The sequence below is a fragment of the Anabrus simplex genome, chromosome 2, assembly GCF_040414725.1.
Source record: "Anabrus simplex isolate iqAnaSimp1 chromosome 2, ASM4041472v1, whole genome shotgun sequence".
NCBI lineage: Eukaryota > Metazoa > Arthropoda > Insecta > Orthoptera > Tettigoniidae > Anabrus > Anabrus simplex.
Genome location: NC_090266.1, coordinates 733,860,084 through 734,004,262, shown reverse-complemented (window position 1 = coordinate 734,004,262; position 144,179 = coordinate 733,860,084).

Here is a 144,179-nt window from a genome sequence, read left to right as displayed (position 1 = left end):
TCTCTATAGTTTTTGGGTCCTTTTGGTTACCTCTCTCACTGAGTTGCAGGCTTTTTTGAAGCCCACAAAGAGTGCACATTACCAGTAGTTTAGGATCTTTCCAGTTTTCCATGTATCTTCAATAAATGGTGAATTCCTTCCACAGCAATTTTTCCTCCGATAATAAACATTTCTGCCAAAATGCCATCTTCACCTGGTGATATATTGTCTTTGATCTCCATGATTATCTGTTCAATCCCATCAAGGCTTGGTGGTTTGGAATTTGGAATGTAGTGATCTTGTTTCTGGGCATCTAATCCTTCAAGATGTTCTTCACAGTTTATCAGTGCTTTAAAATATTCTGCCAAGAGCTGGCAATTTATTTTAGTGCTAGTAACTGTACTTCCATACTTTTGCTTGAAGCAAATACTTGGTGATTGATATCCCTGTACCTCCTTTTAGAAAGTTCTGTTAAAAAAAAAAAAAAAAAAAAAAAAAATTTGTTGTAGTTCTTTCTAAATTCTTCTTCCATCTTTTCCACCTTATTCTTGTCACATTTTCTCGTCTCGGCTCTTACAATTTTGGCTGCTGCCTTTCTTTCATTAAGTCTTCCCATTTTTCCTCAGTCTTATTGGAATTACACCTCTTCCAGGATTTTAATCTTCTTTCAAATGCTTTTTCACACCTTTCATTCCACCACCTGTGCTTTTGGTTTCTTCAAAGTCTTCCCAAACTTAAGGATGCTTTAACCAACGATTCCCTGATCTCCTCCCAGGAATTCATCTGCAGGTTATGCAGGTTTTCAAGATACTTATTTTTATTCCACTTCAGTATCTCTGTATTGATTGTGGGATTCTTGCTGGCTTTAAGTTTGGGTCTGCCTGGCTGGAGTTTTACTCTGATCTCTGAGAGGTAGTGGTCTGAGTTAATATAGGCACTATTCCTTACTTTGATATTTAGAATTTCTGTTTCAATTTCAGGATGTTATTGCAACACTGTTGATCTGGAAATCCCCTAGTAACTTCTTAAGAATGACTGACGCTTTCTTCCTACTAACGAGGGCTTTGAAATATGTGGACATAATTTTAATGTTGAATTGTCTACAGAATGCAATAAGTTTTTCACCAATTTTATTTGTTGTTCTATGAATCAGGTAGACCCCAACAATTGTTTCCTGCTAACCTAAGCATGGAGTCAGAGAACATGAATTTTACATGGTGTTGAGGGATTCTAAAAGCTGCATCTTCAAGTGCTTTCCAAAAGTCACCCATCTTTTCTGGGATGTATGCATTGATAATTGTATAGGCTTTATTACTGGAGATCCTTTCTGGTAAGGTGAAGAGAAATTGATAACATCCTCCATTATGTTCCTTTACTACAAAGGCTGTCCCTGGGATCATAATATAGGAGGTATTCTTTATTATGCATTATCTCTTGTAGATTCTGGTCCCTTGGGAATCAATTGGAATTTCATCCAGCTCTCTGGTCTCTTGTAGTACCAGTACACAGATGTTCCACTCTTCCAAAATGTTGATCAGTTATTTTAATTTTCCTGTATTCAGGAGGGTACTGATGTTAAGCATTCCAAGCCAGTGTTTTTGCTTGATTTTTATTTTCTGTATTGAGGTTCTGGGGAGCTTCATTACATTATGTTACAAACTCTCCAGAATCTGATGGCCTGGTTGCATCATTCAAGGCAATGGAGGATTTCCTTTTCCGACTATCTCCTGCACTAGTCTTTACTGAAAGTTTTTCATCATGCCTTAAGTTGAAGACCATTAGGAGGGTGGGCAGAGCCCACTCCACAAAGCAAAGATCTGGGATTTTTATGTAAGGAAAAGCCACTTTTTAAAACTTATAGTGATGTAGGAAATAATATAGTGACTTGTAGTATATAACTTATATCTCTTAGCATTCAAAATACAAAAGTGAACTTCCCATTTGGAAATGCTGGTTCTTGAGTTTTCAAGTTTGAGGAGATAATCACTATGAAATTGATATTTTCAGTTATAAAAAATGAAATTAAGATTTTCTAATACGAAAGTTAGTTCACGCTCACTATACAAATGATTCTTCCAGAGATAATTCAACACTTTTTTGTACTAGTGTGAAGGTGTGAATGAATGAATAAGTTATTACAAGTTTGTTGTGTTCATCATGTTTATTCAGTGGAACCAATCTCACAATACCTATAATAAAGTTTAGAAAAATAAGCCAACATACTCCATCAGTCGTCACCAAGCTCTCCAGAGAGGAGAACATCTGCCATAAAATTTATACAATTTTACCAGGTCCATTTCCAACAATTTCAAATGATGGAAGTAAAGAGCATTGAGTGGATTAAGACTCTATCACTGCTGCTGCCCCCACTTACAATACTTAGTGTTCCACAGCCTAGCAAGCTATTCCCATTCCAGTTCTGATTATTTAACCTCTACTGAATCTGGAAGGTATCAACACTGCAGCACTATTTGATCTAATTTCCAGGTTTTCTCACTGGCTAAATAATGCCTTCAAGGGTGCAAAGCTATGTTGAAGCCCTGAAAAACCTAAAATTTGGTGATGGAATTTTTAAAACTAGTGCCTATTGCACCAACACCATTCTATGTGGTTATGTTAACACTTTGAACACTATAATGGCAAACTGCTTTCTGGGTTGTGGGCATCGCCCCTATACCATACAGGTGTGATTTTAATGGGTGTTGATAGACAGCTGCATGTATCCCAGAGTGTTTTTGTCCCTTCCTTGCGGGTAGTAGTTTATATAGTGTCTACTGGAATGCAATAGTTATTGGGAAGTTCAAACTGAAACAATAAAAAGGGTAGTTTCTCCTTGCTGTGATCTCCACTGAAGCACTCAATGTGCGGGGTACTGAGTGCACAAAAATCTGTCCATGCTGTCAGCTGTGTTACTGTGCAAACACGTCCTTAGGCTTGCTCAATGAGAGTGATATCTTGGATATTTAATCGTGAGAAGTGTGTTCAAAAGTACTGCAGATGACAGTGAAAGAAACTCTGCTTACACACCAGATCACATACCTAATGCTATTTTAGGCAAGATTTTTATCTGTTATGTCACTTTTGATGGCAAGTTTTTAGGTGCACAATTTTACTCCAAATACAAACAATAAAAAATACTTCAGCTCTCCAGAAATGTAGGCTAATCTTTCATTTAGATGAAGAGATGCAGGCTGATGATACACCTGTACTCAGAAAAGAAAGTAGCTGTTGGTGCAAGGAGTGCATGGTTGGACTGTGCATTGCATAATGTTTTCTGGGCTACTATACCAAAACAACTAATTTCTAAATAGGTCAATTTTGTACTTCAAATGTACGGTAATTGTGTTTGTTTGTGGCTTAAGTAATCACAGTAAATTATTCATTTTTATTGTTTGAGCAGGCTTTATTTATTTTGTAAATGTTTCCTTACTGTATATTTTTTTATGTTTTTGATAAGACTAGTATAATTAAATTACATTAGATATATACTTCCTGATTGAAATCATTTTGGATGGCTGATTCCTTCATATGATACAAAAATCTAGTATGTACTATGTTTCACTCTTGTGCACAAATATATTGAAATTCAAAAAAATTCCCAGTTCACTGTCAAGGTCCATGTTAAAATATGGTTGTTTTGGAAGAGTTAAAATTATTGGACATTATAAAAGCCAATACAAGGGCAATATACCCAACAATAGCAAGATTTTCATTCAACCATTATGAATATATGAGTAAACCAGTAATCAAAATTCTGGAAACAAAGAATGGGTCAAGTCTAATAGCCATCAAATATTTTTTCAACCATTTAACATTTGTAATCAAAATTCAGCAGTTTGGAACCTACACCAGAATTGCCAACATCACTGAACAACACCCTCAAAGGAGACCAGAGTCCTCTTCCCAAATCATTCCCATTCCTTCTCTGATGGTGTACAGTTTCATTTGACAAGGAGTATAAACCAGTTAAGTCTCTTATTCTATGTTGTAAATTATGCTGTCTCCAACCAGTCTCAAATGTATCATTGAGAGTTTCCTCTAAGTTATCCCTAGGCATTTTGAATTCAGCCTGCCTTCTACAACTTTGGGTCTTGTCACCAGTAGATGTGACATACTTGTGGAATACAATGAAGTTTTCAATTCATCCCCTAAGTGCAGTTCTATTAATATGTTAGTGTAGTCCTTAAGGCATAACTTAGAGGAAACTCTCAATGATACATTTGGGACTGGTTGAGACAGCATAATTTACAACATAGAATAAGAAACTTAACTGGTTTATTTGTTCACTTCAAAAGTTTGCATTATATTTCCTTTATTCTTTTTTTTTTCCCTCTTGGATTAGGTGCACAAATGTTAAAAAGTAACTCCAGTGAAACTTTTGTCTGTTTGTTTCTTTGTAACAACATCATGGGAAAACAACTGAACAGACGTAATCAAAACTCAGTATCTAAATTCAGGGATAGCAGAGTTGTCCACTAGGCTGTATGTGCTGTTAATGGTAATGTACTTGTTTAGTATACTGTACATTGAAGTAACCAGCCCTGCAGTATAGGAGTAGAATGCCTGCCTCTCACGCAGAGGCCATGGGTTTAATTCCTGCCCAGGTCAGGGATTTTTACCTGGATCTGAGGGCTGATTTGAGGTTTAATCATCCTACATGATTACAATTGAGGAGGTATCTAACAGTGAATAGTGGCCGCAGCCTAAGCGGCCAAGAATAACAGCTGAGAAGATTCACCATGCCAACCACATGGTGCCTTGTAGTCAGTAGGCCTTCATGCTGAGTAGCAGTTGCTTTTTAGCCCATGGGCCTTCAGAGCTTGCCATGGAATTTGGTATTTATACAGTGTAACAGCGATATTAAGTAGGCAAATATTATAAATTTCTATGTTAAGTATAAAAAACCTGTACATACCTAATGTTGTACAAATTATACTTTAGGAACTCTCATATTAAATGCATTTTTAGTAGAGCTGGATTCTCAATACTCTTGATATCTCATTAACCTCCATCCATTGTACAGAGGTATTGATATTAAATGATACTACTACAAATAACCTCAATACTTTTGTTTACTATGTTAATAGATTACTAACATTTTAAATTAGTATTGTCAACTTGCTTGAAATAGCAGAATTTTAAGTGACTGCAAGGAGCGTGTCTCAACTCATAAGTTTCAAATAGCATCTAGTATGTATGGGAAGAAATTTGGACTTGTTTATAGCTCTGATCTCATAACAAAAGGGGCTTTAATCTGAATTTCTGCAGATGTTCATAAGCCTGTATATCTGAAGTACAAATTTCTTTAAAAGTCATGTAGCAAGGCAAATAAGCACACTGAACTGTAGCTTGAGGGAGATTTTTTGCAAGTACATGCTTATGTATTTAGTTTTAATTTCGACAGCTATTAAAAATCCTTGCTACGCCTACAAAATAACTTAGTCCTGCACGTAGTGATAGAAGCTGATGTGTTTCATAGATTACCACTTTTGGATATTGGCAGTGAAGTGTGGAACTAATTTCAATTCAATCATTTCAGTGATAACTGAGCCAATTACTGCCTTCATACAAAATAATTTATAATTCTAATATAATTGGTCCAGTATTGGAGATTATAAATTTTACAGCCAAATCATTGTTGGTTACCAGTATTTTTCCCCATTGTGCCAACTTGGGATTATTAGTTGATAACCAGCGCACCCATCAATATGCATGGCTAGTGCAAGTAGTGGATGCAACAAACAAATGAATGAATAAAAACTTATCACATTCCAGCACATAATGAGGATGGGTGGGCCACCAGATAAACTTGTAGCTATTTGGCTGGTGAATAAGAAATGATATTATGATGTAGTATTTTTATTGTATGTTTCATACATTCATTTCATTACATACTTAAATGAAGATTTAGTGTAAGAGCAACAACAATCACACAGTACACGCCCCAGAGCAAATCCTCATCCCATTGGCCACAGTTGGCCCCTACAACTCCCCTGTTTATTGTCATATACATTTGTGCAAGTTTTATATTATGTAGCTTTACAAGGTTGCTATATTATTGTTTATACTGACATTATTCTGTAGATTACTGCTTCTTTCTTGAAGACAATGTGTACTGAGATGAGTGTAAGTGACATATAGCTGGAAATGGTTGGCGATGGCACTGTTAGTGACATAGAACTGAATGTATAGTGAGTGTGAGGAAAGCACAACTGCAGCCAGGAGAATCTTGAACCTGCCAAAAAATTCAAATTTCTATATTTTGTAAGGGAGCATTGATGGCAGGAGAGGGAAGCTGCATAATTGGTGGGGGAAAAGGATGGTATCTTGCATGGGTTCAACTGTTGCTGAGGTTGACTGTGACTAGGGGGAAAAGAGTGAGGTCATGGGTGATAAAGTTGTTACAAAATTGTCCAGCCATATGGAGGTCATATATGCCAGTTAGGATAGCAGGAAAGGATATAGAGGTGGGAGTTAACAGAGGGGGTATACAGAGTGAATCACCTAATATTCACACCGCAATACTTCTTTTATGATATTGAAGGTGCTATTGATGTGCTGTTTTCACATAAATGAAGTGTAACTAAGGACTCATAACTGTAGTCCATATATATTTATATATATTTCTCATATTCCTCATATGGAAACAAGCACTGACTTACCTGCTGCCATTAATATTTTGATAGACAATATCCATAAGGCTCTACTGTATATAACATTAATATTCACACTTTACCATGCCCAGCTCATATTACAGTTTGTGTATTACAGTATTTCAAGGTAACTAAATTTATGACCATACTCATCAACACAGTACTTCAGTACTGAATGAGTACTGGATATGAAATTTCATTCTTACGTTACCACCAATGTGGTTTTGTGCATTTAGCTGGAACTCATGTCGACATATCCCTCTTAAATGGTTCCCTCCAGGAAATGAAATGTAACAAAAAGGACTGCTGAATATTGCCAGAAAAGTGAGAGGGTTGGGAATAACTTGCACAAAATGGAAGGCTAGTACACAGCATTCTACTACTTGTAATCACTTATTATGTAAGAAAGTTACACAGAGAACAAGATCTAGCACTCCACATGTCATGCTGCTGGTTACCCCATAATGGAAAGAGAGTAGTATTATACTGAGACTGCCAGAAAGTAGTCCTCTTCAAGAGGACAAATTGGGGCAATTATTCATTTACATGAAGGGAAGTTACGGACTGGGAATACTTACCAAGGGAGATATTCAATAAATGTCAAATTTCTTTTCAATCATTTAAGATAACTTTGCAAAAGATAGGGTATCTACCACCTGGGTGACTGCCCTAAATGCAGATCAGTAGTGATTGTGATTGATCTTGTGAGTATAAAAATGCAGTAAAGATATCATGCAAAGTCATCACAGTCAGATCGGTTCCCCGTATGTCATTCAGCTCAACAGATACCCTTGGACATATTTTGGGATTCTGCTCGAGCACTGAGCTAATATGCAACCGTTGCCACTACCATTTAAGAACATTGAATGCTGAAGCCTTGAGACAGCATGGATGGGAGGTCCACAAGGATGTTCACTGCATCTCTGATGATGATTCTAATCAGAGAGCTGAATATCCATCAGACAAAAGGACATTAAAGCCAAAGATCCCACGATTTACTTTGAAAGAGACTCAAAACAGATTCTGGCCCAGCATTTTGAAAACAATCTGTAAGGACAAGCTGTAGTATGTCCGGCACTATGTGCCATCATGCCATCATGCTGATACAAAACTTTCCTCCTAGTCTGCATTGAGAACATTCTAACATCCATGGATGTTTGTCTGTTAGGTGGTACAGGTAGTTTTGAGAATCTAGCTTTCCTTCTATTAAAGAAAGGGCCTATAAACTTATGGTTCACTGTTTCACACCATACATTTGAACTCCATGGACATTGATGTTCCATTTGATGAAGCCAATGAGAATTGTTTATGGACCAATACATAGGTCTTGGGATCACAGTTTTGGGTTTGTCAGTTTCTGGGTTAGGTGTATACTTACATTTATAACAAAAGGATGTCTATGACTACAATTGACATAGTTTAAGTTGGATATTTTTGGGCATCTGTTAGAATTACCCTCCTGACTTATACAAATTGCACATTCCCCAGGCTGGATAAAAGCAGTGCCAGGTAGGTGGTTAAGGAAGTCCTTGCGGTCACAGAGCAATATCTGTGGCTGTGATGATCTTCAATGTACCCACTGTGCCAATAAGCGGATCCCATTGCGCTGTCCCACCAAATTGCATCCAGCATTGCCAAGTCTCACAACACGATGCGTATGAGGGAATTTGATCCTTAGGCGTTCCATATAAGGAACACCGAGTAGAATTTATTGCCTTATTGTTGTAGTTGGGCTACAACCTCTTCATCAGAATAGCCCTCTCGACCCTGTAACCAACCACTGATGGGATGGGTGCTGGATGGAAGTGTGGCTTCAGTCACCTTGCTGGACACTGGCTTGTAGGGTTGGTAACCCAAGCATGTTCCCCAGTTGCTGAGTTCTGATGTTTGCAGTAAAATGGTTGTAAAATCCTTTGTTGGTTTTTAAGTTAAAACCAGCTCTCTTTTTCTAGATTTCAAGCTGATATTATTGGAGATTTATGTGTTATTTGCTTTAGCTGGATAGACATTGGTTAATTGAATCAAGAAGTATTTGTACTGTATTGTGGTGTAAGATGATGATTTAGCAATGGCAATTCTTGAACCATTCCAAACTACCGAATCTATCAAGGAAGTTGCAATGCAATCAGTGTACTGTAAAGGAAACAAACATTAGGATATCAGAGCCACATAACTAAGCAGTTGAATGATGCAGAGTACTGTCTGTATTTATAATTTTCAAACTACAATTGCTTGTAAACTACCTGTACAAGAACCCTGAAAACAATACAACTGACATTCGAATTTACTCTAATTTTATGAATAGTACAAATGCATGGGTATGTGGAAGTTGTCAGTAGTGATGATAGCTCACTCTAGTTTGGCAATTAATGAAAGGAGGGTAGAAATAGATGTTGGGTGAGGCGACCCATGAAGTACTTCTTTGATTAGTCCAATTAGTATCAGAAAACTGTCTGGTGGATGGAGATGTGGGGAGGTTGTTTGTCTCTTATGAGGAAGAATTCTGGGAAGAGAGATTAGTGCAGGTGTGTGTTTGCTTCCAATAGAGAAGAGATTTTGAATATTAAGGAAGAAGTGAAAAAGTTATCAGCAGTAGTGTTATTTAAGGGAAGGCTATGGAAATGGAAGAGAAATCACATGTTATGGACTTGAATGTATAAGTTATTGGATTTATATATTTTTAAACAATTTTCGAACTATAGTGCATTCTGTATAAACCTGAACTAATTTAATAGGTTGTAACTTCTCTCTGGAAGCCAGTAGAAAGTAGAATTTTTTTGTTAATGATCTAAATGGCTGTGGGAGAATCAGTACCGCTGCCCATTTTTGATATTTTTGTTAATTGTCATGAGAATAACAAGCACTATTGGAAAATCCATAATTTGTTCGCAGTCTTTAGCTGGCAGTTGTAACAGAAACATGCAATACACACTTTGAGAGCATATTTTTAATGTGGAAACATTCTGGCAGGCAGAATCGTTAGTTACAACACAATGGGCATTCTGAAGAGAATTCAATGTGCATGATATTTCAACATAAGCAACAATTTTATCGATTGTAAGGCAGCTGGAGTCAACTGGTGTACTAAACAGTGACAGTGGTAATCACAGACATGACTGAGTCCAGAGACTAATGATAATGTTTGAAGATGCTTTGAGAACTCTCCAAAGAAATCATTACATCAAGTTGAGCAAGGAGACAGGCATTTCATATGGCACATGTCAGAGAGCTGCAAAGAAATTGGTATGGCACCCATACAGATTTCATATGATGCAAGCATTGAAAGAAGCAAATCATGATAATCGAATGTGTTCTTGTCGATGGTTTCAGGGTTTTATTATTCAACATCCAGACATGCTCTCCGTAACTTGATTTATGGATGAGGCATCGTTTAATCCACCAGGTTACATCATGACACAAAATAGCATATATTGGGCAGTTCTTTCTGTTTGATGGTGAATGGTGAGTTTTTAGCAAAGAATTTACATTCAAGATTCCTGCAAAGAATTTCCTCTGAAATATAAGTTTGGAAGGATTCCAAGGATGCTCTGACTCATCCTTATTGCAGATGTTGGGGCTCTCCAGAACCCTAGGTCCAGCTGCTTTGCGTAGCGCAATGAGGCCCCGGGCTTGGAACAGGCATAGCGGAGTTCCACCCTTCTTTCATTAATTGCCAAAATAGAGTGTGCTATCATCACTACTGGCAACCTTCACATACTCAGGTATTCATACTATCCATAAAAGCAGAATAAAACACCACTGCATTATGAAAAGTTTGGAGTGTGCTACACGGTGTCATTTTTCAGGATTGTTGGCTCAATTTTCTTTGATACAAGTGTAGACTGCAGTTTATGCAGGCATCTTCAATACATTTGTGTTCAACTAATAGAAAGTTATTTCCAATGAGATGAAGCAACATGTCATAAGCCTAACGTTTCCATGCAACTAGTAACCAGTTTCTTTGGTGATTGAATAATCTGCTATAATTTGTGTCCCCCCCCCCCCCACCCCATAAGCTGACCTAACCTTGCTGGACTTTGTCTTATGGGAGTATCTTAAAAGCTGAGTTTACAAGAATAGACTTCACACAACTGTTGAACTCCATGAGGCCATTAATATGAAATAACCAAAATTGGCAAAGATCACCTTTGCAGAATGTCTCAGAATATGGTGAAACGAGTTCAGTTTTATATGGATGTTGATGGAGGGCACTTCCAGCATTTGCTGGGAGGAATCTCCCAGCAAAGTAGTTAAACCAGTTTCTTTGTTGACCAAATAAACTCAAAAAATGTGTGCCCACCCACCCCTCCCACTGGATCACCGGACTTTATATTATGTAATGCATGTATGTATGTACGTATGTAAACTCCCAATTGTGTATTCTCATCTCCCAAAGTTAATATGTGTCCTATTATTGATTCAAATGTTATGACTCATTAAAGTAATTAAGATTTATATGGAATGCTCTGTACAATAGCTTGTAAACTACCTGTACAAGATTCCTGAAAAACCACCACTGACATTCTATTTTACTGTTCCTTTATGGATAGTATGAATGCCTGAGTATGTGAAGGTTGCCAGTAGTGATGATAGCTCACTCTAATTTGGCAATTAATGAAAGGAGGGTGGAACTCCGCTAAGCCAGTTCCTAGCCCGGGGCCTCATCTTGCAAATGATGGGGAAGGAGGAGGGGGAGGAATATCAACCTCGTAAAAAATCAGGGACCAATTGGCTCTGGATGGTAGAACCCTGTTAAAGGGCTGCTGCCTAGGGTTACAGGTGGAAACTGTTCAACAGTCTCGAAGGTGGAGGAGGAATCTCTCTTCCTAATGGCAGACAGAGCGGAAGAAACTAGTGGAGTAAGCCACGAAAATATAATCATTTTAGAATAACAATCCGATCTTAACTTGGAATTTCGGTTCCCACCCTGTACAATGTACAATTTCAATTTCATAATTGAAAGGCTACTTCAAGATAGCACTACCCGAGGTGGCAGCTCGAATGAGAAATCGACCATTGCTCTATGCAATGCAGCAGCACCTAGGGTTCCGGGGAGCCGCAACATCTGCAATGAGGATAAGTTGGAGCATCCTTGGAATCCTTCCAGACTTATATTTCAGACGAAATTCTTTGCAGAAACCTTGAATATAAATTCTTTGCTAAAAACTGGCAAACAGAAAGAACTGGAAAAATTGCTAAATAAACATGAAATCCAAATTCTAGCAGTTCAAGAGTCAAGATTTGTGGAAGAGAATGTGACTGAAATGGTTAGCTATAGAATCTTTAAGGGTAAACCAGTAATCAAAATTATGAAATGAATGTCACTACTAGGCACCACCTTTCATGTTCATAAAACAATAGTTGATAATGTATTACATTTCAAATCAAGTTCATAAAGGTTATCAAATCAAATTAAATCAAATCAAATCAAATCAAAATATCTTTATTTGCAAATGAGGTGTCTACCTCGGTGGCAAATGGTACACTAAAATACATTATTGTCAAGCACTAAATTTTAAATTAACAAGAGAAGAAATTTTTTTCTAGAATACAATAATATACAATTTATGCTAACAATTTTTTTCTATTAAACAAACAGATCATCCTTAATAAATTTATATTGTTTACAAAATTCTACTTATAATATCTCCTATACTTACAAACATAGTCAACTCTTATACAGTATGTGGAATTACTTCAAATAATACTATGCAAGTGGTGTAAGATTAAAATTTACATTGCATTTATTTACTTTTTTTTTTAAACCCATTTTGGAACCTAAGTAGCGTAACGACCTGCTGCGTCTTAACCAGAGTCCCCTTTTGCCACCACTTTTCAGAGTTCCTGAAGGGCCTTCACAGCTACCGTAGCGGTCCCAGGGCCCTCGAAGTCCCCACTGTACTTTGCCGGTACAGGCAGTCCCCTACTTTGGCTGTCCAAAGTCCTTAGACCAGGGGATTGAATTAATTTATTCACACACATTATTTTTTTTTCAATAACCTACACTGGTCGAATGCCCTATAACACTTCATTTATTTTCTCTGTTGCTGTTTATTCTCTTCTTGAATATCTGTGCAGATTTCGGAAAAGGATCAAACACTACCCCTGGTAAACTGTTCCACTCCTTCACGCCCTTCCCAATGAATGAAAATTTACCCCAGTCGCTTCTGCTAAAATTCCTTCTAATTTTAAACTTGTGGTCAGTTCTGCCAATATAATTATTTTCCAACTGAAGCCTCTCATGGATTTCTCCCCATGCTTCTTCTCCTGTATAGGCTCTATATAATCCTATAAGTCTAGATTTTTCCCTTCTCTTACTTAAAGTTTCCCACCCAAGTTCCCCTAACATTTCTGACACACTACTGTTTCTCCTGAAATCCCCTGTTACAAATCTTGCTGCTTTCCTCTGCACACTATCTATTTCTTTTATTAGGTATTCTTGGTGAGGATCCCAAACACTGTTTGCATATTCCAATAATGGACGAACCATACTTAAGTAACTTTTTTCTTTTAATTCTTTATTGTATCCTTTAAGTAGCCTCATTATGGCATGTAACAACCTGTATGCTTTCCCAACAATGTCATCAACATGACCCTTCCAGTGCAAATTACTTTCAAATCTCACAGCTACGTATTTGCACTTGCTGTCTTTTGGGATAACTACCTCATTCAAAGTATATTCAAATTCAGTTTTAAAGCTCCTGTTTGTAAATGTTGTAACAGTTGATTTGCCTCCATTAACCTTCATATTATTTTCTTCAACCCACTGTTGGATACTTTCAAGGTACCTTTGTAATTCTGAACAATCCTCAATGTTATTTATTTCCCTATAAACAATTATATCAACTGCATACAATCTTATTTTTGATGTTATATTGTTCCCTAAATCATTTGTGTATATTAAGAAAAGTAACGGACCGATTATACTACCCTGTGCGATTCCCTTCCAAACTTTCTCTTCCTGTGATATATTATTTCCTACTTTGACTTTCTGAACCCTTGAATTTAGAAATGTTCTTATCCAATGTATAACCCTTACGTCCAATCCTATTCCCTCCAATTTCTTTAATAATATTCCATGTTCCACTCTATCAAAGGCTTTGGAAAGATCTATGGCTATGCAATCTAACTGGCCTCCTGAATCCAACTGATCTGATATGTCCTGCTGAAATCCCACCAGTTGTGCCTCACAAGAAAATTTCTTTCTAAATCCATACTGGCTCCTCATGAACCAATTTTTATCATCACATATCCCTCTGATGTACTTTGATATTAAACTCTCCACTATTTTACAAACTATACTGGTCAGGCTGATTGGTCTGTAGTTCTCTGGTTTCCTTTTATCACCCTTTCCTTTAAAAATTGGTATTATTATAGATTCCTTCCATTCTTTTGGTATTACACTATTATATATGACATAGTCAAAGGGAAATTTTAAATAAGGCACTATGTACCACCCCATTGTCTTTAATACCTCCCCAGTAATTTGATCACTTCCTGCTGCTTTTCCTTGCTGAAGCAGTTGGATTTCTCTGAAAATATCTTCATTTGTGAATGAGAAGCTTCTTGTTTCCCTATGTGTCTCTCTCTCTATCTTCTGTTACTGTTTCCAACTCCTGACAATCTTCTACTGAATCTCTGAATTCCCTACTAAATAGATTTGCTTTCTCAGTATCTGTTGAATAGTGTTCACCCCCTTCTCCCACCATTGTAGGAATTTGGATTCCTTTTCCTTTTTGATTCCTAATATATGAATACATCTTTTTCCATTTCCCTTTGTGGTCATTAGCCTCTTGAAGTATGCCATTTATATATTTCTCTTTTGCTTCCTTTTTCACTCTATTCAGTTCCCTCATAGCTGTTTTCTAGTTTCTCTATTCTCCCTAACCTCTTTGATTTTTCTGTTTACTATTCTACATTTTCTTTTTAATTTCCTTATTTCCCTTGTATAATAAACAGGGTCTGAGGTCATTTTACCCTTCTTAACAGGTACAAATCTCTTCTCTCCTTCCCAAATGATTCCTTTAAATTTAGCCCAAAGTGTATCCACATTACTCCCTTCACTTATCCAACAACTGAATTGTGATTTAAGGTAAGTCCCAAATTAATCAACTTTAGTTTTTCTGTATAATTTCTTGTCTTGTGTGACCCTCTTATTAAGCATTTTTGGTAAAAGTCCTACATCCATTATTACAGCCTTATGGTCACCTATTCCTTCAATTACCTCATTTTTTTAAACAATTTCCCATGGTATAACCAAGAATACATTTGTAAGTTGTTGAGACGAGTCAGTTCTTGTACTACTTGTGTAAATCCTCCCTCCCAAATTAACTTATTTGCCAGTTTCTGTTCGTGGGCTTCACTTGCAGCTCCATTCCATTCAACTTCAGGCAAGTTTAGATCTCCCCCAATTATTACCATATCATTATTATTGTTTTTATGAGTATAATCAATTATTTTCTCAAATATTTCCAAGTCTCTTTCCTCTCTTCCAGGCCTATATATTCGTATAATTCCCACCTCCTTCATATTATCACAAACTAATGTTATCCCTAATATTTCATCCCTTTCATCGGTAAACCGTTCATGTGAACAATAAGTTTCCTTCACCAGAATAAACACCCCCCCCCCACGCTTTTTATCTCCTCGGTCTCTACGATAGACTGTATACCCTTCTGGAAATACTTCTCTATTACCCATCCCTTCTCTCAACCATTATTCTACTCCTATCACCACATCAGTCTTATAAGATTCATCAATGTACTGAATTTTATTTGTTTATTTACTACACTCTCATAGTTTACCAAGAGCAATCTCAGAGCCCCTTCCTCCCTAAAACTTGACTGTTGTAATTGGGTAACATTTGACTCATGAGTTGAGAACGTCCCTGGAACCCAGATCTTTGTACATAGATTTTGATGTAAGGATCTGGGTTTTCTGGCAAGTTTCCCTGTATATGCCAATTTAGTGGTAGGCCTATGGGTTTTCTTAAGTGCATATTAGTTTGCAAATCTCTGTTGATAATTGTAGCAATTTGTCTACAGAGAGTTGCTTTTCCATTACTATTCAGATGTAACCATGCCTAGTGAACAATTGCCTGCCAAGACCTAAAGTATCTACTACATAGACATTTCTAAAACTCTTACTTAATCTCTAGATTTTTATATTTACATCATGTACAGCTTTGTTCACACACGAGTCTTCTGTAAGGTCTTACCTGGGTGGCACATTAACTACAATTACTTTTGAGTCCGGTAGTTGCGAAATCTTACCTCTGAGGGTAGTAATTAGTTCCTCACCTTCATTTGCAGCAATGTCATTTGTACCACTCACAATCACCACGTAGTTGTCCTTCTCTAACACAGGATCACAACTTGAAAGGACGTCTTCAGTTTTGGCACCTGGTTTGATTAGTCATAAAACGTCAGTTTCTGGATTATGTAGCTCATCCTTGAAGCCTTCTGCCATACCCCGCCCTTGACTGTCTGCGTAGAGATGAATTTTTGGCGATCTTGACTTCCGGTTGGTTTTCTTCTTCTGTAGGTTACCTCCACTGGATTTAAAATTATTCGGAAAACTTGGTGTGTCTTCTTCTGGAACTTGTTGCAATGACTGAAATCTATTTTGGCACTGCAAAGAGTTTTTCCCGGTTTTAAGTTGTACGTAGTTTCTCCCATATGTTTAACATTAGGCCTAAAATGGCTACGCGTCACTTCCGTCCACGGCGATCTTTCTTCTTCACTGTCTTCTTTATCTTCCAGTTTCTTTATTCTGTCCTTTAAGCTTTCATTTTCAAGTTTCAGAGCACATAAGTCTTCTTGTAGCACTCCTAAAATCTTAAGCATAGATTCGTAAGTCTCTCTTTCTTGTTGTTCTACCTCACTATCAGTTTGTTTACACTCGAGACACAGCCACACACTTTCTTCAATATCAGACCTATTTACAATATTTGCACAACGAAAATGGTACCATTCATCACACTCACTGGCGTAGCCAAGGGGGGGGGGGGCAGGGGGCCGCCCCCCCCCCAATATTTCCTGAAACTAGAGCGAGGATCAGCCGTTGTTGTACGTACGGTACGAACAACTTTAAAACGTACGCCGAAATGTTAATTAACGTAGAGACAAGAATCTACTAGCAGGGCTCAATAGGGCCATACATAATTCTCCATATTTGTACTGCTTGAATGAAAGGAAGACACGACTGTGATGCGCGGAGATATTTCCCTGTAGAGGCCTCGGTACTGGGAATGTAGCCTAACCCTGTGTTGACAAATGTCAAGACATGAAGAAAGGGGCAATTAGCAAGGGATTACTCAGTAAGGGGCCGCAACATGACCACCGAGATAACGAGGCCACGTCCAGAAACAGTTGCAAGCTTACAACATCGTGTCAGCTTTTGCATATCGGTTCCAGGAAACAACAATGTCCTAGGGATCCTCGGGTTGTACCGTTGTTGAGAGATGTGCTGTGTGCCTGTGTTTAAGTTGCAGCGTTGGGAAGACTGTGACAGGATTGTGAGCTGCTCTTTAGTTCCTCATTTTGTGCCATATAAGTCACTGAGAAGCCAACACTATGTGCATCCTCGGTAAGTTATGAAAAAGTTTTTTTAATTCTTACAGTAGCAACACAATCGCGGATGCGTGCCTAAGTTCGATAGGTAGGCCTATATATTTTGTCAAATGCCCGGGGACTGATTGGAACCTCAAATGGCACCATCAAAAGTGCGGGTAACTATTTTGTAATTGGCGGGCGTGATAACTCAGTTCCAATGGTTCTATCTTCTCATCAGGACGGCCCAGGCTTGAATCGCAATCGATACATGAAACATTTTTAAAATGGGAAGTCACGTTCTATTGATACTGGTTCTACTTAAAACACTACATCCCGTCCCTTACCTTTCCTTATACTTTTGAGCCAGAACCGCATCATTTATGGTGATGTATTTTGAGTATCCAACCATTCTTCGGGCTTACCTTGTACCTTAAATGGTGAGTGGATGCAGTGACGTACCCACAAAATAATTTCAGTGGGGTGGGGTGTAAGTCCAGGCCAGTAGTGTGGATAATACTTTTCCTTGGAAGGGGTGAAAATATATTTTTTATTTAGAATTTGCTTTACGTCGCACCGTAGGTCTTATGGCGACGATGGGAAAGAAAAGGGCTGAGAGTGGGAAGAAGCGGCCGTGGCCTTAATTAAGGTACAGCTCCAGCATTTGCATAGTGTGAAAATGGGAAACTACAGAAAACCATCTTTAGGGCTGCCGACAATGGTGTTTGAACACACTATATCCCGGATGCAAGCACACAGCTGTGCGCCCCTAACCGCACGGCCAACTCGCCCGGTGGATATGGAAATAAAGCCGGTCCTACCGAGTGCGGTGACGGATCTTCATTAGATATTGTTGGTTTTGATTGTTACCATCTACAAACATAGCTTCTGTACTCTTAACATAAACCGGCTGCATTATTTAAACTGTTCGTAAAATTGATAATATCGTTCTTCGTTTGTGAGGAAGTAGAATCTTCATTTAATTTGTCTTCTTAAAAAAAAAGGAACCAATTTGGTACTACACCCCGTGCAGGTGACTATCTTCCAGGCCGTAGACAGTTCGATTACGGGAGACTCAAGGAAAACTCTACTGCACCCAAAAACAAGGCTGTATCCTCCCCATCCCATGCCTTTCTTAACTCTGTCAGTGCCGGGAATCGAATGCAGGGTGCCTTAAGTCAAATTCGAAAATAAGGAGACCTAAAAGTCATCAGCCGGCCCCATGGTGTAGGGGTAGCGTGCCCGCCTCTTACCGGAGGCCCCGGGTTCGATTCCCGGCCAGGCCAGGGAATTTACCTGGATCTGAGGGCTGGTTCGAGGTACACTCAGCCCACGTGTTTATAATTGAGGAGCTCTCTGACGGTGAAATGGCGGATCCGGTCAAGAAAGCCAGGAATAACGGCGGTGAGGATTCGTCGTGCTGACCACACGACACCTCGTAATCTGCAGGCCTCCGGGCTGAACAGCCGTCGCTTGGTAGGCGATGGCGCTTCGGGGCTGTTACGTCATGGAGTTTGGTTTGGAAAAGTGAACAGAGAAGGAAGCGACACCCCTGCAAGACTCCTTAGCTTCCAGCTAGTTCTTCTGTCCTGCCTCGTGCAGTAAGAAAACGTACGCGCTAATAAATGCTCCTCATAAAACCTTTGTAAAAATACTAACTGCATCTATTTATAACAATAATCACAAACGCCTCCTTTTCATGTGGCTCAGTTGGTTGAGTCGCTGTCCTTCTGAGTTCGCAGGTTCAAATCCTGGCTTGGATCGGCAACCCTTAAAACGGTGTTGAAATGGCAACAGCTCAGTGTCGTTGGTTTCTGGCACGTTAATACAAATTATACATACGAATATTAGCGTCACAAAACTCTAACTTTATACTACTATATTCTGTATCCCAGGCTTGCGTGGAAAAGTAATTTACAATTTACTTTACGTCGCACCGACACAGATAGGTTTTATGGCGACGGTGCGATAGGAAAGGCTTAGGAGTGGGAAGGAAGCGGCCGTGGCCTTAATTAAGTTGCAGCCCCAGCATTTGCTTGGTGTGAAAATGGGAAAACATTTTCGGGGCTGCTGACAGTGGGGTTCGAATCCACTATCTCCCGGATGCAAGCTCACAGCTGCGTGGCCCTAACAGCGTTGGAAACTAATAGGACAAGGTAAACCCTACATAGCATATGTTGTAACGTGTATTTTTCTTTACCAACTAACAAAATATCTATACCCATACGCTTTATATTATTTATTTATTTATTTATTTATTTATTTATTTATTTATTTATTTATTTATTTATTTAGTAGTGCCTTCAGTACAGTGACGAGGTTAGGGCTCCAGGCCCTCTCGTACATTTAACCACATACTAATCAGAATCTTAAATAAAATACTGAGATACTTAAAATAGTTAAAAAGTACATAAATTAATAGAATTGAAAATAAATTTAAATAAATTACTTACTAAATTAATATTAGAACTAATTAATATTAAAAACTCTTAGAAATGGCTAATCCTCAGGAACGCACACATTCATACTTCAACCATTCAGTCAGCTGTCCTCAGCACATAGTCTCGGCAGGTGATCTTAAATCGTGATTAAAAAAGCTAGTTTCTCTGACCTGAACTGGCAGGGAATTCCATAATCTGGCGACAGTCACCACAAAATCTATTAATTTTATTTGTGCGGTGCAGTGGAATATAAAGAATGAATCTAGAACGTGTATTTAAGTTTGAAATGATGATAAAAGGATTAATTTAGAAGAAATATACATTGGATGACTTTCAGCTACCACTCTGATCACAATCGTTAAATTATGTAGCTGCCGACGTTTATCAGACATCAGCCATGAGACAGCCTGGTAGTATGAGGTGATATGAACATCGTACCCGATATTGTAAATAAATCGCAGGTAGGAATTCAGTGCTCGTTGAAGTTTAAGTGTTTCTTCTCTCGTCATGTCAACTAAAACAACGTCACAATAATCAAGAATAGGGATGAGTGTCTGTATTAGTTTGGCCTGTAGCTCAAATGGAAATACATCCCTCTGTCGTTTAAGAGGGTGAAGAACTCCAAAAACCTTTTTACGTATTTCTTTCGTGTGATCAGACCAATCAACTGTTTCATTCATCATTACGCCGGGATTTTAACCGTTCTACTGTAGGGAATAATGTTACCATTCAGTAGGATAGGCGGGATTGCGAAATTGTTTGAGCAGCTCAGTAATTTTCGTGATCCAATTATGATTGTCTGAGTTTTTTTTTTTTTTTTTTTGCAGTTTAGTATGATAGAGCTTCGTTGTGCATATACACTGAGTCGTCGGAGGTCCCTGTTAATATCCTGTCTTGCAGTGTCGATATATTTGAAGATCGTCAGCACAGAGGTCATGTGCGTTATTTCCCGTCACAGATGGTATGTCATTGTTATAGATAATACAGAAAATTACGGGCCGTAGAATACTGCCCTGTGGGGCAACACTAAGTTTCATTTTCCATTTTGAGGCCTTGCCGTTTACTGTTACACGCTGTTGACGGTTACTCAAATAAGATCTAGAAACCTTAAGCGTAGCCAGGTCGAAATTTATCAGTGCCATTTTCTTTATCATAGTCGGAATTACTATAGTGCCATAGGCGCTACTGAAGTCAAGAAGGATACGTATAATGAGCAGTCATTTGTCCATAGTGTTTCTAATGTCTTCAGTAACCTTCAAAAGTGCTGACACGGTACTGTGACCCTTCTCAAATCCAGATTGCAAAGGGTCCAAAAAAGCATTTTGTTTAGGTATTCCAGAACTTCCTCGTGTACTAAGTTCAAAGTCTTTTTGAAAGCGCAGGGAGTACGGACATAGGACGATAGTCAGAGGGTGATTGCGGGTCTGAACTCTTAGGTACCGATATAATACTGGCTGCTTTCCAGACAGTAGGGAAAGTTCCGTTTAGTAAACAGTTGTTCAGTATGTGTGTCATTAGAGGCGAGATAGCACCCATAATGTTATGTATAAAAGTAATAGGAAAATCATCTGCACCTGTAGTCTTTGATTTAATCGAGTAAAAGCCTTTTAACCTCATTTTCTGTGACATTGTGAAATGTGAATGGTGAATTGGCTGGAGGGGAGGGCGGTGAGTCGGTGCAGTTAATTTGGGTAGGTTGAATATTTATTCTACTAAAGTAATCGTTCAGTTCGTCAAGTGGAATGTCAGGAGTTGTCTGTCTCTGTTGATGTTTTCCTATTCCCAGAGCTCTAAGTTGGTCCCATGCGCGATTAGAATGTAAGTTGTTAGCTAAATTCCGAAAATATATACATTTTTTAAATATTTCTGATTAACTGCTTTGTGCGATTTCTTAAGATGCGGTTAGATTCGAAGTCTGTGTCATCTAGGGTTTGTTCATAATTTCGAAATAACGAGTCACGGTGGGCCATCATTCTCTTGCCTTCATCATCTAGCCATGGACAAGAAGGACGAGAAACCTATTCAACGCGCGTGTGTGTATATCTTTGCCGCATTATTTGTATAAAATATCACTTTATTGCTTATCACATGACCATTATTATAATATCACCGTATTTATTCTAAACCAGAATATTGCATCCTTACTTAAACAGTTTATTCTTGCATTCATTTCACTTGTACTCGGAATATATGAAATGCTACAGTTATATTGGGATGGGAGTAACAGCGGTAGCCGGGGTGGGGGTGGGGGGTTGTCGTCCAATGAGTCCAGACACCACAGGAGTTTTAACGAATGTACTTTTATTGAGCATTATATATATATATATACTGTACATTAATATTAGCTTCCGGAGTCCGACTCATTGGCTGAATGATCAGTGTTGAGGCATTCGGTTCAGACGGTCCCGGGTTCGATTCCCGGCTGGGTCGGGGAATTTAACTGCGTCTGATTAATTCTTCTGCTGGGGACTGGGTGTTTGTCCCAACATATTCATATTCAGATAACATGGTACTACATTAACAACCACCAAAGAAACACACAGCACTGATTACATCACTCTCTATAGGGTTGGCGTCGGAAAGGACATCCGGCCGTAAAACAGGGCCAAATCTACATGTGCGACACAGTTCGTACCCGCGACCCCACAGATGTGGGAAAAGCAGGGGAAGAAGAAGAAGAAGAAGAAGAAGAAGAAGAAGAAGAAGAAGAAGAAGAATTACTTTTAGCTTCCGGAATTCGCACGAATCCACCACTCTTACTTGGATCCAAGGACACTCATCTCCTTTTCCGGCATTCTACACCACCTAAACTATGGAAGTTTGGACACCTATCAAAATAAAATTCTGGATGAATGGGCCCCCCTCAAACTGAAATCCTGGCTACGCTACTGATCACACTTACGACACAGAATCCCATTTTTAACTACTCTTCTGCATTTGCCACATTTTTCACTGCATCTTACACCATTATCCATCACGGATATCACAGACTCACACACAGTACCGGTACCTAGTCGCCATCTTGAATTTTTTATCTCTTCTCACAATTAGTATTAGAAAAAATGTATACATTTTTCAACTGTCATGCACCAATAAATGAAGATAATATGAAGAATCCTAGTAAAACTGAAGAATTCTGGGGTCTACTGGACAATGAAATATCTAAAATCCAAAAATGAAATGTTATCATACTACTGGGTGATTTTAATGATCAAATAGGCAGAAAAAAGTTCTTCAGAAAAACTGTAGAGGAACAACCAGTACACAAAAGAACCATCACAAATGGTATAAGGCTTATTAATCTGTGTAAATCCTTTCAACTGAAATTAATGTGGACCTTCTTCAAGAAACTCCCAAGAAAAGCTACAACCTGGAGATCTCCAAATCTGAGGTTGGGCAAATTTCAATTAGACCATGTAGTGATTTCTCAAAGGAATATTAGAGAAGTCATGAATGTAAAAGTATATAGAGGTGGGGATTTTGACTCTGACCACTATCCTTCAAAAATTAAGCTGAAACTGTTACCAAACAAAGCACAAAAGAAAACAAAAAGACTAATGAAATATAATACAGATAGACTCAACATTTCTCAAGAAGCAATTAAGAATTTTCAGAATGAAATTAAAATAACTCAATGTGATAATTGGCAATAAGTGCCAAAACAAATTAACAATGCAGCAAGAAAGATATTTGGGTCAACTAAAACAAAAAAAGAAGGTCTGGTGGAATGACATTTGCAAAGAAGCACTAACAGCAAGAACTAAAATATGGAGAATATGGAAATGTTGAAGAAAGAATGAACATTATGAGTTATTTAAATTACAAAGGAAAGATACAGCAAAAGTTATAAGTACATCACAGCTACTAGAAATACAGGATAATTTCATAAAAAATAATTCACTAAACTTCTATCAAACCTTCAAGAATAACTTGAAGGGCTATCAAGATCCGAGTATTTGTTTTAGAGACGAAAATGGTAAAACTTGCCTTAACAATGCCAAAAACTGTGAAATACTGGCAAAACACTTTGAAAATAATCTGAACTGTCCAGAACCAAGACATAAATTACCGTTTCCAGAGATTCACAAAAACCTAAAATTTGATTTGGCCCCAACTGTCAAAGAAATTAAAGATGCAATTAAATCTCTAAAATACAATAAACCTAGTGGGGAAGATTCCATAACAGCTGAAATATTGAAATGGTCAGAACCAAAAATCATTGAAGATTTACAAATAATTTTTGAAGAAATTTGGGAAACAGACAAGATACCAGAAGAATGGAAAGTGGCTCTAATACATGCATTACATAAGAAGGGTAACAAGGAAAATGTCAGTATTTATAGAGATATTTCTCTTCTACCGATTGCTTATAAAGTATTCACAACAATATTATTCAACAGAGTACAATCTACCCTTGACAGTCAACTGGGTGAATATCAAGCTGGATTTAGAAAGGGCAGATATTCAACTTGAAGTCAGTAATTCATCACAGACAATTGAACTCAAAAACATAGTCATTACATTCATTGATTTAAAAAAAAGCTTTTGACTCTGTTGGTAGAGAAATCACAGATAAAACCATACATGAATTTGGAGTTAAAACCAAATTGGCAAACCTGATTCATGAAACCCTTACAGACACAGTCTCCAAAGTTAAATTTATGGGTGAGATATCACAAACTTTTAAAATAAAAACAGGTGTCAGACAAGGTGATGGCTTATCTCCACTCCTTTTCAACTGTATCTTGGAAGAAGTTGTGAGAATTTGGAATGAAAAACTGAAGCACCATAATATATTACCACTTCTGCTGGGGAGAAAGAACAAAGGTGTTGCAATAAATTGCCTAGCATTTGCAGATGATTTTACCCTATTCTCTGAAAACCTGACTAATGCAGCAATACAAGTAAGTCTTCTGGAAGAGACAGCCAACATGGCAGGCTTAAGAATTTCAGCAGAGAAAACAAAATTCATGACGAATATAAAAATGCTCCAAAATTGCTAGGGACAGATGTTGGTTCAATCGAAAGGGTAAAGCAATTCAAATATTTGAGGGAAACAATCCTAGAAAATGGTTTGGAAAAATCTGCTATAGAGGCAAGGATACACAAAATGGAAAGAGCATATGGTATAAGAAAAAGTACATACAACAAAAAATGTTTATCTAAATGTCTTAAAATAAACCCTACAACACAATTGTGAAACCAGAATGCTTATATGCCAGTGAATGCTTAGTACTCAATTATAAACTTGAAAGACTGGAAGTACTAGAAAGACAAATTATAAGAAAAATATTAGGCCCTCTAAAAACTACAGAATTTTGGAAATTAAGAAGTAATAACAAAATTTATCAGAACATAGAAAACATTTCTATAACAGTACGGAAGAGGAGACTGCTATTATTTGGACATATTTACAGAATGGATGACAGTAGGCTAACCAGAAAGATCTTCACATGTCTTTGGAAGAAAATGTCAACAACCACCTAGATTCAAGAGATCAAAAAAGACTTGGAAACAAACATCAGAGAATAAGAAGTAATGGAAAGAGAAATTTTCAGGAAGAAAGTTTTGAAAATGAAAGGATTCCAAGGGAGGGAGGCAAAGAAAATTGGCACAAAGTGGTCTGAAGAAAGAAAAAAGGAAACATAGTGATACAATGAAGGAATACTGGAAGAAAAGGAAGGAACAACAACAAAGGATGAAGAATTGAAACTGGAACGTGGTCCCTAGTAGGTCCTAATACAAGAAGTAGAAGAAGATGAAGAAGAAGAAGAAAGGAGGGTAGGTATTGATATTTGTGAGCTGTCTCATGAAGTATTTCTGTGACTGTCCCAATTATTAACAGAAAATCTTCTGGTAGGCAGATATACAAGGCTAGGAAGTGGTATTATGTGTCTTTTATGAGGAACAGTTCTGGGAAAAGTGATTAATTAATGGGTGTGTTCTCTTCCAATAGAGAGGAGCTTTTGAATAGTAAGAGAGTTAGCTGGAGAAGGGGAAATGATAATGATATCAAGGGTAGTGTAACGTAAAAGAAAGCTGTGGAAAAGGGTTGGATATAGCATGAGTTACTCTATTTAAATATTTGAGCTACATTATCATCATCATCATCATCATCATCATCATTTTACAGTTCCAGTTTCCCGGATTCTGTTGGTGAGCCTCTTCCATTCTATCTTATTGAGATACGTTCTGTTGTTAATGATGTCCTCCAGTGTCCTTCCCTGATCTGCAATGTCCATCTGTACGATGTCCAGCCAGTGGGTTCTTGGTCTTCCCACCTTCTGTTTCCCTGCCACATGTCGCTCCAAGTTAACAGATGCTCTCCTTGTTGGCTCCATCCTCATTACATGTCCAAACCACCTTAGTCTGGACATGCTGATCCTATCTAACAATGATGTAACATTCCCAGCTTCCTTCCTAACCACATCATTCCTCAACTTGTCCAGTTTGGTTTTATGAATTGTGGACCTAAGGAACTTCATCTCGGATGCCTGCAACCTTGATGAGTCTTTCTTAGTGAGGGTGCAGGTTTCAATACCATAGGATGAGATGTTCAGCAAACTTGTTCACAATATTGCACATTTGTTATAATACTATGACGTCTTTTTGTATGAAGTACTGATTGAACACCACCAGCTTTGATTTTGTTGGTACTTTGGGATCCCAGAGGGATGTTCGTACTTGCTGGTAAAAGTGATAGCTCTTCTGCACTCTATGTACCACATCCTTTGTGGCTAGTGTATCTCGAGATATTACACCGCTGAGGTATGTAATGATTTCCACACCTCCTAGTGGATGGTTTCCTAGCATGATGATCGTTGTTTGTCCCTCTCTGTTTATTGTCATCACTGCTGCTTTGAGTTCGCTTATCTTGAGATTGAACTCCTGGAACTTAACTTTCCACTCATTGAGTCTTGACTGTACTTGTTCCTCTGTTTCTCCCCAGATCATAACATCATCAGCAAAGGCCATTGCATTCAGTTCACCAGAGGTTTTCTTGATGTTCTTCATTATGTCATCCATGATGGTGATAAACAATAATGGGGATAGTGCACTGCCTTGCTGGACTCCACTTTCGGTCTTGAACCAGGATGAATATCCGTCACCCAATTGCACGCAGCTCGTACAGTTCTCATATAGCATCTGAACTTTCCTCACCAGTCCCTCTGGCACATTCCTTTTTTACATTATATGAATTTATATTAATATCTGCTAGCAGTATATAATCCAAAAATTTAGAAACAAATTTTATGATGTGTGATGTGACTGTTTTCTTGGAAGGTAGATAAATATTTACTATGTTTATTGTTTATTGATTTATATAAAGGTAATATTTCTAGGATGAGATGTTCAGCAAACTTGTTCACAATATTGCACATTTGTTATAATACCATGACATCTTTTCTGATTCGACCTCTGCTTCGGAATGCTTCTTCGTTGGAAACATGAGTTTCCTGAATGGCGACAATGTCGATGTTATTGTCCAACAGGAATTTCGACAAATAGTCACACTTTGCCTTGCTAATGCCCTCGACATTCAGTTGTAGGAGTCTGATAGATGGACCAATGTTTCTCACTAGTGAGTTCTGAGAAGAACTGTTTCTATTATTTCGTCGAAAATATGTCATTGCCAGGAGATCCTGTGGATAGTCTGGCTGCCTGTTTTCACTGTTGCTCAGTTAGCACCACCCAGGAGGCACGTGTAGGGCAATTAGAGGTTAAACCTACGGACGTGAGCAACGCCCTTTTTGAAAAGTTGATATATAACAGAATAAGTAGCGCAATCCTAGAGCATATTCCAGTTGAACAGGCAGGCTTCAGACCAGGACGTAGCTGCTGTGACCAAGTATTGTCTCTTACATCCTTCATTGAGGCAGGATATCAAATGAAGCTGAAAACATCTGTAGCATTTGTTGATCTTACTGCTGCCTTTGACACTGTATGGAGGGAAGGCCTTATCTACAAATTTCTTCGTATCATACCATGCAGAAAGATGGCTCAACTGATTAACAACATGTTAAGTGATCGGAAGTTCCAAGTAATCACTGGATGCAAGATAAGCAAGGAGAGGAAGCTGAACAACGGATTGCCCCAAGGATCAGTTCTCTCACCATTATTGTTCAACTTATATCTCTCTGACCTTCCTGACACTTCATCCAGAAAATTCTGCTATGCCGACGACTTGGCTCTAGCTGTACAAGATCAGGTAATGGAGACGACTGAAGAGATTCTGACCAAAGACCTGTCTTTACTGGAAGACTACTTCAAAATCTGGAGACTCCAACCCAGTGCGAGCAAAACAGAAGTGTCCTGCTTTCATTTAAATAATCGTTTGGCGAACGTGAAACTGAATGTTAGTTTCAGAGGGAGAATTCTTCATCATAACTGGAACCCAAAATACCTTGGTGTCATCTTGGACCGTACACTATCCTTCAAACAACACCTCCTGAACTTAGCACAAAAGTTGAAGTCTCGAAATAACATCCTTCATAAACTGTGTGGAACTACTTGGGGATCTTCAGCAACCACTTTGCGATCTTCAGCCCTGGGTTTGGTGTATTCAAGTGCCGAGTATTGTGCACCTGTTTGGATGAACAGTCATCATACAAGGCTTGTTGACACCCAGCTTAATACCACAATGCGCATCATATCTGGCGCAATCACATCTACTCCAGTTCATTGGCTTCCACTGCTAACTGGTATAATGCCACCTGATCTACGCCGATCTAATGCCCTTATGAAGGAATTTCACAAGATCTCAAGAAATCCTAGTCTACCCGTGAATAGTGACCTGCCACTTCTGAATCTTAACAGACTAAAATCACGCCATCCAACTCTGCATGATGCCTCTAACATGGATGCTAAAGATTTTAAATCTCTTGATGAGTGGAAAAGTAGATGGGAAGCAGCAACGGATGTGCGCCTTCATACCTTCTTCTCAGGTCCCAGACTTCCAAGTGGATCCCACCTACCACGCAAGACCTGGACTGCCCTGAATAGAATCAGAACAGGACATGGTCGGTGCAGAGCCGCTCTCCATAAGTGGAAAAAGCTACCTAACCCAGACTGTGACTGCGGAGCTCCACACCAGACTGTTCGTCATATCGTCAGGGAATGTAGGATTCGAGCCTATCACGGTGATGAGGATGACTTCCTGCTGCTAACTCCGGATGCTGCACGCTGGATCGAAGAATTAGACATTCAATTGTGAAGCACAAGTTGCTTTGTTTCTCAGCTGTAAATATGTATATATGTATATTACTGATTATGTCTGTATAAGCCATACGCTAAATAAATAATAAATAATCTTTTCTGATGCATGTGGTTATGTCACACTGATTTCTCTTGGAGTGGTCATTACAAAATAAACTTAATGAGGAAAAGTTTTGATTACGTTTAGGATTCAGAAAGGTCCCATTATGAACGAATATATCCAGGTCACACATGTACTACAGAAAAAATAAATAATGCCCCTAATTCCCCAAGTAGGCCATATAAACATAAGCATCGAGGATGAATCAGAATTCCAGATGGATATGGAAAAGGATGTGTGGGTGGTGGAAGGGCAGGATGTTTTGCAACACCATTATTAAGAAACAAAATAATTTAAATTTCACAACTTGGGAAGGTGTAGGAGGAGGAAGAGGCAGGGGTGGATAGGTCTTGGGATTGGACTGGAACCACAGTTTCATGTTGACAGTTTCCTTTGGGTTACATGTATACTTACATATAAAACTAAAGGCTGGTTCTGACCACAACTGATGCATTTTGAGATGGACATTTTTGTGCATGTGTTGGTGGGAAACTCCTGACATACACAGAGGGCACATACCTCAGGCTGGATACAAGCAGTGCTAGGTGGGTGGCCAAGGCACTGACAGCAGTCACAGAAAAATGTCTGTACTTAATATGAGTTTGAACATTACACCCAGTGCTGTTGAAAGCACACCATGGTGCCATCCCACAGAAATGCATCAAAGGTTGCCATGTCTCACAACATGATGTGTATTAGGGGAGTTATCCTAAGACATTCCCTATTAGGAACAATCAATAGAATTAGTTGTCTTCCTGTTATTGCCATCTCATCATAAGAATAGCCCTGTTGACCCCATAAGGAACCACTGACATGATGGGTGCTGGAAGGGAGTGTGGCTTCAGTCATCTTGCTTGATATTGGCTTGTGGCATTGGTAAACAAGGCAAGTTTCCCCAGCCGCTGAGCTCCGATGTTTGCAGTAAAATGATTGTGTAACTATTTCTTGCATTTCTAGGCTGAAACCAGCTTTTGTTTTCTGGATTCAAGCTCATATTATTGTAGAATGGGCATATACCATACTATTATTTGGTATATAAGTTTGTTATATGCTTTAGTTGTATTATGTTTAAATTAATGAAGAAACAGCTAGGCTGAATTGTTGTCAGAAGTGATGATAGTTCCCTCTATTTTGGCAATTAATGAAAGGAGGGTAATTGTTGATGTTGGTAGCCATGAAGTATTTTATTTCTGTTATCAGTCCAATTAGAGTCAGACAATCATCCATTTGGTGCAATTAATGCAGGGGAAGTGAATGGCAGAGATCCTTTTATGAGGAAGAATTCCCAGAAGATGTAATTAATGTGGTTGTGTGTCCATTTCCAATAGAGAGGAGTTCCTGACTAGTAAGGGATTTAACTGGAGAAGGGGAAAGAATAAGAATATCAGGATTAGTGTTATGTAAGAGAAGGCTGTGGAAAGGAGAGGAATATCTCATGCTGATAACTTTTGTGCATAAGTTACTGGATTTAAATATTTGAGTTTTATTATATGAATTTATATTAAAATCTGCTAGTAGGATATAATCCAAGAATTTAGAATCAATAAATTTAATGATGTGTGATGTCACTGGTTTCTTGAAAGTTAGGTAAATATTTACTATGTTTATTGATTTATATGAAGTTAATAAACCTATGATGAGATATTCAGTAATGTTGTTCAAGAAATTGCACATATGTTGCAATACTGTGAGGACTTTTTCATTGCCTATGGCTATGCCACCCTGAATTTGGTTGGAGTGATTGCTACGAAATAAATTTAACCCTTGAATGTTAATCATTCATAAATTTTAAGATCAAGGAAACTTTTTTGGTTATTTTTCAAATTCGGGCCACTTGATAGTGCCAAGCATCTCAGTACCTTCCTCCCTCGCTCCCCACTCCTCACTATGCAGTAAGCAACAGACGTGGATGTTATGTGTGCACTGTTACTCAGTTGCAATCGTAAATTTATGAGTGAGTAGCTTTAACCATGAGTTTATGAATGGACTTGTGTGTTTATGTTTTATTATCTTTTAATCCTTGCACTATTGTAACATCAATATTAACAAGTGTTGACGTATACATAGGAAATGTGGACTCTTAAAAGAGAGATACCACCTTCCTTGTTAGTCGCCAAGAAAAGACCAGTCGCTAGTCGGTCAACATCATTTTATATCAATTTTACCACTTGTCTATAACAAACTGTTGCTTTATTCATTTTACTTACAATAGTAGTCTTCCAATGTCAATATTGCAAAATACTTTCACCAATTCTCAACTTCTCACTCATAGCAATATCTTTAAAACCAACATTGTACTAATCTTTACCATATGTTATTTTTCTTGTCTCTTCAAGGATTTTTATAAATTAGTTTTATTTTATTTATATGTAAATCAGGTGCCTGATTTTATTTCAAGGTTAAACCCATGGCTAATGATGCCTGTAAGGTGAAACATGCACCATTTTAATTAACATGTCAATGTAATTCAACAAAGACAAGATTTATTGATTAGATGGTCAAATCAATAAATTAACTTATTGTTATTATTTCAATCAAATATCATCAATACGGATCAAAAATGATATTTATCACATGTAGTAAGAAAAGACCAGCCGGTTCATCAGTATTTTGTTTCGATGGACCCAAAATTCTATTGGCTTACTATCCTAAACCCAATAAAGTAGTATTATGTTATCATCCATGCACCAAGGACAATCAATTGCACCATCAGGCAAGCCAGAAATAACTGAATGCTATAACAGAACCAAATCAAATGTGGATGCAGTTGATCAGATGTGCAGTGTGATGACTGCGTAACATAAAACCCATCGCTGACCACTCTGTTTATTTTATGGGATGCTCAATTTGGCATGCATAAACGCTTTCATTATTTTAATCACAATGTGCACAGGAAGAATCTCCCATTACTTTCAAGAAGATCATTTATGCTGACGTTACATGAAGAGTTGGTATGCCGTGGCTAAATGTAAGGATGTTAATCCAAACACTATCAAAAGCAACAAAAACAAATATATCTACCATTCTCAGAGCAGCTGAAGTGAACCAACCCAACATTGTGATGGCCAACAAATGAACAACATGCTCCTTGTGTCCCTACCAGAAGAGAAGAATGACTACAAAATAATGCATTCACTGCAAGAAGACATTTTGTGCAGAACATTGTGCCCTTTGCTGTACCGAGTGCAACAAGGAATGATGAAAGTTCACACCAGCAATTTTCAAAAATCTGTGAAATCAAATGGTACACAGTATAAATTCATATAAAAGTGCACATTTGCTTACTCAGTGAATACAAAAGTAAACATTTTCCAAACATTTCATGTGTCAACAATCTTAGTATCTCATGAAAATGTAGACAAATCCTAAATAACAATGTAAAATATCTCTTTATTATCTAATCAAGATTTTATAATGTCAATATGCAGTATATTTAATAGAATGAATGTTCACAATAGATAAATAACATTCTTTATTTTTTTCAGCCTTGTTAATTTCTAATAAATTCAGAGGTCATAAGATTTATGAATGGTTAGCCTTAACATATGTCAAAAAAAGGTTAGCATTCCAGGGTTAACTAGGAAAATTTTTGTTTATGATTAGGTTTCAGAAAGGCCTTATAACTAACAAATACATCTAGGTCATACTGGTCATAACTGGCAGCTGAAGATCGCATTAACTCATCTTTTGTTTACATAATAGATATTAATTTTGTCAATGAATGAAGTTGGGCCAATGACCGTAGATGTTAGGCCCCATTAAACAACAAGCATCATTCTCATTATCATCAATGAATGAATTTTACTGCACTACAAAAAATGCATAATGCTGCTTTTTCTCTGAGTAGGCCATATCTACATCGGTATTGATGATGAATATATTCAATTGTACACTGACCTGCAAAAATCATTTAGTAATTTAAAAAAGTACTGCTAGACAAATTGTTGAATTACACAGAATGTTCCGATTATTTAGCATATGGCATAAAATGTACATTGCATAACAGTGCAAATGGTACAGGTAAATTTTAGTTATATTGCTGTATTATTGTAACTACAATACTGTACATATTTATGCATCTGAATATCTACATATTTTCAGTTTCTGTTCAGAAATTTGTTTTATGTTGCACCAACATGGATAGGTTTTATAGCAACGATAGAATACAAAGTTCTATGAGTGAGAAAGGAACAGCTGTGGCCTTTATTAAGGTACAACCCAAGCATTTGCATGGTGTGAAAATGGGAAACCATGGAAATCCATCTACAGGGCTTCTGACTGTGGGATTTGAATTCACTTTCTCCTGAATACAAGCTGATAGCCATGTGATCCAAACCAAACAGACATTTGCACAGTTTCAGAGATTGGTTTCAGTGCTCAATTTGTAACCCTTTCCCTTGTGACATTAATTCATGGAACTGTCTGAAGAAATTGTTGACGGGTTCTTTTCTCTTAATGGAAATTACAGACCATCTGATACCCCCTTTCAGAAGTTGGTGCTGAAAGTTAGGTAGCCCCTCTCAATAAACATTCCTCTTTCTTTTCTATTTTTGTTAGCCATTAGCAGAAATGACTGAAGACTGTTCCCTATTGTAAGCTAAACTTTAAATTTATTGTCAATACAGTTACTTAAAACTTACATCCAATCTTACAAGTGTTACATTGTGGTATCTGTACAATTGAAAATGTCCAACAAGAAGGAAAGAAAACAAATCAATGTGACAATAGAAATGAAATTGGATGTCTTACAAAGAACGGACATAGGGGAAGTGTTAATAAATTTTGCCATGAATTTTGATGTTGGATGAACTGTTATAACAGGGTGGAAAAAAAAGAGAAGTAATCTTGGAACATCTGTATTCCAAAATCGAGTCATGGTGTGTGAAAAGAACATGTAGGCCTACTAATAATTTAAATGAAAGTAGAATTAAGAAGGGTAGAAAAAGCAAAAAAGTGAGTGAGGCATTTTATTTGTGATTTAGGCAGCAAAGGGAAAAACAAATATCCATTTCAGGAAATATTTTGCAAGAGAAGAATTTGAAAAGGAGGAGCCTGAATTTACTGCTTGTATTGACTGATTTGGTAGGTGGAAGAAGACATCAGACAGTTTAACATTTGTGGTGAAAATTTGTGCTGACTTGGAAAAGTTAATAAATTCAAGGAAAATTTCTAGAGACCAATTGAAAAAGACTATCTGGGGATTAAATTTACAACTGTGATGAGTCCTGTGTGAATTTTCGAATGCTACCTTCCAAAATGAAGGAAAGAAAATTTGCTCCCTGGCTATACAACAAGGAAGGGGCACATTACAGTCTTGGCATGCAGCGATGCAACGTGCAGCCATAAGCTCCAACTAGCGTTCATCTGCAATTCGGAAATCATCGGGCATTTAATAATTAAAAAAATATCCATTAATGAGACTGGCACCCTCTATGATCTGACTGTTTATTACAGGAATCAGTCAAATGCATGGATGAATGGTACCATTTTTTAGGGCTGGTTTTATAAAGAGTTTGTTCCTTTGGTATAAAAGTTTTAAAATGGATGACTAAAAAATAGGCATATTAGATGTAGTTGAGTGGATATCTGACTCTTGGAATTAAACTGAAAACATAAGTCTCATTCGTTCCTGGAGAAAGTTGCTGGACAAATTCACGAAACATGTTTCGAGAAAGTAGGGAAGAGACAGAAAATTATGAAATAGTGGACTTATTGAAGAAAATCCCAGGCTGCAAACACATTACTGGTGGTGATGATATAGAATGAATGAGGGCAGGATGAAAACAGTGAGAATTTGGAGAGTGATCTAGTAGCACTAGTGGAAGAGAATAAAGAAAAATGAAGGTGCATCAGAAAATGAAGAGATAGAAGGCACCTGAGAAGTTAAAAAGATGAATGACAGTGGAAGACTACAGGTCACTGAAGGAATGCTCTGTTACATGAAAGAACAAGGTGCATCTGCTGGGGAAATATTGTTTCTCCATCGCCTACGTAAAATGCTGCCCGAGGATGAAATGTGCATGTGTGACAGTCAAGTATGACAACATTTCTATCCTTCAAAGAACTGGACATTTCTTCATTTTTGTATCTACATTTCCTTCTAATTTTCACAGTTATTTTAGGGTACGTTGTACTTTACTGTGTCCTGTACTGTGCTAGAATTTTAATTAGAGTAATATGTAGTAATGTATTATGAGTTGTGAATAACCCACTCCTTTTTCTGTAAAACTCTATGTTTCAGATAACATTCTCAGTCCACATTAGGTCAAATTTGAAGGACTCTGCTGTATTATAATTTTTATTATTATTCAGGTTTTCAGGTTATCTCAGATGTTCCTGGTGCTCAGTTATGTACACCAAGTAGGACTACTACCCAAGCTTAATGGAACACTATTGATCTTCTGATGGTCTTCAGTTATGGGTGCTTGAAATCCCTATTCAGCACTTTCCCATAATGCTACACGTAACTGAGACCACTATCTCCTGCAGTACCATGCAGATAATTTTCCTGAGATTCAGCAGATGAAATGTATAGTACAGATGGGGAATTAGCCCTAGTGTTCCCACCAATATTGGAACAACAACAACACTATCCTGATACCACATCCCTCTTAGCTCATTTGCTGGAGGCAGGTGCTTTACAATATCAGGCTGGTTGTGACTCGTACTTCTGTCAGTCCACATTTTCCTGTTCCAGCACACTTTCCACTTCTGGTTATTGTAAACTGGTTGATGATGGCATTTGTAGTACCGGTAGGGTGTAAGATGAATGATGAGATAATTGTCTATATATATATGCTAGTGAATGATATTGGCAAGGTCCTCATGTCGCTGGGTGTACTCACCAGGGGCTAGGGGTAAAGCAGCCATTTATGATGTGCTTCATATTTTCTCTGCCTATATTGCACATTCTACAGGGATCAGTAGGTAGATATTTGTCTATAACAATATGATTCCAGTAGATTTTTGGTGACTACCTCTTGATCTTGTATGGCCACCATGAAATCCTTTTTTATTTCACCAAAAATGTTCATTACTTGCAACAATTTACATGAAACGTCAAAGTCAAGTTTTGGCTGATTCAAGGAGGCTGGATATCTGTCATGGTGTGAAGATGAGTGTAATATGAAATCTATGCTGCATGTAAAAGTAGAAAAGGTTATTAATGAAAAAATGTATATAACAAGGGATAAGTTATCCCTCGCCTTTTATAGGGTTCAAACATGAATCATTAGTACCACATTAATGAAAGGATAGTCCTAGCACAGTATTGTCTCTTTTTTACAGATAATAATGATCTGAATTGGGCTGGAACCCTTCAAATTCAGCTCAGAAATCCAGTGCCTTAACATCTGAGCCAGTCAGCCTGGCATCAGATAGTATCTGAAGAGACAGACATTCACTCAGCATTTGTATGCACACAATTTAACTTCAAAGGAATATTTAGAAAAATTTGTTTTCTAGTTGAATATTACAAGGTGAAGGTGGCATGATTAAAGGGAAGAGGCAAGTTACTATTTGTTAAAAGGAAACAAATACTTTGGAGATTTATTTATTATTTATCTATCGTGTGGCTGTTAGTGCCAGAAGTGTCCATGGACATGTTTGGCTCACCTGGTACAGGTAGTCTACATCTATTTGACTTCTATGGGTGACCTACGCGTCTGGATGTGAGGTCAGAATAATGAGCCAGGAGAGGGTGAAACCCAGTTTCAGCACATATCCTACTCCTATCGAATAACACCATGGGGTCTGCTCAAGGTTTAACTTCACCATCCGATGGACGAATCACAATCAACAAAATCATATGCCCTCATTCCATGTCAACACTGTGGAGAGATTTGGAATCATCCAGGAATTTGCCTGGAGTTGATGTAGACCAAAACACTTCTTACAAGAGTGGGCTCTATATACCATTGTTCTGAGACTGCCCAATTTTACCAAATACTTCAGGGTTCTTTTACCTTTAAAATCCACCTGCAACATTCATCCTGCTTCCTGTCTCATTTTTGCAATATTAGAACATCATTATTTTAATCATCAATTTCCAGTTTTACCAACATATAACCGAGATGACCCATCCTCATAACAAAGAGTTTTAACTTCCGCTCAATGATAGAACCTAGCAGGTTGGCCATATTGTTAGGGTCATGCAGTTATGAGCTTGCATTTCGGAAATAGTGAGTTCAAAACCGACAGTCGGCAGACCTGAAGATGGTTTTCCGTGGTATCCCATTTTCTTTACCTTAATTAAGGCCACGGCCACTAACTTCCCATCCTTCCGTCCCTGGAAACATTTGATGTGTTTTTACGACGTTGAGTAGTATTTTAAGAAAATAAAACTAGGATGTGGCAGAATTCACAGATCTGAGAATTGAATCCTAGTGCTCAATGCGGCAATGTGTATGTTTTTTCACCCCAAGTGCCTGAACATTCATTCCAAGAAAAATCCTAGAATAATGTGCCATTTCAAATCCAGAAGTCCAAGCTTCAGGTTTTCAACAACACTGAGCTGAAAAAATAAGATAGCGAAACAAGGAGATGAGGCCTTAATTAAGGTATAGCCTCGGAATTTGCCTGGTGTAAAAATGGGATACTAAGGAAAATCATTTTCAGGGCTGCCGACGGTGGGATTCGAACCCACCACCTCCAAAATATAAGCTCACAGCAACACGTCGCGTATAACTACAGCGTGATCAACTCACTCCAAGGTCCCTACATGAAGCCTTTAGCCAATTGTAGTCTCTCTTGCTCTGATCTCAAACAGAACGGGAAAAGTTGTCAGCTTCAGCATGGTAAATTATAGCCTACTGGTTTGATGACTACAGGTATCCAAATCAATGGGAATAACACAGGTTTAAAAAATATATCTCCCAGACATAAACAGTATGGTGGTAAGCAAGATTGGTGGTGTTGTGAGATTGCCTGATTTTATCAAATTCGGAAGGGGCTATTTTAAAATCGTGATATCATCTTAATTAGTCAGTTCTGTTGAGGAGACTTTTTCTCGAAATATTCATTTAGAAATAGTTTTAGCTCTAGTAGCTCAAACAGGTGATTTCATTTGCATCTTATATAGAGATGGAAGCATATTTTACCACCTTTTGAACATTTCTTTAGATAGTTATACTTAAAAATATATATGTAAAATATTATTTAGCTTGTCTTCATAAACTAACGTCATAACATCATGGAAGGTCAGTGTGAAATATGATTCCATACAGATACCATTACATTTTCAAAGAATCTTTCATAAAGATGTTGACTTTCTTAGGGAACCTGAAATATTTGTTCTGAATGTGTAAATTTATAATACCAATATACTGTAGTTGGTCTGTTATTGGACATTATAAATTTTCCAGCTAACTCATTCCTGGTTGCCAGCGTTTCACCCGAGTGTGCTAAGTTGATCTCATCAGTTGGTAAATAGCACACCCACCAAGACGGATGTCTAGTGCATACTGTGGTGACCACTGCATAGGACAAATATTTCAGGTTCCCTATGGGAATCAACATCTATATCATTTGATGGCCAGGTAAGCAACAATTTTTGCTAATGAGACAAAGTCTCTCATGGTGCATTGGCACTGCCAGTGGCTGCAAGTAGCCTATGCAGTGGCCTCCACTGTATGCACTAGCCATGCGTCTTGGTGGGTGTGCTATTTACCAACTGATGAGTCCAACTTAGCAAAATGGGGCAAAACGCTGGCCACCAGGAATGAGTCAGCTGGAAAATTTACGATGTCCAATACCAGACCATTTATATCGGTATAATCAGTGGTTTAGTTGGACCAGAACGGGCCGGAACGCCGTTCCGGAAAATATTTTGCCGCTATAGAATGACGTAACATTTTTACACTCAGTAAGAATATCTTATATCTATACATAGTGCTAAAACGTCATGGGTGTACAATGAGATCCACGCCGAAAAGAGAAATAGGCCGCTGGTTGCAAGATCAAGCTTACTTATTTTCATAAGCAGCGTTGGACCCCCTGTGCATATATTTAACCCACAACCATATGTCAAGTCATCGCTACGAAAGGGGAAACGTTCAGCTGATGAAACAACTTGTCGGAAACATAAGGCCGCTGATTTTGACACCTAATACGAGTCCATTTGGAAATTGCTGAATTAATAAGGTGAGTTCCTGTAAATATTTTGTTCCAACTACATCACTGGGTATAATAAGTGGTATGTTCCCAGCTGTCAGCAAAGAGATGGCGTGAAATGGCATTAGTAGACAAATAAGTTTGACTGGTGTCTTTAGAAGTAGGTAAGATCATAATATGAAGATAAATTTGGAATTCAAGAGGACAAATATTGGCAAATATTTGTTTATAGGAAGGGGAGTTATGGATCGGAACAACTTACCAGGGGAGAATTTTAATATATTTCCAATATCTTTAAAATCATTTAAGAGAAGGCTAGGAAAGCAACAGATAGGAAATCTGCCACCTGGGCGGTTGCCCTAAATGTAGATCAGTATAGTCTGATCCTCAAGTTTATGCTGATATATCAAATAATGATCTCTTGGCAGCCACAGGATAGCATATATTAATTTAGACTGTAATATACAAGCTGCGTAATGTCAGTTTTAATGTTGAACTGCAATGGTGATTAGTTATTGTTACAATACAAAGAGATAATGTATTGTGTCAGGTGAGTAATAATGAATTGCTGCTGAAATATTTTCATGCCATACATCAATGGTGGCACGTATGCCATGTGACTGCAAAGCAAGTTGGAAAATTTATCAGCAGCTGTATAAGAATGGGAATATCTGATGGCAATAGCAGTATTCACAGCATTACTTGTAATTGGAGATATAGAGGTGAATCTGAAACACAGAGCAGGGAAATCACTAGGTTGGAATAAGGTAGAAAAGGATATTGCTATTGGCTTTACGTTGCATCGACACAGATGTGTCTTATGGTGATGATGGGACAGGAAAGGGCTAGGACTGGAAAGGAAGTGTCCATGGCCTTAATTAAGGTACAGCCCCAGCATTTACCAGGTGTGAAAATGGGAAACCACGGAAATAGAAAAGGAAAAAGAAAGGGTGAAATGAGTTTATCAGGCAAGCAAACTAGGAAACTAATGAAAGGTGCAATGAAATATTTTAAGGAGGAACTGTAAATTATCACAGACAAGATATTTCAGGCTACCAAGGGAATGAACATGCTGAAGGCAAAAATAATGGGACAGGACGAAGTGACATACAGTACAGAGTTACAGATGAATAAAAGAAAAATCAGAATGCAGAGGATGAAATGTATGATATAAATGGTCTGGTAAATAAAGTATATTATGGAATAAAGAATCAGCAGGAGATGATTTGTGGAGAAGCAAATAATGATGTTTAAAGGGTGGGACAAGTAAAATAAGGTTTGCATCAGATCTGATGAAGAACATAAAAAATGTAAGTAGTTTAAAAGGTTAAAAATCTGTGTGCAAATAGAAACATAGGCAGGGACTCTATTATAAACCAATGATCATATAATTCCAATATAAGAGCCACAGAATTTATCATTTAAGGCATATGATGGGTAGAGGGGAAAGAAAGATCAGGGACACATAAAGCCTTGGAGATACTTTAGTTGACAGAAATGGACATGTAGAAACAGCATCAAGCACAGAAATATGTTTTGATCTTATGAAGTAAGAAAATCTGTGCTATTAGTGATAACAATGAAAGCACAGGGATAACAGAAAGAGAGGAGCAACATATAGTAGTGTCAGTAAATGAGAGAGTCAGGCAGCTTGACATAAGAAGTCAGGAATGCCAAAGAAGGTGAGCACTGGCTCAAGTTGCATCTTCAGTCCAGCTGAACTAATGTGGACTAGAGAAAAGGTAGTGACCAGGGATAAAAGTCTCAATTCAAAGAACTTCTGGTCAAAAAAAGTATTAAACCATTTAAGATCACCTGCAGGTAGATCTATTATTTTATCAAAAGGTAATATTATTAGAGAAAGCTATTAGAGGCATGGCTTGCAATCTGAATTTTGGTAGAAATTTAAAAAATCAGATTGTAATCAAAATGCATAAATATGAGATAACTGATGGCTGATATGTCAACAGTTATTCCTAATGAAAGTTTGATTGCACCAGGATATTAAATCCATGTCAAAAATTGTAAAATATGAACCCTGATGACACTCGCAGCTTGGACCATCAAGACAACTGATGCCCAGCCAGTTGGTCTGGATATGTTGGAGTGTTGTGTGTTCACCTTGATGATATCCTTGGTTGTACTGTTTGGTCTTCCCAACTAGGTTCGTTTCGATGGGAGGGTTGGAAATCAAGAACCAAGGTACAGTATAGCAAAGAGCCAGAGGAAGAAGCAGTTAGGAAAGGAATAAGTCAAAATAAAGAAGAAATGCTTCAGCTTCGCGGTACAGTATTGAGAAATAGTATATTTTAAATGGGCAGAAGCCATAGAATGAAGTACTGTCAGGTAACCCAACAAATATAAAAGAAATGAAAGTGAAAACTGATGACCTAGGATTATGTTCAAGGAAGGTATTACAATTCTTTAAACAGGCTAAAGTACAAACTTGGAATTTGCTACTAATAAAACTTGGTAAGTAGGGAAAAGAACAGTGTGGCTTATTATCATGGGCATATCACTGAGAGGTTAGCAGCCAAATTCAAATGGAGAGAGGATCCCATCCAATACCTTAAGACATTTTAACGAGAGTGTATTTGAAATGGGACCTACAATTTACAACCACCAATAGATGTGACAACAAACCTAGCAGATGATGTGGTCATGTTAGGTGAAAGAAGATATGTGTACAGGAGATAAGGCTTTCATTGAGTGGTACACTGAAGAATATTGAAAGTAAAGTACCAAGGTAACTATGCCATTTAAAACATACAGAAAAGTAGAGCTACTTGTAGCAAAGGTTGCTTTACAACTGAAGACGTGTCCTCACTCAGCAGTCATTTCCCACTCCTGAAACCTCGCCAAGTACCAAGACTCAACAATTTAGCTCAATTTAATATCATTTAATATAGAATACAAATCAAAAGTGAGTGCAACACTCACTCTTTGACCAATAGGTGGTTAAATTTAGTGATGAGGGCAGTTGAAATCATTATATGATAGTGCCATTATTAAGGTGTCGATAGTACTGGAGTGTATAAAGGAAATTTCAGGTGATTAAGTTAAGACATTATTAGGGGAAGCATGGTAAGGTACAGCTCAAGTAATTTCAGGTATTATTAATGACTTTAGGAAAGAAGTAGGGATAAAGCAGCATTATTCCTGAAAATACAACATTTTTGATAGGACAATATTCCCAAAAGTATGGCAGAGGCAGTACAAAATTTCTGATAGGGAAATATTCCCTAAAGCTTACCAGAAGGCAGTAATCTGCCCTACAAATTTGAAAGAGAATATATTATAGAGCTGCCTTGATAAAAACAAAATTCTTCCATTATCTGAGATATTATCATACTGCATTGTGTTACTGGGGAAGCTGTCAATGGTCTGTCCCTTCTTTGTATTCCTCAGTTTCAGCTGAGATTTGCCATCAGATGGAAGGTAGAGCTGTTCCACAAGTATGGTATATTGTAGCTTTTTGACATAATACTTGGTTTGAGACAGCCCAAAACTAAGTGGCACATCTCGTCGTAAGTGCAATTTGTAAAGTCAACCCACAAAGTGAAAGCACATTCAACTATGGAAAAGGAGAGTGCCAACCCAGTAATTTGTATTAGCACTGGATGTGCTCCCCGGTTTGATCCTGCTAGTATTTGAAGTAGATTGTTTCTGTCCCTGTCCTTCTTGCTGATGGTCATAGCGTGCTTCTGATATATGAGTTATCTTCCTTCCTAATTAACATGAAGTTCATGGTTTGAAGCATGATTGTGAACATGGATTATGCAACTGTTGTATGAGTATTTGTTATAAGATAGTTGTCCTTAACAATATTTGGAAATTGGTTAGCAGCTAAGGCTTTGACGACCGAGCTCGATAGCTGCAGCCGCTTAAGTGCGGCCAGTATCCAGTATTCGCAAGATAGCGGTTTTGAACCCCACTATCGGCAGCCCTGAAGATGGTTTTCCACGGTTTCCCATTTTCACACCAGTCAAATTCTGGGGCTGTACCTTAATTAAGGCCATGGCCGCTTCCTTCCCATTCCTAACCCTTTCGTTTCACATCGTCCACTGTAAGACCTATCTGTCAGATCAAAAATTAGATGTATGGCTTTTCAGGTGTTTGTTCTATTAACCAGTGTTTCGTCTTAGGTCTGACAATAGACTCATCAGAGTGGGATGTGTCAGACCCTACCCACTGACGCTGGGGTGTATGCAGGTGAACTTAACAGAAGCCTATTTAAGAGGCACAGTCTGATAACTGCATACTGGAGATAAAACTCCACAATGGAATTAATACCCGCCTAGCAATTCCGAATTCCAGACCAATCTGTGTTGGTGCGACGTTAAGCAACTTGTAAAAATAAAAAAATTAAAGTTTTGACCTATGATAACTGGTCTTATAGCCTTGGTCATCAAAATCTTTGAGGTCTGTGAGGAATTCTACAGCATTGCAACCAACAAAGGTAACTGCAAATTCAATATCCTGACAATCCATAAGAAAACAAAAGCAGGCATCACACTGTGATTGGAAATTGATAAATACCAGCCATTGCTACTAGATGAAGGAAGAAGATAACTTTTTAGCCCACAGTAAATTAATTCAAAAACATGCAAATGTTTCAGACTGTAACACTGCGGGGTTTTTGATGGACAGCAGAGGAGCTATCTCCAAATTTCTTTTTGACTTTTGTGCCTGCTTTGATTCAGGAGATAGTTATTTTGAGACTGAAGAGCTCCCTGCAGATTAAAAGAAATAATTTTTGTACATTTCACATTAATATATCATATAAACCACTCCTTGAATATTTCTTCCCTAACCATAATCATATACTTAATCAAGGCAGTTTTAGATTGGTTTGGTATGGTGTGATATGCTTTGTTGTAAAGGCAAACAATAAACTAAGAAGTAATTACAGTAGCATCAGAAGTGTTGTGGCCAAAGTGAGAGGAGACTGCCAGGGAGAAGATGGAGATTGTTTATCACATGATAGAGTAGAATTCCTCAATCCTCACCAAACCCATCCTTATGTTCATTTCTGGTTAAAAATATCATTATATGTCTCTCTCCCTCCCGTATGTGAAGTATTTATTTATATTTGATTTTCATGAAATGTCCTATGTCTATTCAGAAAATTTTTGATTGTGTCATGGCAAAACCCAGTTTATATACTTACGGTACTTTGAAATATAATTATGAATATGGAACAATGTGACTTGTGTTTTACTGAGATATTGTGTATGATAATTGTTCTTTACTGTATTTTGATAATAACACTAATAGTAGCTTAGGATTTGTAGTTAGGTAATTGTTCTTGTTGTATTTCCACTTAAAACCATAGCTTTGTTCTTGCTCAGTTGAATTCAAAAAGAAAACTATCATAGAATTTTCTTGTTTAGATAACACCTTGGGTTTATAGGTTCCTAGAACATTGAAGGAAATAAATATTGCCTCATATTTTTCTGACCATTAAATGAAAGTACCTGAAATGTATTGGTTGCTAGTATGTGAACTAAGGTCATTTCTTATTAACATATGGAAAGCTCTGAACCTAAATGCTAGGCCCTTTGAAATAAAACAGTTCATCATCATCATCATCATCATCATCATCACCACCACCACCACCACCACCACCACCACCACCACCACCACCACCATCATCATTGTCATCACTATCATCATCATCATCATCATCATCATCATCATCTTCATCATCATCATCAAAATAACCAGAATTTACTTTTAAAAATGTTTGTAATTTTTGACTATGGAATTGTATATGTAGGTTAGATGCAATGTCTGTATTTTCCGGGCCTGTATGTCACGTTCCAGGAGCATATGATGGTCCTAACATTTTACCGAAAACTGTGTTCAGCATTTTCAAGGGTTCTGAATTATTTTGATGGCTACAAAGCTCACATTGGAATGGATTGGTGTAGAAATTCCACCTCAGGATGGATGGATGGATGGATGGATGGATGGATGGATGGATGGATGGATGGATGGATGGATGGATGGATGGATTGTGCAGGCTACAGGGCACTACTCACTTATTGGTTTACTAAGAGCAGAAGGGTTCATCGATTGGCTGGTATTTGGCCATGATTAAAGCAATGTAGAGCCTGGCGTTGTTCGAACTTCCATTGTGGAAACAGGCAACCAATCACCCATTGCTTTCTCTGACCTACCATGGCCACCGTGTTCTCCAGGATTTAAGCTTTTCAGGACTATTAACCAGGCTTTTTTTGACCTGTTCAGTTTTCTCCTTACAGTTGAAACTGTTGGTATGCTTCAGGATTTCAATTGCTTCTCTTTATAGCCAGACATGATCGGACACAGTATTTGATAGTACTTTGGTGTTGTACTGTATGCTGTGGCCTGCTTGCAGCAACTGATGACCTTTCTGCTTGTCTCAGCCATATGTGTCGGTTATTCTTCAGTTGGTTGGCAATGCTGCATTTCTTAGTCCCTGTGTAGGCTACACCTGGTCGCAGCTGCATGGGATCTTGTAGACACCAGCATATGTAACCGCCAGACATAAAACATAATGATGCATGTCTGTCATGCCAGTCAACGCACAAAACTCCCGTAGAACATACAAACTTCCCGAAGAAAAGGGAATGGGCACAGAAAACAGAAAATACTCCAGTTCTCAAGCCTGAAGAGACAGATCCAGGAAGGACACGTGGCTCTCTTATATGACACGGCTTTTAAATTGACGTTAAATGACTTTTGGGTGACTTTTGCTGCAAAGAACACATACACATTGTAAAATGGTTTCCAACTATCAAAATTATAAAAATGAGTATTTTCAGTCCGAAATGGTTTACAATCTCCCCTTAACCATCCGTCCAAGCAAGGTATATGTACTTACAGAAACATTACATTAATGAAGTATAAAATAAAAATGACAGTACTTCTGCTGACAAATATGAATATATTTTACTGGAAATTTAATATGTAGTTTTTCCAAACTTCTTGGTTATCTTGAAGTTAAGTGGAATGGAGCTATTCCATGCAAAATCAATGTTTACATTCAGAAATAACATCTTGCACACATACTCTATTGTATAGCAGCTTTACAAATGCACACTAATGGGAGAGTCCCTAGTTGAAATCATACTTGTCTTGGCTGTTATATGTGCCTAAGATAAAAATTAGGATAGCAGGTAAGAAAGAGAACGTACATGAAAGGTGTGAAAATTTATGCCCCTCTGTATAGTGCTGTTTTAGTGTCTTCAGTTTGAAGAAATTGAAAAAGGAAGTGGAATCTTCCAATTCCCTCCTGCTGCCTTTGGTCACAATGGATAAGTTGGGAAATTTATTAAAAATGTACATGAATATAGTGTAAATAGTAAATATAGAAAGAATAGTTAATTGCAGTAATATAGTGGGCATGACAGAAATATATTAGTCAGAATTATGATAATCATTGCAGTTATTTACTTTTTGAGGTGATTTTTTTTTTTTTACAGCTTTTGTAACCTTTGAAGGAGGCCCAGAATGAAATGAGCATTATTTGATATAACGTATATTTATGGTCAAGATAAACTTAAAATGTAGGTATTTGTTTTTCATTGCTGAATAATTTGAGGAGTTTTCCTGCTTAACAAGGTACATAACACCAGAAGAAATAAATCTATAGAATAGCTTGGATGATCATATATAAATAAATGGTGTACAGAAAACTTGTTTCACCTTTAAGGTCCATATCGTGGGCTTACAAGGAGTACATATGAACTCCAAAATCATGGACCTGTGATAAACAAAGTTTTAAGTTTGAACTGATGACCTAGAATTTAGGCCCCTTTAAACAACAAGCATCATCATTGTCAGGTTTTCAGCCTAAATGAACAAAATGACCACTTTCACTAATTTTTTTGCAACTAAAATTTAAATTGTGTTACCTTACTTTTTTGTACCATTTAAAAGACTATTTGAACAATGATGTCCATTATTTTAACTGTTATCCTCAGAATCATCACTTGCACTGTCTTTCACAGCAGGTTCTGGCACTTTGTCAGCAGTAGAGTTGTGAGTCTCTCTTAATTGGTTTTGTCCAAGTTGCCCTGGGTGTTTTCCAACCAGGTCAGGAATTTTAAACCTTCATTGGATCATTCCTCTGTTTTAGGGGCTGGGTGGTTGATCCATCTTCACCATGAGATTTCATCCTATGTAGGGTCCCATTCACACAGATATGCAGGTCGTCCATGTGGTCAAAATAGAAGACCTGCAACAGGTCTTTCCAAAGGCCATACACCATTATCATTATTATTATTATTATTATTATTATTATTATTATTATTATTATTATTATTATTATTATTATTATTATTATTATTAGAGAGTAAATGTGTGACTCATTGTCAGCAAAGAATGAAAGGACACACCCTGAGAAGTGCTCAACTGGCAGTAAAATGGAATAAAACTGAACTTTGTCTTCCCCCCATACTATCATGTGCTAAATTCTACTGAAATCATTATTCTTTTCTGTGCCAGCAGACAGTGGATGTCTGTATGCTTTTAGCAATTCCTTTGGGCAAGTGGGTGGTCTTCCATTTCTAAGATCTCTGATTGAGCAAAACTGATGAGAGTGCCCATAGTTGTACTGCAGAACTCATTTGTATACTTGAAAATCTTGTTTACAGCCAGTTGACAACATCACCATTTTTGTCTTTGGACCTATTCTTCATTAACTGTTTTGTCATTTGGTGAAGGTCAAAGAAATCAGAATACTTTAGTTCTTATACTTTGTAAGGATAGCATTTTGAAGCATATTTGTTCAAGCAGTTTAAAGTAATACCAGCCAGTCTTGTATACTTTACATAGGCCTATTCTCTATGGCACTGTGTTTGAGACTACTTACATGTAAGAGTGACCACTTTCTAAGAATTTGTCTTCTGCCACTTGAAGGTGCATACTTCGTACTGTGTTCAGAGGAAGAACTGCAATATTTTGGTTCATGTTTTGACCCTCACAGGTATCTGAAAACAAGGGAAACTCAGTAATATGTTCTGGGGTAGAAGACAGAAAACAGAACAAACAAGTTCCAGTATCTGAACTCCCATGTTTGTCATTAATTTCCTTCCATGCAAAGTAATAGACAGAATTCCATGCAGGGGACTTGTATACAGTCAAATTGTACACACATATTTTCCTGCTGTGGAATAGTTGCCTCACAGTCGAAGGTAACTGTGAAGTAGACTGGTAATCAAACATTGCCGACATAAAACAAGGGCCTATTTATGAGAAAACTGTGTCATACATTCACAATGTTAACCAATAATACAAATCACTGCTATATGGATAAAATATTCTGCCCGTAGAGAATATTCTTAAAAACCAATATTGAAACATACAGGCGGAAGGTCTTAATGTTTTCTTGCAGACAGTATTTTGTATATGTACATAGATATTTTTGAAAATTTCATTGCTAAGGAACTGTAAGAGACAGAACTTAGTTCATTTTTCCTGTATGAAAATAATAATTTGTTGGACTTACACCATTAAAAAAAACATCTGTTGAAAGGATGTTCTCCCATGTAGAGCTTAAACAGAATTTGGATAGTAAAAAATATTTAAATTTAAGAACTATAAAAGCCATTATGATGAACAAGTATAATTTCCAGCATATTTTGATGTATTCCTCCCATTATTATTAACATCGTCTGAAAGGTATAATATAATATTGTCTAATTTTGTCCTCTGTAAAGAGACTGAATTAATTACGTAATGAAATAATACTCTACAAGAAAAATTGTATTTAATTAAATTCAGTTCTTTGAACGATAATTCAGGTATTTATGTAAGTGTCCTCGTTTGCCCAAAAAAGAAGTCCAGTCAGCCTAGTTGATGGTCGTCCAGTTTTCACAGTTCACCACCACACTTTTCACCAACCTGAGAACTGTGCGTCACTTGTAGGATATGCCCTCACCTTTTTAAATGTACATTTTATGTTACCAGTATAAGTCTAGGCTTCATCTTTTGATGAATTTTCCATACCCAAAATGAATTTTAGAGCTACTGCTAGTGATTCTTCAGGCTGCCCCTCACATGGAGAACAGATGCTTTTGGTAGCTGGACCATTGGAGAACAGACACTAACAGTCATGGGTTGCTACATCTGCCATTGCCATACCGAACCCCACCTTCTCTGCTTTCAAAGTGTTGGCAAACTTTGGATATGATGTGGAAATGATAGAGGTGAATTAGGAAAACCTCACAGGGATATAATAGGGAACACTGGAAATGGAGAGAAAGGGGGTATAGATAATATTTTAGATAAGCCATGGGAACTATTCATGGATTCTAAGGATGAGCTAAGAATGTACTCATCAAGGGAGGAAACCACCTTATAATGTTTTCAATCACAAAATTAGTTGAGATAGAAATGTAATTGCCAATAGAATTATGATTTTCGAAGAGGAGAAATTGAGTATGGTTCAATAATGCACTCAGGCATAAAGGAACAGGAATGGAAGACATATATCTAGAATTTTTAAAGTGTACTCTCAAGGCTGGGATATAATGTCTTTATAGAAGCATTAGTGTTAGTATAATGTTTTAAATAGTAGCCTACCTTATTCTTGAATGAAAGCCATCAACAAACCAATCCACAAACTGGGTACGGGTAACAGGGCTGACTGCAATAAGTATCAGATATAATCTTTGAACCATATTTCAGGCAGTGTTCACAGGCATTGTAAAACAGACATCAAAATATTGAGAATGATAGGTGCTACAACAGGTGAGAAATACAAGAAATATAAGCCAAGAATTTTCACCATGGCTGTCTCATTTTGTATCTCCATGAATTAATCTCAAAATGTTTATTTTTTTCCATATTTGGCCAACTATGGACCACAAGGAACTTAATCCTTCTTGGCCTTTCTTCTCTTCTCTTCCCAGATCCTCCTTCATTCTTTCACTTCTTGTTTTTTCTCAACTCTTCAGAAATTATCCTTTTGGGTCTCCATTTTAATGGATCCTCTTCAAAAGATTTTAAACTATCGACTCTTCATCTGAACTCTTTACTATTGTGCATCATCTCTAGTGTAATTCCAACTTCTTCTGCATCCCATTTGACTTTTTCTGCCCACTTAGAGATGGCCTGAAATCCAAAGATGTACTGGAGATCATTTTGGTCAGTCATTTGTCATCCATTCTTACTATGTGTCTGTAGAATTTCAGCCTTCTTTTCCACATTGCATCCATGACTTTCATGGTGTACATTTAGTGGTCCTCATTTCTCCTTTTCTTCCAAGTACCATCAGTAGTCTTCTGTGATTCAAGAATTTCCTGCAGAATCTTTCTTTCCTTTCCTTCTTTTTATGTTCTTTCAGCTCCCCTTTTCGTAAATTTGAAATAAGACACTCTGAAGCATGCAACAGTTTTATTACTGAGTTGTAATGCCAGATTTTGGCCTTGTAGGATATTGCCCATATGAAACACCTGTTCTGTGTTTGCTTTCAGGCCAGATCTAATTTTCTGGCTCTTGCCTTGTTTGCTTCTATATCCAGTCTGTTGGGTTGGATCTATTCTCCCAGGTATTTGAACTTCTCTGTCCTTTTAATCTTCCCATGTTTTATCTCCATATACTGGTACCACTCACATCGATGCTTGTATGCCTGATATTCTGGCATTTCTTAAGAGACTTCAACACCCACTTTATTGATGATGTAAGCAGTCTCCCCAGAATCTTTTGAGCATCTTATTGGTTTCTGGCTAGGACGGCAAGGTCATTGGCCAAAGCAAATCACTTTATTTCTAAATTCATTCTACCTGGGTGACTATCCTATATGCAAATCAGTAGTGATTGATTGATTCATTTCTTTCCCAAGTGTATTTCACTTACACCTTAAAATTTAAGACCTTCTTTCCACATTCTTATTATTCTCTCCAGTATGATGTTGAAGAGGATTGGGGATAATACATCTTGTCTGATCATTATTTCATAAAGATCATAAATTTCTCATAAGACCTTCACTTTCAAGGTGTTTCTATCAGTGATAGTTTTATAGTTTCTCTCATTTTCTTGTCAATTCCAAACTCCACTTTCTTTCTTTCTTTCTTTCTTTCTTTCTTTCTTCTTCCAATTTTCCCATATCTGTGGGAAAATTGTGATGAATATGTAGATTTGGCCCTATTTTATGTCTGATGCCCTTTTTAGCATCAATCTGTGGAGGGATGTAATCACTACTGCATGTTTCTGTGGTGGTTGGAAGGGTAATGTGGCTGAGCTCAGTAGCTGCAGGCACTGAAGTGTGGCCAGTATCCAGTATTAATGAGATAGTGGGTTCCAACCCCACTTTTGATAGCCCTGGTTATGGTTTTCCATGGTTTTCCATTTTCTTGCCAGGCAAATGCTGGGGCTGTATTTTAATTAACGTCATGGCTGCTTTCTTCCCAATCCTAGCCCTTCCCTATCCCACTGTCGCCATAAGACCTATGTGTGTCGGTGCAACGTTAAGCAATTTTTTAAAAAAGATAAAAAAGTGTAGTGTGTTGTCTGAATATGAAGATTAATGTATTGGCAAAAACACAAAAATTCAGTTCTCTAGCCAGAAGAATTAATCGGACATGATTAAAATCCACAAACATATCCAGGACCCTTTGAACCAAAGACCTCAAATTTGACTATTCAGCCATATGAGTTGGACAATTTCAAACTCCTCTAAGACACCAAATATGATTTGTCTATCAATGGAGTTGTAGGCTTTATTGAAGGCAAGAAAGGTGGCCATGATTTTCTGGTTCCTTATCTCTCTTGTTCTCAGTATACTTCAACAGTTGAATATTTGTTCCATTCATGACCTCCCTTTTGGAAACTATTTTAGTCAGTTCCAATGAGGTGATCAACTTGATCCTCAATTCTGTTGAGCGGGGTTTAAGAGAGCATCCCCTATGTGAAAAAGAGAGATTCCTCTATAGTTGTTTGGTTCCTTTTGGTTACCTCTTTTATGGAGCAGGTGTATGAGGGCACATTTTCAGTAATTCAAGACCTTTCCAGTTTTACATCTTTCTTCTATAAGGCAGTAGATTCCTTCTGCCTTCTGCAGCTATTTATCCTCCTATCATCAACATTTCTGCTATAATGCCATCTTCACCTGGTGCTACATTATATTTGAGCTCCATAATTGATCTCATCAAGGCTTGGTGGTTTGGAATCTGGGATGTTTTGCTTTTGTTTCTGGACAGGAGGTTCTTAAAAGTTTATCAGTGCTTTAAAATATTCTGCCAAGAGCTGGCATTTTCTTTGATTGCTAGTAACTCACTTCCATATTTTTGCTTGAAGCAAAAACTTAATGGTTGATATCCCTGTAGCTCCTCTTTGAAAGTTCTGTAAAAAAAAAAAAAAAAAAAAAAAAAAAAAAACAAGAGTGTTGTTCTTTCTAAATTTCCAGCCTATTTATGCCATATTTTCTCTTCTCAGCTCTTATGATCTTGGCTGTTCCCTTCCTTTCATTAAGTCTTCCCATTCTTCCTCAGTCTTATTGGAATTCCACCTTTTCCAGGATTTAATCTTCTTTCAAAGGCCTTTTCATAATTTTCATTCCATCATCTGTGCACTTTTGTTTCCTTGGAGGGTTTCCCAAACTTTAGGATGCTTTGATCAAGCACTCTCTGATTTCTTCCCAGCTTTTCATCTTCTGGTTAGATGTTTTTCAATATACTTATATTTATTCTGCTTCAGTATCTCTGTAATGATTCCGGGCTTCTTGCTGGCTTTCAATTTGTGTCTTTCTGTCTGGCTGGAATGTTACTTTGATCGCTGAGAGGTAGTGGCCTGAATTGATGCAGGTATTCTTTCTTACTTTGATGTGCAGGATTTCTTTTTCAATTTTGGACTGTTATTGAAACATTGTTGATTTGGAAATCCCCTCGCATCTTGTTAGGAGTGACACATGTTTTCTCTCTACTTGCAAGTGCTTTGAAATATGTGGACACTATTTTAATATTGAATTATTGTCCTCAGAATGCGATAAGTTTCTTGTTTGTTTTTCTATGGGCCTGGTAGTCTTCCATGATTGTTCTCTGCCAGAATGAGCATGAAGTCACAGAACATGAATTTTATCTGATGTTGAGAGATTCTGGAAGCTGCATCTTCAAGAGTTTCCCAAAAGTAATCCAAATTTTCTAGCATGTGTGCATTGATAATTTTGTAGGCTTCATTTCTAGAATAAAGGAGAGGAGAGAGATCCTCTCTGATGGTGACATGAAATTGATAATGGCCTGCTTATGTGCCTTTTGACTAAAGATGCTGTTCCTTGGATTGTTATATTGGAGCTATTCTCTATCACGGGTTACCCCCTGTAGATCCTGGACTCTTCAGAATCTATTGGAATTTCATCCAGCTATCTGGTCTCTTGTTGTACTAGGATGCAGGTGTTCTAGTCTTCAAAAATGTTGATCAGTTGTTTTTATTTTCATGTATTCAGGAGTGTATTGATGTTAAGCATTCCAAGCCAGTTCTTTTTCTTCTTTTCTTTATTTTCTGTATTTAGGTTCTGGGAAGCTTCACTACATTATGCTCCAAGCTCTCCACATAATCTGTTGATCTAGTTGCACCACTCAAGGCAGTGGAATATTTCCATATCCTGCTATCTCCTGGACTAGTCTTTATCAAATGTTTTTCATCATGCCTTAAGTTGAAGATAATTGGAACTGTGGACATAGCCCACTCTTCAGAGCTATGATCTGGGTTTTGCTATGGAATGAAGAGTAGCATATAAAAATTTATAGTGATTGACTAGAAGTATACCTATGACAAGGTGAGAAGACCCAAAATTTTAGAAGGCAGACTGAATTCAAAATGCCTAGGGAACAATGTTCCTAGTTTAGATCTTCTCCTGAGATGCCACCACCTGGGACATGCTGCTGAGGGCTGGCACCTTAATGAATGAATGCCATCAACAAGAGGAGCCTTCTCACTTAGGATCACCTCAAAAGAAATGGTGTGACAGATGCTACCATTACAATAATCCGAGAGTCATATAGCCAAATGAAACACAGTTATATGCTGTCTATAGACCAGAGAACCAGTGTATACAAATCACTTAGAATTTAATCATCACAAACGGTGAATTTTATTGAATAGGTGGCTACAATAAATGTTATTTAATAGACTCTTACTTATTAAGAGTACTTGTTGAAAGAAATCAAATATAAGATGAATAAATTTTAATGAGACTAAAATTGAAATGTCTGTTATTTCTAGGAATCTCCTTACCATTGCCTCTTCCCCTTCCCTTCTCTCACACTTATTTTGAAAGCTGATAGGTTTTATCACCATGGTGCTCAGAATGTATTTCTTTTCAATCATCTCTATGCACTTTCCTACTTTCATACAGCAGCTCAGATCAGGATTAATGCCCCCGTAGATGTGACATACTTGTGGAATACAATGCATTTCTTTCTCCTAAGAGCAGTACAATTAATGTGTTAGTATAGTCCTTAAGGCATACCTTTGAAGAAACCCCTTCAAACTTAATCCAACTTAACCAAGAGTTAATCCAAACTCAGTACCTAAGTACAGGGATAGCTGAGTTATCCACTAGGCTGTATATGCTGTTAACAGTACTGTACTTATTTAGCATACATTGAAGTAACCAGCCCTGCAGTTTAGGGATAGTATGCCTGCCTCTTAGCCAGAGAACCTGGGTTCTATTCCTGCCCAGGTCAGGGATTTTCACCTGGATCTGAGGACTGATTTGATGATAACTCGGCCTACATTATTACAGTTGAGGAGCTATCTAACAGTGAAATAGAAGCCCCAGTCTAGGTGGCCAAGAATAACAGCTGAGAAGATTCACCATGCCAACCACTTGATGCCTTGTAGTCAGCAGGCCTTCAGGCTGAGCAGCAGTCACATTTAGCCCATGGATCTTTGGAACTGTTGTGGCCTATGTTTTCTATAAAAAAACCCGTACATACTCTACCCAACAGGGACATGAATCAAGGACTGGAGATCAAGAAAACACGCATTATTTGTCTGGAATCAAGTACGCAGGAACTTGAAGTGTAGAATGCCAAGCGTGAAGCTAGGTTGTGTCTCCACCAAGCTGAGCGAGGGAATCCCAGGATGAAAAGAGGGGAGTGGTTATCCATTTGTGAGGGGGAGAGGTAAAACTTTTCACAATCGTAATCTCAAACCCATCTTTAAAACAGCTGGCCAACTTCATTTTTGATATCAAGGAAATTAAAGATTTTAATATTATTGCATTGTACAGGGATCTAAAAAAAGAGTTGTTTGTCTTCAGTAAATGTTATCAGGTTTTGTGACATCCTTTATGGCAATAATTTCCTACAAAAGAAGAAATATGTGGAAAACTACAGAGGCCATATGTTTATTGTCTCAACAGCCACTTGACAGCAGGGAAGTCCCTTGACCGAGTTGAAAATGAAGACAGTTAGCCTATTTATTTATTATTCTGGATTGTGCAATCAGATTTTGCACGGGCGAGTCTTTACGATCTGATTATCGCACTATTGCACCTCTAATACCCCATGAATAGGGCATATGGAAATTTTGAGGGGGGAATCTTCCTAGCTGATATAAGAAATGGGAAGCTTTAGCTGTCAGCATTCTTAGTTTTTTTTCTATTGAAGGACAGATGTGTGTCGATTGTGGACCATAATTTTGTTTTGTATGTGAACTGTGAATACAGATATCAGTGCATACTGTTTAAATCAGAGATATATAGGAGTGGAACTCCTACTGGAGAAAGAATTGCATGCGTGGATGTGTTATTTAGATTCATATAGGGCCCGTACTGGAATCAAAATTTTCATTAACATCTTCTACCCCTTGGAAAAAAGTATTGAATAGATATAATTAAATTAGTGAAGTGGAGTGAATAGGAATACAGGGTTAGACACCATCCTGTCAGGGTATTGAAGGATAATAACATATTATGACAAAGTAGTATTGTAGTGTAGTAGTATATTAATTACCTTATTGTCATGTGAGCTTTGTGTACTATCCTACACAATATTTCTTTCCTTTCACTTTTAGCACATAATTTACTTATTTTTCTTTTTCTTTTCATTTTTCCATAAATAATGGATAAGGAGAGCAAGTGTAGCAACTGTGGATGTGGCCAGGCATTAAGGAGTATGAGGGAGGAGTTGGAGAGTTTGAGGGAGATAATTAGGATTCTCTCAGAAGACAGGAAGGAAGGCAGGCCTCCCTCAAACAATGTACAGGGTAAGTAGGTGTAAAAGAGGGATGGGAAGGAAAGGGAGAATTGTGGAAGACAAGTGGTTGAATGTTCTAAGGGGAAGGAGATTGGAGGCTAAAGGCTCTATTCTGGATCAGAATGCCCAGGTGTCTGTGAGAAATCGGTATGAGTCACTGCAGGTAGAACAACAGAAGAAAGATGAGGAAATAATTGTTGCTGAGAAGTGTGGAAGTAGGAGGGAGGGAAAAGATAGGAAAGGGAAATGTAGGGTAGAGGAGGATAGGAAAAGGCTAATGCGAAGTTTAATTAGTGAAGTAGTTGAGCTGGAATCGACACAGAAGATGCTGATGAAATCGGAGAGGTTAAGTGCTGACCTTTCCCCACTAGACGAAAAAATATTAGAACTAACATTGGAACAAGATGACGATGTTAATAACCGTGAGTACAAAGCAATTGAAACATACAGAAACAATTTGGACGAAGTTAAGTTAAAAATGACGAATTTATGTACTGAAAATATAGACATAGTCAGAGATCACAGATCGGATATTTTATCTACAACTAAAACGAATTCATAATTACCTAGGTTGGAACTAGCCAAGTTGGGGGGGGGGGGGATAAAGGACTGGACCAGATTCTGGAGCATGTTTAAAAGAATCCGTGACGATTGTGATACAGAATCTGATGATAAATTTCAGTATCTGGTTCAGTGCACCAAACCTGACAGTCCAGTCAGAGAACTGGTAAATAGCTTCCCTGCTACTGCCGTAGACTATCCAATGGTTACAATGGTTATAGAGTGTATGAAGGAACGGTTTGGACGTAGAATCTTTTGACTGAGTATTACGTTAGGGAGCTTATTAGGTTAGTCATTCAGAATGTGTCCCATAAGGAAGATAAATCAGGGATAGCCGCTTTGTCCTACACTAGAGAGCAAGTTAAGAGCTTTAGAATCCATAGGTGTAACCAGGGATAAATATGGGTCAATGTTGTTCGCCCTCGTAGAATCGTGGTTACCTGAAGATGTTTTAAAAGTATGGCGCAAAAATCAATCATCAGAGAATGAAGATTTTATCAGTCCACATAAAGATAAACTGGAGACTCTTCGTAATTTCCTCAAACGTGAAGTGGAGGGAGAAGAAAGGATTACCTTTGCACAGGCAGGTTTCGGATTAGCCGATAGGAAAAGAGAGAAGGGAATAGGGAAAATTTCTTAAGACACATCGCTAACAACTGCGAGTTCATTGTTCTCTGCGAAATTTGATGGCAAAAAGTGAAAATGTGTGTTTTGCAGCAAACCACATGAGAGTAAGGAATGTCACCATGCTCAACAAATGATCTTGGAAGGAAAGCGTAACAAGCTAGCCAAAGAAAAGAGCCAAGAATTGCAAGGCACACATTCGATGCCCCTTGTGCACTAACCCTCATGTTGTTATAATGTGCCATAAACGAAATCTGCAAATGGCTGCAAAGAAAACTGAACCTATACTTCGGGAAGGCAGGGAAAACCAGAGCAATATCTCCATGAACATTCAGAGTACCACAAAAGAGGTGTTTTTTCAAACATTGTGTATCAAGCTGACACATAAAGGGAAGCAGAAGAAGGTCCGAGCATTGAGAGACAGTGGATCCCACAGATCCTACTTCTTACAGAAGACAGCTGAGAAAATGAGGTATAAACCTTTGAAATCATGAGTTGTTTGGAAGCGCTGAGACCTGTGAAGAAGATGCTTGTTGTTTTAAGGGGCCTAACATCGAAGGTCATCGGCCCCCTGTGAAGAAGAGCACCATTTGTCCCATGTAGACGTAAGCAGCTGTGATGGTTCATACAGCACAATCATGCCGTTAATTGATGAGAAGGTAATTTGTGGTAAAATTTCAAACTTGAAGTTTGGGCCCTGGAAGAAGGAGATGAGGGAGAGAAAGATATGGCTCTCAGGTGTGGGAACTGATCCGGCTGACGTGAAAGTTCTTCTAGGAGCTGATGTTGCTAGAAGTATTTTGATGGATGAAATGCATAAGGTTGAATCAGGATTGGTAGCCGTTAGGACTGCGCTTGGTTGGACTGTGGCAGGCAGACTGAAGGAAGCGAAGAGTGACACTCTAGCTCTATACACAACCTCACTGTTTATTCATTCTGCCTGGATAGCTGACTTATGGAATTTGGATATCATAGGCGTATCTGATCAAGTAGAAAACAAATCAAGAGAAGAAATAGAAGAAGCCGCACATAACTACTTTCAAAATACAGCAAACGTTAATGGCGATGGCCGATATGAAGTTGCGTTACCTTGGCTGGAAAGCAGTCAGTGTCTGCGGAACAACAAGGAGATAGCGGAAAAGAGATTGACCTCTGTTTCGAACAGGCTGATCAAGGAAGGAAAGTTTGAAGAATACGGAAAGGTGTTTTAGGAGTGGATAAATGAGGACATCGTTGAAGAGCTTCCAGAGGAAGAAAACAAAGATCAGTGTTATTGTTTACCACACCGAGGAATATTTAAAGACAACTCTACCACTAAGGTGAGACCAGTTTTTGAAGGTTCCTGCAAGTCAAAGGATACGCCTTCATTGAACGAGTGCCTCGAGAAAGGACCTAATTTGCTACTACCAATCCCCACACTTCTTCTGATATTTCAGAAGAATAGGATTGGGGTGATTTCGGATATTAGAAAGGCTTTCCTTCAGATATCTGTCCAAGAAGCTGACCGTGATTGATTACGCTTCTTATGGTGGAAGGATTTAGAGAGAAGAGAATTAATGGCATTTCATCACTGCCAAGTAGTATTTGGACTGAATTGCAGCCCATTTCTGCTGGAAGCAGTGTTAGATCTACACTTGAAACATAGTACAGACTACCGAGGGACAGCTGAAAGGTTGAGCTCCTTTTATGTTGATAATTGTATCACTTCTGTGAACAATGAGGAAGAATTATGTTTATGGAGGAATCTACTGCATTGCTGGGTCGAGCACGATTTGATCTTCGTAACTTGGCGTGCACATGGCTAAATTCTTCTAAAAGAGATCCATCCGCTTCTGAGGCAACTTCGGTGTTAGGTCTTCGATGGAATTAAGCGAGAGATGTACTTTCTTGTGAACAAATTGACGTATCGAAGATTGGTGAGAAGATCACTAGAAGAAATATATTGGCTGCTACCCAGAGCATCTTTCACGCTATAGGTTTCACCTGTCCTGTCTCTCTAGTACCCAAGTTGCTGTTACAGGAAAGTTGGCGGAAGAAAATGAGCTGGGATGAAGAAATGGACGACGAAATTAGCAAAAAGATTGAAAATTGGCTTCAAGAACTAAACGTATTGTCTGATATTAAAATTCCTAGACAAATAACACCTTGTGAAACACAGGAATATTGGATCCTTCACACATTTTGCGATGTGAGCTGCGTAGCATATGCAGCAGTTTTATTTCTTCGATCACAAGGTGGTCAAAACTCAAATGTAACACTTATGCAGGTGAAATCTCGTTTAGCACCTCTGAAGAAATCAGTTTCTGTTTTTCCTTTGATGCAATGTAGTTCGTACAGTATGCCGACCGATGTTTTGGGTCATTATCCTGTTGTAAGGTGAACCATTTCCCTATTAAGCGCAGTCCACTTGGTATTGCATGATACTGAAGTATGCGGTGGTATTGCTTCTGATCCATACATCCTTCTATTTTCACAATGTCGCCTACTCTATCTCCAGCAAAAGATCCCCAAACCATAATAGAACCTCCACCGTGTTTAACTGTAGGTAGAACACACTGCTGGGCTACCCTTTCCCCTACAAATCGGCGAACCAATATTCTCCTTCTGGTTTCAAAAATCTCGAACTTCGATTCATCGGTGAATAACACCTTCGACCACTCTTGCGATGTCCAATTACGATGTTTTCTAGCCCATTCAAGTCTCTTCTGTTTATTTATGGGCCTTAGAAGGGGTTTTCATGCTGTGACACATCCTTTCAAGCCGGCTTCAATCAGTCTCCTGTTTACTGTTGCAACAGATATTGTTGTCGTGTTCATTTCTACCAATTCTGCACGATCTTCGGGCGCTGCTTTGAACCTATTTCTCTTACTGGTAATTCTGATACATTTATCATCACTTTTAGTTGTTTTACGAGGTCGTCCTGGTCGTGGTATGTCCTTATTGCTACCTGTTGTCTTCTGACGGTGAAGGGTGTATTGCACTCCCCCTATAGGCACACTACACTGTTTCGCAATTTGGCGAATTGATAAACCTGCTTGGCTAAGTGCTACAATTGCAGCACGTTTTTCTATGGATACCGGTATCTCCACTCGTGGAGCCATACTAGCGATGTGCACACTTCAACTGTCACGAAGGAACTGACATGCAGGAACCACATGTTATGTATCGTAGCAATGCTTGCCGTTCGCTGCAGATATCACATCACTACAGAGAACAACACAGGTGCACCAAATGCGGCGTCCGTCGGCAAATAGGTAAACAAACATATCCGATGTGTACGTACATAACGTTTATGTACACAACATTGTTTATTGGATACCATTGTATCTCGAATACCACAAAAAAAAAAATCATGATAAGTGTACAAGCGTTGTACTTTCCTTTGCTTCCTCAACCGTGCCCACGGTATTAGACCTTATCTACAGAGAACTAGATGTCAGTTATTGGGTGTATTGAAATTAATGAGCGGTAGTGTATGTTTGTGTCGTCGTGAAATAAATAATATACCGTACGGTATCCTATCTTTGTGGTTAATACTAGTTCGGTGAATTAGTCCCTTAACGAAACAGTAAGATTTTATTCTCAAGATTCAAGATACTTTATTAGTCATTAAGTAACATAGATACAATAGATTTCGTCATTAGTTTGACTAAGGCTCTCTAAGATGGGTATGCTGAGTCACCATTTTGGTTCATACATGCGCAATGGGCCATGTGATCAAACTCTAGTTTCTCCTACGAGCGCTCACTTCGTCACAATAAACGTATCGCTTTAATCATCGCGTGCAGGGACAGAATAGGGCTATATTTGTCGGGGCATTTATTTTGTAGTAGTAGTAATGACTCTACTGCGCGATACAGGTTGTTAAGATTCCCTTCTGGTCTGCATCCACTGCCTCTGTTACACCTTCTACTTCAACTGCTGACTTAAAACTGCTTCCAGCTCCCATTGGCATTTCTACACCCCTTTCATTCAGTCACATTGATCATTCAATATTCAGTCCTGCCCCCAAAGTCCGGCAACAGGAGTTCAACATTCAAACACCACAATTACAATATTTGTTAAAACTAACTCCATATGACAAATAATTTGTTTAACGTTGGTGGTAGTACAACAAATGCATAATTGAAAACCAAGATCTGTGGTAGGCCTATATGCAGACAGGTTTTAAACTATGAGATTTTTCACTCAGGCACTAAACATTCGTATTTATTAAAATTTAGGTGGTCTAACGAAACCAAACTCTGAAGTTATGAAATTAATTTGTAACTGTGTGGTCTTCTATAGGGACTATAAGCATTATATAATGCAAAATGGTACAAATCTTGTGACGGAGTAAATTTTGAATGATAAATGTACCAGTATATGTTCTTCAACGTGCTGCAATTTAAAAGAAAAAAATGTTAGACACTTCTTCAAAATTCGACCCTATACTGACTTTAACAAGAATGTACGGAAACGAGGGAAAATGTATGGGACTGCTTCGGAAAAGAAGATAAAAATGTAAACAAGGAATGGAATGTGAATGTTATTGTTTTGTAAATACTGTAATAAAAGGAGACAGTAAATTTGTAAAGTATTACTTAAATATCATTTTTTTAATGTGCTGCCTGAGCAAGGTAACCAATGTTGTAACCCTTTGAAGTTTCATAAGGTGAGGCGTGTTGAGAAATACGCCTAGGCCTACTTCTTCTCAAACCAGAGGAATCTCTGTAAAAAAATAGTACTGTTAACTTTGCCAAAGTAAAAAATGTCAATATTTGGGTCACTCCCCTTACAAGTCACCGGTAACTGATTATCAGTGCAATATTTCTAGTTGGGGGAGAAGATTCAGCTATATAAGTAGTTACTCTATTCCTATTTTCTCCCCGAATGCAGATTATAATAACATAACATTTGTTTCAGGAATGTTCGGTTGAAGAAACTAAAATCCTCTGTTCATTACAACTGCATAAGCAGATGAGATTCATAACACTCACAACAAATTAAGTTTCTTTTGCACATAGAATGTCTTTTTTAAAATACTGGTAAATAAGAAAAGGGACTACATTTTAGAAGAAAGAATTAAACTTAAAGAATCCCTCCCTTTGTGGATGGGGGCTGTAGAATAACACCCACGGTATCCTCCTGTCGTAAGAGGCGACTAAAGGAGGCCCCAGGGGCTCTGAAATTAGGAGCGTGGGTTGGCGACCACGGGCCCGTTAGCTGAGTCCTGGCATTGCTTCCACTTACTTGTGCCAGGCTCTTCACTTTCATCTATCGTATCCGAGCTTCCTTGCTCAACTCTTCTTCTTTTCCGACCCAACGCTTTTAGATATCGAGGCCTATGGAGTTTTTAATTTTCACTTCCTTCGTAGCCCTTGCCTTTCTTTGCCTATACATTCATTTTTCGAAGTGTCGGATCCCTTCCAGTTTTTCTCTCTGATTAGAGTTATATACAGGATGGTTGCCTAGTTGTATTTCCTCTTAAAACAAAAATCACCACCACCACCACCACCTTAATGAATCCCAGTTACTTGGGTGTGTTCGTCTTCGTACATCACATTTCAGCGTTATTTTTGTTCGAAGAATATTCTTATTATTTCAACATCATTGAAAATAGCGCTGAATCAATTTCATTCTTCTTCTTCTTATGACGCCGTCTCCCTTCGAAGGTTGGCGATCCAATTCATTATGATTACACGCGAAACGGCAGCACGGAAGATTTCTATCGACGTATGTCCATACCACCGCCGCAAGTCTTTCAGCCAGGAATTTCTCCGTCTTCCCACAGATCTTTTCCCATCAATCTTCCCTTGAATGATCAGTCGGAGAAGTTCGTATCGTTCACCTCTCATGATGTGCCCGAGGTAGCTGAGCTTACGCTCCTTGTTGGTTATGAGAAGCTCTTTCTTGTTCAAAATGTTGAGGACTTCTTCATTTGTCTTCTTTTCTACCCAAGATATTCGGAGTATTCTTCTGTATAAGTACATTTCAAAAGATTCAATCCGCTTCTCCAATAAAGGGCTAAGCGTCCACCCTTCGAAACCATACAGAAGGACAGGAAAGACATAACAACGTAGCATTCGAACTCTGAGCTGGAGGTATGAAATATCGACTGAGATCATATGGTATCAAAATCTTCTATCACAATTTATATATGTTCGACACTGACCGATTACCACGTCAATTTTCGCGATTTAAGAATGACAGTAGCCTATATCAATACTACGGTGTCCCTAATTTCATTTGACGGTACCGCGGCGCATAGCTTACGAACAACCTATTCTACTTATCAAAAATAATATTATTATAATAAAACCGATTTATTAGTAAGCTATTTTTTCTAATATTTCTCCGGTGAGAGTACATGCCTAGTTTATTTGTTTATTAAAAGCAGTGGCGGCGCGTGACTTTTACAGTAAGGGAATCATATATCATATGCTAAGAAGATATACACAGTAAAATAAATACAGTAACTCACATTCTTGTGTTATTTGAAAGTTAATTCCATCTGCCTCTCCTTTTTGACAAATTCTTCTATGACAAGGCTGTAGAATTCTTCTTCATTCTTTGATGACTTCAATTTCAGTAACGTCTTCTCAATCGAGAGTAGAGGCAAATTCGAGAGTCTCTGTTGCCCCTGCGTATCTCTGCAGTAGGTGTGGATTCTCGAAGTGTCGAAAATGAACGTTCGGCACTAGTTGAAATCAACGCACAGAACTTAAAGAGTTCAGAAATGGCAGAAGATGACTATCCACTACTTTAAGATACGTTTTAAGATACTCATCGGCAGGGCCGGAACTAGGAGATTTGTCAGGGGGGGCAAAGATCAGTTTGCCGCCCCCATCCCTTGATGACCCTCCCTCCCCCTCCTCCTTCCACTAAAATACAATACCTCGGTAAGCTATTTTTTAGATGCGGCAAGTGAAATTACACACCATATGTATACTATTAAGAAGTTTTATTTTTTGATAAACACTTATATTAATACATTCATACATTAATTATATTAATACATATTAATACATACATTACACTTATATTGAAAATCACTTATATTATTACAATAATACATGACTAATACAAATAATTTGTTTGTAGTGTAACTCAATTGTAACTATGCAAAAATTTGTTATGTATTGAACCTCAAAATTGAATTCTTCGAGCCTTCTTAGCTGCAAATGTACTGATGATGTCGTCAAAGTCGATAAGGGATGCTCGTTTGTGTTCAATTGATATTATACTTAGAGAGTCTCTCCTGTCTCATTGTATTTCTCATGTAGTTTTTGATGATTTTGAGTTTGCAAAAAATTCGTTCTCCAGATGACACTGTAACTGGCAACGTGAGAATCATGCTCAGTGCAGTAGTAGTAATTTTAGGGTGGCCTTCCTCTAGTTTATTTTATAAATAAAACTTAACATTTCTCTTGATGTGGCTTCCTTTAAATTTTCGTCAACTGATAAAGCGTGGTGCTTGAAACTTTCTGTTTCAAATTTAAATTCTTCAATGTTGAGATCAGCAGTGTAGATATTTGCCAATTATTCTGCTTTCATTTTTAGATCTTTTGTTTGCATTTCTTTAATGCGAACTCCATTCAAAAATCCAAACTTGGTGTTTATGTTATCTAAAGCCTGTCACTGAGTTCCGTAATCATCTGGTCAATAACCTCTAACATAGCTACTTGATACACATTCTCAGTACTTGTCGGAGCTTCATCGCCACACTGCTCATCGGACACTTTTTCTTTTTTCTTTGCCTTTTTTTTCTGAGAACTCAGATGTTAGATCACCCATACTGGCTAAGAATTTACCCTCAGTAATAGTCTCAGATGGAGCAAACTCTTCTGCAAGACTTCAAGAGCGTTAAAAAACCTTGAAGTTTCCTGGCAGCCAAATATGCTGTTAGATGTTTTCTTTGCAAAAACTCATTGACATAATTGATCTTTTTGAACAAAGCATGAAAAACGATGAATTCAAGTTTTCCAGTATTTTTAAAAAGGGAGCTGGCCTCACTCTTAGTTTGAGATGTTGAGAGATCATGGTTTTTAAGATCCTCTAGAGCCTGCACAACTTTACCGTAATGTTTATATACAGCTTCGACCGCATCTAATCTTGCAGACCATCTTGTATTGCTTTTAGGTTTCAGTGTCAGTGGCACATATTTTCGGAGAACTTCCCAGCGTGAAGTTGAAGCCGCAAAGAAAGAATACATACTGTTCAAAGTTCCGAAAAAGTTCTGAGCCTCAATAGTAGCACTGGCCGCATTAGCACCAACTAAATTCAGGGAGTGAGCAGCACATGGGACAAAATATGCTAGCTCGTTGTCCTGAAGTAGTCTGGACTGAAATCCTTTATAATTCCCGACCATATTTTCCCCATTGTCGTAGTATTGGCCTTTAGAGTTCTCTAAGTTTAGTCCATCTTTGTCTATTTTTTTTTTAGGATTTCTTGGCTGACACTTTCACCTGTTTTGTCACTAACTGGGAAAAAATATATAAAACTTTCTTCTACCTCCGATGTATTTGTTTTGACGTAACGAACTACTTGAGTCATTTGCTCACTGTGGCTGATATCCGGAGTGCAGTCAAATATTACGCAATAATATTTCGCATCCAAAATATCTTGTATTATCTTTTGCCCTATGTTATTGTCAATAATTTCAAGGCACACATCTTGTATTTTATGCGAGAAATACGAAATTTGCCCTTTCTTATATCGCTCAATGTGTTGTAGAAGAGGGACATGCGATATAAGTTCTACTGTGTTCAAGAACTTTCCACTAGATGGGTCGCTGAAATCACAGTCTTCTTTAGTTCCTCGGAATGGACTCCCTTGCTTTGCTAGGAATACAATTGCATCAATAATGCAGCGCAGTACCGCCTTCCAGTGAGACTCTTCTTGAGGGATCTGGTTTTGGAGTTCTGCATCAGTACCTCCCTTTCCCAAAACAAGATTCTAAAGCTTTCCACGAACAAAAGCAAAGTTTGTGGTTGGATGAATTTTCATGTTCAGGCAAATTTTCACTGAGTTCTCTCCAATTATGAAGTCCGTTTTCTTTATCTAAGGAAGGCAGTCGATTTGATGCTAAGTGTGAAAACAGCCTGCAGATAACGTAATATAGAGCTTTCTTACTTTCACCATAGCCTAACCATGATCTCTTTACTTTTTCTCCAGTTTTGAGAACTTTATAAAGCCTATCTTTGGATGCGTTATGTCCTTCTCTCCTGCTATTACTTAAATTTGGCTCAATCAGATTTTCAAAGCTCATCTTTTTCATGTAATACCTTTCAGAATCTGAAAAACTCTGTGGCCATGAACCAGGATCTCTAAAATCAAAGGAAAATTCGGACATTTCTTTAATACCAGTTGTAGGGCCTGGACGATATAATAATTCATCTTCATTCACTTCACCAGTCGGACTGAGTTTCTTGCAAAGTTCGACATGTTGCATGCCCTCCTCGTCAGCTTCAACGTCGTCTAAAGTATTAAAAGTCGGGATTAAAGTTCAATCAGTAATATTATATATTAAAAAATTAAGTATTTGAGAAAATATCGTAAAGTACGAAAAGGCACAATTAATTCATCTCTTCCCTAATGTGCTACAATTTAATTATTGAAGTAAAAATTAATATTTACCTACCTGGTTTGTCTTTTGAGCTTTCATCTTCATTAACATTAGGTTTAAAAAATGCTTCTAATGTTGGTGATTGTGACAGCACATCGCTTTCTTTCTTCCTTTCCTCTTTGGCAAGTTTTCTATATTCGGCTCCACTGAGTCGTTTTCTGCCATCCATAATTTGGAAACTGATAAAAACGCAGCTCAAAGTTTACTAAATAATTCCGTTTTCCAAACGCTGATAAACGGTAACACGAATAACTAACCAACGCTCCGAACACTAATAACTAAATAGTAAATGCAAATAAAATAAAACAATTGTCGGTTCGTATCAACACACGCAGACAACAGTGTACGCCGGCTACATGTGTAGCCGTCGATAACGACAACGATGACTGCAGGTGTCTGATTAGTTCACTGTTTAATGGATGCAGAGGGTAGCATGGGGAGAAAGGGGGTGAGGTAGATGATATGCTCGCGCATCGCGTCGAGGTCAGACAGTTTTCGAGTCCCCGACCGCGCTGCCGAGCGCTCAGGCTACTAATTATTAATATCAGTAATAGGCATAACAGTATAAGACACTCCAGACCCATGAATTGCGTTAATTCTTGTGTCGTGTCTTATAATGAAGAAAATAACTTGATAGGCCCTATACAGTGTCAGTGTAAAACAGTTGATGAACTGGGCAACAGAATTAAATAAAAAATTAATAAAATTTTCAAATTTTGCCGCCCCTGGAATCTGCCGCCCGGGGCACGTGCTCCCCTGCCCCGCCCTAGTTCCGGGCCTGCTCATCGGAGGAATAAGCTACGCTGAGTTCGTTTCTGAGACGGCCGAAGTCAAAATACTGACCTAACTTTGTTTCAAAGAACAGAATGCTGCTTCAGGAAAGCTTGTCTTCGTGTTCTTTTGATCAACTAACTGTAAAAATGTTAATTTCTCGAGTGCTTGGAACCGAACTCCTAGTTGGGTACGTATATTTTCATATATCTGGCAATACATGTGACGGTAGTGTCAGGAAATATGTGAATCATTAAATTTTTATTTTTCAAATAATGCTAAAACCCAGGCTTCAGCAATCCCTCCCCAGAGCACTGAAACACTTGGGGTTCCTAGTTAATTGAACTCATTTTACCTATATCCAACTGATGAAGCAGAAGTAAGATCTATAATATCAAATCTAAAAAACAAGAGTAGCTGTGGGCAGGATGGTATAACTGCCAACTTTCTAAAAAAATTCCAGGATTCTTTAAGTAGGATGCTAACAGAGATCATTAACGAATCCTTGGCATATGGTACATTACCTAGTGAGCTAAAAGTAGCTAAAGTAGTTCCTGTCTTCAAGGGTGGGGATGGGAGGAATCGTAGTAACTATAGGTCTATCTGCATTTTCTCAATAATCTCCAAAATATTAGAAACTATTATTAAAAAGAGACTTCTCACTTTTTTAAACAAAAATAATTTCCTTTACAATGCACAATATGGTTTTCGGTAGAATTCTAACACTGAAATAGCAACCGTAGATCTCGTAAATCTGCTGCAAGAGTCAATAGATTCTAATAATTTTGCTGGTGGTTTGTTTATAGATCTAAAGAAGGCCTTTGATACAGTGGACCATGAAAGATTGCTGGCTAAATTAGAGAGAGCAGGAGTTCGTGGTATTGCTTTGAAGTGGTTTGATAATTATCTGTCTGATAGAAAACAGTATGCAGTGCTGAACAACTGTAGGAGCTCAGCAATTAGGGTAACCCATGGCGTTCCACAGGGGTCGGTATTAGGGCCGATACTCTTTGTAGTCTACATCAACGACATTGCAACTTGCCGTTTGAAAGGACGTATTACACTATATGCCGACGACACAAACTTGTTCTATACTGGTTGCAATATAGACTCCATTGTTAAAGATATGCAGGAAGACCTCAATACTCTGTGCTTGTGGTTTCAAGCAAATAAATTAACAATGAATGTGCAAAAGACTAATTATATGATAATGACAAAACAAGGTCAGAATAAAATCCCACACAGTAAAATATATATGCAGAATACTGAAATAAAACTAGTTAGTACTGTCAAATATCTTGGGTTGGCTATTGATAGGAACTTGAACTGGACAGACTATGTTGAATACATTACTAAAAACATCACACCTGTTGCAGGAATTTTAAAGAAACTTAGTTATCTTATCCCACAACATCTTCTAAAACAGATCTACTACTCTTTAATTCATAGTCACCTACAATATTTGAATGTAATCTGGATGCACTGTAAGAAGTCTGACTTGAATGAGCTAATGGTAGTACAAAGTAGAGCTGTTAGAAATATACTTAATCTTCCCTACCTAACGCCAATAAAATATCTATACCTAAGTGCTAAAATACCACCCATAGGCATGAGTACAGAAATTCAATACAGCTGTACCGAGCTCGATAGCTGCAGTCGCTTAAGTGCGGCCAGTATCCAGTATTTGGGAGATAGTAGGTTCGAACCCCGCTGTCGGCAACCCTGAAAATGGTTTTCCGTGGTTTCCCATTTTCACACCAGGCAAATGCTGGGGCTGTACCTTAATTAAGGCCACGGCCGCTTCCTTCCCACTCCCAGGCCTTCCCTGTCCCATCGTCGCCATAAGACCTATCTGTGTCGGCGCGACGTAAAGCAACTAGCAAAAAAAAAAAAATACAGCTGTACTCATGTATAAAATAAAACATAAATTTATACACCACAACACTGCATATACTCTGAATTCTGACAACCATCCATATAATACTAGGCACGCGAATGACTTTGCATTATACAATGTTCACTCTTATAAATATGGTATAAACAGCTTGAAGTTCTCTGCGATCCAGTTATTTAATAACATCCCTGTGGAGGTAAAAACAGCACCAACTTTGGCAAAATTCAAACAAAGAGTCAAGCATTATTTTTAGGAAAGGTACAGTGCTCTTTAAATCAAAATATCACTTGTCATTTAAGTCATTCTCCCAAACAATCTTGCAAACTGTCCGGAACTACTCTTGTACCTTTGCAACTTTTATGTTATATAAATGTAAATACCGTCCTCTGTAATCTGTTCTTGTACCTCTGCAACTCTGTGTTATGTATATGTACTGTAAATACTCTGTAATCAATTCTTGTACGTCTGCAACTTTTATGTTATGTAATTGTAAATAATCTGAAATCTATTCTTGTACTTCTGCAACTCTTATGTTATGTAAATGAAAATACTCTGTAATCCATTCTTATACGTTTGCAACCTTCTTGTTATGTAGATGTAAATACAGTCAGATATAATTCTCTGTAATCCTCATATTGATGATGTATATATTTTATATATTGTATGTGTTTATATGCTCAACCATTTACTAATAATCTTATATACACAAACTATATTTTGATGTGTAAGTGCCCGCCAGTATGTAATATCCTGTACAACTCCTATGTATGAACCTGCAGGCTCGTTGGAATGAATTGAAATAAATGAATGAATGAATGAATGAATGAATGAATGAATGAATGAATGAATGAATGAATGAATGAATTCATGTCGCAGGTTTCATAATGACGTAGCCTCTTCTTTGGCAGCTCGTAGCTCTCTTGACATTTGTTCCATACTCCTTCAAATTCATTTCTTTTTCCTTGAGTGATACTTTTTGTTTTCGCTCCTATGTGTGACCGACCAGGTCAGTGTTATGCAACGCTCAGTCGGTGCAGAGCCGTCATACGAAGTGAAAACGTGTACAAAAGTACCAGTATGGCTCGTCGACATCACAGGGTGGAATATCAGCATGTGAGTCCGATCGAATGGGGCAGAATTATTGGGCTCCGGGAAGTTCTCGAGTGCTTGGAACCGGACTCCTATTTGGGTATGTATATTGTCATATATTTCGAAATATATGTGACGGTAGTGTGAATTTATGTCACAGGTTTCATTTTGACGTAGCCTCTTCTTTGGCAGCTCGTAGCTCTCTTGACATTTGTTCCATACTCTTTCAAATTAATTTATTTTTCCTTGAATGATACTTTTTGTTCCCTCTACTTTGGCAATACAGCAATTTACATCCAGTGCCTTCCTTTGAATAATTTCAAAGAGAGAATCAGTTAAGTAAAATATCTCGCTGAAAACTAATAAAATGAAATTGAACTGGAATTCTGAGAGAAAGCTGTCAAAACCTCGAGCTTCGTGATACGTTTGACTATCCCATTGTTCTGGATTATCGAGGATATTCTCGAACAACTGAACTAAATCTTCTTTTTGTTCACGAACTGTTTCAACAAGTCTTCCGTTGTAATTCCATCGTGTTGGACACACTTTAGGAAATCGTCTCTTGACTTCTTTATCTAATGCAGCAGTTCTCTTCGTCGAATTAAAAAATAAACAGGCCAAGATACTCATCATGAAGAATGTTTTACATTCCTTTATATTAGAAGTTTTCTGTGTAAAGACAAGGTTCAGTCTGTGCGCAAAACAATGTATGAATAGTATCGGGGTATTTGTCTTTCACTCTTTTCTGTAAACCACCGAGGCCTCCTACATCACTGCGGCTCCAACGTAACATTGAGCGACTAGTTTAGAACCACAGTTGAACTCGTCCATTATGTGAAACACGTGATCTGCAAGATCAAGAGCACTGCGATCGGCGCTTACGTCGGTAAATCCAAGAAATCGCTCCTGTACTTCTCCATCAGCAGACGTGTACCTAAAAACAGATGAAAGTTGGGAATGGGCAGAAATATCAGTAGTTTCTTCAATAATAATCGCCACGAATGGTGATTGTGATATTTCTTTTTTATTTCGGTCAATAACACACTGGCTACTCCGTCAATTAAATTGTTTTGTGTTTGATGTGAAAGACCTGTGAACACCGTTGTTTTCTGCAAATGATTTGCCAGTGTATCGTCATACTTGCTCAGCAGCGTTATGAGTTCTATGTAATTTCCACGATTTAAGGAACTTTTATCTTCTGCATGCGCTCTGTAAGGAAGTTCTTGTCTTGTACGGTACATTACAACGTCAATGAGTCGTTGGATCACCTTTCTATTCTGTTTTATCAACTCGTTATGTTTTATTGTCTCCAGTTTACGCTGCTGATCGAGTTGCAAATCTACTTTTGTCTTTCCGAAAGTTGTTAACAGAATTTCAGCTCGGATATGTGCTTGTGATTGCTGATGAATCAGGTTATGCTTTAAGCAAGTTATTCATGTCATCGAAGCCTACACTGTTCCACACCCCCTTTTCATTTCAAAATAGAATGCAAGGCCAACAGTAGAGTTTTGATGATTTTTGACAACCACATGACCAGCCTATTTTTCCATACTGCTCTGTATAAAAGTGTCCAACACAACGTTTCGTTTTAGTTTTTACACCCGGTAAATCAGGCATTGGTCTGCCACCGGAAATTATATTACTCTTCTCTTGCAAAGCCCTCGAACTCATGCCCTGGATTAAGAGAGATTCTAATACGCATCCACATTCCCCTCCGCTCTCCTCACTCGCGCCGACAGTTGTCATGCTTTAGATACTCAAAGCACGGAATGAGCACAGTCAATGCATTCCCTTCTAAGCCGGCAGAATCGCAGTAGTTCCTTTAATTTATATGTGTGCACGTAAATTTGGTGCAATTTTCACAAATAACACGAAGTAAATTAAGTGGTACAACTCACTGTACGATATTTCAATTCAGTTGAAAACACAAGCACAATTAAACCTTTTTTTCACAAGTTTTATCACATACAAATACTCTCGAACGGAATGAGCCATCAGATGCATTTCTTTGGGCGAAGCTTTAATAGCCTTAAAAATCGAATAATATTACGAAGTGACCAGAGTGAAGCCATGGTCGAGTCTGGCAGGTCGCTTGCCTGACGAACGGCTTTGATAGCACATCCTTGCGTAGCTCTTGGAGACAGACGTATGTTTGCAACTCTCAACTGCCCATGCATCACTGTCACGTTAAAATAAAGTTAATTATACATTGTATAAAACGCCACATAATTTAAAATAAATACTGGCTGGAATAACATGCTTAAAAATATTTTTTCTTTGTGTAATAGTATTTAAGGGAATGACTCATTCCCTTCATTCCATGGAATAACCGCCCCTGATTAAAAGGCGAATTATCAACGACCTTGCTTTTACAATCACCGTCTCGAGTGAAAATTACAAAATAATGTACGATATATACTAATATTTATGTTGAGTAATCGTTTGAGTAATGCTGAGAATGAGTATGTTAACAGTATGTTAGTTTAGCATTATTTTCTAGCGTGGAGAACAGTAAAAAGGTGGGATATACAAGGCTGGGGCAGTCAACTGCCTTACCAACGTAGTGCAGGAATGACCCATAATGGTGGGCGAGCATACCTAGTCTTTAGAGAGCCCTAAGTCTGACATGTACAAAATGATAATTTCACATAATCACTTTATTATAAGATCACCAAAATCTGAATTAAAGAAATCATTTATATCATACAAATCCTTTGATATTTTCCATGATTTAAGAGTAGTTTTAAATTTACTTAATGATGCTTCCACAAGAATATTGGAAGTGTATTAAAAAAATCTTTGGCTATTTATGCATTTGCTTAATCTAATCTACATGAAGGTAAATCTAGCATGAAACGACTTCTGGTATTAAGTTCATGTATTTCCAAATGATGTTCATAATATTGCAAAATTTTCTTTGATATATAACTGATTAATATATATACAGGCTTGGTACAATTATTATATGTAATTTGTGAAATTCATTTATACAGCTATCTCTCTTAGGTACTTATTACCATTAAAATTCTAATTGCTTTCTTTTGACATAAAAGAAATTAGCACCAGGACTGTTGCCCTAAAGCCTAATGCCATACTCAAGGTGGGAATGGAAAAAGACAAAGTATGCTACAACAATCATGTTTTTAATTTATGTAGGAGAAAAAGAACACTAGATATCTTAATACTTAAATTATATACATGTGCTTCCCAAGAAAGTTTACTGTCTAAATATACTCCTAAAAGTCTCACAGATTTACATTAAAGAGTGGGATTTTAAAGGCTAAATTCAATATTTTCCTGTTTTTCTTCATTTAGTGTTAAACTATTGCCTGAAACCACACATTGAACCTATTTAACATATCATCTACAATTGACTGAGCAGAGTTTAGATCAGAATCGATTTCAAAAAGTTCAATCAATCAATCAATCAATCAATCAATCAATCAATCAATCAATCAATCAATCAATCAATCAATCAATCAATCAATCAATCAATCAATCAATCAATCAATCAATCAATCAATCAATCAATCAATCAATCAATATTGATCTGCATATAGGGCAGTCGCTCAGGTGGCAGATTCCCTACCTGTTGTTTTCCTAGCCTGTTCTTAAATGATTGTAAAGAAATTGGAAATTTATTGAACATCTCCCTTGGTAAGTTATTCCAATCCCTAACTCCCCTTTCTATAAACGAATATTTGCCCCAATTTATCCTCTTGAATTCCAACTTTATCTTCATACTAGCAAGGTACCGTGCTTCGCTACGGCTTTAAACTGAAAATAAAAAAAAATATTATTCATGATTTTACATTTTGAAGAGTCCTCTGTCAGCTGAGCCTGTAAAAGGTTTCTGGGGTAATGATTATTTATTTTCTGATCTAACACTCATTTGAACCCCTATACGGAAGAATTTTAATGTTTAAAACCTTATCATATTTAAAATCTGGGGTGTAAAAGCGACCAACCTATGAAATTTTGATTTTGTACTTCGAACAGTAATGGAGGATTTAATACTTTTAAGGAGTGAATGTTTTCAAATATTTACTAACATCTAGGGTATAGAAGATCATACTTCATAAAAAATTAACTTAGTGCCTAAAAGGGTTTCGGAAGAATGAGTATTGTGTTTTTGAGGGTCAACCACCACTAACCCCCTTAGGGGAGAAATATTTTGAAGTTTACGATATTTTACACCTGGGACATAAAAGAACACCCTTCTCGTAAAATTACAACTTTGTAGGTCAAACAGTTTTGGTGGGATAAATAATTTCGTTTATCGAGCTAACCTCATTTAACATATTTTGGTTGGAACGTTAAAAAATATTTCCAATTTCACACCTGGGATTTGGAATTGGAATTTTGTCTTCGTTCGTTAAACCGTTTCGGAGGAAGGAAGGAATATATTTGTTTTCGGATATTAACCCCCATTTAACTCTCTGATAGGTTCAATTTGTGTCTAACATTCTGTTATTTGACACCTAGGATATAATATGGAATTTTATGAAATGCATATTTTTGTCATCGGTCTTCACCCACAGTCAAAACTCCCTTAGGGCTGTGTTGTTTTAAGACCACTTCTTATTTGTATCCTCATAAAATAATTCAACTCCTTTTACACCTCCTTAAGTAGATTCCATCCCCTCCCCCACCAAAAATACGTGTGTCTTTATGTTTAAAGGAGATACCAAATACCGGTTTTCTCGTCCATAACATCCTCCGTTTTCGAGATATAAGTATCCTCAAACAAAGAATTCAACTCATTTTTCAATTCATTAATCCCCCCCACCCTTAATTGGATTTTCCGGAACATAATAATACATGTTTCTTTTTGAAAGAAGATTCCAAATACAAATTTCCATGTCTGTGTAATCTTCGGTTTTTGAGATATACGGTAAGTATAATCATACAAAGAATTCATCAATTTTTACAGCCCTTTTTTCAACCCCCAGCCCTTACGTATTTTTCCGAAACAAAAAATACGTGTCACTTTGTTTTAAAGGAGATTAAATATACCAATTTTCAAGTCTGTAGTATGTGGTAAGTTTTCTTGATAAACTGTTGATATGCTCATTTAAAAAATTCACCCCCTTCAACACTTCCCCTTAAGTGGATTTCCCGAAAACAAAAGAATAGGTGTTTCTTTATTTTTAAAGAAGATTACAAATACAAATTTTCATGTCTGTAACATCTTCAGTTTTTGAGATATAAGTATCCTCATAAAAGGGCTCAACTCATTTTTCAGTTCTTTTCACAATTCCCTTAAGTAAATTTTCCGAATACAAAAATACATGTTTATTTCATTTTTAAAGGAGATTATAAATACCAATATCTGTTTTGGAATACCAGTAGGCCTATCCTAATAAAAATAATTCAACCCCTTTTTAGTCATTTAACCCCCGGCCCTTAAGTTCTTTTTCCGAAAATAAAAAACACGTGTGTCTTTATTTTTAAAGGAGATTTCAAGTACCAATTTTCATGTCTGTAATATCTTCAGTTTTGGAGATACCAGCATCCTAATTAAAAATAATTCAACCACCTTTCACTCATTTCACCCATCCTCCAGTGTTCTTTCCCGAAAACAAAAAATACGTGTTACTTTATTTTTAAAAGAGATTATAAATACCAATTTTCACGTCTGTAATATGTTAAGTTTTTGAGATATACTATAGATTGCTCATTTTAAAAATTCACCCCTTCAACACTTCCCCTTAAGTGGATATTCAAAAAACCAAATTATGCGTGTTCCTTTACATTTACAAGAGCTCCAAAAACCAATTTTCACGCCTGTAACATCTTCAGTATTTGATATAAAAATATCCTCATAAAAATAATTCGACACATTCTTCAGTTCTCTTCACACAACCCATCCCCTTACGTGGATTTTACGAAAACAAATGAATACATGTTTCTTTATTTTAAAAGAAGATTACAAATACAAATTCACATCTGCAACATCTTCAGTTTTTGAGATATAAGTATCCTCATAAAAAGAGCTCAACTCATTCTTCAGTCCTTTTTACAACCCCCTTAAGTGAATTAACCTAATACAAAAATACCTGTTTTTTAATTTTTAAAGGTGATTCCAAATACCAATTTTCACGTCTGTTATATCTTCAGTTTTGGAATATCAGTATCCTAATAAATATAATTCAATCCCTTTTTCAGTCATTTAACCCCCGCCCCTTAAGTGCTTTTCCCGAATATAAAAAACACGTGTTTCTTTATTTTTAAAGGAGATTCCAAATGCCAATTTTCACGTCTGTAATATCTTCCATTTTGGAGATACCAGCATCCTGACTAAAATAATTCAACCCGTTCTCCCTCATTTTACCCATTCCCCATGTGTTCTTTTCCGAAAACAAAAAAATATGTGTTACTTTATTTTTAAAGGAAGTTATAAATACCAATTTTCGCGTCTGTAATATGTTAAGTTTTTGAGATATACTATATATTGCTCATTTTAAAAATTCACCCCCTTTAACACTTCCCCTTAAATGGATTATCTGAAAACAAATTATGAGTGTTCCTTTGCTTTTACAGGAGATTCCAAATACCAGTTTTCATGTCTGTAGCATGTTACGTTTTTGAGGTATATCGTAGACACACTCATTTTAAAAATTCACCCCATTTGTGACTCCTGCTTACCCCCTCTTAGGAAGATTTTCTTAAAACAAAAAATACGTGTTTCTTTATTTTTAAGGAAGATTTCAAATACCCATTTTCATGTCGGTAACATGTTCAGTTTTTGAGATATGAGTCTCCTCGTAATAGATATTCAACCCATATTCCCCCTTTCTTCAACCCCCCCTAATGAGATTTTCCAAAAACAAAAAGTACGCGTTTCTTTATTTTTAAAGGAGATAACAAATACCAATTTTTACGCCTGTAAACTTTTAAGTTTTTAAGATATAGATATACTCATTTTAAAAATTCACCCCCTCACCCCCTTAGCAATGGAATATCCGAAAATTCTCCCTTAGCAAGCAGCTACATGTTAATATGAATCTATCCCCACAATTTCATTTCTTTATGTCCAGTAGTTTTGGCTCGGCGATGATGAATCAGTGTCAGTCAGTCAGTCAGTCAGTCAGTCAGTCAGTCAGTCAGTCAGTCAGTCAGTCAGTCAGTCAGTCAGGACAAGTTATTTTATATATAGTGATCTTTCCTACTTTTAAAGACACCACTCAAACTTATTCGTCTACTGATGTCCTCCCACACCATCTCTCCACTGACAGCTCGGAACATACCACTTAATAATACCAATATAATGGTCCGTTGTTGGACATTATAAATTTTCCAGCTAACTCATTCTTGGTTACCCGCGTTTCACCCTCGTGTGCTAAGTTGGGCTCATCAGTTGGTACTTAGCACACCTACCAATATGCAAGGCTAGTGCATACCGTGGAGGCCACTGCGAAGGTTACTTGAAACCACCAACAGTGCCATTGCACTATGAGAGACTATGTAATCGAGCAGCTTGTCTACTTTCTCCCAAGTCCTCCCAGCCCAAACTTGGCATATTTTTTTTGTAACGCTACTCCTTTATCGGAAATCACCCAGAACAAATCGAACTGCTCTTCTTTGGATTTTTCCAGTTCCTGATTCAAGTAATCCTGGTGAGGGTCCCATACACCAGAACCATACTCTAGTTGGGGTCTTACCAGAGACTTATATGCCAACTCCTTTACATCCTTACTACAAACCCCATATACCCTCATAACCATGTGCAGAGCTCTGTACCCTTTACTAACAATCATATTTATGTGATTACCCCAATGAAGGTCTTTTCTTATATTAACACCTAAGTACTTACAATGATCTCCAAAATGAACTTTCAAGCCATCAACACAGTAATTAAAACTGAGAGGACTTTTCCTATTTGTGAAACTCACAATCTGACTTTTAACCCCGTTTATCATCATACTATTGCCCACCGTCCATCTCACAACACTATCGAAGGTCACGCTGCAGCACTCACAATCTTGTAACTTATTTATTTCTCTCTACGAAATAACATCATCTGCAAACAGCCTTATCTCTGATTCCACTGCTGTACACACATATCATTGATATATATAAGAAAACATAAAGGTCCAATAATACTGCCTTGAGGAATTCCCCTCTTAATTATTACAGGGTCAGATAAAGCTTCACCTAATCTAATTCTCTGAGTTCTCTCTTCTAGAAATATAGACACCGATTCAGTCACTCTTTTTTTCTAGTCCAATAGCACTCACTTTTGCCAGTAGTCTTCCATGATCTACCCCATCAAATGCCTTAGATAGGTCAATTGTAATACAGTCCATTTGGCCTCCTGAATCAAGGATATCTGCTATATCTTGCTGAAATCCTACAAGCTGAGCTTCAGTGGAATAACCTTATGTCAAACTGACTGGCCTGTAATTTTCAGCTTTATATCTATCACCCTTTCCTTTATACACAGGGGCTACTAAAGCAACTCTCTATTCATCTGGTATAGCTCCTTCAGCCATACAATGATCAAAGTCATTCAGATATGGTACTATATCCCAACCCATTGCCTTTAGTATATCCCCAGAAATCTTATCAATTCCAGCTGCTTTTCTAGTTTTCAACTTTTGTATCTTACTGTTAATGTCATTGTTATCATAGGTAAATTTTAATACTTCTTTAGTATTACTCACCTCCCCTATCTGGACATTATCCTTGTAACCAACAATCTTTACATACTGCTGACTGAATACTTCTGCCTTTTGAAGACCCTCGTATACACACTCCCCTTGTTCATTAATGATTCCTGGAATGACCTTCTTTGAACCTGTTCCTGCCTTAAAGTACCTATATATACCCTTCCATTTTTCACTAAAATTTGTATGACCACCAATTATGCTTGCCATCATGTTATCCTTAGCTGACTTCCTTGCTAGATTCAATTTCCTAGTAAGTTCCTTCAACTTCTCCTTACTTCCATGACCATTTCTAACTCTATTTCGTTCCAACCTGCACCTCCTTCTTAATCTCTTTATTTCTTTGTTATAATATAGTGGATCTTTACCATTCCTTACCACCTTTAAAGGTACAAACCTATTTTCACATTCCTCAACAATTGCTTTAAACCTGTCCCAGAGTCTGTCTGCATTTTTATTTACCATTTTCCAGTTATCATTGTTACCTTTTAACACTAGAACGGCCAGAGCGGTCATTTTGTCCGTTAGCGAATTTCAAGGTATTTCCACGCTCGTACTTTTTAATGCACGAAGTTGTGCTTTTGTGACTTTTAATCTTTTAGGGTTATGTACATTTACGCCAAAAATTACATCCGTAGTTGATAAGGGAACACCGATATTGTCCCTTATATAACTTGCATAAATTGCTTGTCAAGTGCCTAAATAGGCTTGTAAACAAATTGAAACTCTTATTTTTATCATTTTTCATAAAGGAATTCAATAGCAAGTCCGTCAAAATATTTCATTGTTACCTATTAGAAGTGAGAGAATATGAACAATTATTAATAACAATGGATTGATCTGTATACAATACATCCCAATTGTTAACTATGTTGCTTTAAAATTAATAATTGAACATTCGCATGTTTCCCAGATCCTGGATGCTAGATGTCAGTAAGTGGCAGCGGTCAAAGTGACAGCCTGTGGCCTTTATAGGTATGAAGAAAGTTCGGCCGTTCTAGTGTTAAGAACTCCCTCATGCCTGTTTTATCAGCCATATGGTACTGCCTAATAGTCCTAGTTTTAATACCTTCCTTTCTTTTACATTTATTTTTAACTATGACATAAACAGCTTCATGATCACTAATACCATCCATTACTTTGGTTTCTCTATAGACCTCATCTGGTTTTATCAGCACCACATCCAAAATATTCTTCCCTCTAGTTGGTTCCATCACTTTCTGAATCAGATGCCCTTCCCACATTAACTTATTTGCCATTTGTTTTGTCATGCTTCCTGTCATTTTCATTACCTTCCCAATTGACATTTGGTAAATTGAGATCACTTGCTACAATCACGTTCCTTTCCTTATCGTTTCCCCCATAGCTGATTATCTTATCAAATCATTCTGAATCAGCGTCAGCGCTACCCTTTCTTGGTCTGTACACTCCAAAGACATCATGTTGCTTATTATCTTTAGAGATGAGCCTTCTGCAAAAAGAATAGTGTTCTTGCCCATATAATGTGGTAAACCATTAATAAATATCACAAACAGTGGACCTAAGATCGAACCCTGGGAGTTTCCAGCCTTCGTTTCTTTAAGTTCTGACTTGCTATCACTGACAACTACCATTTGCATTCTGTTCTTCAGATATGATTCCAAGAAAGCAAGTTCTGCACCATCCAGACCATATAATTTCAGTTTATCAATTACAATATTATGTAGAATACTATTGAATGCTTAACACAGGTCTACTAGGGCAGTATAATACTACCAGTATTTTTTTCAAAAACAACTAATATTTCATTTACTAGGTTCTCTACTGCTTGAATAGTAGATTTGCCTGATATGAAACCAAATTGTGAGGAACAAAAGAAATATTTTTATCAAAGTACAAATACATCAGGTTTTTCACTATTGTTTCAATTACTTTACCCAAAATAGAAACAAATGTAACTGGCCTATGTCGTGGTGGGTAATCTTTATTTTTATTTTTAAACAGGGGAATAGTTTTTGATATTTTGAACATCTTTCGAATTATACCTAACTTAAGCACATTATTTGTTGATTACCACATGTTAATATGCTATTTTACTTAACCTACACTTCCAACATGAATACTAAGGTTATTATGAGAAGGGTATCTCAAGGTGTGTGCACACCTACTTCCCTGAAAAAACTGTGAAGTTAAAATAAGTTCATTGATGTTAAGAATACAAAAGCTAAAGAGCTACAGCACTGAAAATTTGGAAACACTTTTATGAAGACCACAGTGTCTGACTATAAATGTAGTGGTCACTTTTTATACTTGTATGGTCGTATGTCTACACCGTTACTCAGACATATAGGGCATTCCCTATTAAAAAAGTGTTCTGACTAGGTGGATAGGAGAAAATCTTTTACCCACTTTATTCCTCCATCACATCTCTCCTACATACCCACATCTCTTGGTCTGAGGGAGGGCATAATCCTCTAGGCGGCCTAACACACTCTTTTAGGATGGGAAATTTTCAAAAAAGTCCTTGTCTCCCTTCTCTTTTGCTTTCCTTAAGGAATGTTATTTTCTCAGTATCGCAATTCCCTGCAAGAATTATTATTGGCCTCCTTAGCTTCTTGTCATTAATGTGTTAAAATGAAACTTACATAGTTCAAAATATAACCCAAGTTTAATTTTGGAAGAGAGAAAGCATGCATGATCTTTCTTCCTAATACCACATTGAAAAAATATATACTTTTCAATCCACTGAAAAGTTTTTTAAAAACTTGCTTTCCTTTGCACTGACAAAGATAGAGCTTATGGCAATGATGCATTAGGAAAGGGCTAGGAATGGGAAGGAAGTGATCATGGCCTTAATTAAGGTACTGCCCCAGCATTTGCCAGTTGTGAAAGTGTGGAACATTGGGAAACCATCTTCAGTGCTGCCGAGAGTACTATGTTAAACTTTAGAACTTTATACATGAATGAATAAGATCAAAATTGATGTTAATATCCCAAGTACTGTTAAACTGCAGAACTTTTATATATAGAGATGGTAAAAAGGAGAAAGGACAACATTGTTGTTTTAAATAATAATAAAATAAAATAAACTTGCTGATGCCTCTTACTTGTCTGAAAATATTTGTGTATCCTAAGAAAATACCTACTTTTCCTGAGTACCCACATTGTAGAATGAACTAGTTAATTTGTGACACCTCATTCATTCTGCAAAAGATTTACTTAACTTTCAATGTTTCAAAATTACACTTGATGTTTTTTGAAAAGAACACAGTATAAAAACTTTTTTTTGCTAGGGGCTTTACGTTCACCGACACAGATAGGTCTTATGGCGACGATGGGATAGGAAAGGCCTAGGAGTTGGAAGGAAGCGGCCGTGGCCTTAATTAAGGTACAGCCCCAGCATTTGCCTGGTGTGAACATGGGAAACCACGGAAAACCATTTTCAGGGCTGGCGATAGTGGGATTCGAACCTACTATCTCCCGGATGCAAGCTCACAGCTGCGCGCCTCTACGTGCACGGCCAACTCGCCCGGTAGTATAAAAACTTACACTGCTTCTACGGGCAAGACTTATTCCCATTTTTATGATAACAATGAGGGAAAATAACTGTATATCATAAAAATACGTTTCTCAGCTGCCGACTACCTCTGCCAGTTTTAGATATTCAGTGCCACTCTGTAAGAAATCTGACTGCCTAGAAGCCATGAAGTTATCATTCCTTAAGTTGATGTTGAGATTCGTAAGGTGGTAATTGGAGTGGGCTCAATCATAGTATTAAATGGGCAAGCAAGCTTGTATTTTTACCTGGTGGTCTTCCCATGTTCACTTATAACAGGACCTAGGCCTATAGGTCTTTGATGAGTTAGAAAACAGTGATATGAATGTCCTTTCAAAACAACAACATGTATTTAAAAAGAGGGCCTAAGTATTGTTACCTCAATGTCTTTCTGCTTCATTTATTCTCCATGGCTGAGTCCATTATTTTACTAGGTAATATATGTCCCTCTATTTGTCTTGTATGACGCTACCACTGAAGCATCTAATACACATACCTTCATCAATCAACTCATATTCCAACTTAGCCTTTTTCTCCTCATTGTGAACACTTCCTTGCCATTGTTCCTAACTTATTGTATCAGCAGTCACTCTCAGTTTTATCATGTAACATACTTCCACATTACTGATAAGATATCCTTCATTCATGCATCTCTCACTCTCATACAGCAAATTTTGCATGAACATTGAATGAGTACTGGTACTTTGAAAACTCAGTTCCACTTACTGAAAGCTCATAGCATTGGTCCTTTTACATCTTCATAGATTTCACTAAGTGTACTACCATTCTGGAAGAGTTCATGTTCTAAGTACTGTACTTGAAATGATTGAACTGTTTCAGTATTATGTTCCTTGTCTAACATTCGGTCATGATAAGTTTGTTTCCAATTAAAATCACTTTTATCTTGAAAATTCTAATACTGCACCACTTTTCAAGCTCCATATTATTAGACTGCAGGCTTTCAGCACCCTCTGCCATTAAGAGCTAGTCATCGGTATAGGCCCTACTTATTATACTTCAACCCAGCTGAAACTCTCACTGTCATTTTGTATCTTTTGTTAAATGATGAATGTAAGCTACTAACAATAAGGGTGAAGGATTACATCCTTGTCTAATCTCTGTAACTATTTTGAACCACAAAATACAAGTAATTCTACAATCAAGTCTCACTGATGGCTGAGAGTCAACATAAATGCTTTTGATTGTTTTTAAAAATAACCTGCCCCTGATCCCATATTTCCTTATTAGAGGCAATATGTTGTCCTTTGGTACTCTGCTTTCTCTACAGCATTATAACAAGCATAATTGTTTTATTCCTCTCAACGCATGCTTCAATTACTTCAATTATTCAATACTGAAAATCTGGTCCTGACACTCCTCTGTGGCCTGAAACAATTCTGGTCACCATCTAATTTAGTCTCCTACATTCATTGCACTCTCTTGCCTAGATGATATGAACATCTTGGCTGATGTATGGTCAAAGCAATACCTTAATAGTTGCTGTAATCCTTCTTGCATCCTTAAATAACTTGGTGCAATATACCCTGGCTGGTAGCCACAACATTTAGGCAACAAGTCTTTATGATCTTACATCATTTTCAGCTTGTTTGAGTACCACTGTTGGGAAAAAACTTCTCTATCAGAATGTTGGCCGGTAGGGTAGAAGAGGTAGTGGTACAGAATTTCTGCATGCCAAAAGCCTGAATTCAGTTCCAAATTTCTCCACAGCGTTCATACGGATTGAGGGCGAATGATGCTGTTCATGGTGATTCATCCATCAGATGGGGATGTTGAGCCTCAAGCAGACTGCTTGGGATTATTTGACAGGAATAGGCTATGTGCTGACATCAGGTTTCACCCTCCCCATACCTCATTATCATCATCATCATCATCATCATCATCTCATACCCAGACATGCAGGTCACAAATTGAAAATCTGGCACCAGGCAAACCAAACATGTACTCACACATTCCCAGCACTAAAAGCCATATGCTAAATAAATAAGTAAATGAGTGTAATTATGACTTTCAACCAATGAGAAGGTACTCTACCAAATATGTCCATTCTAATTGTAGTACTCGCCCGGCTCCAGGGTGAAGGGGGCAATGCGTCCCCCTGTCACCCGGCGGCCCCGGGTTCGATTCCTGGCTGGGTCAGGGATTCTTAATTGTAAATGATTAATATCCCTGGCCTGCGGACTGGGTTTTTGTTTATTTCTTAACATTCCTTACCTCACATTCAACTCTTTACACTTCTGCAATTTCCAAATACACGCAGGTTCCTAACATATGGTGCAAGTAGGGGCAAAAGTTCTTTCTAGGTCGACACCCCAAAGAAATAGCATTTTGTTAAAAAAATTGTAGTACTCTCTGAAGCCATTATATCCCTGCCTACCGAGTGGCTCATATGGTTGAGTGTTGGCCTTTTGAGGTCAAGACTGCAGGTTCGATTCTGGCACTGTTCTGTGATTATTGAAAGTTCTCAAATACAAGGACGGTTTGAAAAGTTCTCGGAATCACCGCTAGATGTCAGCGCTAAAGCAACGAGGTCCCCGCGCAATAATCACACATCCTTTGTGAGTGAACCCGTGGCGCGTCAGTGCTCTAGCTGCAGGAGTGTGGTAGTGACGACTCTTTGTTGTTGTTCCCGCGTAGTGATTTGTGACAATGGAAAAAAAAACTGAGATTCGAGCAGTGATTAAATACTTTGTAAAGAAAGGTATGAAAGCAAAGGAAATTCATGCCGATTTTCAGAACACACTGGGGGACTCTGCTCCTTCATTTTCAACTGCTGCCAAGTGGACCAGCGAGTTTAAATTTGGTCGGGAGAGCTTGGATGATGATCCGCGTAGTGGTCGGCCAAACAGTGTTACGACCCCAGAATTTATCGCAAAAGTGCATAAAATGGTCATGAAGGATCGTCGACTGAAAGTGCGGGAGATTGCTGAAGCTGTAGGGATGTCTTCTGAACGGGTATATTATATTTTAACCGAAGAATTGGGTATGAAAAAATTATCCGCCAGATGTTTATTGACATTGGACAATAAACGCACCAGATTGGAAATGTCCGAACAAATTCTGGCCCGTTTTCAGTGCAACCAACAAGATTTTTTGCGCCGGTTTGTGACTACAGATGAAACTTGGGTCCACTGCTATACCCCAGAGACAAAATAGCAGTCAAGGCAGTGGAAACATGCTGATTCACCACCACCACCAAAGAAAGCAAAAGCAGTGCGTTCGGCCGGAAAGGTCATGGCCTCAGTTTTCTGGGATGCAAAAGGCATTCTGCTGATAGATTATCTTCCTACTGGTCAAACAATTACGGGGCAATACTATGCAAACCTCCTAGACCAACTACAGGAAAAGATACGCGAAACAAGGCCTGGTTTGGCAAGGAAAAAGATCATCTTTCATCAGGACAACGCTCCGCCGCACACAAGTGTTCTTGCCATTGCAAAACTTCATGAACTGGGGTACGAATTGTTGCCACATCCACCTTATTCACCTGATTTGGCACCATCAGACTTTCATCTATTCCCCAAGCTGAGAATTTTCCTCGGTGGACGGAGATTTTCTACAGGGAAGAACTGACAGCTGAATTGGAGAGGTATTTTGCAGGCCTGGAGGAATCTCATTTTCGAGATGGGATCAAGGCATTGGAACATCGCTGGACCAAATGCATTAGTCTAGAGGGAGACTATGTTGAAAAATAAAAGCAGTTCCACCGAAGTAAGATACTTAATTCTAGTACATTCCGAGAACTTTTCAAAACACCTACGTACATAAGCATCATGTAGGTTGATTTTCAGGTATATATACAAACTCGTATGGAACAAATTCAAGTATCTTTATATCTGAAAGAACTGAAGAATGAGGGCAATGGGACTTTGAGTAATTATTGAGTTATCCTTTTTCCTACTACCAACCAAGTTGGCCATCTGGTTTTGGTCACATAGCTACAAGCTTTCTTTCGGTAGATGGTGGGTTCATAACTCAACTGCCAGTAGTTCTGAAGATGGTTTACAATTGTTTCCCATCTTCCTGCCAGGCAAAAGTTCGGTGTGAATTTATTTTCCAAAACTTCCTCCAAATTCTTAATGGATTTTACAGTTAAACTTATATATATTTTGGACTATTCCTTTCATCTATGTACAATGTAAGATTAAAGCATGGTTTCTTCCCTACTAATTATATCTCTTTCCTATACCTTCATCACCAAAAGACCTATCTATGTCAGTACAACAAAATAAAGCCCAATTCTTCCTATTTTGTCCCAGCATTTCATGTTTAGTTTCATCTATTCCCAATGAAGCCTCTTCTTTGGGACATCAATGGATTGAGAAGATTTTCAAAACAATCTTTTCACTTGTCCAATAATTCACAAGGATCTCCAATCAAAAGCAAGCAAGCAAGATTGTAGATATACGTGACATGATATTGCGATCTTAGCCAAAGGATCTCCAATTTTATATGGAATCTGAACCACAAGGGCCTTCTCATACATTCAGGAGCTTGGAAGATATGGCTCCCTTCCTTATAGAATTTTACAGCTGCACTAGGCTGATCTCATGATATCCTCATTGGTCGTAATGTGCCTTGATTCAAACACGTTCTATCCTCAATCTCTTCCAGAAACTGATGTATACATTCTCCAGTTTTCATACTAGATCCAGGCAGTACTGGTTGGTCAGGGCAAGATCGTCCTCAGGCTGACCAAATGTTAAATCCATCAGACGGTGTAGTTCTCTCCCAAACAGTGTCGATGCTTGTGTGCATCCTGTAGCCTTGTGCACTACAGACTAGTACACCAAGAGGAATAAGGGAGGATGATGATCCCAGTCCCTCTGATGTTTACTGATGATTGTTCACAGGTGATTCCATGTGGTCCTGTTTCATCTTTTCACCATTCCATTTGACTGGGCTTGTTGAGGTATGGTCCTGGTTTTGCAAATGTCCAGCATTCAGCACAGGGTTTGGAAGACTGCTGATGTAGAGTCCCATCCTTGACTGGAAGGTACATTTAATTAACAGTTTGCATTCCTGCACTGTAGTTTCTTCCCTGTTTAAGAGCCCATACATCTCTGGCAATTTAATGAAGTAGTCACTGACAACAAGTATATAGCAATTTTCTGTGCCACACATAGGGAATGGTCTGACCATATAAATTGTCACTTTCTCAATAACATAACAAGTTGTACATATTCATTAAAAATTTACATGTCTGACTTGGTCCCTTGCTGGCTGAACACTTGTTACATTTCATGCAGAAGTCTTCCACATCCTTTTGGCACCCTACCCGGTAGAATCTTTCTCAAAATTTCTTCAAGGTTTTCTTGATCCTGAGATGTACTTCCAAAGATCCACCATGAATTTCCTTAAAGACTTCTGCCACTATTTCTAGTGGTACAATTGACTGCTCCTAGAATGTTTTATTTCAAGTCCTATGGTAACCTCTTCTTCAACATCTACCACAAGAACTTGGTGCTTCATTGTCATGCAGACCACAGAATACTCCATCACCATTGCACCATATACAGGAATCATTGCATGGCTAAAGTTCACCTCCAAAGCCCATATTCCCCACTATTGCACAATATTTGTCTTGATGATGGTCCTCATTGTTCAAATATTGATCAACATTTTCCACACCATCCCATCAATGACTCTGTCTACCATCAGCCTGCTACCATCAGATCATTGTCTCATTATGCAGATTTCGGCTGCTGGGGCTTGAAGACTATCCAGAGTCATCCATAGTCTTGTAAGGATGGGTAATTATTGTTTTCTCTGACTAGCATCTCTCTCGGCACCATACTGAGGTCAGCTGAGGGCTCTCATCTTCCACAGTCTTTGTAGTTCTGGCTTATGAGGCCCCTGTCACCAAAATCCCAGCAGGTGGCTGATCCATGGAACATCCGCTAGCTTGAGCATCATTCCATTACCTTTTTCACTGGGTTTTGCTTGGCTTCAGAGAATTTTCCTGCATCTTCAAAGAAATCAATTAAGGTCTTAACTACCTGTGATGTGGAGTTTCTTCCACTTTCAAGTGATGCACCCAAGTCTGTACCCTTGATGCCTGCTTCACAGTCTCAAATTCCAACACGTGGCCAAGAGTATCTCTGAGGGTCTTGTAGAAGGCAAGTTAAAGGGCCTATTGAGTATCTGGTTCATGTAGTCCATTAAGGAAAGTCTGGCTATGCAGTTGTTTGAGGAGCTATTTTGGTGCTGATGGGTTGGCAAGGAGGTCAAGATAGGGAAAATAGGTCTCAAACTCTTGGAGCATCTCCATACTCCTATGAGTTCTGGTCTGGAGCTGTGTTTGTTAGGCTTCTTAGAGGTGGAGATCTTGATATCAGTTATGAGTGTGTGCTAGAAGCACAATGTAGTTGCTCTGAACACCTTTTGGTATAACCTGTAGAATGTTCAGGACGTCTTTTCTCAGGGCTACAACAAGATGATAGCTTTGTACCTTTCACTCCAATGGTTAGCAAAACAGACCATCACAACCTGCTGCAGATATAAACCCCATAGCACCATTCCATCAAACGTTGGTGGCTTCAGCTTTGTTAGTCTCAGTGCTCCAGACGTTGGCCCCTCCATGTAGGTCCAATCATGTACGCCCTTGTATTCATCTGGAATGCTTCCAACACCAGTTAAATCCTGTGGAATGGTCACATGAGTTGATTGTGTGAGTTATTAGTACCGTTGGGAGTCATGTCAAGTGTACACTTATCATGCCATGTGATAGCCTATGTAGATGCATTTGAACCTGACTACTTGGAATTGTTATGTGAAATAACTTGGTACCAATGCAATAAAGTAAATATGAAAGGTGAAGACTGTAAGCCTAGATTACAGAACATAGCCCATTCCAGGTAAAGACTGCCAGCCAGAGTTATGACAAGGAACATTTGTAAATAGCCAGTAATTGCTGAGTGGTGTTATTCATTGTTGAGTATAATTGTCTGCTTGTGTACTGAATGAGTGATCCTAGCTTAAGTTAGTTTCTTTAAAACTGTCAGTTACAAAAGTGGTGCCAGAAGACTGAATAGAGCCCATGTGTGGCACATCAGTGTAAACCATGTGAATCAAGTGCTAGTGGCTTTACGTCACACCGACACAGACAGGTCTTATGGCGACGGACATTAGTAGACAAATAAGCTTGAGTGGAGCTTTTGAAATTAGGAAAGATAATGATATGAAGATAAATTTGGAATTCAAGAGGACAAATTGTGGCAAATATTTATTTGTAGAGTGAGAAGTAAGGGATTGGAATAATTTATTGAGGGAAATTTTCAATAAATTTCTAGGTTCTTTGAAAATGTTTAAAGTAATTCTAGGTAAACAATTTGTAGGTAGCCTATTCTGCCACCTGGGTGTCAGCCCTGAATGCAGATTATTGATTGATTGATTGATTGATTGATCGATTGATTGATTGATCGATCGATTGATTGATTGATTGATTGATTGATTGTTTGATTGATTGATTGATTGATTGATTGATTGATTGATTGATTGATTGATTGATTGATTAAATATCTGTACATCCATAATAGGTTTTCTGATTTAATTGAAAGTCAATTTTGATAGAGTAATGGTCAGTAACTTCTACCCTCTTGTATTTAGCAAGTCTTATGCTTAAAGTCTTATCTTATAGCAGTTGTATAGTATTATTTGAAATAATTCCACATACTGTACATGAATTGAATATGTTTGCAAGTACAGAAGATATTATGAGTAGAATTTTGTAAATGATATACCGTACAGTAAGTTTCTTAAGGATGAGCTGTGTGTTTAATAAAAAAATTGTTAGTGTAAATTGTATAATACTGTATTTTAGGAAAATGTCTTCTTCTCTTAGTTAATTTGAAATTTAGTACTTGATAATAATGTATTTTTGTGTACCATTTGCCACTGAAGCAGACATTTGCAAATAAAATTATTTTGATTTTGAAGAATTAATTAGTGGTTACTTAACCCATATTAGCACAGAAGTCCAATAAATGCTCTCTGCTCCCTATATTCTCCATATTCTCCCAATTTCTTTACATATTCAACTCTTTATTCAGTTCTGAAAATGAAATTCCTCCCTAATACTATACTACACTTGTTATTGATCCTGACTGTTAAATATTTCTCTGCTTCAGTAAATATATCTAAATTATTCTCATCTCTTTCCTCCAGTGGACTGCTAAATTCATACACATCATTCATTCATCCACCATACATGCCTTACAAAGACTTTGTTGCATACAGTGATTTTTGTTATGAATAATCCTCCTGCACACTCTGCTCTTCCCCTTTTAACATCTGACAAATACAGCTTATCTCCTCTTACACAAACATCATTAACTTGTAAATCTTGTAGATGCATACTCTTTGCTAACACAGCCACTTCTAAATTCTCTCCTCTGCAAACTGCATAGATATTCATAGCACCAAATAAAGTTTCATTTTGTTAGTTCAGTTGCTTCCAAGGAATCCCTGCCCTGTCAAGCAAACACGGCACTTGGTTATTCTCATACGTTCAATGCCTGTTAGAAACATAGTGAGCATGCTCTGTAAAAGGGTGTAATGTAATGTGCTAGTCTTTCTTATGAACAGTATGAACAGTATGTTTAAAACTCTATTAGGGGTCACATAAGTACCATGGAGAATAATAACAACAGAATGACAGTAAATTAAGAGAAAAGTGAAATAGCTCCAAAAATTACAATAATTATAAGAATTTCCTAAAAAGAGCTATAATTTGTTTGTACTGTACCAGTAAAATATAGCCCAGATTTACTATTTAATTTATAATTGCATGAGTTAGATCTCAGGGCAGTTCCAGGTAGATTATAGCTAGGGCTTGGTACAGGAGGAAGGGTGCTATCTACAAGAAAATTTTAAAGTTTTTTAAAGAATGAAGTTTATTCAGATAAATGCATGTTGAATTGCATATCAACTTGGTGTAGATTTTTGTCATCTTCAACATCGTCTATCAGGTAACCCCTACTCCCAGGTCACCATGCTGAACTGTGCAGGAACTCATTCTGCAGGCCTCGTTTGTCACCATGGAATGGAGCTGGAACACCCAGGTTGGTCCAACATGGGATCAAACTCATACCTCTGAAGTTCTAGAGGGCCTCCAATGTTCTCCGATGATCTTGCGGGGTAATCATTCATTTTATTACACACACAAGTGACCACAATTGCACAGTCCCCTGACACACTTACTTGACACCAATAATTGATTTAATATTGACGTAATATGAGGTCGATCTTCACTAGTCCCTTGTAGATAGAATTTAAATGTTATTTAAAGATGAAGATGTGGGTAGCATCGAATTAAGAAAAGAAATAGATCACAGTTCATGAACATAAGCTTTAGAAATAATGAAACTGAAGACTGTTCTTATATTATGCACAGTTCATGGTTACTTTACACTGAAATATGGTCGCACTTGACACTAGAATAAATATATGACTACACAAGAGTTTATCCAATGGGCACTGTTGTCAGTAATGCACAAATAAATTATTAAACACTTTGAGGAAATAATAACATGGGCAATTATTATGCACAGTTCAAATTTCAAATCAGTTTGAATTAAGAATCGTTCTCATCAACCCAAAATTTGAAGAAACAATAAAGTTAGCAATTATTATACACAGCTGTAAATTCAATTCATTTTGAAATGATTATTGTTCACTTCTACCCAGAGTTTATCACTTGTGTCGAAGCACACGAGTATAAATTGTGTGATGGGTAATCACTTTCATTTAGGGTAGTGAAAAAGTTTAAACACTTTCATGATCATTTCTACTTAATAAATGAAAGAAAATAAGCTGACTGAGTTTTAAGAAATTCCACAGTTAATAATATAATGTAGTGGTGTGTCACCTTGAAATTCACAACACATGTTGGTAATAAACTAAGTTTCACAATTGTAAAGTGGTGAGAAACTAAGGTGCACAATTATAAAGGCTTGTCACATGTCAAAGTTTCTACACGCGCACAATTTATAAGTTCCAATCAACTGTCAGAACCTAAGTCCACTGTAAAGACTTGTAGAATTCAAAGATAGATTTTGACAGCACTTTGTCTTGACGAACAGACTAATATTGTAGCATGGTGAGTCAGACTGGACTCCCAGCTATGACTGACTGACTTGGTTGGGTCGAGCTTGTCTTATATACGATTTGTACTACTAGGTCATCAGATATCATGATTTGTATGAAGTGGAATAACTCAAGAATCCCTTGATAAATTTACTTGAAACTTATTATTAGAGACGTTTAGATGATTCTCTACAAAATTATGTATCCCTTGAGTTGATACGATCATTATTACAGGAATTTTGAAAATTTCCTAGTCGAATATTCAGGAAGGTGTGATGTTTCTTCTAGAACACACTAGTCCTTGCCGGCTGGCAAGTGGCAGAACAGCCAGGTAGCCTATCTTGCTCCTGCGTCCACATCACTCGTACAGCTATAACTGTGTCAGGCAAGCTCGCTTCCCCGAGCGTAGACAGACCAAGCTAGCACTAAGTGTCTTGTGTGATGATTAAATATTACGGTATTTATCTAAAACAATACATGTACCAGGCATTACTGGTACAGTACTGAGGCTTGTCTTTTACTTCTATACTACACTAGTACATTCACAGTGAAGAGTATGCATAAATATCTGGAGAAAGAGGCTCATTTTGTTACTTATGCTGGCAACCTATTTAAAATATCAGCATTAGCCCATGGTGGATAAGAGGATAGATGGCCAGCCACACAATCCCCAAAATGCTGGCTCCATTGCCAATAAATTTTTTTTTTTTGTTTTGCTAGGGGCTTTACGTCGCGCCAACACAGATAGGTCTTATGGCGACGATGGGATAGGAAAGGCCTAGGAGTTGGAAGGAAGCGGCCGTGGCCTTAATTAAGGTACAGCCCCAGCATTTGCCTGGTGTGAAAATGGGAAACCATGGAAAACCATTTTCAGGGCTGCCGATAGTGGGATTCGAACCTACTATCTCCCGGATGCAAGCTCACAGCCGCGCGCCTCTACGCGCACGGCCAACTCGCCCGGTGCCAATAAAATACTCTGTTCCTCAGGGTATACAAGGATCTTGGAACTCCATGCTGTAATGTCCTGCATCATGCATGTGGTGACCAAGTAGGGTGATGAAGATATAATACCAGCAAGCAGGTGGTCATTCTCTAGCAGGAACTCATCTACCAACTCCACATCTTTGAGGAAGTTAGATGGAGCCAATGAAAATGAATGTAAATTTGAAGGGTTTCCATGCAATCACAGTTAAAGAAAATTGCTGTGGAAGGGTTAAAATTTCGAGTTCATATTACTGTACATAGCCTACACAGGTCTACAAAATAATATATTATTCTTTTGCTATTCATTTTATGTCTCACCAACAAAGACAGATCTTATGGTGACAGTGATATAGGACAAGGCTAGGATTTGGAAGGAAATAACTGTTATCTTAATTCAGGTGCAGCCTCAGCATTTGCCTGGTGTGAAAATGGGTATGCACAGAATATCATCTATGGCTCTGCTGAGAGTGAGGTTTGAATTCACCATCTCCTGAATGCAAGCCAACAGTATATACATCTTCATTATTGACTTCATCTTCATTATTGGTCTCAAAGCCTCTATGAGTTAACTAAGTGCCTGCACAATACCCTGTTTACAACTACTGCTTTGGCCTCATTTAGTTCTGCACCTTTTATCATTTTAAATACTGATTTTAACAATTGTTGCCTTGGTCTCCCTCTACCTCTCTAGCCCTCATAGCCAAGTCAGTCCTTATCCTAAGTAATCTGTTTCAAGTTTTCGCTTCATATGACCCCACCACCAAAGTAAGTTATATATACAGCTTCATCCATTGTGTACATTCATAATTTAACCTTTATCTCTTCAATCAGAAATTTTACTAGCAATCATTCTCACTACTTCCATGTCTGTTAATTCCAACTTATGAATAAATTATTCTGAGTCCACCCATCTTTCATCAGACCAATGAAAAGAGAGTTTTCTCTGAGAGCTCACTTCCATCTTATAGAATACCGTTCATTGCTGCTGCAACCCCACTGTGTTAACTGTGATGTACCTTGGTTCATTTTCAGTCAGTAACCTACCACCCTGGGAGAATGAAGCTTACCAAACATTTTAAATATTACTTCCTTTCCACTTTTATGTATCTGACCAGACTTTCAATCCCCTTATGTTTCTCCCTAAAACTTGAATTGGTCCACTGATTCCAATTTAAAAATCCCCAACCTGATGTTCAGTCTTCTTAGGCTTCTTCTCTACTGACATCACTTTAGTTTTGGGAATCATAACCTTCATATCATACTCAATGCACCCCAGGGTGTAAAATCAGAAATAAGATTGAGGGGCGGGGGAAGGTAGAAGGAACATAGGGCTAAGCTACTAGTGTTTATTTCAGGCAGTATCCAGCAGGGGGAGTATAAATTTCCCCTGTAATTAAATTACCCCTCCCCCAGAAAAATGTATGTTTTAGATCTTTTTGTTTGAATTTTATTGTTTTAACAACAATGATAAACATTACAAAGTTATTCCAATCACCTGAGAAGTTTATGAGAGACTGTTGCTTTCTTAAGAAAGGTCAGACAATGCACGATTTGTCCTGATTTATTGCTTTTTTAGTGGAGAGTTCCTCAACAGGGCCAAGTACTGACTGAACAAATTTGTCACTTTGTACATTGCGTAAGTGAATATTGTCCTATTGGCTACCTATCAAAAACATACCCTCTCCAAGAAGTACCGGAGTGGTGTAAGCTTGAGCTACTTAGAGCAATGACAAGGGAGGAGAGCTTCAAGTAAGTTATATTTTTGCCCGGGTTTCAGATTGACTTTCTAGACCAAAACAAGTACAATAGGCTGCAGGTCTGGATTGTCACTGCTGCGTTGTTTTATTGCTCAAGGTCTGGCAGCCATTTGAATTGTTGCTGATGTTTTTATGAAAATATGTACAGTAAAAATCATTCATTTCAGTAATAAATTATATGTGTTCCACAATTTCCTCATTATTTTATAATGAAAGAATCCTCCCAGGCAATTTTAGTGGGAGATAAAATCGTCGGTGGGGGAAGAAATCCCTCCCTCCTCCCTTGCGATTTTGCACCCTGATACACCCCCTCTCAAGCTCCAAGATATTAGACTGCTAGTTTCAGAACAGCCTTCCATTACAACCAAGCATCAGCACAGGCCAAACTGCTTACTATATTTCCACTCAGCTGAATTCCTCGCACCATTCTTTACATTTCACCTGCATCTGAAGTACTTACCTGTATTTGATAACTGTTTGCGTGAAGGAGCTATACCAGATGAATGGGGAGTTATTATAGTGGCCTCTGTCTATAAAGGAAAGGGTGATGAACATAAAGCCAAAAATCACAGTTTGGCGTGTGTTGCATGTAGGCTTTGGGAAAACATTATTCCAAGTTATATTAGACATAATAGCCAAATTAATAACTGGTTTGATAGAAGGCAGTTTGGGTTTAGGAAAGGTTAATACACTCAAGCTCAACTTATAGAATTTCAGCAAGATATAGCAGAAGGTCAAATTTACCGAATCATGATTGTCCTATCTAAAGCATTTGATAGGGTAGATCACGGGAGACTACTGGCAAAAATGACTGTAAGTGGACTAGACAAAGTAGTGACTGAATGGGTGGCTATATTTATAGAAAACAGAACTCAGATAATTTGAGTAGGTGAAGCATTATGTGATCCTGTAATCATTAAGAGGGAATTGCTCAAGATAGAATTATTGGACCTATATGTTTTCTAATATATAAAAATAATATGATTAAAGAACTGGAATCAGAGATAAGGCTTTTTGCAGAATATGTTATACTGTATAATACCATAAATAAGTTACAAGATTGTGAGCAGCTGCAAAAAGACTTTGACAATGTTGTGAGATGGACAGTAAGCAATGATGTGATGATAAACATGGTTTAAAAGACAGGTTGTGAGTTTCACTAATAGGAAAATTCCTCTCAGTTTTAATTACTGCATTGATGGGGTGAATGTTCCTGTTGGGGTTCACTGTAAGTACCTAGGTGTTGATTTAAGGAAAGTTCTTCTTTGGGGTAATAACATAAACGGGATTGTAAATAAAGGGTAAGTTACAGATCTCTGCACATGGTTATGAGGGTATTTAGGGGTTGTAGTAAGGATGTAGAGGTGAGGGCATATAAGTCTCTGGTAAGATCCCAACTAGAGTATGGTTCCAGTGAATGGCAGCCTCATCAGGATTACTTGATTCGAGAACTGGAGAAAATCCAAAAATATTGCAAAGCTTCAGCAGGGATGACTTGGGAGAAAGGAAATGAGCTCCTAGACTAGGTGGTATGTGATATAGCTTTGGATTCCCATAGGGAATCTGAAATATTTGTCTTCAATGAGTAAATTCTTAGTTCCAATATATATGATCTATTATTAGATATTATCAATTTTCCAGCCAGCTCATTCTTGGTGTGCCAATCTGGGCTCATGAATTGTTAACTAGCACACCTATGAAGACACTTGGCTAGAGCATACTGTGGAGGCTATCTATCTATTTATCAATATTTTCATTCAGGCAACCTACAGGGTTACACCCTTTTTCTGGCCAAGAAATGGGGATGGGTTAGGGAGATGTAATAGAGGAAGGAGATAGGTAAAAGATATGAAGAAGAAGATGGAAGGAGTTTGTCCTCTTAGCTATGGAGTTTGCAATGTTATTTTATTTCATTATTATTTTACAAAGGTCTTTTCTTCTTTCTCTTTTAATGTACTTTTATATATAACTTTCACAGTTTAACAGTAGTTGGGCTATTAACATCAATTAAAGACTTTTTTCATTGGTTCCTTCACCGAGGTGCTCTATTCTGAAGACGGGGTGCCAAACATGTGAAAAATGGCATGTAATTTCCGTGGTGCACTCACAAGCCTAATTTTAATAGAATGTAAGTTCAGTTGGTAATTGCAAAGATTGGAGAGGATGCGATTCCATGGAATAATTGCTTGAGCTGGGGGACTGTAATTGTGTTCAAATAAAGTTTCCAATGGTGTAAAGTTGATGTGTGAATTTAGGCCAGAATGGGTGGTTAGAAAGTGAAGATTGAATGTTTGATTCACTGCGGCTTGTAAGCCAGTGCGAACTAAGGGTCTGTTGTAGGGGTGGATATTTAGTAATGCAATAGTGACAAAGCAAATTAGATCCTGGACTGTGGGTGATTGAAAAAAGGAGCAGCTAGGTAATGTAGGTGGATCAATGGTTCTTATAGGTGTTGTAAGTTCTGGTTGATTTTGAGGAGGTGCAGGGCAGCGATGACAGCAGCGAGAATACACTGCGCAATTATCTCCACAGGTATGGCAGTGGGGGTTGATGTATATTGGGACACCTGGGCATAGATTGTTCTTGAGTGCAATGGCCATATTTAGGGATCTTGGCAGTACATTGAATGGTGGTATGATAGTTGTATATGAGACAGTGCTCACACCAGATGGCTTGTGGGGGTGGGGCATGAGATGGCTCCACATTATGATGATGTCTATGTATGGAAACTCCGCTGGCCAAGACATATTCAGGTGATGGCAGAAGAATTCTCACCATATAGTTGGGATCCATGGAGTTCTTGATTCTGAATACCTTCTTGACTGGGATGCCTTCTGCATTGAGTTCTGAGATGATTGTTTCTTCTGTAATAGAGGGATTGACACTTTGTATTACACAGCTGAAAAGGTGATAGTGCAGGTGGAGGGGAGAGTTTTGATGGATAGGGGTGGGAGTAGTTAAAAGGGGTACTTGATCCATTTTGGTGGGCTCCTGTTGCAGTCGTAAGTTGAGTGGCTGCGATGTCCCCATTAACTTGAATGATGATTACAGTTGTCATTCATCAGATGTCTGCTGTATCCTCATGGTACATATTCAATCTGAGCAGGGTGGATAAAATTGCATGGGGAGATTGGAACTCGGTGGGCAATGTTGGAATGCACTTCTGATGGGGTAGGTTGGAGCAAACGGGAATGATTCATGGGACGTCTTGTGCCAGATACTGATGAAAATGTGAGCTAAGAGGAGGTGGTGCTGGTGGGGGTAGAATTGGGAGGAATCTGTTGAATGATGATGTCCGTGGATGGCAGTGGTGAACTTGTAATGTTTTTTGATGTTGCAGGTTCCGAGTCCAAAGCAAAGTGTTGTGGAGCTTGTCTTCCTCTGGAGCAGACTCTGGAGGAAACCTTTTAAACTGGAACTGAAGTCTTGTGTCCCACTCTGGAGCTGGTGTCATGGGAAGAAATCCTGCCTGGTGGTCAGGAGCTGCAAAACTAGACATTAAGACCGAGTGGTAAGGAGCTGCAACAGTTTGACAGAAGTCAGTGGCAATGATGATGGTGTTGGTTGTGGTTGTTGTTGCAGTAGTGGTGACCTGACAATAAGGTGAATAGTGATATATGATGGAGATTGATTTGACTGGAGAATGAGGTGATATGGTATTACTGACAATGGGCTCACACTGAGGTGATATTTCCTTTAGTACAACTAGTCTGAACACTTTTTTAATAGGGAATGCCCTATGTGCCTGAGATACAGTGTAGTTAACTATTGGACAGTGAAGGATGCCGTAGAAACCACTGTGTAGACTACTTGGAACCATCAGCAGTGCTAATGCACTATGAGAGACTTTGTCTCATTTACAAAAATTGATACCTTCTAGACCATCAGATAATATAGATATTGATTCCCACAGGGAACCTGAAATATTTATCATGAGTGAGTAAATTAATAATTCCAATATAATATAATTGGCCTTTTGTTAGACATTATAAATTTTCCAGCTGACTCATTCTTGGTTGCCAGAGTTTCACCCCAGTGTGCCAATTTGGGCTAATCAATTTGTAAATATCCCACCTACCAAGACGCTTGGTTAGTGCATACTGTGGTGCCCACTGGGTAGGCTACTTCGAGCCACCAACAGTTCCAATGCACTATGACAGGCTTTGTCTCATTTGCAAAAATTGCTACCTGCTAAGCCAGCAGATGTTATAGATATTGATTTCAATAATGTCCAATAACAGACCACTTATATGGGAATTATGAATTTACTCATTCAGGACATATATTTCAAGTTCCCTATGGGAATCAATCTCTATATCATCTGATGGCCTAGCAGACATCAATTTTGTATATGAGACAAAGTCTCTCACTGTTAGTGGCTCCAAGTAGCCTCCACACTATGCACTAGCCAAGTGTCTTGGTAGGTGGCTAGTTACCAACTGATGATCCCAAATTTGCACACTGGGGTGAAACACTGGCAACCAAGAATGAGTCAGCTGGAAAATTTATAATGTCCAATAATAGAGCAATTATATTGCAATTAAGTGATATGTTCTGAGCAGTCAGTGGAGAGATGATGTGGAATGACATCAGGAGACAAATAAGTTTGAGTGGTGTTTTTAAAGCTGGCTCGGTGGTGTAGGGGTAGCATGCCTGCCTCTTACCCGGAGGCTCCGGGTTCCATTCCTGGCCAGGTGAAGGATTTTTACCTGGACCTGAGGGCTGGTTTCAAGGTCCACTCAGCCTACATGAGTAGAATTGAGGAGCTATTGACAGTGAGATAGCGGCCCGGGTCTAGAAAACCAAGCATAATGGCTAAGAGGATTCATCATGCTAACTACATGACACCTCACAATCTGCAGGCCTTCGAGCTGAGCAGCGGTCACTTGGTAGGCCAAGGCCCTTCAAGGGCTGTAGTGCCATAGGGTTTTGGGGGGTTTTCAAAGTTAGGAAAGATCACAATATGAAGATAAAGTTGGAATTCAAGAGGATAAATAGGGGCAAATATTTGTTTATAGGAACAGGAGTTTAGGATTGGAATAAAGTACCAATAAATTGACAATAAATTTCAATAAACTTCCAAATTCTTCTCAATTACAGTATTTAAGAAAAAGCTAGGTTAACAACATATAGGGAATCTGCCATCTGAGCGACTGTACTAAATGGAGATCAGTGGTGATTGATTTCTGAAGTTTTCTGAATTTGTGATAGTTTTAGACAGTGACACTTGCTCAGAGGCTAAAAGCTAAAATGGGGAGATTTAAGAAATCTAAACTTACTCTGAAGTCTCCCTTAAGCAAACTTCATGCCTATTCTAAGGTACCGAGCTCGATAGCTGCAGTCGCTTAATTGCGGCCAGTATCCAGTATTCGGGAGATAGTAGGTTCGAACCCCACTGTCGGCAGCCCTGAAAATGGTTTTCCATGGTTTCCCATTTTCACACCAGGCAAATGCTGGGACTGTACCTTAATTAAGGCCACGGCCGCTTCCTTCCCACTCCTAGCCCTTCCCTATCCCATCGTCGCTATAAGACCTATCTGTGTCGGTGCGACGTAAAGCAACTAGCAAAAAAAAAAAAAAAAAAAAAAAAAAAAATTCTAAGGTAGTTGTTTACTATAAGGGAAAAGAGCCATAACATCTGCTTAAATATGATTAAACAGATGAGAATTTCATTAGTACATCAAATAGAATAGTGGAATTTGGGACAGTATCTAACCAACTGCAGTGATACAGGGTAGCAGGGAAGAACTGGATGTAGCAGAGGAAGAAATTAGCACTGAGAATCAAATTTTTACAGGATATGAATTGTTGTCAGTCTAAAGATGTAAATAAATTGTCTGCATCCTGGGCACTTATGATGAGAACCAAGGCAAAATAATAGTGTCATGAGATTAATCCACCCCTATGGTGTAGGATTAACATGTATGCCTCTTATCCGGATGTTCCAGGTTTGATGTCCAGCCTTTCCAGGAAATTTTAGTTCTTTGCTGAGGAAACAAACTGGGTTCACTCACACTTGAGAAACTGACAAAGGAGCTGTGGACATTGTCATGGCAGCCAAGCAATATAGCCAAAGTTATTGGCACAGTGATCACATCGCACTCCAACTATAAGCCATCTGGCTGAATTGCAGTTAGTTTGGCAGGCCAAAGCCTTAATGGACTCTTGTGCCATGGGATTTGCTTTAGAATGAGAATACAAATCAAATAAATTACATGTCACAAACAATGTAACGCACTGTTATTCTGTCATAATGTTACAATTCATATAAACAGTAGAATTAAAGGGGCTTGCTTGCAATACTGTAAAGGATACATAAGAATACCCGTAGGTACTTTACATACTGGTACCTCCTTCCTTGCTTATTGACAATCATTTAATATAGTACTGTATCTTCAAGTGAGAGGTTTCAACTACCGAGGTAAGTTAGCAAGTTAAAATAACTGACTCATGTATAAAACAAAAAGTGGTCAGAAGGTGCAAGTGCTATTTATGACAAAAGTAGATGGGTCTGTGAATGCAGAAGTGACTAGGATGGAGATTACTTAATGAACTATTTTGGATGCATTCACCAACCTCTCAGATTATGTTTTGAGATCCTTTATCACTGAAAGATGGGCTTTTGAGCTTATGCCATGTAAAGGAAACAAGATAAAACTGTTCATGTTTCACAGAGAACTTTGCTCCACGTCTTCAGAAGAAAATGTTGACTGTTCACTTCCTTCTTTTCTGAATATGGCATAAGCCCAAAAGCCCATGTCATTAATACAAGTACAGGCAATGAAAGCATCAATGTTAACAAAATATTCCTTGTTTGTAACTTGTTTTATGCCTTTCTATAATCTTCAGGATAACTACATTTAGGGATCAATAAAAATTTAATTTCATAACCTAGTGATTTTCTGCTCATAGTAAGAAAATATCTGGAAGAGTTACTAGATAAAGAAAGGTTCTCTTACTATAGGTATTTTAGCACACCACCCATTTGATGGCTCCCAGAATATTCATTCACAGAACAGTAAAACACAGAAATTAACACATATATTTAGAGTTATTATGATCCTTCAGAATAAACATTCCAACATTCCATATTACAGGGCACAATTTCAGTCTACAATATAATAATATTTATGTAATGTATGTATGTTTGCATGAGAAGCAGTAATTTTAAACATTAATGAAAATGATTTTCTGTTCCATTTTTGCTGCTCTTTTAGCCAGAATCCCAAAATTTAAATTTTTTTCCATAAAAAGCATATGTAGCACACAACGGTTCATGATGTGGGTTACTGTAGTCACTCCTAGTTCATGAACCATGGGCAATGGCTGAGTAGCCTAGTAAGAGGTCCTTAAAGTTGGGATACCAGTTTGCTATGGAATGGGAATAGGCACCTTGGACATATTCTGTGTCATGGCCCTCCTTGTGCTGAGGTGGCTAGGACTAAACAATTCACCATGGTCCCTAACCCCTTAAAGGAGAGATCCTCACTTGGACTTTGTTTAAGTAGGGTAGCATCCTGATTCATGAATTTACTGAGCTCAGAATATTTAAGCTAGCCTCGGACCTATGGGAGTAACGGAGTCCCACTCCCATTTGATAGGCGAGGGAGTCCTTGGAAACAACTTGATGAACAAAACTGAATCCAATGGGGAGCTATCAATATTAATGGGGCTGATGGAAGAAAGAAAGTAGAACTGGCTGAGTCAGCAAACTGGACGCATCTGGATGTGTTAGAAATTAATGATATTCAGGTAAGGGGAGATAACAAAGGAGAGAGAGGAGAATATATATTGTACTTGTCATGTGTTAGAAAGAGAAAGGAAGAGTATGGGATGGGACAGTTTATCAAAAATACTATTGCATGCAACATAGTTTCTGTTAGACACATAATGAGCAAATGATGCAGGTAGATTTGACAGATGGAAGAATTAGGATGAGAAGATTCTCAGTGTATTCACCATGTTAGGACGCAGGTGAGGATGAAGTTGACAAGTTTTATGAAGCATCGAGTGATATTGTAGTTAGGGTCAACAGCAAAGATAGGATATAGCTAATGGGGAATTTCAATGCAAGAGTTGGGAATAGAACTGAGTAGCCCACCTGGTATCCATGATCATTAAGGCATTGAAGTCTAAATGGTCTAACACTGCGGTTAGTCGTTTCGAGACCTGTTGGTCAAAAACATTTTCACCATCAAAATGTTGGCCAGCAGGGTGGGAGACATGGTGGTATACAATTTCTAATCACTAAATAGTGTGCCAAAAGCTTGGATTAAATTCCAAACCTCTCCGCAGTGCTCATATGGAGTGAGGACATATGATGCTGTTGATGGTGATTCGTCAGTCGGATGGGGCGTTAAGCCTTGAGAAGACCCCTTGTTGCTATTCGACAGAAGTAGGCTATGTGCCAGCACCAGGTTTCACCCTCTCCCTTCCCACTATCATATATATCATGTCATTCATTTCATCTCATTAATTCCTCTAATGAGGTTGACATCAGGAATGGCATCCGGTCATAAAAACCTGGCACGACAGATTCAGCTCACCTCATACATGACCCCGTAGAGAAACAGGGCAAGGGTTGGACAAACAAAGTAACAAAGAGTAAGGAACAGAACTAAAGGATATAAAAGTGTGAAAGGTAAATGTGAAGAAGATATGGAAGGTAATAGTAATGGGAAGTGATTACTGGATTTCTGCGCTAGTATGGGATTAGCAGTTACGAATGCATTCTTCAAGCATAAGCCTATTCACCGCTACACAAGGGAGGGTAGGGGCATCAGATCCATAATAGACTGTATCATAACTGACTTTGAATTTGGGAAATCTGTTAGGAACATGTGAAATTTACACAGATTTTTCAAAGATACATTCCACTATCTGATCTGTAGTGAACTAAGTATCTCTAGGCCTGGGATAGAGAAAGTAAAATCGTCCCCATATGAATAAGGGTAGAAAATCTCCAGGATGAGGGAATTAGATAGAAGTGCATGGATATGATCAGTGAAAAGTTCCAAAAACTAGACAGTATGCATGTTCAGGATATAGAAAGAGAATGGGTGGCATATAGGGACATTATAGTGGAAACAACCAGGGAATTCCTAGGAAAAACTGTGTAAATAAAGATGGGAAAAAGTGAACGTCTTGGTGGAGTGATGAAATGAGAGCAGCAAATAAATGTAAAAAGAAGGCATATCAGAAATGGCTATGAACAAGGACTGATGCAGACAGAGAGTTGTTAATAGATGAATGAATAGTTGGTGATTCCAAGAAGAAGTCATAGAAAGATTTTGGTAATAACCTAGGTCAAGCAGCAGGAGACATTTCAGGGCAGTAATAAATGATCATAAAAAGGGAGGAAAAAAGGAAATAAACAGTCTTTTGGTTAAATCACGTGAACTCATAATAGGTCCATGGGAATCACTGAACAGGTGGAAGAAATATTTTGAAAATCTTCACAATGTAAAAGGAAATCTTCCTGGCAGCTAGTGGGTTGAAACCCCACTGTCAGCAGCCCTGAATATGGTTTTCCATGGTTTCCAATTTTAACACCAGGCAAATGCTGGGGCTGTACCTTAATTAAGGCCAAAGCTACTTTCTTCCCACTCCTAGGCATTTCGTACCCCATCATCGCCATATCCATGTCAGTGCGACGTAAAGCAAATTGTAATTGAAATCTCCCTGACAATGATATAAACAAAAACAACCGTGCTCATGTCAAGGAGGACAATGATGTTGGTGAAATTATGCTTAAGAAATTGGAAAGGATGGGAAATAAAACTCCATTTTCATAAAGCAGCAGGAATAGATGAAATTAGACCTGAAATGGTGAATTATACTAGGAATACAGGGTAGAAATGGCTTCATAGAGTAATAAGAATAGGATGGAGTGTTAGTAAGGTATCTTCTGATTAGACAAAAGCATTAATTTCACTTATCTATAAGCAAGGGAACAGGAAGGATTGAAACAAGTGTAAAGGTATCTCATTGATCAGTATACCAGGCAAGGTGTTCACTGGCAGCATGGAAGGGAGTGTGTGATCAGAGTTTGAGAGTAAGTTGGATGAAAACCAGGGTGGTTTCAGAGCACAGAGGGGCTGTCAAAATCAGATTTTCAGTATGCACCAGGAAAGTGAATAAATGCTATCGGAGGAATAGACTGTTACATTTATGTTTCATAGATCTAGAGAAGGCATATGACAGAGTACCTATGGAAAAGATGTTGACTGCATTGGAGAACTACGGGATTAAGGGTAGATTATTAAAATCAAAGGCAATTAGGTTGACAATTGGGCTGCAGTGAGAATTGATGGTACCTTCCTTTGTTATTCATAATTTATATGAATCATCTGCAGAAATGTATCAGTTGACAGGGTGGGATAAATTTTGTTGGAAATGTAGTTAAACAGGTTGGCCTATGTTGATGACTTGGTTTGAATGGCAGACGGTACTGAAAGCCTGCACTCTAATATCTTGGAACTAGAAAGCAGGTGAAATATATATGGCATGAAAATTAGCCTTTCTAAGACTAAACTGATGTCAGTGGATAAGATATCCAAGATAACTGAATGACAGATAGGGGATAAAAAGCTGGAACATGTAAATAATTTCCAGTATTAGGATCTTTGTTCTCCCAGGATGGAAGTATAGTACCGGTAAGTGAGATTGAATCAAAGTGCAGCGAAGTTAATGCAGTAAGCTCACAGTTGCGATCAACAGTATTCTGTAAGAAGGAAGTCAGCTCCCGGACAAAACTATCTTCACTGCAGTCTGTTTTCAAACCAACTTTGCCTTATGGGAGTGAAAACTGTGTGGACTCAGGATATCTTATTCATAAGTTAGAAGTACCAGACCTGCAACTAGCTGGTACAAACAGGTCAGAACACTGCCAGGAGGATACTCAGAATGAGGAGATAAAAAATAAATTAGGAATTAACTTATTAGATGAAGGTGTATGCATAAAATGGCTTCAGTGGTGGGGTCATGCGAGGTGAATGGAGGAGGATAGATTGACTATGAAAACGTTGTGGATACTAAGAGAAGTAGAGGGAGACCAAGCCAATGATGGTTAGAATCAGTTTTAACTATTTAAGGATAAGAGGAATAAAACAAAACAAGGTCACAGAACTAGTTACAAATAGAATATTGTGGTTGGAGTTAGTAAATTTACAGAGACTTGCAGACTGAACACTGAAAGGCATAACAGTGTAAAATGAAGATGTATGTATGTAGAAAGCATAAGTAATTATATGGAAGCTTAATGACAGAGAGTACCGGCATGGAGATGCTGTAGATACATTTTAAATACTGCTGCAGTCTCATTTGCCACAGTTCACTGTTCAAACTATCAATTTGTGTGTAAATAACTTACATGTTTTTGCAATCAAGAAGTGATTTTTGAAAGTACAGTATATGCTTCAAGTAAAAAGTTCATATCTGCTCCTTATGAAAACCTGTGCAGGTCTAGTGTCAGTATTGAACCACAAATAAATGTTATTACACTTGGAAATATTACATGTAAGCTTATTATAGATAGCTATACCCTTCTAATTGAATCAAGGCATGATTATATTAGTGTAATGGATCAAGGCATATATATAGGATCATATGAATGATTTAGGTTATATTATGTGTTCAAAAGGAAATAATCCCTATGCTAATTGGCACCTACGAAATTTTAGTCATATTTCAATCAATTAAAGTTATGTAGGACATATTTTGAGGTTGTGAATAACTTATTTGAACAAAGAATAAATGTAGGATATTAGCAAGAGATTTTGCTTAAGGTAAATAAGAAACTTATTGAGTCGTCCGAAGCTTATTATGAAATAAAAGATCCCATGTAACAATTCGGAAAGGTTGACAAGTTAACAATTTAGCAGTGATTTTATGCAAGTAATTTAGATGTCAATGGTATCAAAGAGAAGGATTGGAGTTTGAAGATAAAAGAGAATGTGATTATATTTAGATGAGAATTTCACATCAACTGCAAATATAAATTTATCATTCTTTTAACTCTCGACAACGTTATCATAATTTTATCTTCCTTCATTCCTTTCATGCGTTATTTTAATAAATATTTTAGTTAATGAAAATCATTGGAGGTAGTAGCCTATTTATAGATTGTTATGGTAGAATAAGCTGTAATAGAGTTAAGGACAATGCATTTTTGAATTACTCTGTCGATCTACTGATACGTCGGATGAAGACGGCCATAGTGTGAACTGAGAAGTTAGGTAGGCAACACCGTACTGGGCGTATCGAGTCTTCTTTGATCCCACGTTAAAAGATTGAACAAACAAATACCCTGAGAAGATGGTTGGGATTCCTTGCCCAGGAGAAGGGGTGGACTATCGGGTCGTAATTACTAATGACTAGGCATCGGATTTATATGCTGTATAAATCACGGATACAAACATGCTGCTATGGTGAGAAAAGTAGTGAAATATGCATTTAAGTCTGCACTTAATGTCATGCTATTAAACACTCATATAAAATGCAGTCGTAACATTCCTTTACTAGATTCAACGTAAATCGCACAAACCAATACATAAAATCATTATCATGAAAAAACAACTCAATGCAAAACAAAATTTCACACTATTTACAGCTGCGCCTATTCCACTACTACAAACATTCCGTGCATAGTTTGTGAGACGTATCAATATAAGCACTCACTGTTAAAACAATTTGCGCATGTCTCGTAGATATGACGCAGTGTGATAATTAATATGGTACACATGATAAATCAATTGGTAAGGTTGTAAGAAAATCGTGTAAAAGGAAACATAAACGTGAAGAAACGCACTCAAATAGACACTCCTCTTTCATTTTACACTACACGCCCTAATTTTCCTGTCCATAGTTTGCTTTGCACTACACTACAACAGTCTTCTCCAAGTTTTCTGGTATAAATCTGTAGCGTTTGTCTGTTAAAACCAGTGTCAGTGTGGGCAATGATCTCTCTACATCTACGGATGTGACAGGAAAGGTCCTGAAATCGGGAGTGAGTGTAGGTGTTAAACAATCTGGTAGACCCGCATTATCAGTACCAGCCAGTACAGCATTAACAGTCCTATCCCCACCTTTCTGAAACAGAATAACGAGTCTTTTCTTTCTTACAGAATTTCAGAATGTATATGATCCTTCTACTCACAAAATGGATCATTTCACATGATTTCTTTGCAGATATTTCCATTCTATGAGAAGTATAAATGATATCAGTAAAGAGAAGTGGAATCAGAGATAAGGCTTTTTGCGGATGATGTTATTCTGTATAGAGTACCTATTAAATAAGGTACAAGATTGTGAGCAACTGCAAAATGACCTTGATAATGTTGTGAGATGGACAGTAGGCAATGGTATGATGATAAACGGGCTTGAAAGTGAGGTTCTGAGTTTCACAAATAGGAAAAGTCCTCTCAGTTTTGATTACTGCTTTGGTGGAGTGAAAGTTCCTTTCGGGGGTTATTGTAAGTACATAGATGTTAATATAAGGAGAGATCTTCATTGAGGTAATCACAAAAATATGATTGTAAATAGAGGGTACAGATCTCTGCACATGGTTATGAGGATATTTAGGGGTTGTAGTAAAAGTCTCTGGTCAGACCCCAACTAGAGTATGATTCCGGTGTATGGGACCCTAACCAGGATTACTTGATTCAAGGACTGGAAAAAGTCTCAAGATGAGCAGCTCGATTTGTTCTGGGTGGTTTCCAAAAAAAAAAAAAAAAGAGTAGCGTTACAAAAATGTTGCAAAGTTTGGGTTGGGAAGACTTGGAAGAAAAGACGAGCTGCTCGACTAATTAGTCACTCCCAGCCGCAGCTCCGGTTCCATGATAACTGGATGACTCACTACTCCCTGACTGCTATCAGTGGAAGCAGCTATGTTTTAGCCAGAGTGTGGAATTCAATCCGTCAACAGATGGTATGCTTTGATTATGAGAATATGAACCATGGCGTTCTTTCTGCTGCCAGGCATACTGTAGTTATACGGGGGACAGGCGTTGAAATGCTTTTCAGATTGAGTGGACTTATCTGTCATCATCACAACAGACAGCTGCGAATAGATTTTGATCAATCAGTCACTATTAATCTGCCTTTAGGGCAGTCGCCTAGGTGTGGCAGATTCCCTATCTGTTGTTTTCCTAGATTTTTCTTAAATGATTGCAAAGAAACTGGGAATTTATTGAAAATCTCCCTTGGTAAGTTATTCCAATCCCTAACTCCCCTTCCTATAAATGAATATTTGCCCCAATTTGTCCTCTTGAATTCCAACTTTACCTTCATATTGTGATCTTTCCTACTTTTATTAACGCCACTCAAACTTATTTGCCTACTAATGTCATTCCACACCATCTCTCCACTGACAGCTCGGAACATACCACTTAAAAGCCAGCAGCTATGCCAGCAGCTGCGCGCCGCTCGGCGGGGGGAATTCCGGCTCTCAATGCAGTTTGTTTCACGTTTCAGCGAGAGCAACCGCTGTGTGCAAAGTGTAGTTATATTCAAGTAATAATAATAATAATAATAATAATAATAATAATAATAATAATAATAATAATAATAATAATAATAATAATAATAATAATAATAATAATAATAATTGTACCGGGAGGTACACCTCAACGCCGCGCATTCAAAATGAGCGCCTTAATGAACTCCTCTATCGAACTAAAGTGGAAACTACTACAACAGGAACTTAGAACTTTAATCAGAAGATGTCACCACTGAAATACTGAGTAATTGTTTTGTTGTGAAGTTTCCTAAACTGAGTGAATTTCTCCTTGTTTTGTTTACCATTCATCAAGAAGTTTGGACATTCTTCCACAGACGAAACTACCAAAAAACTATGATCATGCACCCTGGTGCAAGGTGTAAGAACTTATAATTTAAAGAAGTTTCATATTCCTAAGTTTTCCATAACTGATCTATGTTCATTTATTTTTGGGTTGGCAATACTTCCTTTTTCTTTCCGCCAGTTTTGAATCTGGCCAATGAAAAATTTCTGTAATTAATTATCAACCTATCACAGGCTTCTTGTTCTATTTTGAGTGTTACTTTTGAACTCAACAAATGAAATTTAAGGGGGTGTGTCCTGTTTAATCTTGAATGCTCTCGAACCTTCCCTGAGGGTTTATAAACTGAGGATTTTCACGTTTCTTGGCCAATTGATCGTCGTCTATCTGAGTGTGTGTGCTTAAGCAGGAGGCAGGCGGCCTTTTCCTTCGGCAACAGAACATCTATAAGGTAATTGCTACATAAATTACATCTTTCCTGTTGTAGCTACCTCCGCAGCTTAATCCGAGGGGAAAGGTCCGAATCTTTAGTTATGTAACCTACTTTTCTAAAATGTAACTTTCTTCCGGCTAATGTAAAAACTTCATAAAATCTTTAATTGTAAATCGGGGATAGAGAGTGAGTTACCCTCTCGAGCTCCCCTTCATCTTGGTTTGAGGTGACTTCGTTCGTAACGGGTTTCTTCCTGTAATGTGTTAAAGTGCCACCTCAAATAGCTTGGGATTGGCCCCTGTTTCATCGGCTGAGAGCCCTGTAGGGTTTTATATTTCATTATCTGGAGTGCAGGATGCGCATCCATTCAGTTTGTGTTTCGGGCCGTTTTCTTAACCTGTTCTTTTCCGCAAAGGCCCTATAGGTTGGGTACTAGATACCCCTGTTTCAAATTGTAGTTGGGCCATGGAAGGCCAGAGAGTTTAAAATTTTGATGATTGCCTTGAGTGGGCCGTAAGAAACTGAGAGCTTGTTATCTCTTTTTCCAAGTTTTGTAATTGTGAAGGGTGCCTCTGGAAGGCTTGACATGGTAATTGAGGGAGCAAGTGCTCTCGAATTAGGGGATTTCTGCCCTTAACTAAATGATTTCTTATTTTTGAAGTTCTGTAAACTAAATCAGGTATCTCTGACATTGTAAAATAGGGGTTTGAAATCCAAAATTGTTAAAGTTCTGAATCTTGGATTTTCCTAGTCTTGTTTCAAGATTGCTTTGTACCCGATATATTGTTATGTTCACTCAGTGAAAAATATTGTTAAGTTTGTTTTTGGAAAAGAAATATAACCTTTTAAAGTTTTACCTCAACTTTGATATTGTAGATAGACCCATTCACCCCGGCACCTTCTTTAACCTCTTTCTGCTCCACGGGTTACCCCGTAACAATAATAATAAATTATAGGATGGGAAATAAGGGATTGGAATAATTTACACTGAAGAAAATGGAAATTGCAACACACAGAAGGAGTGGTGCTACATTGATGAAATTGAACATGCAGGACGAGTGTTCGATTGTGATTCGACGATTACATTTTCATGTCCCTCTGACCGAAAGTTTGGACAACAATCAATACAGAACGTGCTCACCACGAGCTGCAATACATTGATGAATTCGTCGAGGCATGTAGTCAATAAGGCCCTGGATCGCTTCCTGAGAAATTGTGGCCCATGCTTGCTGCACTGCACGGGTCAGTTGTTCCAGAGTTGTGGGTGGCTGAGGACTGTTGGCCAGTTGTCGACCCATCATGTCCCACACATGCTCAATAGGACTGAGGTGCGGGGATCTGGCGGGCCATTCTAAGGTTGTGATGTCGTGGAGAGCTTCTCTGGAGATGCGTGCAGTGTGAGCCCGGCCATTGTCCTCCTGAAACATCCCATTAGCAAGGTTCGCCATCATAGGGACATCCACTGGATTGAGTATCCTATCAACGTACTGTCGAGCAATCATAGTGCCCTCAACAAGCACTAATTGTGATTTCACATTAAATACAATAGCTTCCCAGACCATAATGCTTGATTTTGGCCCTGTGTGCCTTTCGACTATAAGATCTGCGTGGCCCCTCTTCCCGGTACGTCGGCGCACACGATTCCGGCGATCACTGCGGGCAAGACAGAAGCGCGATTCATCACTAAAGACGACCCTATGCCATTCGTCGACCCACATCTATCTTTCTCGAAACCAGGCCAGCCTTACACGTCGCTGTTGTGGGGTCAATGGAACACCTTCTGCAGGGACATAGGCTCGTAAACCAGCTGCACGCAGGCGATTACCAACTGTTTGTTGTGTAACGTGGGGTGCCACTGCTGCTTGAATTTGCGCTGCTGTTGCATGGGGTTCCATCCGTGCCATACGAATGATGCGGCGATGCTCTCTCACAGTTGTCCGTCGCGCTGGGCCTGTGCCATGTCTACGAGTGTGGGTACCCTCATTTGACCACTGCCGCCATACACGTTGTACCGTAGATGCCTGTCGGCCAACACGTGCAGCGACAGTCCTTAGCAATAATCCAGCCTCATTCTGCCCAATTATCCGAGCCCTCTCAAACGGCGACAGTTGTTGATAGCGTGCTCTTCTCTGTCGTCGAGGCATGTTTGACGGGGAACACTTCACTACACAGACTGCAAGTCAATTACGCTACACCAGAGTCCGTATACTGTAGTTGATTCCTTCGCGACCAATCACGTGGGGTGACCTGTAGCAACAATTCAATGTGTCTGAAATTTTGAACGTTTACATACCTACATGGCATCGTTCCATATCTTGAAAATCAACACACATGACCAATGCCTTCATGGTGTTGCAATTTCCATTTTCTTAAGTGTATCAAGGGAAATGTTCAATACATTTCCATGTTATTTGAAAATGTTCAGAATAACGCTAGGTAAACAACTGATAGGGAATCTGCCACCTGGGTGTCAGCCCTAAATGCAGATAATTGATTGATTGATTGATTGATTGATTGATTGATTGATTGATTGATTGATTGATTGATTGATTGGTTAGTTGGTTGATTGATTGATTGATTGATTGATTGATTGATTGATTGATTTAAGGCTAATATGCAGTATCTGACAGTCCCTTCAGATCAAAATGCCCACCAGGCCAATGCCCGGAAGTTTTAAACTATTTTTTTTTGCTAGGGGCTTTACGTCGCACCGACACAGATAGGTCTTATGGCGACGATGGGATAGGAAAGGCTTAGGAGTTGGAAGGAAGCGGCCGTGGCCTTAATTAAGGTACAGCCCCAGCATTTGCCTGGTGTGAAAATGGGAAACCACGGAAAACCATTTTCAGGGCTGCCGATAGTGGGATTCGAACCTACTATCTCCTGGATGCAAGCTCACAGCCGCGCGCCTCTACGCGCACGGCCAACTCGCCCGGTAAGTTTTAAACGTACAGTGCCCTGTGGGAAATGGACCTGACAATAGTGAGGCCTTTAGTCATTTCTGCCACGGGACAATAAGTCGCTGCAAAACCTGCTGGATCTGAAGTAAATTAAATAAACTTCAAGTGAATATAACGCATTTGTCTGACAAGTAGTTAAGTGTCTTTCATTGTTAATTCCTAGTCTGGCTCCATGGCTAAATGGTTAGCGTGCTGGCCTTTGGTCACAGGGGTCCCGGTTTCGATTACCGGCAAGGTCGGGAATTTTAACCATCATTGGTTAATTGTCCTGGCACGGTAACTTGGTGTGTGCCGTCATGATCACCGTTTCATCTTCATCACGACGTGCATGTCGCCTACGGGTGTCAAGCCAAAAGCTACTAGCTAGTGGCTTTACATCGCACCGACACAGATAGGTCTTATGGCGACGATGGGATAGGAAAGGCCTAGGAGTTGGAAGGTAGCGGCCGTGGCCTTAATTAAGGTACAGCCCCGGTATTTACCCGGTGGGGAAATGGTGGCAACCACCGAAAATTATCGTCAGGGCTCCCAACCGTGGGGGTCGAACCTTAATGGATATATATATTTACTACACATTGTACCTCGTAATAGGAATTGAAGTGATATTATGGATGTGAAGACTTAACTGGAGCGTTTATCGTAGGGACTAGTTAGGAACGATAGGAGGGGCAGTATTCATACTGGCGAAAATAGAATTTGTAAGGTATGAAAAAGTTAAGGATGAGAAACATGAAATTCTAGATGTAAGACGTATTTGTAAAGATAACAGGCAACTTGATGTTTTGGAAGTGTACAGACCTGGCAAGGCTGGCGCAGTCGCTGATGCGGAATTATTTGATAACGTAATCAGTTATGAGGGGAACGACACAGAAAGGGACGTTATTGTTGCGTATGATGTGAACTTGCCAAATGTTAACTAGGAAGGGAATGCGAACTACAGAAAGCATGACTAGCAAATGGTGAATCAGTTAAAATTGGAAGGAGAGATGAAGCACAAACTGATGGAACCAACTAGAGGGGAAAATATTCTACATATGTTGCCGAGAAAACTAGACGAGATCTATAGAGAAACTGAAGTGATAGATGATCATGAAGCTGTTTTTGTCGTATTTAGAAATAAATATGAGAGAAAGGAATATCGTAAAATTGGGACTATTAGACAATATAATATGGCTGATAAGAGAGGCATGGGGGAAGTCTGTAGAAAGCAATTATGGTCAATGGAAAATGGCAAATATAAACAACCTATGGGATGTGTTTAATGCAATTGCTGAGGAGTGAGAAAATAGGTTTTGAAACCATTCAGTACCCTGCCCAGGTAAATTTCACGATATCCGGTAGAGAATTTGTATCATTTTCAGCATTTAGTTTGAGATTATTTGGACCTTACGCGTCATTTGTGCCGTGTACGAGGTGCGATCGACGTGCGGCTGAGACGAGACCCGAAGGTAGCAGCCTGTTGAACAAAGGCCACGGGTCTACACGCAGCAGAAAATTTGAGTTCGCGCTCACAGTCCGAAGAAAGGGAAAAGAGAGGCACGCCAAGTCTGAGCGCACAGTGGTCCATTACGGTAAAGGACTATTTCCCGTATTTATCAGCATATTTTGTGTGTACCAACACACCATTTCGGCGCGCTAATAGATGAACATTTGCTTCCAGACAGAAATTTTACTTAGAAGAACTCATTAAATCGTGCATAATTTAAGCTATTCAGTGATATAAACATCTGGTCTACTTAACTGTATGTCTCTAGTGAGGCCAACCAGAGCACAGGAATTTATTACGACGCCAAATGTTGATGAGAGAAGAACCGTCTGCGAAGGGGACTCCCCTTTCGAGAAGTCCCGCTTACAAAACGTTCACATAAATTCAAGATTTGCGGCTTCAATTATGTGCGAACCCATTATCGGATTCGAACAGCGAGTAGATCAGCGAAACGAGCGGAAGGAAATCTACCAGAATAATATTGATTTGATTTTGAGCTAAGGCTATTAACGGAGAGAATTCTTGAAGAATTCTTGGGTAAAAATTAGCAGAGGCCTATAAAAGAGAGGCTAACCAAACTGGAACACACATTCAAACTCGCACTCAGGCTCACAATCATATTCATTGCTATTCCAGTCAATCAGATACATTGTACTTGGTGCATTCGGTGTGTTCATACTCATTTTATTAATGCTCTTCGACATAGGCAGTGTGCTCGTCGTGCTCAGTGTTTATTATTCATTGTACTCAGTGTGATCTTTGTACTCAGTGTTTCAATCACTCAGCTCAGATGTGTGTAGCCGGACGGCTGGATCACAACATGCCTGCTCGTAAACGTAGTTCTGTGGGAGAGATTAGCAGCATCCTAAAACTAGTAAAAGTTTGAATGACAAGTTATTTATAGCCAAGTTTTGTTAGGCAATGAGCGAGTGCAATAGCCGTCAGAGAAATCTGAGCGATGGTAGCTAGAAGTGAATGAACTAAGGGATGAAATTTAGCTTGCCGTGTGGCAGAACAGTTGGAAACTTTTACTTTCAGTGAAAGGGACTTGAATAGCTAACTGCATGGACCTCATCGTTATTACCCATCTCGAGCCCTGTGAGTGGGTGACTACTAGTATCGTGATAATTAAGTATTGTAAGTCATATAAACAGTACTTTTCAATAACGCAAGATATTACCTTTGTATCCGCATGTAACTGATTGCCCTATAATGTCGAACCAGTATCAGTGATGATGGACGTCGGGATCCGAACTCACCACAGCGCCTACATATACTTCCAGATCAATAGGACAACGTGGGACCTCAACGATGGTGACCTCAAGCAGAAGGCACCTTCCCATTCCAGCATGGATTCAGAATGCGGCCGAGGGGTCTCCGGATATGCAGTCATCAAAGCAGCAGCCATGACTAGTTAAATCATCATAGGGGTACTTCCGGGAGATGGCTTGGTTACGGCAGTTAGGAAGATGAGTACTTTCTAATGGAATTCTTAGCATGATCACGTACAGTCGCTTTAAAATGATAGTTTAATATTTTTGTAAACAATTAACACGTTATTAGAAGAAATTTTGGCTATAACTTCACCAAAAACAACATAAAAGAGGCTGTTAGGAATGAACTCCATGGATGAAGCTGTACACATATACCAGCATCATTCTTTAATGTCAAAATGCATTTTGTCTTCGGTTTTGTTTGTATACAGCGAGATGCGCGAGTCACGAAGGGTGGAAATGTTAATATTCATTTTATTTCTCTCCAGGGTTAATAATCAGTTAATTAATCTCCTTTAATTTGAATGAAGTAGTGTTATTTCACGTGCCATATGCGTTACAATTAAATGTTAGTGAAACACCAATAGAATTGGGAAAAACCAAATAGTATTATGATGGATAACTCATTTTCTTTTATTGAGGTGATATCAATTAGTTGACAAGCCCTTCCTAAATCATAATATTTACTTACGAGAGGTAGAGTAGCATGGTGTTTCAAAGAGGAAAAATTGCACGGAAGTAGGTATCCTCCATCAGCAGTAAGGCATGTTGTGTTTATAAAGAAAGGAGATGACCTGACCGAGGTACGAATGTAGATCAGTAGGGAGTATAACCACGGTGTTGCAATGGAATTACCGTTGGTAAGGATCTTTGAAATTAATTCAAAAAAGCATTTGGTTAGTGTGTATTACGAATTCAGGCGTGTGTCTGACGGAGAAACAAGCAGCCGATAGCGAATGATAATGAATAATTAAGCCAGTCGGGAACATGTAAGGTTTTTTGCTAGTTGCTTTACGTCGCACAGATAAGTCGTTTGGCGACGATAGGATAGGAAAGGCCGGGGAAGGAAGTGGCCGTGGCCTTAATTAAGGTACAGCCCCATCATTAGAACATGTAAAAGAAATGTAAGAGGCATTAGAAGTAAATGATATAGTGAGAGTACGTGACTGATGTCCATGGAAGATAATTGCCCTAAATGAGACGCGATAGATAATGCATTAACTGGATCGTCTCTTAGGAAGAAAATGAGCTGTGTTTTCTAGTCCGCTCTGGGCGTACGGTGCCGAGCAAGTGAAACATTTACTGCCTTAGCATGACAATAGAGCTAAGGGAAACGCGAGTTCTTCGTTTTTTGGCTCACTATGTTACGAAGTGGAATATAATGGCACTTCTGCAAGTTGAATTCTCTTAAACAGCACAGAACTAAAATAATCATTTGATATTAATCTGTCATTTACCACCAAGTGCGTTCTTTAGAGAGCGTATAAAATAATGCTTTCCTCTCAACTATTCTTATTAAATGAACCGTCTGATAGGTCATTTCAGGCGTGTGCTTCTGGTTAAGGTAACAGCGATTCGATCCTAAGCTGAGTGTGCCTATTCATGTTTGTTTTACAGGATGACGCTCCACCATGCAATATATTACTTGTTGTATTGTGTAAGGATTTATAATTGTTTGAAGACTCAAATTGGAGTCGACAGTCACCACTGACCAAGTGTTGTATATATTAGTAATAAGTGCTTTCACCCTGGGGGACCACGCACTCGAAAAGTGCATTAATTTCTAGGTAGGTATTTCATGTGTTGTATTCAATATATGAGCAACTACGGTTTCATTTGATACGTATTTCAGAAACTTATGTAGAAAGTATTCGACAATCTAAGGAGCAAAATGTATGACTTGTTCGGAAGTGCCACCTATAAGCCCAACTTGTGTACTATTTTTTTGCTTTTGTTTTGTGAATTGAAACGTAGGCGGTGAAAGTGTACACTTTCAAAAGGGTCAGAGAAATTATCTTCTTGTGTGCAGTACCGGTAAATGTGTGTTTTCCGAAGGAAACAAAGTAGGATCAGTGTAAAAATGTAAAGGGTTAAGAACACTTTTCGTTGAAGAAGAAACATACATAGTGATGTAAGATTCGAACCTGGAGATGCTAATGATTTCAACTTATTAGTACGCGATGAACTGAAAGAGACAGTGACTAGCTACAGTGAGTAGAAGATATTTAACCCAGGTGGAATGTATAGTGTAGAAAATCTCAAAAATTTCCACTTAGGGAAATTAGTTGGCACTTACGGTTTATATGGTGTTTTGATAGATGCATATTCAGTGCTAATAAATTGTTGTATCAAGCAAATTAGAAGCCATTCTTAATCTTTGTAGATTACTGTATACCTCTCATCATAATTACCCTACTTTCATTAGATTCAATTTACGCATTCATTTGTTTTTATGGACGGTCTTCGACCAGTATGCTCTGAGCTTTGATCTATGCTCAGCATAGAATTAGGAGGATGGTACTTTGAGGTCGGGTTGCAGTTCTCCTTTGTGAGGGCGTACCGTCGATAATGTCTCTACCGTGACGAGTATTACGAGGCTTTTCTTACGGGAGGACGTGGTAAGGTACAGTTTATACCTTTAAAAGTGGTAAGTAAATTTAAGGATCCGTTAAATTATAACAGTTAAAGAAGAAGTGCAGATTAGAAAGAAGTAGAGTTAGGAATAGTTTCATGAGTAAGAAGAGACTGAAGGAGCTTACTACAAAATTGACTTCAGTGAAAAAGTTAGCTAAGAATAACATTATGCAAACATAATTTGCATTAGTATGAATTTTAAGTAAAAATGGAAGGATGTGTATAGATACTTTACCGCAGAAACAGGTTTCAGGAAGGACATTCAGGAGATCCATTAATGAACATGGAGAGTGTATTTGCGAGGACTTACAGAAGGCAGAAGTATTCAGTTAGCAGTATGTAAAGGTAGTTGGATATAAGAATAATGTCCAGATAGAGGAGGTGATTAATACTGACCAATTACTGAAATTTACCTATGATAATAGATTCATTTACAAAAAGTTACAAAAGTTGAAAGTTAGAAAAATAACCAGGCTTGATACGATTTCTGGGGATGTACTAAAGGTTATGGGTTATGGTATTGTGCCATATTTGAAATAATTGTTTGATTACTATTTGCATGAAGGATCAATATCAAAGGAGTGGAGAGTTGCAATAGTAGCCCCGGTGTACAAGGGAAAGTGTGATAAACATAAAGCCGATAATTTCAGGCGAGGCAGATTGACATGTGTTGTTTGTAAGCTCTAGGAAGGTTACACTTACACGAATACAGAAGGCTGTCATCATGAACATCGGCTGCATGACAAGAACCTTCCTATAATAGCAGTAAAGGTATGACGAACTTGACTACAGTCCGTCTCCTGATAGGAGAACCGCGACGGTGGGTGAAATGCGAATAACAATAATTGTAATAATAATAATTGTGTGGCATTAGTTTAGCAGATATTTCAATTTGACGTCATCTGGACTGCCTGCTTGTCAATTTTAATGTTTCGCTTCGCTCTGCTCGATGGTATAATGAACCAGATCTTTGTTGGGCGTTCTGTTGCTGAATTTATTTTTATTTCTTGAGGTAAGCAGCAAATGTTGCAAAATGTTGGCGGTCGTACCCGTCGTTCACTGGTTTATTAGCTTCCTTGAGAGGTCAGTGGTTGTGTCCGAGCCATGATCACGGATTCTATTCCAACCAACAAACGAGAAAACTAGACCTGAAATATTTCATTTCTTTTTAGCAGATCTACCTATAAAAGGAAAACTATATTACTTCTATAACAGCAACCCTGCAGTGTCTTCCTACAAGCATGTAGAAGTAAATCGGAGTGAAATACCAGCACTGTTATACAAATAATTAAGTCAGAAGTACGAGGTGAGGAAGTATCTACGATGATTAACGCACGGTTGTTCGTTAGCAGTGGCGGTCTGACGGAGCGAAGCACATCACTTATATCTTCCGGTCCCCGCAGCTGTAGGACATACAGCAGCAAGCCTCGTGAGGTGTGGCGAGGGGAGAGGGACGCAGAGTTTGGACTGCAATATCAGTTTCCGTAGCCTTGCTCTCAGAAATACGTGCGACGCGGTTTCTCATTGCTTTCAAGTTTTGTAAAAGGAACAGTGTGTCAGATGCTTACATTATAATGTGCTTTAGATTTCTATCGTTCTCATTTGAGGTTTGGCCTCAACCGATAGCCTTGGTAGGCCTCAATATGCGCAACTGTTGAAGAGTCAAGTTTATACAGGTGGCATAAATGACATTTTGTCAACTAAAATTTACTCTTATTCAGTGGCGGTGGGCTTTAAAGAACACATGAACACATGAACACCCGGTTCTCGTGCACATTCGGGCATTCATGGATAATTTAAAATAGTTTCCTTTGTTTCGACTTGATTTCAGCAACCGTTAGAAACATTTGACCTATATCGAAGTTCCGTTACACTGATAGCTGTTCGTTTTGACTGACAATGCAGGGAGCACACTCCATTTTGTTCTACGATCCTTAATACTATGCGCATACAGGTAGATGACGTCATGATTTATGCACAGTATCCCCATAAGCGAGGAGCACGTTAAAGTATGTGCCTTTCAGTCTACAACCACCCTCTAAGTGCTTTGAAACGATTTTGTGAGTCCGCTGCATGGTCTACTTCCCTCAATATTCAAGTACTTAGTACTCAGAACAAATTGTGAACTGCATTGGTGTACTACTTTACTGGAATTGTGTCCGCGTGTAGAACTAGTACAAATATAATACAGTATTGTGACTGGGTGAAATAACGAGCCCAACTCAACTTCACGAACAGAACAAAACAGAACAGTACAACCACCCTCTAATCAGATATTGTGTTACAGTTGACCACAAGGGTCCACCGTCTCTCCTATTAGTGTTAGCCGCTGCCTCCCGGAAGTTACTAGGGCGTTACCATGCCGGAAGTTTACGGGAAGAAATTTGCTTTACGTTGTTGGTGGACAATCGTTTCAAATGAAATTAATTTGAGTGCCGGTAAAGGTCGTCGCATAATTTTTCTGCTTGCTGCTATACCTAGATGAACTCCGTGCTATGTAAAAACCAAGAGTAGTGCTTGCATCCTTTAATATTCGCTACAACAGTGTAGCGAAGTTGTTGTGAATTTTATTTTCACCGAGGAGAGTAGCTTCGGCTATCAGTGGCCAAGGTTTTGCCGTATCTTATCAGTAGGGCCCGGATTTATATGCACTAAAAACCTGAAAATATGCATGCAAATATGCACTAAAAAGTTACAATATATGCACGGAAAATAAGGAAATATGCTCTTAAAACATGCAATTTTTTCACTTACCTATTTACAGGTATCATTTATTGCAAAAAGAAGCATCACAATAGGTAACTAGTAGTCTTTCAATGTTTTCTGGAGACAAACTATGTCTATTGTCCGTCAAAATGAGTTTATAGGCTGAAAATGATCGTTCTACATCAACTGACGTAATTGGACAGTACTTATACATGGGCACCAACGTTTCGGAGCATACATCTGGCAAGGATACCCTAGTTCCACTCAAGTATTGACTAATTAACTTAATCTTCTTCAGTCCTGGGTTCGAATTCAACACCTTTTCTAACTTGCATTTAATCTTCTCTCCAATTTCGCCTGGAGCGTAATTCAACGAAGATGCAGCTTTTTCAACGAGATCAAGTGATTCATGGAGGGGAGTACCAGAAGATTCTAAGCTCTCAATGGCTTTTGGAAGTTTAGAAAAATGTGCATGAATGAAATTCACATCTTGATAAACAGTAGCGGTTTCAAACACACCTTTTGCATCACGGACACACGCAATATGTTCATCTTCAAGTTTTGTAACCACTTCTTTCACTTCATTAAAATGTTCCTGATAAAATGATACTGCAGATAACCATGTCCCCCACCTTGTCAGGACAGGTTCAGGTGGCAAAGGAACTTCAGGTAGACAATCTTTGTAGAGCTGGACACGAGCTGGTGCTTTCAGAAACAGTTTCTTCCCACATCCAATTAAATTGTTAACAGCTGGAAACTGTGCGCGTATTTCTTCTGCAATGCGGTGTAATCCGTGCGCTAAACAGGTTACGTGTATGAGTTTTGGATAAAATACTTGGAGGGCCTTTGCTGCTTTCAACATATACGAAGCTGCATCTGTGAGTAGTACACGCACTTTACAACAATTAGTCTCAATTTCAGATGGCCACAATAGTCGCAGAGAATCATTTACAAATCTTGCTATTGTGCTATGGTTGGTTTTCTCTAGTACTTTACAAGCAAGAAGATGTGGCTTACCGGGTTCGTCTGGATGTAATTTACCAACCACGAAATTTGCTATGTAACGGCCACACGAATCCGTTGTCTCATCCACCGATATCCAGACACAGTTACTTCCGATATCAGAACGGATCAATTCCAGGGTAGATTCATATAGCGGAGGTAGGTAATTTTTCCTAAGAGTTGATTCATCTGGTATTTTTTGATTTACGCAATATTTCTCGAGAAATGATCGCAGAACTGGATTGTTTAATTTATTCCATGGAATGTTGCTGCATACGAATTTGAAAATGTATTAAGACTACAGGACTTGGGCTTTACCTGTGTAAAAAGTAGTTGTTGTGGTGTGCTGTTCTTCTCCTCCTTTGCTTTAATATGTGCAGTTGTTTTTGAATGCTGTTCAAGCTGAAATTTCTTTTCACATTTCACTTCCTTTGAGCAAACTTGACAGTACACGATGACACCATCTGTTGAATAGTCCCTATTACCCGACACCCACCGATTTAGTAAATCTCTTCTGCTGCTCTTTTCCTTAGACATTTTTTAAAAACTAACACTTTTAGAAATGAGATGCAGGGCACTAAAATGGAACGTAACTAGCGAACTGAAGATACTTCTGTCCTGACCAAGTGCCCAGCCCCCTGAGATTATTATCTGCTGTGGTAGAGAAAGGAATTCAGGGAAGTCCAGCCTGCCTACCCACACCTAAGCTATCCGTTGCCATTTTCAGTTGTGAAAGTAAAGTGCCGTTACACAGACAGTCGAAAATACCAACTAGCGAGGGATGCACATAAAATAGGCAACTAGCTAGGGATGTACAAAACAGATTTATTTTAGTAGTTCTTGTAATTATCCTTAAATTCAGACATTATATACCGGAATATGCTGTTACGTCTAGAATATGCACTAACCCTCAAAATATGTCAAAATATGCAATTGCATATGCGCATATGCATTTTAAAAAAATCCGGGCCCTACTTATCAGCTCCGTATTCAGGAGGTGGTGGGCTGGACACACCGTCGACTGCCCTGAGAATGTTTTTCCGTTGTTTCCATTCTCATCACTGAGACGAATACCGGGAGAGTTCCTTTTATATGCCACTGCCACTCCCCTCTCACCTTCAGTGCATTTCATCTTCTGGCTTGACAGGAGAGGTTACCCTCTAGGAGACTCGTCTTACCCACCAGGATACGGAATGAAAATAGTAGGAATAGTAGTAGTTTCTTATACACTCACAGATTAGTCTAGGGTAAAATGGGTCCTCGGTTATAGGTGTTCTACCACATTATGTGTAGAGGAGGAGCCGTACAAAGCACTTCTAGCGAAATTATTCAATGTTCGTTTTACCCATTTGCGTTATAATTTGGTACATTTGATAGGTGAGCAAAAAAGTTCTGAATCTCGTGAAAATTTTGTCACGAGCCGCCACTGCTCTTCTTCTTGTAGAAATTTGCACCAGAGCAAGGGCTGACAGCCTTTCTTCATGCTATACAGAGTGAAGGTAATATGCTAATCTGCTTCTGAAGCCGAAAAATGATCTTCACACGGTAGCACTTATAGCGGCTGACTAGCCGAGGCGGTAAAGGCGTGCTCGGTTCGCCCGGGTTCGAATCTCCGTCAGGAAGACGTAAAATTTAAGAAACGAGGTTTCCACTTCCGGAGGTGCACAGGGCCCTGAGGTTCACTCAGCTTACACCAAAAATGAGTACCAGGTTAATTCCTTGGGGCAAAGGCGGCAGGGCGTAGAGCTAACCATAAAGCGCCGAGGTTATGGCTAGTGGAACCGTTTAACTTCCTCCCCTCTAAGGGCCTGCATGGCCTGTACGGAGAAGACTGCTTTTACTGTAGCACTAATTGCCGGAACAGTGATGATTATTTATATAGGTTTGAATGTTTCGGCGATCGTTGTTGAAAGACCCATAGCTTTCATATGTTGATGCAGCTCAGAAACATAACTTTCTTCATATCGCGGTCTCCGTAAATCACACCCAATTCACTTTTATGTCCAAAGAAATGAAAAAGGGTCACATTACTTACCATCAGATTTGCAAGTTCCTATTTGTTTAGTTTGAAAAATGTACATGGTGAAGAAGATAGAGAAATTGTAGCTTCGAAATTTCTCTAGACCTTTGAATTACGCACTGTCCTACGGTATCAATATTCTCAAAAATTTATCATCTAGAGTTACATTTAGTACCACCGAGGACAATGACTAGACGAATTCTCTTAGCTTCAGGTTCACTGTCATTCTCTGCCATTTCCTTCCTAAGTCGCAAATTCATTTCTATAATTCTGCTGGTATTTCATGAGATTTTTTTTCAGTAGGAAATATCGGGCAGTTTATTGTACAATACCTGTACATGGAAAAGGACTTCAGAGTGAAAGATCTGTTAAAACGATATTTAAATTTAAACGCTTTAACTTGGTTGGCTGCTGTAGCGTACAGATAACAGCATCTTCTTCCCATTCAGAGTTTTATTTCTGAGTAGTAACTCAAATTTTCCATACCTGTCCCCTGTACCTTCACTGTTCGAATTTAACGACTTTGAAAATTCCAGCAAGTCTGAGGAACTGATTATTCTCGTGAACATCCAAAGCATTAATTTTATTTGTCGATTTAGGGAAAAAAGTCTCATAACTGGCAAGTGTGATAAAAATATATTTAGTATTTAGGATATTTACTTTCCTCCATATCTTAGAGTATTCAACACTATTCGATCACAACGGCGAAAAATAACGTTTCCAAACCCAATCAAAACTAGGGAAAATTTCAAGCTACATACAAAAAACTAAAACAATAAACACAATCAGAGCAAATACAAAGACCATTCTCTTATTCGGGGAAAGTATGTACTATACATAATACTTGCAACACGGCAAAACAAAGAATGAACAGCGAATAAAAAAACTGCCTCTCCTATCTTGATAGAATTAACAAGCCATGATATACACTGCTGTTTGTAGAAAGTGCAACACCAAGACTGAGAGCTGTGATCACAATGCAATTTATTCCACATATTAGGGACATGACAAGACACAAATGACTACAGTTACAGAACTGTACATGTACGGTGACCGTGGAAATTCAGTACGGCGTAGCGCCACAACGCGCTGCAATCAGAGCCACTAGACATGGTGGCATGCAATCAAAGAGCACCTGAATATGCTGCTGGGGAATACTATACCACGCGGTTTGTAGGCGAGTCCATAAATCATCAACAGTGGCTGCAGGAGGACCTGAACGAACAAGGAGCCGACTGACCATATCCCAGACATGTTCAATGGGTGACATATCCGGTGAACGGGCAAGCCAGGGAAGCAGTGGTATCCGTCGTTCTTCGAAGAAGGCTTGCACATTCCTCGCCACATGCGGCCGGGCATTGTCCTGCTGGAATATGGCGTCTGGAACAGCCTGCAGGAGGGGCAATGCCTCGGGCTGTCAAATCTCCCTGATGTAGCGGTAGCTGTTCAGATTGCCCTCAAGACGTAGGAGGCGAGATCGCACGTTATAGGCAATTGCGCCCCAAACCATCACACTTGGCGTTTGTCCGCTGTGCCGCTCAACAATACAGTCTGCCTGATGGCATTCACCACGGCGGCGTCTAACGCGTATGCGACCATCACTGTAGGACACGTTGAAGCGGAACTCGTCCGAAAACACTACATTTTGCCACTCAGCACGCCAGTGTCGGTGTTCACGTGCCCATTGCAGTCTATGGCGTTGGTCGTTGCTAGTCAACGGAAGCCGGCGCAATGGCATGCGTGCCACCAGTCCGGCCCTCAGAAGACGGCATCGAACCGTCGATGCAGACATGCCCACATCCGTCGCAGTGCTTCAACATCGAGCCAACACCGTGGACAAAGCTGTTCTGTCCGTTACGGCCAAGCGGACAAGATGGCGGCCACCTCGCACTGTGGTCACATTGTGTCGTCCAGTACCCTGTCGGCGCTGTGTAAATCCCTCTTCTTTCCACAGGTTCCATATACGCATCACCGTTGAAGCAGCGTACTCTGTACGAGCCGCAATATCACGGTACGACAGACCCATCTACCGGAGCCCTATCATTCTGCCCCGTTCGAACGCACTCACATGCTGATATTCCCTCCTGTGATGTCGGCGAGGCATAGTGGCACTGAGGTACACGTTTCCACTTCGTATGACGGCTCCACTCTGACTGAGCGTTGCGTAACACTGCCCTGGCCGGTCACACACAGAAGGGCACTGCTGGGCCTACGTGCACGCCATATCTCTGCAATTTTAAACACTTATTATGGTTCCACTGTTCTACACGTCCTCTGATTTTGGCGTGTTTCAGACAATTGCTTCTGAGTGTTTCACTTTCTACAAACAGCAGTGTATTTACATTCCGTTCCACGTGCACGAGCACAGCAGCTCTTGACCTGAGTCATTTCGACAAGGCTGCTTGTGACCTACCTTACTTTACAAGACTTGCTGATACACCCTTATCATTTCTTTGCTTTACTGAGTCTCGTGCCTGCCTTGACCAGCCTTCCTTTGAACGTAACTTATGACTTATAAGATAAGATTTTACGCAAATACAATTCCATTTAAATTCATGTCCAATTGTCTCATTCTCTCCTCTTTAACAGCACATAAATACAATTTCATGCCCAGTTGCCTCAATTGCCCACTTCTTCTAATTTCATAACAGCACATAAATAAGAATTTAGATTCCTTCCCCTATTCCATTCTTTAATCACCCACCCAATAATTTTTGGCTCATCACTCTGCTTAACTAACTCTTGCTGACTTTCACTCAATAGTTTCACTCTCACTTTTTCTGTTTCTTTACATCGACCTAGCAGGTGCAGATCATCATTCACTTTACCACATAGTATACACAATGAATTGTCTTTATTTCTAATCCACCCCTTATTTTTATACAAACCGAAAATCCACCACAATGAACCTCCTCTCACCGTTCTGTCCACATTACCAATATTTATACTTGAGACTTGATTTACCTTGTTAAATGCACATAGGGAATCTCTCTCCCTACATTTCTCCAACTGTCGTTGCCTTTGGATATCCTTGACCCTCATTAAAATCGATCTGTGACTTCTGCTGTACTTTTTATTCCAAACCTCTTGCCATACACATTTCGATGTTCGACAGCCAGCTCCCAGCATACATACTTATCAGTTGTTGCTGATAAACTGATTCTAACACTATACCCCCTCCTCTCTCTTCAATCACATCCAATAGTTAAGTACCCTCTTCACACATTCAACCTCTGTATACTACCCACAGATTACTATGGGTCAGGCATTTGCTGTACACTGCGGGAGTCGCATTACCGTCTTACTAAATAATCAGATTTAATACATCTCTTCTTTCCTCTAGACCCCATAGTTCCGCCCCATACAGTACTCTGCTCAACACTATTGTCTTTAACACCATCCTTTGGATACTATATTTTATACCCGGGTACTTTGTCTCCGGAATCTTAACTGAGAGAGCCACCGTCCCTTTCCACTTCGTTCTCTTAATTTGATCCTCTCATCCCCCTCTTCTGTTTATAAGCACTCCTAGATATTGCAGCTTTTCTACCTCATCAATACCCTCCCCATGGACCACTCATTTCCTTTCCTTCTTTCTCGCCCTGTTCTTTTGAACTATCATCACCTTCGATTTATTACCGTTAATTTTCAGGGGCCACTTCCTAGCATATTCTGCAACCGTGTTCAAACTTCTCTGCAAACCCCACCCTGTTAAGGTCAATAAAATCACATCATCAACAAAAATTAATCCTGGGACCTCTACATCGTTTACAACTGGCGTCGCCCAGTTATTCTCTCCCTGATCTTGTAGTATGTCGTTTATGAATAATAGAAGTAATATCGGTGATAGCTTACAGCCCTGTTTTAAACCCATCTTACACTCAATCAGATTGCTTACTAAATTTTCCTCCAATTTAATGCAACAATAGACTTTCTCGTATATCGCCTCAATCGCTCGGATAATCTTTCTTGACACCCCCACCCTTCCTAATGTTTCTACTAACGCTCCTCTACTCACTGTATCGAAAGCTTTTTCAAAATATATGGCCGCTAAATATACTTTATCTCCTTCCCTATTCAGATATTTCTCCAGGATCAACCTGACTGTCATTATATTACCTACCGTCCTTCTACCATTTCTGAAACCACCCTGGAGAATAGACAGCATCGACTGCTCTTCCGCCTAGTCCCTCAGTCTGTTCGCTGTTACTCCTGTGTATATCCTACTCAAGGAGTCCAGTAAGGCTGTACCTCTATAGTTTTCTGAAACAATCTATTTGTTCGGGGCGCCGACTCCTGTGGATCTTCTGCCCCTACTGGCACTATATTGTATGAACCTCCGTGTAATTGAAATGGCGGTAGTGTGGAATGTTGTGTGTGAGGAAAGGAAGATTAAGGACGTCCAAACAACCAGTCCCCAGGCCAGGGATATTAATCATTTCAATTAAAACCCCTGACCCGGCCTGGAATCGAACCCGGGGCCGCCGGGTGAGAGGCGAACGCGTTCCCCCTACATCGAGGGCCAGAATACCTCTATAGTTACTCGGTAGATTCTTGTCACCTTTCCTTTTATAGATCGAGCATATAATCCCCGTTTCCCACTCCTGTGGAAACCTACCGCCCTCGAAGATCTTGTTGAAAAGTTTTACTATGCCCTCTATCATCGGACTATATTTACCTATTTCTTTCTGAAACAAGTTATTGATACCATTGCTTCCACCCGCCGATCTACCCGTGAGTTTTCCTATCACCCTTAGTACTTCCTCTTTTGATATTTCTTTATCCAGCTCATATATCTGTACATCCATATCTCTCCATATGATCTTTTCCCTCCCTGTATAATTCCATTTATCCTTTCCTCCTAATAATCCTCGGAAGTAGTCCACCCATTGGTGTTGATCAATACTCGCTTTCTCAACCCTCTTCCCCCTTATTAATTTTATTTATTCTGCCCCACACCCTTACGGGTTGCTTCATCCTGCACTCCCTATTTATTGTCTCTGCTTGTTCTCTCATCCATATTTTCTTCCTCTCAGCAATTTTCTTGTATTCTTTTCTTAATTTACAACAAGCTTCCCTTTCAGGTACTCCTTATGTTCTTTCTATATTATTTTAGCGACTTCAAAACTATTTTGCTCATTCCCTTACATTCCTTATTGCACCATCCTTCTTCCAATCCCGTCTTTCTTCTCTTACCACTGGCTATCCGTGCTACATTTTGAAGGGGGTATGCAATTAATTCCAAAGCTCTGTCAATATTGTCTACTCTCAACGCTTCCTCCCATCCACACCTAATTGTTTGCAGCTCGTTTTTTATCAGGACATCTAAATCGTGTATTACATTTTCTGTCCATTTATCTTAATATGTCTTCTACCCTTCTCAACACTCCTCTTTTTCTCTCCATCCTTTACCTCTCTCTCACTTCTTTCAATCATCACCCCAACCGGGGCGTGGTGGGATTCAACCTAGTCACCAATTTCGATCCTCTTAATTCTCCCTAACATGTCTTCCGAACTTTTTTCTAAATCTATAACACTTCCACCCTGTGTTATAATATCCGTCAACTTCCCTTTCCTATCCCCTTCCCACCAGCCATTCAGAATATAAAATTTTCCTGTAGCACATAATTCTAAGAGTTTTAACACATAACGTTTCTTTCTTTATCTTCGCTACATCATCCGCCTCTCATTAACATCTCATAATCTTTGTCGAATGTTGAACAGAGATCGCCTATCCTACTGTTCCAATCACCAAATAGCAACATTCCATCTTCTACATTTTCCCCTCCTATGACACTCGCTTCCAATAATAAATTCTCAAAGAATTTTTCATTAGTGTATATGGATCTCCTGGAGTGACAGTATATAAAAGCCAAGAATACCTTCTTTTCTCTCCCTTTCTCACTCCAAATATTAAACCTGACCCTAACCACTTCTTCCATCTCCATCTAAATGTCTTCGATTAGCTCACTAATCTCTTCATTTATAAAAACCGCTATCCCTCCCGCCCCGGCGTCCTGCCCTTGATCCGCTCTTTTCCTTCAGATTTGTGCTTGACCACAAACCCCCTCCATGTTAACACCTTTCCTATTTCTAACCACGTCTCTAGGAGCACCACAGTGTCAATGCTTTCTACTAATTTTCTTACTTCCTCATTGCCTAACTTACTCAACAATCCTTCAGTGTTTACAAACCCTACCTTCCAGTCTAGTTATAACCTAACCCCTCTTGCATCTCCATTTCCTACCTTATTTTTACTTCTCGTTATTATGGCCCTCTCTCCTTCTACTTCCATTCCATCTGATTTGGACATTTAGGGACGCTCTTTGCCCTCCTTTTCCTCAGCACCTTTACCTTTCTTTCCCCAGTGATCCCTCAAACTCAGACTTCTCCCTTTGTTCGAGGCTTCTCTTCCCTTTATTTCATCCCGAGTACCTTCACCTTTAACACGCACGTGTACACTGACGACTGGTCTAGCTGATTCTTGAGTTTTTCCTTCGCCAACGCCTGCTGAGTCCTCGTTTCTATTTCTGAGGTACACTAGGCACTGACCTCTGCCATACACTCGCCTCTTACCTAGTCGCGCCCCCTCTGCTCGCTCTGCGACCTGCCAGTCATCTTGCCTTGTTACGATGCATTCTTCCTCTTTGAGCTTCTCATCGATTTCTTGAAGCTTAACCACTGGCCATGTTCTCTACCGCTGGACACCAACAGCTGTTGGCCCCTGATGTGAGCCCTCATTCCTTGGTGGCTGGCTTTCACTAGATGTCTCCTTATGTTTTCAGGCTCTTACTACCTTCGCTTCCCAGGTCTCTTTTTACTCATATTTTCTCTCCTTGTTGATTCTCAGGGTTTCTCACTACAGTATCGGCCGTCAAGGTAAATAACAATCTAACCTTAATTGGTCTGTGCCCTCTTACTCTGCCTACACTTTCTACATCATCAATGTCAACTTCACTGAAGTTAATATTCATTTTGTTCTGAATCACCTTCACCACCTCACATACTATGTCCACTTTATTTCCTTCACACCCTCCTGTACACCATATATAAATATACATTTCCTCATACTTTATTGGCTACTGATTGCTTCTTCTTTCTTCAATTTAGCCACCTCCTCTTCCAAATTTTTAATCCTCTTTTCAATAGCACAATTTCTTCCTAATTACTTCCCAGCTTGGACATTGACTCACACATTTTTTCCTGGATCCACCTCCTCATATCGTCATACTCCTTAGATTGGTTCTGAATCATTTCCTTGATCTGGTCCAATTGGCATGCTTCTTTCACCATCTCCTTCGCCATCTCCTTCATGGCTTCGATGTCGTCCCAGCTAATATTTCCACTTGTATTCGGGCCGGGATTCAATTTCACGCCCCCAATAACTAGTAACACTGTTACCACAGCTGCCACCAACACCGCCTCGCCCATACTACCAGATCACTCTTGCACTCCATTATTTTAGCTGTTTTCCTCTTCAAACTCCACTGCCATCTTCCAATCGCGGGCCGATATTGCTCCACTGCAATCATTTCTCGGCAATCGCCACTCAGCACGTCCGCTTTCACTGCTTGCTTAGGCTAGACTGGCAAGTGTGTTACAAGGAAAGCTCAACATCGTTAATCAAATTAGTTGACTGCAAGAGTACAAACTTGTCTGAGCAAGAAAAATCGTTCTATATGCTGAGGACGTGATTCAAGAGAGCATTTGCCTTTCTGCCAGAACTGAAATTTGTTAAACAAATACAACTCTTTCAATATTACAATTGGCAGTTACACATTAAGGGACGGTAGGCCTATAGAGTTGTTTTTTTACTACTTACTTAACCGGGCGAGTTGGCCGTGCAGTTAGGGGCGCGCAGCTGTGAGCTTGCATCCGAGGATAGTGGGTTCGAATCCCACTGTCGGCAGCCCTGAAAATAGTTTTCCGTGGTTTCCCATTTTCACACCAGACAAATGTACCTTAATTGAGGCCACGGCCGCTTCCTTCCCGCCCCTAGGCCTTTCCTGTCCCATTGTTGCCATAAGATCTATCTGTGTTTGTGTGACGTAAAGCAAATTGTAAAAGAAGGTTACTACTTTCATCAGGAGTTTCACCTAATATCAGTGACACAGAGGAAGCGTTAGAAATTTCCATTATTTCATGGGACATAAACTGCACCCTCACTTAAAGAAATAAATCGTCCTGAATTTCAGGCGAAGTTGCACGAAATTCAGTCGACTTTTCCAGGTCTTATTGGACGTGTCATTTGTTGCGACCTCATTTAAATAATAAGTAAAATATTCTCCCTCTTTGTAGATTCCTGCCAACGGCTGTAGCCTTGTTGAAACACTGGATCCCGTGAGATCTCCGAAGTTAAGCAACATTGGGCGTGGCCAGGAGTTGGATGGGTTGCCACGCGCTGTTGGTGGGGGTAAGGGAATGGAGGAGCGGAAAGGAACTGGCCACCCTACCGCACGTAAAGTCCGGCTCAGGAACACCTCTGCGGAGGTTCGGACCTGCCTTCGGGCAGAATAACCCTTACCTTACCTGTAGATTCCTCACCCTCGTCGTGACCACGAAAGACAAGCCCGTGCTTTCCTACAAAATATCCTGTCCGGACGAAATGGGCAATGATAGTCCCGTTTCTTTTCACTGCATTGTTCTATTCACTCGAAACCATATATTGAGTTATCAAAGAAAATTCTATTCGTAAAGTATTCCCGAACATTTTAAGTTTCTTTTCACATATTATTTGTTTACAAGAATAGGTGTGATTTTTTGCTACCTTATGAATATTATTTAAAACGTCATAGCTGTTTGTGTTCCATACGAAATTTTTTTGACGGGTGGGGGGGGGGGGAAGAAGATAAGACCCCCAAACAGTTTTCAACATCTTACAACAGCATAGCCACGATACACTTTCTTAAATTCTCATAAATTTGAAATTTGTAATTCCCAAACCTTGAGTTTGTCAATAACGCACCAGTTTGATTCGATATTTGACGAAACAGTACACTAAGAACGCTATGCATTTCGATCTAGCCACGCTCACTAACTGCGTAATCTCTAGGATTTACCTAGCAAGAGTACATACCGTACGGTACCAAGCTCCTGTAACTCGCGTGTATCTCAACGTACGAGTATAAATTGTGCACACTATTCTGTCATTATCTTCATTATTCTTAACTGTTCACAAATTTTCCATAAATAATTAGAAATAACAGTACTGTATATTATGGACGTGGAACTCCTGGTGAGATGGATGAGATGTACAGGAGCGCTGTACACACTCCGGGTTAAGCCGAGTTGCTCCGAACCTTCTCGAGTTTTCCCGAGGTTTAGATGTTGCGCGCTCTTTTGAAACATCAAGCTGGAAACCAGCCTTGGCTTAATGCTGAGACCTGGTGGTAGTTGCGTTTGAGCCAACCTGAATTTCAATCCAACCGCACAAAATGTAAGTACAATAAAAGTTTATTTGCATCAAAACTAATGAATATTGGTTTATCATGTATAATTCAAATTATCTTTTAGGAGATTCCAAGGTGTGTAATACTGTACATCCCTTGCATCAATATACGCTACGCCCCTGGTACAGTATAACATCATCCGTAAAAAGCCTTACCGCTGACTCCAGTCCTTTACTAATATAATATACCAGGTGGCTCTCGAACGCCGTACTTTCTACTTAAAAATGCCCTGCATGCACAAATGATGAATGGGATGTATACCAACTGATTTTCACAGGGGAACTACTGCCAGCGGGCAGTCTACGTCAGAATATGAAGAGATAAGGACTGGAGTGTCGCTCGCAGCACGTTACTCAGCGCTACCGGTCAAATGCACCCCTTGCATTAGTATACATCGTTTTCGAGCGCATACTTCTAGGCTGGTGTGTGGTACAGCCGCACTATATTTGCTGTCTGCATATCGGCAATGGCTAGTGTGATCAGCAGCGACGAATACACAGACATTATTTTAAACTGGACAACCTGGTCGGAGTGCAACAGAAGCTCCAAACCGACGTATGCCTTCTACACACATACTTCACCGAACAGTATTAGTATTTATTTCATGCATGCAAATCTTTTATCGAGTGGAATGTCTACACGTGTATAAATTAATAATTCATTAGATTTTCTTTTCTGCATCTTTGGCGTGTCTACAAACAGGAGCGGCGATTAGGGGGTGGGGTAAGGAGTGACAGTCGCCTCCCCCACTTTGTAGATTAAACATTACATTTCTATTCCACTTTAGCCAGCTGGAACTAGGAATTATTTTTAAAACATCTGCTATCTTATCTGCTAATTCCTTCGTTTATTTTCTTTAATTATTAACATAATTATTGACGGAAATACGCACAAAATGCTGTTCGTCGCGGCTAACCAATTTATATAGCACTACGTCAAGTAGTGGAGACTACATGTGCTGTGAGGAAGGGTAGTAGGAGTACATATTTTTTTGCCAAGGTCGCAGCCACTGAGTTATAATTCACCCGCTTGCCGCGCGCATTCCTCAGTCTGGCAGTCTCTTTTATGTCTGTTAGTTTCTTAGCGTGTATTTAAATACAAAATGATTTTTAATTGCATAAATATGCCGTACTTCTATTTAATTGTACCTGGAGAAGTGGCCATGGGGTTAAGGGCGCGCAGCTGTGAGCTTGCACTCGGGAGATAGTGGTTTCGAATCCCACTGTCGGCAGCCCTGAATATGGTTTTCCGTGGTATCCCGTTTTCACACCAGTTGAGTGCTGGGGCTGTACCTTATTTAAGGCCATGGTCGCTTCCTTTCAACGCGTAGCCCTTTCCTGGCACATCGTCGCCATAAATCATATCTATGTCGGTGCGACGTAAAGCCAATTCTAAAAAAAATATTCAGTTGTAATTGTATTTCAACGGGAGATAATACCAACGTTCCTTTCACTGGGCTAAATTATTTCCTTATGTTATGTTATATGCATTTAACCTGTCTCGTAGTATGTTTGTGAGACCTGGTGAAAATTGTAATTATACAGCATTGAATTAAGTTCTAAAAAAAAACCTGTTATTACGAATAATCCACGGGGCAGGTTAATTACATTTACATATAAAATAACATAACAAAAACGAAAGAATTACTGCATCTTTGGCGTGTCTACAAACAGTAGTGGCGAATACACAGACATTATTTTAAACTGGACAACCTGGTCGGAGTGCAACAGAAGCTCCAAACCGACGTATGCCTTCTACACACATACTTCACCGAACAACTAAAATCTAGCTCAGAAGATGTTCGCAGATTGGATGATGAATTACATCAGCTGACGTTAAACCGGGAGTGGTGGCGCAGAGTATACTGTGACCTGGCGCAAATTTAATTTGTTAAATTGAGCTTATTTTTTAACTTACAGGCATTGGGTGCCACATACCTCTTCCCATATTCCTTGCCTTTTGTCTGAGGTCAGTGCCATTGTAGTGAAGGGTTTTCTTTGTTAGGAAGAGGGGTTATTGTCAAGCGGTGTAATAAAGTGACACGTTAGATCCCGCGCCACCAGTCCCGTTCGTTGGAAGTACAACAGTGTACCCAGTGAGTTACTTGTGTAATCATGTTAGGAATTCATCAGTGACGGCGATAAGAACCCCGCAGACCCCGCGGGGTGTGGGGGCCCATAGCTTGTGAGGGGCCCATGACTGTGCTATATGAACTTTTTTAAAGCGTACGCGATGTAAGTTTTCCTGTTTCATTCTGCTCGTACACTCCACTACTAACTAGTTTTACCAGTGAATCTCATCTCAACCCTCAGCTCCAGAGTTCATATCCGAAAACGGACTAAGAGCTTCAACCCATTTATGTCAGAGCGTCCGTGTGCTGTCTGGTTCTATCAATGCACTCGGGATACAGTGGGTTCAAATCCCAAGATGGCTGTCCTGCAAATAACTTTCTCATTTTCATTACTAGGGAAGTACTGGAACCGGGAACGGTACTCTTACGAGAGCCGCAAATGTTTTCTTTCAGAATTATTAACAAAATTTGAGCTAAAAAGTACGAATAAGGGAATCGGTGCCTTAAAAAGCGTCATACAAATGCATTATTATTTTTGTTGTCGTCTTCGTTACGTCGTTTCTGTTCATTGTAATAATATACACCCTTGTAATACGAAATAAACTTTTAACTTTCCTTATCAGGAAACGAGGGGCCCATTTTCAACGACTGGGGGTAGGGCGAGCTTCTTAGCGACGCTACCGGAATTTAGTCAGTCAATTTCTTGTCGTTGAAATGAGTTATTAAGGGTAAGAGGCAAGGGTGTCGTCTCTTTTATAGTCTGTAGAAGAGGAAGAAATTTTAGTAAGCGTGAGGGTGAATTAGAAGTAGTAGATTCTAACAGTGACACGGGACAGAACGCTAAAGAAGACGTAGTAAATATTAGTGATGATGATTTAAGTTTCTCAACGGTTTTCGACCATAATAGGAAAGGATGTGTTACAAAATGGAAAAACATTTCTCCTCCTAAAATTTCACGTACTCGAACCCACAACATTGCACTCATTTACCGGGAGTGACTCTCTCAGCAAGAAGTGCATCATCACCTGAAAAAGCTTGAGGCACTTTTTCACGAATAGTAATATGTTGCAACTCATTGTAAATTATGCGAACCTGGAAATCGAAAGAGTCAGAGGAAATTATATTCACAAACAAATTATCACGATTTTATGGATTGTCATGAATTTTGATAATTATTTCCAGTAGCGTAATTACCTTGGAAGGACCCCTCCTCACCACCTTGGTATAAACAAGGGATATCTGAGCCTGTCAGCTGAATTCAGCAATATAAGGTGTATAATAAAGATTATTCCTGTGCATGAAACGCTTTTACTTTTATAACATTCATATGTTGTAAAACTAACCGGTGATAACATATAATGCTACTGAGTTCATAAACCTAATACATCAATATCTGATACGTAAAAATAAGTTGTTTTGTTATTAGAGTAATTTCAAATATAGTGGTCAGAAAGTACCCCACGCCGCACATTACTTGAACGAGCGCCACCTTTCCAAGGTTAATGAACATCATTCATAAAAAAAACAGACGTATTTTATATCAGAAGAAGAGATGAGGATAAATCAAAACGACAATGTGAATTTGAGGCAATTTGCTTCGTCTATGTGATATATTTGACTGTTCCTAACATCTCCACAAATGACAGGAGGCATGTATCTGTGTTAGCATTTAACGTCCATGAACTATCCACTTCCCGAAGTTTTTTATGGATATCCGGAGCATGCAGGCAAGAAGGGAAGTGTTGATGTTCCAATACTTCATCTACAACCATTTACATTCTAATGCAAAGTACCCGAATACAGTTTGTTCTGTGACTTGTGTAGTGGACAACAGAAGAACTTCACTTTATTTCGGTTTCTCTCCAGCGCGGTGAACGTTGATAGAAAAAAAGAAATTGAGTCCATCACCTAAAATTCCGAGTAAGGGCCCATTTCTATCTTGAGTATAAGAACATGGGTTTGGTGAATTCAAAAGACCAGGCAATTGTTCCTAGTGTCTGCATCTCTATTATCAAACCTTTCGTCAGAAGCCCTCACAGTTCGATGTTGTAACAGTTTTGTAACAGTTGACCACAAAATGTTTAGGAGTTTAAAGAGGTTCTTAGATGAGAGCTACGCAAGGTTATTGCCAATAACAGTAACAAGTTGAACCTCACTGGAAATACATTTTCTAAACCCGAACGGCCTTCGTTCAAACCAGTTAGTAATCACGAAAATCAGTCTAATGTAATCATAACGAATGCTTTCCAAGTGTTTACACGCATTGAATGTCAGGTTGACTGGCCTGCAATAATCGGCGTTATCTGTATCACCCTTTCCTTTATACACAGCGGCTACTATAGCAACTCTCCTTTCATGCAAACAGTAAACAAATAAGCACTTCGGATATGGTACTATATCCCAACCCGTTGCCTTCAGACTGTTCCGGGAGAAACAGATACGAGGTCTTACAAGTATCCAATGTTCTTCAGGATATGCAACTTCGTGAATTAGTTTCTGTTCTACTGGTAAACAGGTCTTCAACTTGTGAGCCTGTTGTATATTACGGTGCAGGATACAAGTACAAGGTTCGTGGTCCATAAGTTATGAATTCTGCCCCTGAATAGAGTCATTAATCTTGAATTTCCTTCTCCTTTAAACATTATCCCACCTATATTCTACAAATTTCCCCTTTCCTTCCCAAGAACTATTCAGTACACTGAGTGGCCAAGAGTCACAGATAGGGGTTTCCCATTAGAAAATGTGCCGTGTACGACCCCTGGGCGTTGCGGCGTAGCTGAGCAGTCTGTCAGAGATACCAGTGTTGTAAAGATGGCAATACTTCGCGGGTTAATCGATGATCATAGGAACACGGCCCATGGATCACAGCATTGCGGAGATTACACGCAAATTCGGGTTTCCGAGGTCAACAGTGTCGAGGGTGGATCTTCAAAATCGCAGAGTGGATGTCACCACCCACGTAAACCGCCGCAAGGTAAGATCACAGGTGTTGAACGAACGGACATCTCGTCACCTCCACACAACCATACCGGGCGCTCGTCGGGTTACTGTGAGTCAGATCACCGCCCAGTTGAATGTCGGGAGGCAGGAACCCATTTCTACCAGGACTGTAAATAGGAAACTGCACCGCATAGGTTTCACTGCCTAGACGACCAATTCGTGTCCCTTTTCTGACACCTCGAAACAGAGCTCAACGACGCGCATGGGGCTGCGAACATCGACAATGGACCATGGAACAGTTGTGGCGTATAGTATTGTCCGATGAATCTCGGTTCCAATTGTATCGAGCTCATGGACGAGCGAGAATGTGGCGAATGACCCATGAACTGCGGATCCTGCGTTTCAACGAGCTTGTGTCCAGGTCGGAGGTGGCTCAGTTCTGGTCAGGGCGGCATTCTCATTGTCACAATTAGGCCCCATTTTCAGGCTGCAGGGAGCGTTGACAGGTGCATGTTATGTGGACATTCCTTTAGACCATCTGCATCCCTTTATGGCCATAGAGTACCCTGATGTCGATGCTATGTTTCAACAGGACAATGCACCATGTCACCGCTCTGTGGTGGCACGCAGATCGTTGGAGGCACACTCCAGTGAAGTTACGACCATGCACTGGCCCTCCAGACCCCGCAATCTTAATCCAATCAAGCATTAATGGTATGCTGTCGATTCTGGTGTACGATCCATGAACACCGCACCAACTACACAAGACCATTTGTGGGTAGCAATGCAAGATGCGAGGATCCAGATCACTCCAGAACGATTCTACACCTTGTAGAGTCTGTGCTTCACCACACTGCTGCCGTTTTGAGGGCTCTTGGGGGAGCAACTCATTATTAACATCACATTCAGTGTCTTCCCATGACTTTTGGCCCTTGAACTTCTCCCGTGCTGCATTAACTAGATCCCACACATTCCCTTATATGTTGATCCCATTCCTGCTTGCCTAACATTATTGGTACACACATAAAAATCTGTCACCTTCTGCATACACTCCTATTTCTGTTCTACATTTTTGAACATATGCCTTAATAATAATCCTAAATAGCACTTCCTTTTTTCCCTATCATGACCATGTTTGACTCTTCATTTCCCTTTCCTACCTTTTCCTTTTCTCCTACCTCTCCCCTCCTCTGCAACACTGGTCCTCTTTTTTCCTTCTCTGTTCTGCCTGTTGTGACTCCTACCGACTTCTCACTGATACCTTTTCTGAATTCTGTCCGTGAAAATAGTCCTTTACCCTGAAATTCCTTCCCCTTGAAACAATATCCAACCTACATTATACAGATTTCCCCTTTCCTTCCCAAGAATAACACAACTTGAACTACGTATTATGTACCATTCAATATGTTTCTTGGTTAAACTGACCAGATGTCCCGCTTTTGGGCATTTTTGTCTTGATGACAATGTGTACCATATTGGCTTGCTCACTGTATAATATAGATGCTCCATAAATTTATTACTATTTCTAAATATATAAAGTGTTTAATAGGGCAGAGAAGATCAATTCTGTTCAGTTGGAGGTTAGAAAAATAATTTAGTATAACTTTGTTCTTCTGGAGTAAGTCTTGTGTTATATTTTAAACTGTGTAACTTTGATTTAATATATATTAATTATAGGGCGCAGAATGGGAACATGCACTTCATACAATCATAAATGTCAATTTAGTGTGCGCCAGATCAAGAAGAAGAAAGAGAGAAGGCCAAGATAGAAACTAAATTCAACAGAGACTAACTTGACATACTAATACACCGTCATTTCTTACTAATGGGCTCCCTAGTTAACATTTCCATTCATCTTTCGTCTGTTTTTTGTCAATACCAGTGAGCTTATTTCTGGTAAGCAGGAGGTGAGGGGTCCCATATTGTCTACTCCTTCATGGGTTATCCTGAGTCTTCAAGTATTGAATAATATAAGGGAGAGAACAAAATATAACATGGTTTATTGGAGATATGAAGTGAAGGACAAAGGAAGGACACAGAATAATAAAAGGGACAAAATGAAAAAATACTGGTATATAACGGATAGTGGTTAAGAAGTAATCACCGACTGACTGGATTTAAATGTTACCTTTGTTAACCTTCGGGCTTTACTTACCAGCAGTGGCGTGAGGTCAGGGGGACCAGACTAGTTCCCTGACATTTTCATTTAATTTTTTGCGATAAATATACAGAAATAAAAAAAGCCGAAGTTTATATTTCTCAATTTTTGTCGCAATATAACACTTGGTACTATTATTCTCACATATACTGCCGCCTGGGTGTTGACTGCGCTGAGTGTGGTTCGGGAAAGTTCGCCCTTTTCGGGGGAAGGGAACTGGCAAAGTTGCCTAGTCTGCGTGTCGTGTTGTTTAGGTGCTACGCTCGGGAGTTCCTTAGCAAGTAAATGTAATTTTCGTTTGCTTTTTCCAGTGGCAGTTTTAAGGTTGTTAATCATATTACTGATCTCGACACTAAAAGATATCTAGTTAAATGTGAAAGTGTTAGGTTATTAATACATTTTGAAGGTGACTCGAAGCGTAAAATATGGAAGGGGATTCGGTTGAAAAACCTAGTTCCTTTGCTGTAGAACGATGGCTCAAGCAGTGCATTACTCCGTGTGGCATTACGTCAAGCGATACGGCGGAGAATACGGATGGGGAATGGCAATCTGAGTACTGAATTCTCGACCAATTATTCGTGGTATCATTTGGATGCCTCGATTTTGAAGAAAAACAACAAATAATAACCAAAGTAGGTCAACTCCAAGCATTTCCATAAAGACAAAAATGAAGGATTTAAATCGTAATTTCAAAACGGATTGTTATGTTTCTTCAAAACGGTTAACCGCAAGCATATCAAAAATCAAACTGTATTGATGGCCTTGCGTTCTGTTCGAAACAGAAAGGGAGTGTTTAATAATTCTGGATGTTTTGACATCAGAATCTTCACATCGCCAAAGCGTGCCACGAAAAGTGTCATTCACATCTGTTCGCAATAACTGAATTGAAATCTTTCGGGAGAACTAGAATTGATTTTCTGGTGAATGAGAAAAGAAGGTTAGATGTGTTAAAACATAACGCAGAGGTTAATTCAAACCGATAACTAATGAAACGATTGATTGATGTCTGCTGTTTGTTGGCTAAGCAAGACCTGCCATTCAGAGGTCATAACGAGCGGGAGGATTCTGGCAACGAGGGAAACTACATTGAGCTAATTAAGTTACTTTCTAAATAAGATAGTAAATTGAATTTTCAGTTTCACAACTCTGGAATGCTTAAAGGAATGTCCAACAGGATTCAGAACGATATTATTGAAAGTGTTAGTGGCGTAATTATGGGTAAGATTAAGTCAACAATAAAATAAAATATTTTTACAGCAACAATATTAGGCGAAACTACGGATATTGCAAAGCTCTCTCAACTTTCAACCGTCATTCGATACATGAGAGACGGCATTACTCATGACAGATTCATTGCTTTTACAAATGTGAGTAGTGATCGCACTGCGACTGCTCTAAGAGAGCATGTTTTCCAAATCCTCTCTCATTGCAATTGTGAACAAAAGCTTGTAGCCCAAGGTTATGATAGAGCTGCCACACTTTCTGGACACTTAAACGGTTTACAATCTCTTGTGGAAAACAGGTGCTCGAGTGCACTCTTCACATACAGCAAAGCTCACAGACTCAATTTCGTTATTTCCTAGTCTGTTACCCATATCAAGAAATGTAGGATACTTTAAAAAAAAATGAGTGGGATTTCAAATTTATTTTCTCATTCGTCTAAGCGTGTTAATGCACTTGCTGAATATGAAGTAACAAAGCGCTTTCCAAGCATTGCCAACACAAGATGGAATTACAGTTCCAGAACTAAACACATCTCATAGGTATTTTGATGGCATTGCTGAAGATTCAGGCATCTGGGACACGGAAGCTTTCATTACTATAAAAGGCTATGCATCGTCATTGAAGGATTTCGATGAAATGGAAATGAAATGGCGTATGGCTTTTAGTGCCGGGAGCACCCGAGGACAAATTCGGCTTGCCAGATGCAGGTCTTTTCATTTTACTCCCGTAGACGACCTGTGCGTCGTGATAAGGATGAAATGATAATGAAGACGACACATACACCCAGCCGCAGTGCCAGCGAAATTAACCCATTAACGTTAAAATTCCCTACCCTGCCGGGAATCGAACCCGGGACCCCTATGACCAAAGGCCAGCACACTAATCATTTAGCCATGGAGCCGGACAACGATTTCGATTTTGCATTTCTATGGAAAGTTTTCTGCCATTTTTTATTGCTCACCGGCACAATGTTCAACATTCTTTAAAGTAAAACCTTGGATGTGAAATACTGCATCAAGAAAGTAAAAGAGACGATATTTCATCTTAGAGACGCAATAAAATACTTTGAATAGACATTCAGGAAAGTAGAAGAAGGGGACACTCTGGAACCTCCTAAGAAAAGACGTCGAGAAGATGACCCGCTAAATCCAAAAATGAAATATGTGCGTCTCTACAATCAAATTATTGATA